Source organism: Triturus cristatus, chromosome 4_2, assembly GCF_964204655.1.
Source record: "Triturus cristatus chromosome 4_2, aTriCri1.1, whole genome shotgun sequence".
Lineage (NCBI taxonomy): Eukaryota > Metazoa > Chordata > Amphibia > Caudata > Salamandridae > Triturus > Triturus cristatus.
The window spans coordinates 287,364,296-287,508,474 of NC_140586.1; the positions used below are offsets into that span (position 1 = coordinate 287,364,296).

Below are 144,179 nucleotides of genomic sequence, written 5' to 3' on the forward strand. Positions count from 1 at the left end.
CTTAAACCCTACCTCACCTTTTTTTCCATTTTTACCCCTCTTTTTCCCTCCTAGCTCCACCCTCCCCACCCTCTGTCCTTTGTCCTCTACCCCCCTCCCCCCCTCCCTGCGTTTACTGGCAAATAGGTCCAAGGACCTATGTGCGACCGCACTAGCTTGTGGGAAACGCTCCCCGCTCTCCCCCCCACACCTGACCCCCAATTCATCCTATACCCCACCTCTGTGTCTTTAACCTAACTATTTAATCTTTTGTGTGTACTATCTCCTTAGTAAGAGTAATCCAATCTGGGAGATACCTATATCTAAATCTTCCTCTCCTAGCATGTAAACCTCGCCCAGTGACTTTCAGCCTTTGGCATTTAACGTTTTTGTATTTCTCAGCCCCCTTTCTGTGACTTAATCTCCTCTAAAAACTGCTGGGCCTTAATCTCGGAGAGAAAGATACTCATTCTACCCTTGAAAACCACTTTTAGCCTTGCGGGAAATAGGAGGAACGCCTCAGACCCTAGTGCCTGAAAAGGTTTGATAAGCTGTCTGAGCCTCCATCTTCTTTCTACCGTTACATGGCAGAAATCTGGTCTAGCAAAGAATGTGGTTCCCTCATATGTTCTTTTCTTGTCAGGTCTAGCCTTATTTATAATTTCCTCCCTAAGCAGGAAGTTCCCGACATAAATCAAAATGGCTCTTGGAAATGGGAGTTGGCCTGCCTGGCCCTTGCCCCCTTGGTTTTTTCTAACAGTGAAGGGGAATCTGTGGGCTCTTTGAATCTCTCTTTCCCATTCCCACTGTGATTCAGGGAAAGCTCCTCTCAACAAGTTGACCACAAAGTGCATAATGTCGTCCCCCTCTTTCCCTTCCGCCACCCCCAAAATTCGAATGTTGTTCCGCCTCTGACGGTTTTCGAAGTCTTCCAGCTTCCATTGCAAGTCACTAGTCAGTTTTTCTTGCTCCTGTTTGAAATCCTGCAGACCCCCGAGGTCATCCTCTATTTTTCCAGTCCGCTCCTCTACCTCAGTCACTCGCTGGGCAACCCCTTCATAGAGTTTATTGACCTTCTTAAGGGTATTATGGATTTTCTTTGTGGCTTGTCTAGCCCTCCGACTTTCCGACCTTGCTTCCCCTTGCATCTGTTTAAGCGTGGTACAGATCGTGTCAAAAGGGGCCAAATACTGTGCAGGAACGGGAATATTATCTAGGGGCTTACCCTCCTCCACATAAGACTGCGACGTTGCAGCATAGTCCCAGTCTAACTTCTTCCCCTCTGCTGTAGGTGATTCAAGTCTTCCGCCGTACCTCCTGCCCCTTGGCTTTCTCTTTTTCTGTGTGGCCTCTTTCATAGAAGAGTTAGAATCAGAGCTTATTTCCCCATCTGACACCCCTCCGCTGAGGTGTCATCAGTTGACTGGGAGATATCTGTGTCCTCGTTCAGTGAAAAAAAACATTCCCCGTCGGCTGAAGCTCCCTCTTTCTTCTCTGGGCCCACAGTTTTAATATCAGTAACCAACATAGGGTTTTTTTCTGTTGAGTTAAGGTCATTATTTGTTTCTTTGCCCCTTTTCCTGCCCATCTCAGCTTCTAATTGCATAAGTGCCTCTAACATATCTGTACTTCCAGATGCCCCAGGTGCAGATGAGCACTTAATAGAATCTGGTATTAAGTTCATTTTAGGCCCCATTATTGCTTCCAACTCACTGTCGTTAGGGGATATAGGTTGTAGTACCTTAGACTCTGTAACGCCTGCGTTGCCTTCTCCGCCATCCCCGTAACTGCCGGCGAGTGCTGCTGTCGAAGCGTGGGGTTGCCTAGCAACGGACGCCTCCGGTGCGTCCTCGAGGACGTTCGTGTTCACGGTTTGCTCGTTGTCCGGTTCAGTATGCAGAAGGGGGCTTTTCCTGGCTGTGAAGATTTCCATCAAGGTAGACTGCCTTAATGTTGCGTCTTTCCCCTTGTTCTCTCCCTGAGTTACACTTGTAGAAGTATCTTTGCTGAGATGCTCCGGGGCTTGCCTGGAGCGGGTTCGATCGAAGCAATCTGGTACCGCCAAGTCTGTTTTCTGTTGTACCTCGGCATTCTCCGTTTTCTCCATCGCCCGTGGTTTAATCGTCTTTTCGAATTTCTTCATCTTTTGAGGTGGTATTACTTTCCGTGTTGCGCCTGACCCTCGCTGTTGTATTCCCGGAGGTGGATCGCTACTGCTTCTTTTCGGATCTGCATTATTGCCTTTTTCATCCGCTTCTCGCTGGGTCTTTGGTACGTCGTAATGCGGGTTTGTTTTATCTTTCTCTTTCTCCTTATCTTTGAGAGCTTTTGCCAATCGCGCCGGCATCCTCGTCAATTGTCCCCGAGCCGTGGTCTCCCACTTAATTAGTCTTAGGACGAGCTGGGTGAATTGAGTTTTAGACGTGGGATATTTTGACCAGAAGCTGGTTAATCTTGCCTGTATCCAAACAGTGAAATCCATAGGTGAGGTATAAGGTATATAATCTTCATCCAGCAGCCATCAGGTGTATCGGGGAGAGAGAACTGGAGCGTCTGCTCACCACAACCTCACGGCGGCCATCTTGCCCGCCCACTTTGCGTGGTTTCTGATGGCTTTGTAAATATGTGTCTCTTTTACACAGAACACTGCGTAAAAGGGGCTTTCCATGATCGTTGCTGTGGGTGTTCCCACGCAACACCCATGGAATCTGACACATTCCCAGATTTACGAGGAATCATAAACCTGAGAATGCGTCAGATTCTAACACCACCCCAGGGGTGATGTCAGGGAGGCTCAACGAGGACAAAATATTCTTATTTCTCCTCGTTTTTTCCACTTTCTTTGTGAGCTGCATTCTGCACCACACATAGAAAGAGGGAAACATCTCTCTGATTGTCTTTGTTCAGAAAGGTCTCCCTTCCTGCACAAAAACAATCACCACTACAACAACAAACAGGCTCAAGGGTGCCTGCGTTGGTGCATGGCAGCTATTGTGCGCCAACGCAGGGGAAAAGGAAAGGAATTCGCTGTATCTCATAGATACGGCACATTCCTGCCCTTTTCTTTTTACACAGGGCAGCGCAGCAAGATTGCTTGCGGTGCTCCCCTGCGCCAAATCTTCGCAAATGAGGCCCATAGCCTCTAGAAACCAGGGCTCAGGCTGATGACATCAGCTGTCAATCAATTCACCGGTCCTTAGCAGAGCATGCGCAAATAACCTTATCAAACATACCAGAATGGGAGTGAAAAAGTAATTAGAAGCAGCTGCCAACTATGATGAAACTATTAAAGGGACATTTACATTTTTCATCTAAAATGTTTGCTAATTTCCCTGTGGGAGTTTTATGCAGCCCTATAAAAAAAAACACATTCATAATATATAATGATCGGATTTAATGTACATATTTTCACAGTTATTGAAGTGATTTAACCTACTCTGCATGTTTCAAAATTTGGCCAAAATCATCTTTGCGTTTTGAGGTCTGGCCTACAGACAACATTATATTGTTCACCAACCTCATGAAATTTAAAAAAACATAACTAACAAATACATTTATGTATACGTACGTGGACACACCCGCTTAAAAAGAAGTGAGCTGCAGTGCCAGGGATGGTGGGTCAGTTTAAGGCATTACTAGCTTTTTTCCCCTTTCATTCTTTATTTTTTTTTATTTTTTAGTTATCCCTGTGTTTACACCATGTCAACAGGATACAGTAATACAATGCCACAAACAGCTTTTGTATGTGCCAATAAAAATCACAAAGCTAAAAAGGGCTTTTATACATGTTCTGCGAATGTAAACACTTTATTGCAAACTGGAGGGCACACATATTAGTTTTGCAAATGCTTGTTTGCATTTGGAGTAGAAATATTCCACGAGCCACTGATTGCAGATTTTTTTATTTTGTTGTCAAAACAAGTAACTGAGCTGAAAATGGAACCGATAGCGAGTTTTAGGTTTTGGCTTAGTATCAAGTACAACATTTGCATTTGGTTCATATTACCTATTAATACCTTTTTTGGAGCTTGATTAAGAAACCGTCTTTTTGGGTTCATACTCTGAGTTTGTTTCAGAAATTATTCTCTTGAATTTTTTCACTGCTAAAATGCCAATATTTTTTAGTTACACATTTTTTTTTCACTTTGCAGATACAATGCTATTTATGGAGAGTAATGTGAGACCAGGACATTACATTAGTGGATGTGGGTAAAAGAGGAAGGGTGTTTGGTACCCATGGCAGTTGGCACCAGGCCTTAATTTCTAAACCATAAGTGCAGAGACTAAAGTTTTTCTTAGGAGCCAGGCCAACGTCAGGGGCGCTGAATACCCGAAGGCTATTATTTTTTACCCCAGCTTCCTTCCTTTGTCACTGTTTTCCTTTCTTTCTATTCCTCCTTCCTTTTCCCTTTTCTGCCTTTCTCTTTCCTTGCTTAGTCAAAATCTGATAATAAAATATACGTTTGTTCACAAAACATGAGTGGCTGTGCCCACCACCTGCAAACACCGGCGGAAATTAAGTGCCGCCCGCTGCTCCATGCACCTGTCTTTTCCAGCTGTCCCGTGCCCCCTGCCTGTGTGGCGGTGGCAAGAAGCTATGAATCTTTCATATCACGCAGCAGCGCCTCCCCGGCCGGCTAACGACTGCATTTGCACACGGACGGCGGCGTGAATCTGCAGACACGCCTGACAGCCCCCGCTAATGAAGATGTTCCTGCCTCCTTTCCTCAGAAGGGATGCGTCTGGAATTTAGTTAAACGGTATTTAAATATTTGCTCATCTCTGATGTTAAAATAAAAAAAGAAACGTACTGTGTCAGTAATGGACTCAAGTGCTGCAAAGTAAGCTAGAACACACACAGTTATTAACAAGCATTTGCAGTGCAATATGTCTCGCATTTACGCAAGTTTAACCATTTGGCTTTATGTTTCAAAAACCAAAACATAAATAAAAGGCATTGTCATTATCAATGCCAATAGCTCAAACTCGCGTAAATGCAAGACCTATTGTATTGCAAATGCTTGTTTTTTTCGCTGTGAAGGATGTGCTCCAAAGTCCCGTCTCCATTTTGGGAATTACATTTACGTTGTGATATTCAAGCAAAAAGACTCCTGGAAAAAGTGACCCTGGTACAGTACATGAGTCTACTCCAGAATCACATTGTTAGACCTGTCAGCCCTAGGGGGGTCTTACCCCGTTTTTTTGCCCTTGTTGCCTTATTTTTGCCACCATCTTTTTGTCGGACCTAGGCCTCTGGGCGCCTTACCACTGCCAAACAGTGCTGAGGTGCAGGTGCTCTCTCCTAATAACTTGGTTGTCACAGGCCCCTGCTACTGCAGAGTGGTCATTGAACACACACGCACCAGTAGTCAGGAGCAGGCTGGGACATAGTGCTACTGTATCTTTGCCGTCCCGCCTTTTTGTCCCATAGACAGACATGTAGAAGCTCCTGGAACCTTCCAGCCCAGGGAGGAGTTATGCTTTGCCGCCTTTCAGGAGGGTCACCTGACCTAGGGGTATAAGAGGAAAGGAGGGAAACCTGACTAGTCAGTTGGGCACCTCTGGACCTGGAGGAACCTCTGCCGGAGTATAGGCGGTTGGGCCTAGGGGGGAACCTACACTACTGGGACTGACTGAGCTTAGGCCCTGCTGTACCCAAGATAGCTGAGGGACTCTGCCAGCCTGCTGACCTTGCCCAGTGAGGGGGAAACCCAGGAGACCAACTCCAGTGTGCTGCAGGGAACCATCCTGCCTCTTGTGTCTGCCAACTCAACCCCCTTCCTTTCCCCCATGATACTGCAACCAAAGAAACTGCAACTAAAGAACCACCACCACCTGCGCTAGGACTGAAGCGCTGAGGACCCTGTGAGCGCTGCTGCTACTGGGAGATCACCAGGTAAAGCGCTGTGCCAACCAAGCGCTAGTCTGAGAAGCTCCTGCTGCCAGCGCTGAACTGAGAAGCTTTGCTGCCTCCTGCTGAGGCTGGGCCCTTTGCCTAAAGCGCTGTGGCGATTCTGCACTATAGTGCCCGCATCTGTCCCCCATCTGGTGTACTGTGGCTGTGCCCTGCCATGGCGCTGTGACTTCCCAGCGCTGCATGCCCGATCACCGCCGCAGCCCAGGTACCTGCGATCTAGCGCTGTGTCGGTAAGCGCGCTATCTGCCAAAATTCACCGCCGCTGCCCGGCGTGGCAGGAGAAGAAGTGAGCTGAGGCCGCCCGAGGAGAAGAGCGTGCAGTCCCTTGCACCGCCGCGGCCCCCGAAGCCCCCTCCAAGTCGCGCACCCATTGGCTGCCGTGGTCGCGCCCACTGACAGCCGCCACCGGATTGGTTGCCGCGCCCGGCCCCCAGGACGCCGCGACCCCATTTGCTCCTGGGCCGCGAGGAGACCTGAGGTCCGGGGCGGGTCACGAACATCGCCGGAGGGACTCCGCTGCCAGTGGGAGCCCCTTGATTGATTCCCTGCCTGCGCAAACTCCATCCCCGAAAGGGAATTCCGCCGCCCCCCTTAGGTGAGAGCCCCGCGAGAGAAGAGCAGCGGGCTGCCTGGGGAGGGGGTGCCTACCTGGGACTCGGCTGGTGAGTGAGAGACAGCTGAGGGCCGGACGCCTGCAAACCCACGCTGGAGGGAGGGGGGAACTGCTCCTCCTAGGGGAATGTGCCCCGCATTGCCACTTTACCGGGGCCTAAATTGAATAATGCTCTGCCTAGGTGGGGCCTCTAGTGAGGAAGGTACTACCTGGAGTATGAACACTGCCTAAGAATTGTACCCTGAATTAACCCTTGCATAGGGACTGTTCTGTTTAGAGTGCCCCTGCATAGGGAATGTTGTGCATGTTACTTATATGATACCCAGGCCTAAGAAATGTTACTTGAATAATCCACATGCATAGGAAATGTTTTGATGTTGTATTCAGATCCACGAAATGTTGCATTCGATGACCATGCCTGTGGGAAATGTTGCCTATGTTGTCCCTGAATATCAGAATTATTATCTTTATTGAAGTTATGCCTAAGAGATGTTGCCTACATTGGCCTAGTACCTCAGAAGTGTTACCTGAACTAAAAGTAGATAAAGAGTCTTGTTTCATAAAACAACCTGGAGTGGTGTCCTTCTATTGCGTGCGAGTTACTGTCTCAGTGTGAGTGTGTGCTGCACCACTGCTTTACACATTGCCTTTGGGTGCCTTCCTGCCTCGCGCCAAGCTACCGTGTCGGAATTGGTGACCCCAGTTCTAACACACATACAATTAACTGACTCACAAACCCAACCCTAATTCAATACTTAGAGTGGTCAAATATGAATGCTGTCTCCATTATTAAACTAGCAACATACGAAATGGACAACCATTTGGGCACCGGAAAAGGTCAGTAGGTTGGATACATCAGGTTCTTTTTAGGCTCGTTATATGAGGAATTCTCGGTACCTCCTCTGTCGGCAAGATGGCTCAGTGAGTAAAGTGCATGCTGCTGACAATCGCATAAACCCTTGAGGGCTCACTTTCTTATCTGCATGTTCATGATGTACTGGCAAGGAAAACTAATAGCCCATTGTAATGTGCAGGATGATTGTGTATTGGAGTGTTGCAATACGAACCATTTAGCCCCATTAAAAAAATTATATTTACGGAGCCTCGCCTGAAATTGCCCTGGAGATGGTCGCGGGCTACCTCGGATGTGTCTGTGTGCACTCGGTGACTCCCAGCATCTACAGCACGGGAAACAAGCTGTGTTTCACTTACAAGAAGCGGGAGTCATATCGGGGGGCCAGCTGGATGACACGGAGCTGCTCTAAACGCACTGTGTCTTGGAGAACAAGATAGCGCTTCGTCCGGACTCGGAAACCGTTACGAGCTTTCAAAGAGAAAACAAATTTGCCTCTAAATGTCTGGAGCGACGAAATTAACTACCTCCACGAGATGCTCTCCGTGGTCACTTCCAAATATCCTTTCTTCAGCGAGACTAAAAAATGCGCGCGCACATTCTCTGTTAATCGTAATATCAACTGAGTGAATGGACTCTTGTGAGGAACCACAGACCACCCTGTTGGGTTTTAAAATAATTAAAGTTAATGCTTTGTCGAGCACAAGCCCTCGAAAGGCAGGAAGTATATCATGGTCCCATTGTTCAGTGTCAGAAAGCACAAACAAACTGCAAAATGTGAAGTTACCAGCATTACTACATCATATTCCCTACCGCGCCGATAGCTTTGTAGCGCTTTATGCAGGAAGGGTTGTTCAACTAGGTCTATCTAAAAGCGTTGGGTTCTAAACAAACGACATACTCTTTAATGTATAGCGCCTTAAAGTCTCCCAGGCACCTCACAGCGCTTTATGCAGCTCCCAATAAATACATGAACGCCAGAAACAAATACTTACATGGGTACAGCTTGATAAACTCGTCCTCTTCGAGCTTTACCCATGTAAGTATTTGTTTCTGGCATTCATGTATTTATTGGGAGCTGCATAAAGCGCTGCGAGGTGTAGTACTATTCCCATGGTTGTCATGGTGAGGGGTGTCATAGGTGGCAAAAATAGCAAACAAAATTTTAAGGATGACCTGGAAGGCGATGGCCAGGAAAGAGAACTTATACCTCATGTTAGTGGCAAAGGGCGGTGCGCAGTTAAACTGAAAGCTAAATCAAGCGCGCAAATCTACAGAAAAAAATGTAGATATGCTTGAGCTCTGAAATGTATGTGTCTGCCTTGTATAGTTGCAGCGCGCAGTGAAACTGAAAGCTATATCAAGCGCGCGGTGGGAGTGTGTGAAAGCTAACATCGCTAGAGAGGAGACTCCATGCGCGTGCACATCACCTGTCCAGGGGCGCGCATGTCCTGTCCCCCTTTGGCCAAGAAACCGACAACAATAGATCTTGCCAAGACGAGCAACGCATGCACTACGTCGCTAGGCGAGACCTAAAAAGGCATAAGGAACTCCAGGCTTTTCATCGCCTTTCCTGCTGCAGCAGTGTACTGTATTGTATTACAGCAATTATGTAGCGCCTCATGCCCCTGACGAGGCCGCAAAGCACTGAGATTTGCATTAGTTAACAGTTCCTAGGGCCCTTTTGGAGCGCGTGTTGGATGTAATTTGACCTTTATGGGAGGTGGTGGGTGGGATTTAAATATGTGCGCCAATCATGATGCTCGATATTAACAATGGGGTAACCCAGTCACTTGCAGAACCTGGGGATAGGTACATTATACAAGCAATGGTTCTGCCACGAAAGGAATTAATCCATTTTTATACTTTGTCCTCACAGAGGTAGGACTGCAATTAATGATTCAATAAATTACACCCAAAAAAAAATACAGGACTCTTTTGAGGCCCTGTACTCCTTAGAAGGCAGTACACAATTGTTTCTCAGTCATGATGAAGAGCCCACAGTGATGTTTTTCAAAGACACACGTAATTAGGGGTCGAAAAGTTGACGTTCAAAAGTAAGCGTTGTGCCCAACTAGACCTTTACAACGAAGAAGATGAATCATAGGTCGTGTTAGGGTCTTTTCATTGTTAATACAACGTTATGCAATCAATTTATGTTTCATGTGTTATATCTGGTATGTATATTTTGTATTGTTGATACATGCATAAAACCACTTCATTCACTTATCTTTTTTGTCACAATTGTCAAAAACTAATGTTAGTTGTGTATATTGTGTATTTGTCTTGTTGTATCTTTAAAATACATGCTTTTTTCAATATATTAATTAACACTATTCAATTTAGTCCAATTATGATGAGGCAGACTTTGCCGAGCATAAATATGAGGTGTTGTGGCGATGGTAATAAATAGGTCTGTTACCTAAGGTTGAGACCATTCTAGAACACCTAACATGTGGATAGGCATAGGGGATTGGAAGTAAGGTGGGTGGAGGGGAAGTGAAGCATATACATCTGGGGGTAGATTTAAAAAAAAATACATGCAGCGCAGCATCCAAAGAGGCTGCGTTGTGTGACAGGGAGGGAGCAGGACAGAGCCATATCTACAGAGACATGGCTGTCTCCTCCCCTTTCCCTAGCGCTGGCGCTGATTTCAGCTGCTGAGTGCCACGCATACACCTTAGCATCATAGCAATAGAGTGGGTGCGCGAGATTAGCATAGGCTGTGTACAGGAAGAGTGCCCTTCCTGTACAAAATGCCATACCAAGATAAGTTTAAAAGCTTTTCCCACTTTGTATGTGTGCTGCACAGTGTAGCACGCATGCAAAGTCTGAAAGAACTGAGAAATAAAAACATTCCTCCTTTTAGCGCCTCCTTTGAAGTGGTGTTAACATTTGGCGCAAAACCCTGTCTACATAAATGGCGTGGTTGGTAGGATGGGAACGCTCTTCCACAGCCCATGTAACACCCCTTTGGTGCTAAGTAACACAAAGCAGTACTTCGCACTGCTTTACACTACTGTTGGGGTACTTTCCAACGCATTTTGTGCTGGTATCTTCACGTTTGTGAACTATTATCACGTATCTGAGGTGCCACGAGTGCTCTGGTTGAAAGTAAAGTGATTACAAGGTGCTCATTTTCAAACGCCTATGCCATGCCGTATATTAGTAGTTTGATATTATGGGTGTAACAATGCTTACCTAGTAAACTGTTTGTTAATCTCCGCATCTACTCCTTGGAACCAACGGACGTACAGAAAAAAAAAAAAAACAATCAACCACAGCACTCGTGGCACCTCAGATACGTGATAATGGTTCACTGCTGAAAAAAGAATCTCTTGTTGTTTTAATTTAAAACTGAGCAGTTTTTTTCCGTTGGCATGGATAGTTGATTCACATTATGTCACGCGTCACTATAAAATTTGTGTTATTTTTTGTTTTTCACATAAGCATGTTTGTTGAACCACAGCCCGGAAATTGAATCGCTATTACGTGTGCACATCGGATGTAGTAGTAAAAAATTAAATGTTTTTTGAGGTTTTCATTTTAGTTTTTGTTGTTTGAGGACTAGACTAAGCTGGCTCCTGTTTTTAATCATGTTATAGATATTGTAATTGGAAGAACCCTGACAAAGGGTCTCATACGACCCGAAATGCATTGGGAAGTACCATTGGAGTGATTACAATGTAAACTGTTGAATATGATATACCATAATGGATACAGAGTGATATGGAACATCACAGCCAATTAAATGGGATCATTGACGATTGAAAACATGTAATTCATTGAAAATATTTTGCAAAACATCTAAATTGGAAGAAAAACATTTGTGTTTTGATGCAAAGTGCGACCGGCAGCTAGGGAATGGTCCCTCCGCACCTGGCATTCATTTGTTCATTATATTTTACTGCGCTCTTCAGACACAGCGCCACTCACTGGTACGAACACCATTAAAGGGACGGTATGACAAAGTTTATTGAACCCGGAGTGCACCACAGTAAAATTAACTTTACAAACACAATTGGGCCGAGTGTATGAACCTTTTTTTCAGCTCGCCCTATTCGTATAATCCAGACGTTTGCAACCTGAAAAAAGCATTTGATTTAGTAAACTATTGCCGAATCCCAAATTGGGTTTGCGAGTCGCTATTAGAAAGAGCATACCAAGGGCGTCCCTTCCTATTAGCGAGCCGGACTGGTATATAGGAATGTTTTGCACCCGGGAATGCGGTCGCAAAACATTTGCAGTTACCAACAACTCCTAAGAAATGAAAAGTTAACTTTTCAATTTTCTCTTTTAAATGCATCCCGTTTTCCTTTAAGGACATTTATTATGCTTTTCTTTGAGTGGCTGAATGTAGGAAAAGATCAATCTGGCAGCGCTGCAAACTACACCCTAAGACAAATGGCTGCCTTTTTATCATGTCACATTTACCCCTGAAAATAGCTTGCCTCATGAAATGCATCACCTCTTGCAGATCTCTCTTTCTCTCAGGAAATATCACAACCTAGATCTCTTTCATTAAACAACATTATTCTCTACAGATTCAATTGTTATCTTTCTTCAAGGACATATCTCATGCCTGCAGATCTTTGTCAGGGAATATCAACATTTACATATCTTTTCCCAAGTATGCATATATCCTTCTCCCGGGACACATAGTCACTTTATACTTCTTCTCCCAGAGCATGTCACCCCCCCCCGCCCCCAGGTCATTTTCTTTAAATTTTTGATCCATGCCGATCTCCAAAGTTCACCGAAGTTCATAGTCAGGGCACATCTCATCCACTGCAAATCTTTCTGCAACTGCTCTACTCCGGCTTGCTGACCTTTTCCCTATGGAATATCACCCATACAGCTCTTTTGTGTCACGAGGCAGATCACCATATAGATCTCTCCCAGACCACATGACACACTGATCTGTTCCCCGCGAACACATAATACCCTGCTGCACACCCCAAGCACTACCCTAGGAATCAGCTCATCCATTTATAACCCTGATCCTTCTGAATCAATCAGCATTTGCAGAGGCCCCCACTTTTACCCCTGGGAGTATCAGGGCACTGGGGAGTGAGGTATCCAAGGAAAGGCCAGGTCTTGAGGACACGGCAGGAAGAGGGAAGAAACAAGCAGGAAAAGCAAAACAGAGGCAAATGAGAAGCAAATGAGCGAGCAGAAAAGGCAAAACAGGAGGCAGAAAAACAAGCAGAAAAAGCAAAACAGATGGCAGAAAAACGAGCAAAAAAGGTAAAATAGAGGGAAGAAAAACAAGCCGAAACGGCAAAACGGAGGACAAAAAAAATACAAAAAAGGCAAAACAGAGGCTAGAAAAGCAAGCAAAACAGAGCAAGAAACGAGCAGAGGAGGCACAACCAGAGGGCAGCATGTAGACAGGCAGCAGAGGTTATGGGACTGCGGGCAAGCTGAGAGAGCTGACGCAAGGACCTGCCTGCCACACCAAACATCTCACTGACATCACCTCACCTCACCCCACGTCTCACTACTGCATCTCTTACCCGGAGGGTAATCTCAACAACAATATGCAACTCTTCCAGGATACCTCTCTATCTCTATAGATGTCCCTACCAGAGTGAAAGAAAACAGATTGCATGGTTGATACACTGTGGCATAATGGCTAGCACGGTCAACCTTGAAGCTGGGGAAGTGGGTTTGAGTCTCAGCAGGGATGCGTAACATCCTGTGATTCTGGGCAAATCACCTAATTTCCCCTTGCTTAACAAAACTGATGCATCCATCTGTAATGCAATGGTGCTCATGTAAAGCGCTCTGATACCTTCAGGTCGAGTTTGCTCTATATAATACTCACCCCCCCCCCAAAAAAAATGTGCCACCAAGCTACTGTTTGTCCTTTTTTTAGTTTGCCTGTTTTTAAGTCAGGAATGGGATATCTATGAGCCCAATAGAATTGCGCATGTGTTTGGTGATTTCATATAACGAATATGGTCTTGTTCAAGTCATTAGCGATGGTGCACTGGGTCAGAAATGGACTGCCTCTTACTTCAGAGCCGCTACATTTCGTTTTTACTTCTCAAACTGTACCATGCACTCCTGCAGCCAGTTTTTACTGGACATCCCCAAACCCTCAAAAAGATCATGTTAGGTGGAAGAGCCTTCTCTGTGGCTGGTGCTAGGGAATGGAATCATCTTCCAAGGTATCTCTGCCTCACCTGCTTGTTACTAACTGTGGGCAGAGAACTCCGCTCCGCCTGCAGAGTATGCAGAGATTTGCCCACTCCGCATTCCGCGAAGAACGCGGAGTAGGCAAATCGCAGCAGAGCGGAGTTGACCAGCCCCCGCCTCCAATCCCCCAAGTAAAGAATTAAATAAATATACATTATATGTAACATATTAAACACTTACCCTGCCTGCGGCCTCCCCGGGCTGCCGTCCTCCTCTTCTTTGGTGTTTCGCGGTGATCTGCGAATGCGCACGTGCCCGCGCATTCCTTGCAATAAATGCGCATGCGCGGGCATGTGCGCATGCGCAGATCACCGTGAAATGCCGAGGAAGAGGAGGACTGCAGCCCGGGGACACCGCAGGCAAGGTAAATGTTTATTATTTTACTTATAATGTATATTTATTTAATTCTTACTGGGGGGGTGGTGGCGGGCGGCGGAGCGATGTTGGTCCCCAACTCCGTGGACCTCCACGTAGAGCCGCTCCGCCAGCTCCGCCCAGGGTTACTTGTTATTCACTTTTCTCAAGACATTAAGCACTTATTTTTACCTCTCTTATTACATGTGTGTAGCAACTCAGTATTCTAATTCTGCTCCTCCACAGTGCAAATAAACCGGTGAATGAACAATCTATAAATACTGATATAACATATCATAGCATAATTCTCAAGAGCAGAGGATAAAGACTGTGGTGGACTGTGAGCGATCCAATATGTACCACAGTCCCCAGTGATGGGAGGGTACTTCTCCCTGATACAGGCTTTTGGAGACTGGACCACCGGTGGACGGACCAGAGGCCTTTTCTCCGGTACCTCCAAGGACAGAGGACTTACTGGCTATATTCTGGATCATCTTTGGTTACCCCAAAACCTGCGGTTTTGCATCTCCCTCATCACTCCCTGTAGTATTAGGTACTGTATGCTGTGCTATTGGCATTATTCCCAAGTGCTCTGTGACGGGGAGACTGTTTGCAGAAACTGGGCCAAGGACACAGTGAGGGCCTGCACAAAATGGCAGCTCTGCTTCAGATAAGTTGCCTTGTTCTTCCTGTGGAGAAGGCAACCTCCTTGATAATGTAGCCGTTGATCTGTCCCAGAGAATCGTGGATTTCTAGTTGAGTTAATAAAAAATACATTTAGGGCCTCATTTATGAAGTTTTGACGCAGGGCAGTGCAGCAAGTCACTTTGTTGCGCTGCCCTGCATCAAAAGAAAAGGGCAGGAATGTGCTGTATCTGTGAGATACGGAACATTCCTGTCCTCTTTAACTGTGCTGCTGCTGTTTTGGATGCTTTATGCCTAAGCAGGCACCCTTGTACCATGGTGCGAGAGTGTCTGTGTTGTATGGTTGTTTTTGTACAAGAAGGGAAACATTACTCTGCAAAAACAATCAATGGAGACGTTTTCCTCCTTCTATGTGTGCTACAGAATGCAGCACACATAGAAAGAGGAAAAAAACGAGGAGAAATAAAGTTATTTCTCCTTGTTATGCATCCCCGGGGGAGGCGTAGGCTTCTGATGCTGTCCCAGGTTTACGTGATTTTGTAAATCTGGGGCAGCTTCAAAATCCATAGGTATTGCTTGCGAATACCCAACGCAACGTCCATTGAACACCTCCTTGATGCAAAATAAGGCTGCCTTGTCTTACTCCATATCTATGAGGTCATACAAAGCCACACAGAGGGGCTTTGCTTTACCAGAGCTTCAAAAAATGTGACGCTCTGGTGGCGCAGGCCTCTTGTAAGTGAGGCCCTCAATTCTGTCAGGCTAATTAACATCTTCCCACTAACAATACAGAACTTCCCTTTCCTAAGTGTATTGCACTGAAAATCACCTAGCAATGAAGAGACTTTGGCTGCAAGGGACTGGTTTTAAATTAGAAAGGCATTCTCTGACCCTGGTCATGTAGGGCTTCCAAAGTAGAACAAGTGCTGCGTTAATCCAGCCACTACTGTGTTTGGACGTCAAGAAGGTGCTGTGTGCAGCAGCCCAGAAAACCTTTTGCCAGGAACAGGAGTCTTTTTGTCCCAGTGTCCCTCAATATTAGGGCCGGCACTAGACATGAGGTGGGGCCTAAATGGGCTAGGACTGACTTTAGAATTGTACATTGCCCCTGTTTGAGTAATAGCAGGGATATGGCTAAGAGCAGGCTGTTAAAAACAGCAGTTTTCACATCTATTTCTGTCAAAAGTGATAAAACCGTTTTCTAAATTTTTGAGTAGTTAATTTGGGCGGCTCCTCCGTAATGGCAGAGGAGTGTCGCCCCACTCGTCAGAGTCAGTCACAGAAAAATAAAACGATAATAAAACAATATCATTTTATTTTTCTGTGACTGGTTCTGGCTTATTATTATTATTATTATTATTAATCTTATAAGGTGCATAGCTACCAAAAAGGTTTCCCAGCGCCACTGTGCAGGAGAAAAATACAAGTAGCCAAGCTATCCACAATCTATTGATTGAATAACCATGCCTTTAGGTGTCTACGAACGTTGCTGAAAACAGTTTCCTTCCTAATAAATAAGGGAAGGGAATTCCAAAGGAGAGGACCTAAATAAGCAAAGGACCGACCACCCAGACGGGATCGTTTGATCCTTGGCACTAAAAATTGAGCCTGGGTAGAAGAACGGAGAGACCGCGGAGGAAGATAAGAATGAACAATGGCCCTTAGATATTGAGGGGCACTGCCAGACTTCACTTTAAACATATAGCTCAGGGTCTTGAACTTTACACGGCACTCGACCCTGAGCCAATGAAGCTCACGAAGAGAGCTGGAAACAGAGGTCATTCGCGGGATCTGACAAAGCAGCCTAGCCGCCGCATTCTGCACCAATTGCAGTCTGCGTATCACATCCTTATTGGCTCCCAATTATAGGATGTTGCCGTAGTCCAGTCTAGATGTAATGAGTGCTTGGACTACCGTTTTTTGAGTAGAGCTAGGCAACATCCAAAGGATCTTCCTGAGCCATTTCAGGATTGTGAAGAAGGTATAAGCCACTTTTACTGCTTGCTGCTTCATTGAAAGTTGATTGTCGATAATCACACCCAGGTTGCGAACTTGAGTGGTGGGTGTAGGGAAAATCCCCATTTTAGGTGGCCAGTGCTGGGGGCCCCAGAGGTCTCCATTCTTTCCCAAAATAGGGACCTCAGTTTTATCTCCATTAAGCTTCAATGAGTTGGCCTCCATCCATTGAGCGATTTTCCTAAGCCCTGTCTGGAGAGAAGATGACTCAGAAAACCTATTTGCCGACAAGGAAAAGATTATTTGAGTATCGTCGGCATAGGAGAAAATAGACAGTCCTGCTTCTTCGGCAATAGTTGCCAGTGGCTTAACATAAATGTTAAATAATAAAGGGCTCAAAATGGAGCCTTGAGGAACACCGTAAGGAGATAAATGAGTTTTCGATGCTGCCTCAGAGGAAAAAACCTGAAAGGTTCGATTGGTCAGAAAATCACGGAGCCAATTGAGGGCTGGGCCGACAATCCCCAATGAGCGCAGAGCTGTCAATAACACCAGATAAGACACCGTGTCAAAGGCGGCGCTTAAATCAAGCAGAATAAGCGCCGCTGTCTCCCCAGCATCCAAGTGACCACGTAACTTCTCTGTGACCCCCAAAAGCGCTGTCTCGTCGAGAAACCTTCCTGGAAGCCTGACTACGAAGGATGTAAAAAATTCTGGGTGGTAACAAATTTAGTTAGCTGAATGTTAATATGTTTTTCCAAAACTTTGGAATACACTGGAAGCAGAGAGATAGGACGAAAGTTGGACAACTGCTCTGGGTCAGCATTAGCTTTTTTTAAAAGTGGGAGAACCATAGCATGCTTCCACTCAGCAGGTGTAGTAGATTCACAAATGGAAGCATTCAGTAACTCCATAAGCACTTTCAACGCTGATGCGTCCAATTTCTGCACAGCCAAAACAGAAAGTAAATCTCTTGGTGAACCAGATTTAAGGCTATCTAAGATTTGCTTAAAAGTGGTAGCATCAAGAAGTGCCCAATTTTCAAGTAAAAAGCTAGAATGCACATATGTATCATTCAACTGTTCCGCTGTATTAGATGTCAAAAAAGTTTGGTTAGTCGACACTGGGGTAGTATCTCGTTTAATCTTCAAAGCAGCATACATTTTTTCTGTTTTATCAAGGAAGAAACCAGACAGATCCTCGCATTGTATTTCGGTAAGAATAGGAGGGCTGGGGAGGTTATCAGTGCCAGACTAATAATCCTTCCTCCAGCGACTTTCGAGAGCTTTACATTTACTTTTTTCTTGCTTTAGTTTCTCCGAAAACCAAGGAGCAGTGGGGCGATGCTTGTTTAATTTTTTTGTAGAAAGAGGAAGACATATATCGATAGATTTTTCAAGCCAGCATTGAACGTTTTGCATGTCGGCTAAAGAAATCTGATTGAAATCAGGCGCGTTTTTTGCTAAAACCTGATTGAGATCTTCAAAATTCAGCTTCCCCCAATTCCTACATTTAACTTTGCCACCCAGAGCAGGAGTAGGAGGGTTAGACAAAGTTTGCTTAAAACTAAAACCAGTTAAATAGTGGTCTGACCTCGTCACTGGGAGAGCTGGGGAACAATCAATGTTTAAAAGATTAGAAAAAATGGGATCAAGTAAATGCCCAGCTAAATGGGTGGCGCCAGAATTGTGAAGTAAAATGTTCATGGCCGCTAAATCTGAAATCAGAGTAGTACTGATCCCACAGGTAGAGTCATCCAGATGCAAATTTAAATCGCTCAAGATAGAGAAATTGGCAGTATATAAAAGATAAGGGGCCATTAAATCGGGAAGGGCAGCAGCCCATGGACCAGCAGGACCCGGAGGACGATAGATTAAGAATCCCGAAAAGGTGAATTGGGGATTTAGGGTCAGTCTGAATAGAGCAGCTTCACAACCTGTAAAGATTAAATCTTCAAATTTACAATTGTAAGTGTTTTTATAAATAATGGCAATGCCACCACCTGATTTCTCTTTCCTATCCTTCCTCATTATTATGTAATTGGCAAGGAGAGCGGTAGCTACATCAGGTCCAGAGCTATCCTTTAGCCAAGTTTCAGTAAGAAACATGGCATCCGGCTGCTCATTAAGCAATAAATCAAAAATCTCCTCTTTGTGCTTAGGCAGCGACCGACAATTAATATTTAAAAAAGAAAATGTGGAAACCCCTACTTTGTTAACTATGTTGGAGTGCCTAATATGAGTCTTAAAAACGAGTAAGGTAGGGTGGGTAGTCTTAGTGTAATCTGTTCGTGTGTTTAAAACATACTGACAATTAATGCAGCTAAGTCCACTACGTTCTGGATGAATTATCACGCATTCGCTCGATGGAGTAGGGCGTAACACTAATAATTGCTCACATGAATAATGTATGAAAGATTTGTCAATTTGAGCAGGACTCCTCGCCCCTAGGCCCGAACTGGCACGGACGGGCGCAGATGGGCTGCGCGTCCGAACCCAGCCCATTAAATAGTGACGCGGGCGGGCGTCGTGCAAAGACTAGAGCACTGACTCCAACCAGCGCGTGGCCCAGGCAAAATGGCCGCCTGGCGCTAAACAGGTAAAGATAAAAATGTAGCTGCAGAAAAGTTAAAACATGTACCACTTCACCCCAGATTTCGCCCCAATTTCAATAAAACAATTCGCCTAATAAATTCAGGGAAGTTTGAGCTTGCAAAAGAGACCTGTCACAGCGCTGTGCGTCCGAACCCAGCCCATTAAATAGTGATACGGGCGGGCGGCGTGCAAAGACTAGAGCGCTGACTCCAACCAGCGTGTGGCCCAGGCAAAATGGCCGCCTGGCACTAAACAGGTAAAGATAAAAATGTAGCAGCAGAAAAGTTAAAACATGTACCACTTCACCCCAGATTTCCCCTCAATTTCAATAAAACAATTCGCCTAACAAATTCAGGGAAGTTTGAGCTTGCTAAAGAGACCTGTCACAGCGCTGCGCGTCCGAACACAGCCCATTAAATAGTGACGCAGGCGGGCAGCGTGCAAAGACTAGAGCGCTGACTCCAACCAGCGCGTGGCCCAGGCAAAATGGCCGCCTGGCGCTAAACAGGTAAAGATAAAAACGTAGCAGCAGAAAAGTTAAAACATATACCACTTCACCCCAGATTTCCCCCCAATTTCAATAAAACAGTTCGCCTAATAAATTCAGGGACATTTGAGCTTGCAAAAGTGACCTGTCACAGCGCTGCGCGTCCGAACCCAGCCCGTTATATAGTGACGCAGGTGGGCGGCGTGCAAAGACTAGAGCGCTGACTCCAACCAGCGCGTGGCCCAGGCAAAATGGCCGCCTGGCGCTAAACATGTAGGCATGGGGCGAGGCGAGGTGGGGCGAGGCCATGATGGGGAGGAGTGGTTGGCACTTAGAAGTGTGCATGTCAGTTTGCCTAGCCTTCTAAGGCAAGCCAGACAGACATGCGCACTTCTATTTCTCCAACCCAGCTGTGTTGCACATTTGGGTTGGAGAAACGCAGCAGAATCCCAGTCACTGTCTGAGCAATGGACCAGACCGCTCAGACCAATCCTGGTGCTGCTCTCATAGCATGAGAGCAGTGTCGGGACTAGGTGGGGAACCTGTGCTTTCCCAGAGACTGCTGGGAGAGAAGCACAAAGGCTGCTGTTGGCGTCAGAGGCAGTGAAAGTAGCCTTTTATAATCATTATTTTCCCCTAAATTCCCTGTCCCTCCAGCCCCTACCCACCCCTCGTACCGTGCACTCCACTTTTGTTTTGTGGCGGCCGCCACTGCGAAAAGTCATACAACTGTATTTAATTGTGTGAGATTTTCAGAGTAAAGGTTTTTCATTATTTGTTTCTAACTGCAAGTATTTTATATCAAAGTCCTCAATGTTTGCTTAGATTTGCTCTGACCTGCTCTGGGAGAAGAAAACTCTGCATTGCCAGGTGTGAAGACCAGAGGGTCTTGGACATGAAGACGAAGAGCAGTTGCCAGCTGATTGACACCTGTTAAAGGTCGTCTTTGGGGAATGAGACATCTAGGAAGCAAGGGGGCCCAGCAGCCTACCTGGCCACAGCTGACCCAATGATTTCAACCTTCTCAAGAGTCTCGCGGACCTGTAGAGAGCCTTCCAGGACTGGAAGTGTGGTGAGCCTGCATCGCCAGCCTTCCATTCCACCGCAGTCGTGGTAGGAGCCGGTTTCTTCCCATACCACAGCCATCTCACCTACCACCCATTAGACACTGACCATCTCGAGGCCAGTTATAATAGACTAAAAAATGTACTCTTTGGCTCCCGCCCTTCTTTTCAATACCTGTTGCTCCACAGCAATACATAATACTACTATAGATAAATATTAATAAATTCAGATAGAACAACAGTGGTGTGGTAACACGCTTCAAACCTGTGAGTAAAGGTACAAGAAATATATATGCAGTGGTTGCCACTTGAATCATTTACTTTGTACACAGTGCAACTGTCCCAGGCGATGTTTCGGTCCCTTCAGCAAATTATATCGGCCACCATCAGGATACAACCACAGGCTTAAAATAAGCAATGTATCTATTATTGTAAACAATCAGTACTTTCCTCCCTGCCCAAGCAAACCTAGTGAAATAAAACAAGTTAACCAATTGAATGAATCAAGTGAGTGCAAACTCGGGAGCACCCCGAGTGTAGGAGTCGATTCCAGCACGTGCCAGGTCGGTACGCAGATTTAATGAGTCGAAACATTCAGATAACCTTTCTGGGAAGGAAATGGTAAATAGGTTGAGCACAGACCTTTGGAAATGTACTTTTGAAAGTAAAGAGAATCAGGAGACAAAATGTAAAGCGAAGAACAGCGTGTCAACCATCAAGCTCAGTTTATGCATCTTAATGATAAACAACAAATTAATTATACCAGAGAGGTAACCTCGTTTAGTCGAGATTGCACTTGTGATCAGAACACATGCTGGTTGGATTTGGACCAAGTATGAGTCATCAATCTCACCAAGCAGACTACTTTCAGCGTGTTCTGAGACATTCGTTATATTTTTCTAAAGATGAATCTCTGAATTGAGGGTTTCTCTCTGGAAAAAGACAATATTTTCTAAAGTTCTGCAATGCCAGGGTGGCATGAGGGACTGGATGCCATTGTTTTTCTCCTGAACTAGCTTCTGGTCATGTACACTGGAGCCATGTCAGGAGAAGAATGCCTGTCAAATGTGTCTTGACAACTCTAACTGGCCGGTTGACTATGGACCTCACCTTGGTGGGCGGCCATGGTGGAGTGGTGGAAAAAGTCCCTGAGCTGTGTAGTGATACTGTGGCCTGGCCCCCCAAGGTTTAAATGAGGCCCTAAGCTATGCATGGTCATGGACGCTTGTATTAGTATTAGTTTAGCCAAGCATGTATTTTTGCAAAAAACAATGCGGGTCAGCTGGAGATCCGGACAGGAAGAATGTCTAATGCAAAAAGAACAATTGATGGACAGAATGCTGAACAATGTCATACATTCCCCCCTGTACAGAAATCTGTGCCTAAATCCATCGTTGTTTTGCTCCCCATGCTAAGAATGTCTAAACAGCACGTTGGTGTTGTCTACAGAAATGTGGAACTGTGCTCCCAGAGATTAAAGCTACTGATGCAAAGGTTGTGAAAAGATATTTGATAGTAGTGGGGAGAAGCACTAACCCTGAGGCCCACCACAGATAACAGGAGTTTGAAAGCAGTAAGCGTTACCCAAACAGACTCTTGTAACTCTCTTCTTTAGAAATTGCATGAACTATGAAATGGTCAGATCCTCAATTCTAGAACATAGGAGATCATGGTTGGGAGTGTTGAACGTTATTAAAAACTCAGGCAGCATCAAAATGGCGGCCTGTTCTATGAACTTGAGACTCAGTTACTGAAATCACTGACTTTGGGAGGACGAAAGCTCCAGTGCAGGCCTTGCAGTGGAGTTGAAAAGTAGCAACCTTTTCAATAACTTGAACAGAGGAGGCACATTGGTTCTTGGGTCTACTGAAGATGTCTTTAGAATCTGGGTAATCCAGGCAGCTTTCGGAATGGAACCATGATGACAGTGCCTGTTCACAATGGCGAATTAGTCTTAGTCTATACCTCTTAAGGTTTTACAAGTATTGCTATTGAAAAATATGCGTATAACCCTATCCTGGCCTCCCTGCTCCCCAAATTAATCAGGTGGGCACCCGTGGTCCACTGAGTTGACCCCATTAACTGAATATATAGACACTAACCACCCAGTTTTGATATACAAGGCAATTTATTTTTTACATGCCCGTGGGTAATACATTGGGTGTTACGACGATATTGGTGCCAGTAGTGTGCAGGGGTATAGCCAGGATACCAAGACAGCATGGATTTGGAAAATAGGTACTTTTTTCAATCTTCTCACAGGTGTTTGCCTTCTCCATTACTTCTTGCTGTTATTTAGCACTTCTCAGCACCATTCAGTGCTGCATCTACTCACATTCGGTAGTCCGCGGATGACTTTGAAGTCAGTACGCAGTTTCCATCGCAGATGAGGATCTGGGAAGGTTTACAGTAAGTCGGGTACAGACAGTGCCTTTGTTAAGTGAATGTTATCAGACCCAAGAGGTGAGTAGAATTCAGTAGAGCAGGAGCTGTGCTCTACTTTTTGGGGGCCCTGACACACTGAACTTGCACTTCTTCTGCTCCATGTAGAGGAGAAGAAACTGCAGAGTTTCCTAAGTTGAAGCGTGAGTTGGCTCCAACTTTGAAACCCCTCAACTTAGCATCCCACAGGACTGCCAGATACAGTGGTGCTATGTGCACCCTTTTACCTTGCTTGGCGCAGTGCTTAATTTGAGCCTGGTTTCTGGTGCTCGTCACCGGCACTTAATTGTTGAGACCAGCACTTTGACAGTCTGCCACATGGTGGTGCTGTTTGTCCTATTTAGAAATGAGCTAACAGCAGTTGTTTAATAATTTATAATACATTTAAAATTACTGCTATCTGCCGCCCAAACATTCTTATGGCTTTGAGGACCTGCAGTAGGGTGACCAATCGTCTGTAAATTTCACGGACTGCCCGTAATTTGAGCCTCTTGTTTGTGAAGAATTCTTTCACGGATGCCTTTTGTCCGTAATTTCGGACTTTAGAGCAAGCTGCCCCCTGCAAACAGCCTGAAAGTTCTGTAACTCTCACTGCAGGGGCCAGCTAACGCTCCTGCTGTGATCAGTGGCCTGCAACAGCCCCTCCCCTACCTGGCACTGGCTGCTATCCACCCATTATCATTCTGTATGTCAGCCTAATTATCACATACAGAATGATAATGGGCCAGCATTTGCTGGGCCTCCTCCTGCCAGAGCCCAGGGCATGGCAAACTGCTTTTGGGGGGGGGGGGGGTGAAGTGGTCATTTGGTGCATGTTAGTCAGGTGCATCCAATATGCAAACGCAGGTATTTAAGTTTCACTCTGGCACACAACAGATGCAGTGCAAGTTTCTCGTAACCTAATATAAACTTATTTTCACTTTTGTTGGTTGTATATTTGTACGCTCACAACGTGCAACTCGCTACCCCCTTACTGCAACAACTCCCAGGGAGAGAGACAAAAGCCATTATTGTGATTTAACCAAGGGTGTAGCCTTTTATTCACATAGCATCATTGATAAACGATAGCCACAGTTAAGCTCATTGTTATGCAAATACAGAATTATGAGAATTCAGGGATAAGATCAGCAAAGACATACATTATTGTTAGGAGAATGCATGACATCAGGTCAGCAAAACTGTTCAAAGATACAGAGGTGTCGCCGCCTTCATTCACAGCTGAACCATTCAGGATGGAAAGTGCCAGAAGGCCCCTTTCCTTATCCATTGCCCACGCCCTCCACCAAGGGCCTCCAGACCTTAGTAGGAACTTCCCCTCATCTCTCAGAGGGATGGGCAGGCAATACCTGCCGTTCCATACCAACACATACACCAGGGCACCTCATAGCGCTCCATCCCTGCCGGGGTACCTGTCACCAGGCAAACCCCCCAAAATGTTCAACTCCAGGCATCCCGGTGTAGAGCAAAAAGGTCCAGGACCACCAGCAGGCCAGTCCCCCTTCCTGCCTGCCCAGTGCCCACACAAATCAACACCCCTCCACGGGGAAAGTTCAGTAATTCAGTCCACATTTGGGGCATACCCCCTTTTCTGCTGCAAAAAATTCCGCCACCGGGCGAAGAGATCACTGGCGAACTCGCCCTTTCCCCAGCCACTGCTGAAGGTCCTCCATAAGGGCCCATATGATTGTGCACCCATGACTGCAGAGCTTTCAGGCCCTGGATGACAAATGCACCACCTCCCCATGCGACCGCTCTCCATCCCCAGGACCACACTTCCATGGGTGCCTCCAGATGTGCCTCTGCCCCAACTTACCGATGAGTACTTTGTCGCTGGATGGCTACACCGGAACCTTACCAGCTGTAGCCATACTAACCCCTCTGACAGGCAACATACCACCCTAGATGTATGGCTCACTCCACCCTGGTACTGTAACTATTCCCACTGCTCTCAGCTTCCTCCCAAGCCGGAGGCCAACGTAAAAGTACCCATCCTCACTCCATTTGTCCCGGCAAGCAAGCACTTTACTGAGCGCTTCTGACATCTTCATAGCCTGCCCGAGAGTCCATACCCCACGAGTGGATCCTGCCACGGGCAGGGTTGTATGACATAATTTCGACACACAGAAAATCGACCTACAAATATATCGCAACAAAAATATCGATGTCAAGAATATCTACATCCTATCTACAACATGGTAAGTACAAAAATATCGAAAATTAAATATCGATGTCAAACATATCGTTATTAAAAATATCGTTTTTATTTTACTTTAAAAATATATGTAAAATAAACCAAATTATACTTAGAAATTAAATAAACATAATAAAATATATTGTATAATATTTAAAATGTATAATTAATATATATAATTTAATAAAACTTTAATTAAACATATACATATAATATATAATATATATACTTACTTAATAATTAATTTTACTAACAATTTCTGTAACGTATAAATTATTACATATTTTTAAAAATTACCAATATATCTATACACATAAAATAATAACATTAATAAATATTTAATAATTACATATAGCAAATAATAATCAATATTTTTAATGTGAATAATTTTTATTATTAATGATATATTACAATAGCAAAAATAATACAAAACATATGAAATATCAGACACAATAAAACTACTAGTCCAACTCCAATAAAAACAACAGTAAGGAAAATGTTGGATACCGTAGGGGTAAAAATTACTATTCCAACTCCAAAGAGTGCAACAGTAGGGAAAGCGTTGGATAGCGTAGGGTTAAAATTACTATTCCAACTCCAGAGAGTGCAATAGTAGGGAAAGCGTTGGATAGCGTAAAGGTAAAAATTACTATTCCAACTCCAGAGAGTGCAACAGTAGGAAAAGCGCTGGATAGCGTAGGGGTAAAAATTACTATTCCAACTCCAAAGAGTGCAACAGTAGGGAAAGCGTTGGATAGCGTAGGGGTAAAATTACTATTCCAACTCCAGAGAGTGCAATAGTAGGGAAAGCGTTGGATAGCGTAAAGGTAAAAATTACTATTCCAACTCCAGGTAGTGCAACAGTAGGAAAAGCGCTGGATAGCGTAGGGGTAAAAATTACTATTCCAACTCCAGAGAGTGCAACAGTAGGGAAAGCGTTGGATAGCGTAGGGGTACAAATTACTATTCCCACTCCAGTAAGTGTAACAGTAGGTAAAGCGCTGGATAGCGTAGGGGTAAAAATTACTATTCCAACTCCAAAGAGTGCAACAGTAGGGAAAGCGTTGGATAGCGTAGGGGTAAAAATTACTATTCCAACTCCAAAGAGTGCAACAGTAGGGAAAGCGTTGGATAGCATAGGGGAAAAAATTACTATTCCAACTCCAGAGAGTGCAACAGTAGGGAAAGCGTTGGATAGCGTAGGGGTACAAATTACTATTCCCACTCCAGTAAGTGAAACAGTAGGGAAAGCGCTGGATAGCGTAGGGGTAAAAATTACTATTCCAACTCCAAAGAGTGCAACAGTAGGGAAAGCGTTGGATAGCGTAGGGGTAAAAATTACTATTCCAACTCCAGAGAGTGCAATAGTAGGGAAAGCATTGGATAGTGTAAGGGTAAAAATTACTATTCCCACTCCAGAGAGTGCAACAGTAGGGAAAGTGTTGGATAGCGTAGGGAAAAGAATTACTATTCCAACTCCAGAGAGAGCAATAGTAGGGAAAACGTTGGATAGCGTAGGAGTCAAAATTACTATTCCCACTCCAGTGAGTCCAACAGTAGGGAAAGCGTTGGATAGCGTAGGGGTAAAAATTACTATTCCCACTCCAGAGAGTGCAACAGTAGTGAAAACGCTGGATAGCGTAGGGGTACAAATTACTATTCCCACTCCAGTAAGTGAAACAGTAGGAAAAGCGCTGGATAGCGTAGGGGTAAAAATTACTATTACCACTCCAGTAAGTGAAACAGTAGGGAAAGATCTGGATAGCGTAGGGGTAAAAATTACTATTCCAACTCCAGAGAGTGCAACAGTAGGAAAAGCGCTGGATAGCGTAGGGGTAAAAATTACTATTCCAACTCCAGAGAGTGCAACAGTAGGGAAAGCGTTGGATAGCGTAGGGGTACAAATTACTATTCCCACTCCAGTAAGTGAAACAGTAGGGAAAGCGCTGGATAGCGTAGGGGTAAAAATTACTATTCCAACTCCAAAGAGTGCAACAGTAGGGAAAGCGTTGGATAGCGTAGGGGTAAAAATTACTATTCCAACTCCAGAGAGTGCAACAGTAGGGAAAGCGTTGGATAGCGTAAGGGTAAAAATTACCATTCCCACTCCAGTGAGTCCAACAGAAGGGAAAGCGTTGGATAGCGTAGGAGTAAAAATTACTATTCCCACTCCAGAGAGTGCAACAGTAGTGAAAACGCTGGATAGCGTAGGGGTACAAATTACTATTCCCACTCAAGTAAGTGAAACAGTAGGGAAAGCGCTGGATAGCGTAGGGTTAAAAATTATTATTCCAACTCCAGATAGTAAAACAGTTGGGAAAGCACTGGATAGCATAGGGATTCTATAAACATAATAACCAATTAAATAATTAGTTATAAAAAAATAGCATTTTAATAATTAATTTACAAAATATGTATTATTAAATACCAATTATTTAAAATAAATATTTATATAAATAACTTTAAATTACATCCCACACTATTCCCCCTTTAACACACTACACATACAAAATACACAATACATTTAAATATCAGTTTATCTATTATTTACAATTAATAATACATTCTTTATAATTAATATACTTATTATTTACAAATTTATACATATTAAGTACCAAATTACAATTATTCACAAATTAATTATTAATTAACAATACATTAATTAGCAATAACAACAAATAACATGGAATAATAAATTATTTTTATTTACTATATTTAACGTACTAATAACAATTAAATACCAATTAATAATTAATTAACAATGAATTATTATTAATTACAAATAAATAAAAATTATCAGTAATTATTTGAATGTAATTACATCCCACCCTATTCCCGTATAAACCCACAACCCACTACACATAAAAATTCACATAATTAATTTAATCATCAATTAATCACTTAATAAAATTAAATCACCAATTAATTAGTAATTAACAATTAATTAATTAACAATACCAAAAAATAAATATTAATATTAAACTAATTATATAACTTATATAATTAACCAATTAATAACATTAATTTACAATTAATAATTAATTAACAATTAATTAATCAATTAATATATTTAATTAACAATTAGTAATTAATTAACAATTAATCAATCATAAATACCAATTAAACAATACATATTAATTAATTAATTATAATTAAATTACTTCCCACCCTATTCCCCTATAAACCCACAACCCGCTCTGATACTAAAACGCTAAATTATATTTTAAATAATTATTAATCTCTAAGCATTTATTTTTAAATGTATTAAAATACATTACAATAATCTTTAACATACAAATAAAATACATATTAAAATACATTACACTAATAAAATATCGATATTCTTGGCATCGAAATTTTTGATTACGATATTACTTACATCTATATTAATGACTTCGATATTATTAACTTCGATAATACTTACCTTGGGGTCGATATTCTGTCCATCGATATTCTTGACTTCGATATTCTTTACCTACGATATTTACAACTCGATATACTTGTAGTTCGAAATTAAAAACTCGATATTTAGACTGCTCACCCACGGGCAGATTTGTTCAGCCTCCCTGAAAGATGAGCCAATTCATTGGCTTACGGCCACATTAACTGAGCACCACGGGTAGAACCGTAGGTTGCCGAAAACATCTGAACTATGAATTCAGAATATTCCTACATGATACCGCCCTTGTGACATGCATCAGTTGTCAACACTGACCCAGGCAGGAACCTCAAACTAATCCACAATTACATGCCAGGAGTTGTCTCATCACATTCCTGTAGTGTAGTGACTCGGTACGTTCTACTGCCCCAACAACCCTTGAGCCCTATTGGTTCTCCTTCTGGTTATTCCGTCATAAAAGTGACCGTAGACCCTTGGAGGTTTGCAACAGGGGGGAAAACTGGATACTACTCCTGACCTGGCGTCACTCTGTTGGGTCCGCCTGCCTTCCATAGGCCGGTTGCAGACTAACATGCTTACAGTTTAAAGAGTGGCAAACCTACGCCTTGCAATTTCTAGAGAAAGGTGGCTCTGCCTTAATATCTAAAGGATAGTAAGATGGAAGTGAATGTATAAACAACTTTGAAGACCCCCCACAGAGTTGTGCAAACTGCTTTACTCGGAACCGGGCTTACCCAACACCCAACAATTTCAAGCCTGTATCATGTGAGTAACTGGTGCCTGTACACCCATTGCTGCCCTCTGGCATGGCTTGGCAACCCCTGCTCCAACCATCCTGACCGCGAATACCATCCGTAGCTGGGGAGAGGACCTACCATGCGTTGACTCCCCATTCCAGGCACCGCATCTGAACTGAGCGACCCCTGTCCACCCCTAGTAAAGAGGTGGGAAGCTTGAAAAAACAACCATATAGCAAAATGTAAAAAACGGATGCCGTACAAATTGGGGGCCTCTGGCCAGGGGTTCACAAAGGAAGCAGACCTGTACCCAAATGGAGCCAACACAGACTGCCTGGAGGTGCCTAGCCTGAGGCCCTCAGCCAGCAGCTCCTGTGGCCTCTGCAGGCATCTACCTCCTGTGCTGGGAATCGATGCACTCCCACTGTCACCTCCCTAAACCGGACCAGACTTCGGATGTAAAAGGAATAAGTACTGAGCCTCTAAGTTTCACTTGGAAGCTTTAGCTGATGCTACGAAGATACATGATGTTGAGCTCAAGGCTGTATAATTCTGCTTCCAGTTCATGACCTTGCCATACCCATTGATCTTCTCCGTTCCCCAAAGGTGAGCGTTTGCAAGACCCCACCGGTGACTCCTGATGCAAATTGAGCACTATCCCGGTTTCTCTTACTGGTGGGATGCCCCGTTGACCGTCCCACATCAATCTTGGGAGGCCGATTCACTTTTGGGCTATGATGCTAAAAGGTGGGACCCTGACACTATATCTCCATGTCTATTCCTTTCTTGGGGGTGACGGACATCCATAAAGGACCCATTCTAGGGACTGTAGAAATTACATCTATGTAAATTGGTATGCATAATTTGCATCGGAGTGTGCGCTACCGCCTTGTGGGAAGTCATGTGTGTTTACGCATGCTCTTATCACAGATGGTTGTTTATAGGCAGACATATCTCATTGCCATAGATTGCACCATTTTTACTGCCTCTCTGGGTAGAGTATGGCACACTGAGAGTCACCCGACACACTGGGGGAGCTGATCTAGTCATAGCCTGACTAGCCCCCCTCCCCCACCCATAGGAACCACTGCACAAATCACTATCCCCTGACCTCGGCTTCACAGCTGATCAGTACCGCCGAATCAAAGGTGGTAAATGCCAGACAGCGATGTCATTAACCCACCATTCAATATGCAGTGATAGGGGGGGGGCGGGGGGGTGCAGATGGATAGCCTGGACATTGAAAGAAGACCTTGGCACCATTGCTGGGGCTTGAACCCTTGCCTCCCAGGGACCTGCGACCCCAATGGCTGAAGACAGTGCCTCTGAGCACAGCTCCTGCACTCGAATTAAAATTCAACTGAAGCTCACCCTACAAATAAGATAATGTGTCCCACTAGTCCGGAACAGAAGTGCTGCAGCGGTCATATTACCGCCAAGTTACTTACAGACATCCGGATCTGTGTGCTTAGCCTGTCATACCGCTGGACCTCGAGGCCGAGACTCTGGGAAGAGCTCTCTTCAGCACACGTGAGGAAACCTTGATTAATGCTCAGTTTTCATATGTGGCGCTAAGATAATTGTGCTTCCTCTTTATTTATACTAAGGAGATCACCACTATTTTCCATTGGGTTGGGTTTTTTTTAAACACAGAGGTGCCGATCACGATCCGGTAAAAAATATCCCCGTGCGACTCATATCCGGTCTTTTTACCGTACGAATCGTACAAGTGCCGTACGAACTGGCAATCACGATTCGCATGGTAAAAAGTCCATACGAACCGCATTGGGAATCATTCCCCACACGTCCTCGGGTCGGAAAATGTGTCCGACACGTCCTCGGACGATTTACCGTACAAACGTGAAAGGTGAAGTCCGACCGAGGAATCACGATCCATCCCGTGCGTCCGAGGTTACAACCGGATGGAAAAATCACCGTCCGCACCGAACTCCCATAGCAACCATGGAGACGTGCCCGCATACGTGCCCCCAGCCCCCGTAGGTACGCGCTGAACCCCCCTGTATGTACACCCGTGTACGTGTCGAACCCCCCCGTGTACGTTCGAGTCGAACCCCCCCGTGTACGTTCGAGTCGTACCCCCACCCGTGTATGTACGGTGCGTACCCCCACCCGTGTATGTACGGTGCGTACCCCCACCCGTGTATGTACGGTGCGTACCCCCCCGTGTACGTTCGAGTCGTACCCCGACCCGTGTATGTACGGTGCGTACCCCCACCCGTGTATGTACGGTGCGTACCCCCCGTGTATGTACGGTGCGTACCCCCGTGTACGTTCGAGTCGAACCCCCCGTGTACGTTCGAGTCGAACCCCCCCGTGTACGTTCGAGTCGTACCCCCACCCGTGTATGTACGGTGCGTACCCCCACCCGTGTATGTACGGTGCGTACCCCCCCGTGTACGTTCGAGTCGTACCCCCACCCGTGTATGTACGGTGCGTACCCCCACCCGTGTATGTACGGTGGGGTACGCACCGTACATACACGGGTGGGGGTACGACTCAAACGTACACGGGGGGGGTTTGACTCGAACGTACACGGGGGGTTCGACACGTACACGGGTGTACATACAGGGGGGTTCAGCGCGTACCTACGGGGGCTGGGGGGGGGGTCGGCGCGTACCTACGGGGGCTGGGGGGGTTGGCGCGTACCTACGGGGGCTGGGGGGGGGTCGGCGCGTACCTACGGGGGCTGGGGGGGGACAGCGCGTACCTACGGGGGCTGGGGGGGGTCGGCGCGTACCTACGGGGGCGGGGGGGGTACGGTGCGTACCGGGCCACCTACTCTGGTCGATTCGCGCCGTACTTCGCTTTTGCGGCACTTTTTGGGTGCCGTGAAAATATTGCCGTCCGGACTGCTGTCGGTTCGAATCGTAATTCCTGGGTCGTGAAACGCTGCCTGAAAGCGTCCCGACGTCACGTCGCAGCATTCCCGGATCACATTCGTATGTATATTTTCGTCGGTCGGTGTTTTTTACGATTCGTACGGAAATGGTGTTTCCGTGCGAATCGTAATTCCATGTTTGTAAAGTTTTACGACCGGGTACGAGTCGGACGGGGAAAACGCTCCAACCGACGGTTCGTACCCGGTTTATACCGGATCGTGATCGGCACCAGAGTTTTGAATAACTGTGCAATAAAAGGAAAAATAAATAAATAAATAACGTACCATACTTTATTTTTGCCCATTGCTTGACCACTTCAAGTTTAGTACTATTGCCACAAGAAAGGCGCATGCGCTAGCTAACTTACCCAAAGAACAACAAGGATAATGATCTCGCTTCAGGGGTTTAATAAAAACAGTGTGGTGGGAAATAATGCATTTTATACCTTGTGTCGTTCATAAAAGACACAGAAACAATGCTTCCGGACACTAGCAGAGGCTGCGTTAGGATGGAATCCGGTGCGCAGTGGAGGGAAAAGAGGCCAATCTGTGTATCTTGTTTTCGTCTGTCAGATGCCATCTGACAGTGGTGAGTTTTTGGATACCGAGGCGATAGCCTCATTACTCCACATTCATTTTGAGTTTTTTAGTCGCTGTTTAGGTTGTCAGGAGGCCAATCCCTTGCCTCACGATGCCTTTATTCCGCAGGCCCAGGCGGCGCCCCAGATTACGTCACAGGGGACCCTCCTTAGTGGTAACATCGATGAGGGACTCCCCCTTCGCTTGTGCCCGTGGAGCGACTAATGGCGCACCTCTGCTATTTGCAGGGGGCGCCTGGCCATTACCTATTTAATATTGCGCGACCTCCTCTGATGTATCTGTAAAATGTACCTTTTGTCCCCAATTTTTGTCCTGAATTCTGACCTTATGTCCTGAATTTTTGTCCTGAATTTTGACCCCTTGTCCTGAATTTTTACACTCACTGTCCTGAATTTACACCCATGCAGTTGGTCACCTAACCTGCAGTAGTCTAACTTGTTGCACTTGTAGGAGCGTGATGGTTAGTATTTGCGTTGGTACTCTCACTGGCAGCGCTGGCAGGGCAATGGGTGTTGCAAGATGCAATGACCTCTTGACGAGAGCCCTGGCACTTATTGTTTTACAAATTAAGCACGGTGGATCCGGGCAGGGAAAATAATGGTCTTGATGTGCAGAGAAAGAGCTCTCTGCAACTCATTGCTGCTGATTTTTCCTCTTGAACAAACCCACACTTTGTCAGATTTTTGAAAAAAACAATGATAAGCGAGTCCAAAAATATGGCATCAGCTGGGCTCTCGACTGTGCCCACAGTGCGTCTGGCACATGGCATCAGGCCGGCGGGGATCTGTAATTATGGTGGTTGGTCCTCTGCTTGGGGATGGGCAGAGTCGAGGACCTCCACAGGCCGACCTGGCTAGAGGGTGGCTCTGAACGCCTGTATCCCACCTTGAAGGGTAGCAGTGTGAAGGGTGATGTCTTAGGGAGGTATCAGGGTATTTACATATCTCCTCATTCAGTACAGGAGCCCTGTTCCTGACAGATAGCTAATGGAGGGTTGGTGATATCTCAGCGGCTTCACTCTAAGATGTGAACGTGTGTATTTCATTCAATGCAGAAGAAGCTGTTTTGGTTTGAGTCAACACCCCCCCCCCCGCCCCAACTCGTCAGTAGATGAGAGGAGGCTGTCATCCGGCCCGTACCTTCTTTGTTTGTTTCTTCAGATGCCCTCCTTTCCCGCACACACTTCTGAAGAGTCTGTTTTTGACGCACAGATGCCTTTGACAGCTTTCTGACACCAAATGAGGCAGTCTCGTGTCCCAGACCTTCTCTGCAGTTGTGGAGAGAGCCATGTCTCTACAAATCAGAAACATGCATTTTGGCTTGATAAAAAACATAGGGGCATATCGGCAACAAGGCGATATAAAATTATCGCCGCTTTTGCATCCGTTTTCGGGCGAAAAGCGGCGATAATTGTATCGCCTAATTAGCAAGGTCACACTATCGCGTGAAACCTTGCATTATCGCCCGGATTCTTAATGTCCAGCTTTGCATCTCTAATGAGATGCCAAGTGGGCGTTCCTGACCTGACATGACTGGAGAAATGTCGCTAAGCGACATTTCTCCTATCATCAAGCCCCACGCTATGAAGCATAGCGGCAAGAAAAGTAGCGATAACCCCTGTTATCGCTACTTTCCTTACGTCTGCTTCAGGACTGACTTAGCCATGATATCCTATGGAAGGTGGATATCATGGCTAAGTATTTGAGGCCCCATCATCAAGCTAACGCCAAACTTCGTGAGATTATCGCTGGGTTTCCAGCGATAATCTCACGTTTGGCAGTTAGCGCTAGGATTTTTATTGCTTTTGAGATAAGCGTTGCTAATAGCACGCTATCTCAGCGATAAAAATCCACGTTAGCCGGTGATAATTATCCTAGCGCTAAGTACTCTTAGCGATAATTATCGCCAGTTGTTGCTGAAATATGCCCCATAATTTCTAGGTCTGTCTTCGCCAGACTCATGTGTTCCAAAAACTGCATAATAAAAATACGTACATAAACACATTCAAACTCTGTCGGTCAGCCCCTTCATCCACTGATCTGATCAAGCATCATTCACATTTGCTTCCACCTATTGCAGCTTGCGATGTTTGCAATGGGCCAGTCCCCTTCAGCCATTGTCCTTCTTCACTGGAGTGCTGCCATTTTGTTCGTGCCCATGTGCAAATCCGCCTAGAAAGTAATCCCCTTCAGTTTCAGGCCTGGATGGCTATTTTCCGCCTTTATGTCTATCTTCATTTCATATTTTTATTAATATTTTTGTGAGGGACAATTTTATAACTGTTTTTTTGGAAACCTATGCCTGCCAACTTTCGATAGCAGCATTTCTACTTTGGTCTCCCATTAAAACTTTGAACTCTTTTTGTATATTTTCCTAAAAACAGAAAAAAATCACAATAATAATGATGATGATAATAATAATGATAATTATCATCGTCATCAATAGGTTTGGCCTATTGGCTTTGCCAATGCTTGTTGGTTGCCAGGCGGGAGATTGAGCCTAAGCAGTCGCGACGGAGGCCTCGCAGTCGTGAAAGAGTCCCTGCACTCGGGTCGGAATCTCTACAATGAGAATTGTCATTGCGAAAATTGTGCCCGAGTGCGGAGACTCCCCCACTCCTGCAGGGTCTCCGCCGCAAGCATGGTGGCCCTTGGCGAATAAGCCCCATTATGTTTTGAGGCATCTGCTTGTATACACAAGTGTCAACACTGGCAAGAATCACTGCAGATCACAACACCAACCCCCATGTCTTACTCATGGCAACAAACAAGTAAATTCTAACTTGAGATAGCCAACCTTGACAGGGCCTGCTGCAGTGTTCCAAATAGTACACTTCGGTAAAAATACCTCCCTGGGGGCTGATTATATAACATTAAAGACATATAAAGTGATGGGAGGAATGATTGCAATAAGTCTAACCACTGGCAATCGCTCAGGGTAGTATTTCAAACCATTGTTTGTTTGCCCACCATGCAACCTCAGTTTGGATCCATACATATGCAAATCAGTCTTGCCCTGTTCCAATAGGAACAGTCCAGCCCGAACTGCCAGGCCCAGACAACCCAATATCGTCAAAGACTGACAAAGAAGGTCCTCGATCCACTCCCCTTGCTTCATCAGCAAGTCTCCCTGACTCTGCATGCTGGTAACCCTTTGCTCTGTGTGTCATTGCCTCGTCGCTGAGTATGATTTCGTTTTGCTGACTGTTTTGTGCTCATTTGTGCTCACTGTGCTGACGTCATTTGGCTTAAGTGCTGCTGCCTGTTAGTTTCTAGCCTTGCTGTTTGTTATTGTGCACTCATGGTTGTATTACCCCTTGCTGTAATATGCACCGTTTTTGCCCAGGAGCCGGCTCGCCTTGCAAAACGCTCCTTTCCTGCTGCTCCCGCCTCCCGCCACCCAGCACCCTGCCCAGGACCTACTTAATGGAGGCTGCAGCATGACCCCATCAAGCAGATCCTCGATCCGCTCCCCTTGCTGTATTAGCAGGTGTCCATGACTGCATGTCAGTAACCCTTTGCTTTGTGTGTTATTGCTTCTCCACTGCGTATGCTTTCATCTTACTGACTGTTTTGTGCTCCTTTGTGTTCATTGTGCTGACATTCATTTAGCTTAAGTGTTTCTGCCTGTTACTTTCTAGCCTTGTTGTTTGTTATTGTGCACTCACCGTTGTATTGCACCTTGCTGTAATCTGCACAGTTTTTGCCCAGAAGCCGCCCAACCTTGCTCCACGCATGTTTCCTGCTGCTCCCACTTCCCACCACCCAACGCCCCACCCCCCACCCCCCACCCAGGACCTACTTATTGGAGGCTACAGCAAAGCCACGCTGCTGGCTCGCCAAAGGGAAGCCCATCTGTGCCCATCCTAGCCTGGACTGCACTCAGCTCCAGGAAACCTGGTTCTTCCACCCCACAATGCTAAACTGCTGCAGACCCCTGGTCCCTGGTACTCGGACGCATCGACAATAACAACTGCTGATGCACATCTCCAAGCACCACTAGAGGACCCTACTCCTGCCAGAACTGCAGCTTCACCTGCAGCACCGAAGCAACCAACAATGGAGATACCACAAACATGACATCACCAGCCACGCCAACCGAGACCGCCACAGCACAACTCCAATGCATTCTACTCAATCCATGATTGCTCGGAAAAAATGCCGCGGAGATCTGGGACACAATCTTATCCGTCACCCTGGACGTCATCTTCCTTAGAGACCTGGCTAAGCCCCGCCTCACCACCAGACATTGCCTTTGCCACCCCCAAAGGCTACATGATCGCACACCGGGACCAAACTAACAACCACGAAGGTGGAATTGCCATCATCAACAAGGCCACCATCTGCTGCATGGCCTCCTCAGATGACTCGACCCTGGTAATGGAGCATATCAACTTCCAATTCCCCACAGACGGAAAAAGCACCATCAGAGACACACTCATCTACAGACCACCAGGACCACGTCTAAGCTTTTGCAGCATCATCCCTGACCTCATTTCCCTGATCACCATCGACTCCGAACACGACATCTTCCTAGGGGATCTTAATTTCCACCTCAACGACCCCAGCGACACCAACACCACCGACCTCCTGGAAAGGATGAGCAACATCGGCCTCAAGCAACTTGTCACTGACCGTACCGTCATTGAAAGACACATGCTCGACCCCATTTTCATGTCCAGTGACAGTGTCAAGTACAACCACATCTCACAGCTCAACTGGACCGACTACTACAGCGTCTACATCACCATCTCAGGACCTACCAACACTGGCCCCATGCCCCTCCAGCTCCATGTGCAGAATCTTTAAAAGACATCAGAAGCCCAGTGGAACAACGCTCTCAACTCTCACCTCCCACCTCCAAGACACAACAGCCAACCCAAAATAGGTCGTATTTTGCGAAGCGTGGAAACTGCCAGCTTGATTTTTATGAAATTCGGAAGTATTACATATTAGAGGGTGCAGATGCTTCTGTGGGAGTAGTGGAGGTAAGTAGGGTAAGTCTTTTTTAAGTTATAGGGTTTTTCAACTTAGTGATATCTTGTAGCACAATACTATTAAAAGTAGCAAGGAAGTCCAAAAATAAAATAAACTGCATATGTAAAGTTTCAGATTTACTACATGAACAACTGAATTGCATGCTCTCTGTCTCACAAAATAAAACTGTCCCAACAAGCCAAACAAATATCATCTTTGTTATGCACCCCCGTGCAACAAAATAAAACAAGCATTAAAAATGCAATAGGTCTCGCCTTTTATTAAGTTAAAGCCATTTGCTTTGCTATATAATACCCTTAGCAAAGCAAATGGCTTTAACTTAATTAACCCCTTGTGTGCCACGCCCTTTCCCCGCCCTGTGCCGGGCGTTGCATTAGCGGGCGGGGTTCATGACGAGCTGGACTCGTCATGGGCACAGCGCAACCGCGGCCCATGACGAGTCCAGCTCGTCATGGGCACACAAGGGGTTAAAGGCGAGACCTATTGCATTTTCAATGCTTGGTCTTTCCGGTACATGCATCAAAGTGAAAAATTGCGATTCCTTATTTGCGATTGTTAAGGAATCGCAAATAAAGACTCGCAAAACGCGATGCACCAAAAAAATAGCGAGAAAATAAAGAATCGCAAATAATCGCTAATATAATAGCGATTCCGGCAATTGCAAACTCACTATTAGCGATTTCGCTATTAGCGAAATCGCAATTACCGAAGTCGCATTTTGATGCATCTTGATGACATCAGAACCAGGAAGTGAGCAGCTCCAGCCTCATTTTCAGTGCACAGTCTCAGGGAGAGGAGGGAGCTGGCTCTGGGAGCTGAACAGGAGTGGGAGAGAGACATTACAAACACCTTGAATATCAACTAAATGGAAGCCTCACAAACAGCAGAGGAGAGCCAAACAGGCAGGAAGTGGAAAATAAAGTTTTCTGAAAAAGAAATTGACACCCTCATTGAGGGAGTAGTCCACAGCCTTGATAAGCTGTTTGGAAAAGTATCCTTAAAAGTGGCAGAGCAGGAGAAAAGAAAAATCTGGCTCCGGATCCAAAACAGGCCATTGGGGTGACACACCGCACCATCGAAGAACTGAAAAAACGATGGTATGGCTAAGGTGCGCATTGCTGACCGGCTCAAGGAGGCAAAGAAGACAGGAGGGGGAACACCAACAGACACTGGGAACACTCTCATGCAGGACTTGGTCGAATCCACCATCCAGCCAGAAGCTGTTGTTGGTGTGACGCAGCTTGACACGTCAGGAGCAGCAAACACATCTGAAGGTAAGATGAATGCATGTTACCATTGTCCTAAAATTTAAAGGTGGAACAGTACAGCCCAAGTGCACACTTTGAACATCCACTACACAAGGTAGTCATAAAGGGAGGTGCATTATGGGAGATGTAGTCAGGTGAAACAGTCACAATGACAAACACACAAATCTGAGATAAAAAACTCTAAATAGTGTAATATATTATAAATTTAATAACAAAACAAAAAATATATTACTGTGACATGACATCACAGACATTAATTTATGCAATTTTGCACTGTTTCACCTCACAGATGTACAATGTGCTGAAGCCGAGGATAGTGATTCCCACGACATGCAGGACACCAGCGCAGGTGAACACTTGGACACACCCGTGTTGCAAAAAAGTCCATCACGTGCCCCAAACTCACGCAGGGCACCTGTCCCATCACTGGTCACCATGGATTCTGATGATGAGGCTGATGCAACACTTCCATCCCAAAACCCCAAACACAGGTCCACAGAAGCAATGTCAGAGTCCGGCGTAGAAGAGGAAGAGCACTGAGAACACAGCAGGAGGAGCAACCAAATGATGTCTGGGGTGGTCTTCAGGGACAGATGCTCCGTATGCAGCGCCTGCAGACAAAAAACACACGTGCAGTGCAATTACAAATTGGCAAGATGGCAAGCAACATTGCAGTACTGTCCGATAGTGTGCAGCAACTGACCAAGGTCATGCAGGAGGGACATGTATCCCAGAAAAGACACCATCGCGAACTAATGCAGCACTTCAAAATGTTTACCAAATCTAACAATAGGCTGGCCACGACAACTGCACTGCTGGCACGTAGGTCTGTGACCATGCAAACAGAAATGTGCCATTGGAGCGGGGATGTGGCTAAAGCACTGGACCAGGTTACCAATGCAGTAGATTTGCTTAATGCTTCCACAATTGCGGCCAACATTTCCACGCCGGGACAGGGTAGTGAGGGTGCCTCAAGCCTAAGTAGTTTGACAATGCCAGTCGACACTGCAAGAAGACGCAACACACGCAGCAGTACCCCCTCAGCTTCCAATATTAGGGATGACCATGCTGGCTCTGACAGGCGTCTGGGTGTTCGTGGAAGAAAGCGCTAGACTGCCATGTAGAATTACATTTCACTATGGTGACGTAACCATTGTTGTGATCTGACCTTTTACTGACTTACAAGTAAATTTTCTTTTGCAAACCAATTATGTCCATTACACTGGTCACATTAAAAGTGTGCTTCAACACTCATGTCATTCTTATTTAATTAAAGATTACTTTGATTGCAATATAAAGTTTCTGTGTCATCATTACTCACCTCAGAAATAATTTTGTGTGATGTCCAATCTCCTCCTGCGCCCTTCTGCTGCGCTTGCCCCTTGTGCTGCACGGTGGTGTGGCACTTGCTGGTTCCTATCCTCCGATTCGCTGTCAGACACCTCGATTTTCATTCCTCCCTTTGTCGCAATATTGTGCAGCATGGCACATGCTGCTACTATCTTGCAGCATTGTTCAGGGTTGTACTGAAGTGCTCCACTGATCTTATGGCGACATCTGAATCGGCTCTTCAGCAGCCCAAATGTGCGCTCTATGATGTTCCTTGTTGAAATATGTGCTGCATTGTACCTGTGTTGATTGGCAGATGTGGGATTGAGGTAAGGCGTCATGAGGTAATTACGCAAGGCGTATGCGCTGTCACCTACATGTAAGGAAGCAAAGGGTCAGTGGCAGTTTGACATTGACATACGTACAATGACTGTGAGAAACAATTACACATATTTACCAAGCAGATGTCCCTCTCCAAATTCTCCCCTGACAAGACGGGTGTGTATGCCACTTTGCCTGAATATATAAGAATCATGTGCACTCCCGGGAAATTGCGCAACTATGTCAGTTATTATGTTTTTGGCATTGCAAACAACCTGAATATTGAGGGAACGGTAACATTTGCTATTTCTATATAAATATTCCTGTGCTGCAGGGGGACATATTGCCACATGGGTGCAATCAATACAACCCAAAACATGTGGGAAGCGAGCTATCTGGTAGAACTCCTGTTTAGTTCTCGCAACGTCAAGCGCGGTGGTAGGGAAATTGATGTGTGACCCGATCACGGCCATTATGGCATCAAGGAATGCTTTGAATATTCTTGAAAGTGCGCTTTGTGACACACCTCCCGCTACAACAATGACCCCCTGAAAACTGCCTGACGCCAGAAGGTGTAGGCAACATAGGACCTGCACATGCGTTGGGATAGCATTGGTCCTACGTGTCTGTCGTTGCAGAATGGGATCCAATTCATTGATTAGATCATGGATCATTGCTGCATTGAGCCTATACTTATCGTATATCTCATCCTCTTGCTGTCCTAGCAACGTTATGCGGACTCTGAAAATGCGCTCATTTATTCGCCTCCGTCTGTGTGCCGCAGCCTGCAGCCTCATCCTCCTCGCCTTCAGGTAAATTCCTGCCATTGTGAAATGTGCTAGCTCATTCTGGGTGTGTTTAAATAGGTTTTAGTTGATTTCCAGCTGTATCTGATTTGCACTCATGATTACCACCTGTTTGTGATGCTTCTTATTTTGCTCTCGCAAAATTGCGATTTTCGGGTAAATCGCAATTTGCGATTTTTCATGCATATATTTTGCGATTCTTTATTTGCGAATCGCTATTTGGGAGATGCAAATACCGAATCGCAATATGAATTGCAGAATGTTTAGCGATTCTTTATATTTGCGAAAACCTGTGTTTTCGCAAATATACAGTTGATGCATTGCTACACCGTCTTTTGGGATCGCAAACGGCCAATTTTTGCGATTCGCACCGTTTGCGATCGCAAAAAGGTTTGATGCATGTGCCTGTTTGTGTTTAAGAACTAACTCTACCAGTGTGTGTGGTTTTCTTTTCCAAACTGGCTCCTCGTGTTCTTCCCGACCTTCTGACCTTCCCTTGTTCCCTATGCTTGCTCACACCTGCTCGCGCATGATGCCCCCTTCCGCCCTCCGAGATGCTTGCCCCCATGCACCCTCCCTCCTGCTGTTTTCTGTGATTCTTGTGCCTGTGCTGTGCCCCCACCCGCGCTCCTTGTGGTGTTCTTGATGGCCTCTCGCACCTTCTGTTGTTTGTGGTGCCCCCACACACCAACCTGTCCTTCTTTCTGTGTCCATGATGCCCCCAAAGCCACCATGCCGCCCTCCTCCCATTGTGCACAATGCCCCCTCACCTGCCTTCCTTCCATTGTCTGTTATTCCCTCACAACAACAAAAAAGTGGTATGACCTGGACATCGCTAGCCGCGAAATAGCCATTGTCCACTTTGACTACCCCACCCCGCAAAGAAACGCAAGTGGTCCGACTTGCCCAGCGCTGGCTATTTTTTTTCCAGCCCACACCGCTGTTGTCCAGTTGCCCCCTCACACGCAGTGGTGTGCCAATAGCCCCCACGGTGCTGGTGCCCGAGCTCCAGGCCCCTCCCCCCGGCACTGTGCACGGGCGGCGGCTGGGAGATCCCGACTGGGCCCGGAGGCTGAGCGTGGGGGTGGGCACTAAGTACATTGCAGGGGGTGGGGTGGGGGCTAAAATTTCCTTATGCAACTGCTCACACTCCCTCCTCCTGTTACCTCTCACCATCCCACCCATCACCAGTCATTACAAGCATTTGCAATGCAATAGGTCTCGAAGTCACACGAGTTTAAGCTATTGGCATTGTAAATAACAATGCCTTTTATTTATGTTTTAAAAAAGAAAACAAAAATAAAAGGCATCATTATTTGCAATGTCAATAGCTCAAACTCCCGTCAATGCGAGACCTATTGGATTGCAAATGCTTGTCATCTGATACAGTGACAGTGGATGTCAATCGCTTCCCATTTGAATAATACACTACATGTTTGCATCACAAAATATTGCAAATGTCGATGCCAGGCGAGCCCCATTGTAACAGCGTCCTGCGTTGAGTGATCAGACTGGCCTGCCCTGGACATCAGCAGCTCAAACCACTGACGTACGTTCAAGATTCTAAAGTCAGAAGTATGATGGCTTCACCTGTTCAAGCCACGTGCTGGTTAATTTTGTGGTAGTTCCAAAAAAATATGATTGACTGAAACTAAATCAGTCATGTCTGAACACACTACTGTGGCCTGTCTAGTTGATTGTATGACGTCCATTACATGACACACACTTAAAATGTAGTTTATTAATTAATAAAAACCAGAACATGACAGACTCTGTCTCACTATGTGATCCAATGTGATGAACTGCGTGTGTCCCTGTGGAGGAGGCGTTGCAGTGCGACGCAGAGCGCCATGTTTTCTTTGTGACATCACCAGCTGGGCTAGGGCAGACTTTCACGTTGCACATACTCTCCTTTCTACTGGGCTGCTGCCAACACAGACTTTACACATTTGCTGCCGAATATATAAATTATGTTTTTGACACTTTAATGTGTCAACATGAGCAACTTTCAACTTAGCCTGCCCTCGTTAGTGGGCACGTGTGCAAGGGAGCCAAGCTAATACTCTCAGTACGGGCTGTCGAGTCCCTCAGGGCCCTTGCATTTCTGGTGTTGAGCAGCAGTCTCAAGATTTTCTTAGAAATTCTCATTGCTCACATGGATGTGATTTCTTATATTTATATGTTTCCCTTGTGTTCATTGCTTGATTTTGCTCGCAAGAAAGTGTCACTCAAAATTAAACTAAAAATGTCACACATAAGCCATCTTAAAACTTGGCAGCTATGTACTACATGAACAACTGAAGGACCCATTTATGGCCACTGGCTAATGGAAACCTATTTACAAAAACATAACAAATAGAATACATTTTGATCTACATAAGGTTTCTTTCCATGCTCTCTTGCTCCCAAAATAAAACAGTGCCATCTTCCATATATCCTCCTGTGCAGCAACATGGAAAAGTGACCTCGCAGTAAGCTTTACAAATTACAATATGGAGAGCATGATAATTGGCCATTAATTAATTTTTATAACAACAATGATTGGCTTTCATTCACTTTGTGTTTCATATGTAGGACAACCCTACTAAAAGTAGCAAGGCAGACTAAAAAAACTAGACTGCATAGGTAAAGTTTTAGAATTGCTACATGAGCAACTAAAAGACACATTTGTGGTCACATGATTATGCAAACCAATAAATAAATACACAACAAATACAATAGATAACAAGAAAAAAATCACATTAAATCTGATTGCCACTCTGTAGTTATAGATAGTATTCCCACAGATAGGAATTCCTTTGATATTAGGTCCCTTGTAACTTTCCACCGTTAGACGAATCACCACCAAACTTTCCAGACTTATAGAACTTTGTACATTTTGACATGATGGAAATTTTTGTGGTGAATCGTAAAAGGAGGTGCAAAGGAAAAAAGGGCTCCTAAAACGCGTTGTTCCAATAATGCCTTTTCCATAGACCATTGTATTTGACATAGTGCGAAAAGGGCTGACTAGATTTACATTATATTTGGCCGGATTATGCATTATGATGGAGAGATGATGCATTTTTGATACTGCAGTTCATTAGGGTAAGTGCTTGACATTTATATTTAGTGATATCGGTCACCGCAGTACTTTCGCGGAATTTCACAAATTTTGTGAAACTACCTCAGTACATCATTGTAAACCTATTAAAAATATATTTAAAAAATATAAATTAATTCCCCTACCTGTTACCGCTTTAACAAAGGGGTAATAGATAGGAACTTACTACTTATCTATATCTAGGGCGAAACACTGAACATAGCCAAAGTGTAATAAAAACAATATGGGTGTATGGCACTCCACTCTACGCAACTTCATTTAACGCTATTCGATTGGACCCCACTCCAATGTATGCCACTCCACTGCATGCTATTACACTCTACTCCATGCCACTGCACACCACTCCAGTCTATACTACTCTAGTATACGTCAGTGCACTGTACCTTATTCCACTATTAAACTCTACAACACTCCACTGTACAACATGCCGCTCTACGCCACTCCACTTTATGCCATTACACTGTACACAACTCCACTCTACACCAAAATAAAAATAAAATAACTCTACGCTATTACACTATGTGCAACTCCACTCTATGCCTCTTTAGTGTCCACCAATCCACAATATGCCACTCCGTTAGTTGCTACTTCAGTATATGCTATTCCACTGTATGCAACTCCACAGTACACCACTCCAGTCTACATCACTCCATTATGCGTCACTCCATTGTATGCTACTCCACTATAAACTATTACACTCTACACCACTCCACTGTACAACACTCATCTCTACGCCACTCCATTCTACGCTATTACACTGTACACAACTCCACTCTGCTCCAGTCCACTCTACATTATTACACTGTATACAACTCCACTATATACCTCTTCAGTGTACGCTAATTCATGCATCTCCTCTCTACATCACTCCAGCATATGCTATACCACTCTAGGCCATTCCACACTACGCCACTCCTCTGTATGCCAATCAACTCTACCTTATTTCGTTCTACGGTATTCCATTGGATGCCACTCCACTGTACACCACTACACTGTATGCTATTACACTCTACCCCATGCTAGTGTATGCCATTCCAGTCTACACCACTTCACTGTATGCTACTGCATTGAACGCTACTCCATTATATGCCATTACACTTTATGCCACTCCACTGTACGCTACTACACTCTAAGCCACTCCAGTGTACTCTCCTCCACTCCATATAACTCCACCTTAAAAAACTCTACTACACTCTATGACACTCTACTAGATACTACTCCACTCATTTCATGTACACTCCACTGTCCACATTTATACTCAACTCTATTGTATGACACTCTCCTCCATTTTACATTACTCCACTCTATAGAAGTCTTCTACACTTCATGTCACTCTATGACAGACATTCTACTCTACACTATCACCGTACACTCCACTATCCAACTCTATACTCCACTCTATACATGTATGCTCCAATGTACAACACTGTATACCACTATACGGCACAGCTCTCCACTCTACTGTATGGGCCCCACTCCAATTTATAACAGTTTACTACCTTCACTATGCCAGTATGCCCCACAGCATGCCACTCTAATCTATGACACACCAGTATACTCTATTGTACTTTACTCCACACTACGTTACACCACTCCACTCAAATCTACTCCATTGTCCTAGACTTTACCTCACTCTTCGGTACTATGCAACAGTCCACTCTACATAGCTGAACTCTTTCACATACTACTGTACTCTATGCAGCTCCACTCTGCAACACTGTATGCCACTTTCCGACACTTTACTCCTGTCTATACCCCTTCACTCCACTGTACAGCACTGTACTGTACTGTATGCCACTGAACAACACTCTACTCCACTCTACTCTATTATACTGTAGTCCACTATACAACACTGTAAGCAACTCTTTGTATGCCACTGCACTCCACTTTACTTCACTCTACTCTAACATGGTACTCCACTTAACTCCACTACTCCACTGTATGCCACTCCACTCCAGGCCACTCAATGCCATTGTGCTTTATAACACTGTATGCCAATCCATAGTACCACACTATACAACACTGTACTGTACTGTACACCACTCCACTTTATAAATATCAACTAGACTGTATGTCACTCTATTGTAGCTTACATCACTTTCCAATACTGTACAGAACACTACTACACTCCACTGTACAACGTTATAGTACAATTTATGAAACTTTACTCGCCTGTATGCTACGCCACTCCACTCTACTGCACTCCATGGCACTATAGTCTATGACACGTCACGTCACTCCACTCTACACTCCACTACTTAAGTGTACTCCACTCCACTATACTCCACTCTACTACACTTTATCCCTCTCTACGCAACTGTACTATACTCTGCCCTATGCTGCTTCAGTGTTTGACACTCAACTACACTGTATGCAACTCCACTCTACAACACCGTACTACACTCTATTCCACTCTGTGACACACTACACCGCTCTATGTCCATACACTCTACGTCACTCTACTACACTGTATGACGCTGCATGACACACCACTTAACTACTCTCTATGATACGCCACTCTACTCTATGACACTCTCCTCCACTGTACTCTATGACAGTCCACTTGGTGATAGTCCACTCTATGATACTCTACTTCACCCTACTCCACTCTAAAATACTCTACTCTACTCTATGACAGTCTATGACACCCTACTCTTCTGTTCGACGCACCATTCCACTGTGCAACTCACTCCTCCAGTTTATGATACTTGACTCCAGTATAAGAGACAGCATGCCACTACACTATATAACACGTTACTACACTGCATGATACCCTACTACACTCTACTGTAGTCCACTCGATTCCATTCTCCAATACTCCAGTTTATAATAATAATAATAATCCACATTTGTAAAGCGCAAACAATCACCCGTAAGGGTCTCTAGGCGCTGGGGGCCGTTGGGAAGATTAAGCAAGCTATTGCCCAGAGTCACATGGTGCTGGGCTAATCTGCCGCCGGCGCCGTGATCGAACCGTGATCCCCAAATGCCGGAGTCAGTCGCCTTGGCACCACACCTCTTCCTTATGACAAAAGACTTAACAACACTCTCCTTCACTGTACTATAGGACACTCCACATATCAACTTTCCATTTGTGACACATGACTCTACGTTTGAAACACATATTTTTTTTTAAATGTACAAAACGTTGAAATTCACTGAAATAAACAAGGGTAAAAGCTTAGTTATAATTAGGAAAACATATTTTCCCTATACAAACCAAGTTTAAACTACAAAAACTTTAAAAATCTAAAGGTATAATTATAAATTTCATTTACAACTTATCCACCAACTTGAAATTATTATAAGTAGCGGACCTTGTAACAAACTCTTTTCAGCTCGCTACCCAGACAACACTAACTATAACTCGCCACTCTACCATGCACTGTGTTCTCACAAATAATAATACTCCACTGATCAACACTAAACTGTACAAGACTCTCCTCCACTCTACTGCACAACACTACCCTCAACAACACTGAACTATACAACACTCTACTCCACTGAACTCCACTTTATGCTACTACACTCTACAACACTCTGCTACACTTTATGCCAATCTATGACACTCTACTTGATGACACTCCACTCCACCACACTCCATTTCATGACACTGCAGTCTATAAGTCGCACAACTTCAAACACAGTCGTGTCACCTCACATGCCACACTGCATTAACTATAACTCATGCCTTTTCCATGCGCTGTTTGCACCCTTGCATACTACATGACTTCTAGCATGTGAAGTCATGACATTCATAACAATACTTATAACGTTTCAAATTACATTATTTGTTGTAACACAGTGCATGGTAGAGTGGCGAGTTATAGTTAGTGTTGTCTGATCAGCAAGCTGAAAAGAGGGTGCAACAAGGCCCGCTACTTATAATAATTTGAAGGTGGTGGATAAATTTTAAATGAAAGTTAGAACTATAACCTTAGAATTTTTTAAGTTTGTGCAGTTTAAACTTGGTGTGTATGGGGAAAATAAGTTTTCCCTACTATAACTAACCTTTTGTCTTAGTTTTTTTTTATATCTATCTATCTATCTATCTATCTATCTATCTATCTATCTATCTATCTATCTATCTATCTATCTATCTATCTATCTATCTATCTATCTATCTATCTATCTATCTATCTATCTATCTATCTATCTATCTATCTATCTATCTATCTATCTATCTATTCATCTATATGATTCCCACTCCAGGTAGACCAATTATTTCAGTGCAAAGAAGCATATTGGAACCTGTTTCAATATTTGTGGATTATTTTTTATAGGAATTTGTATCTAATTTACCATTGTTTTTAAAAGACACCGGGGATTTTTTAAGAAAATTGAATGATGTTGAATGGTACAGTGAATATTTGTTAATTGTGATGGACATAACATCTCTATACACAAGTATACATCATGTGGATGGCATTAATGCAGTATCCTATTTTTTGGGACAACGGGGCATTGGTTTTTTGGAACATAATAAGATGTTAATTGAAATGATTGAGATTTGTCTCAAAAACAATTTCTTCTTATTCAACAAACAAGTTTATCATCAACTACTTGGTGTGGCTATGGGGGCATGCTTCTTCCCTAGCTACGCATGTTTACATGTGGGCTGGTGGGAGGAGCATGTCCTCTTACCAGGAGAAGTGTTCAAAAATCATGTTTGCCATTGGTGGCATTACATAGAATGATGATGTGTGTTTGATTTGGAGGGGTTCTCAATCATCAGCTATAAAATTTGTGGACACCTTAAACACCAATGTGCTGAATCTTAAGTTCACTGCTACCATTAGTCCCACCAATGTGGAATTTTTAGATGTGTCAGTGTATATCGAGGATGGTACACTACACACTAAACTGCATAGAAAAGATACGGCGGGGAACTCTGTCCTACATGCGACAAGTTCCCACCCTAAACATCTTATTCACAGCATCCCATATGGGGAATTTCTGCAAATCCGCCGCATTTGCAGTAACGATAAGGACTTAGGGGCACATGCATCAACCATTTTTGCGAGCGCAAACCGTGCGATTCGCAAAAATCGGCCGTTTGCGCCCGCAAAAAGGGCAGTTGTGATGCATGAAGGGTCAAGGCACTCGCAATTTGAGAATTCGCAATTAATTGCGAGTTCTCAAATTGCGATTGCATTTAAGGATTCGCAAATTGAGATTCCTTAAATGCAATGCATTAAAGTAAAATAATTAGCGATTTCGCTGATAGGGGGGGCAAATTACCATGAAGTTGAACTTCATGGTAATTTGCAAAAACTTTGAAAAATGCACGAAAGTGCATTTTTCAAAGTGGTAGGTTACACACACACATGTGTGTGCGCAACATTTGTACACAGATCGATTTCAGGGGTGCAACAGGGTGTCGATTTGACACCCTTGCACCCTTGAAATTGCATTCTCAATTTGCGATTCTCTAATTGAGAATCGCAAATTGAGAACATCCTCCCATTCATTCCTATGGGCCTCTAGACCCATAGGAATGAATGGGGAGGTATTCCTTAATTGCGACTCACAATTTGCGACTCGCAATTAAGAAATATTTAGAAATCGCTATTTTGAAAGCGATTTCTACATGCATAGGCTTTTGCAATTCCTTATTAGCGAATCCTTATTTTTCGCTAAGAAGGAATCGCAAATGGCATTTTTGATGCATGTGCTAGTTAGATACCTGCCAGAACGAAGCTGTGCAAAGATTTTTATTACGTGGCTATAGATCTAAAGATCTGAATGTTGCCCGTATGAAAGCTGACTTCTTACCTCCTGACACCTGCCTGGGCATTTCCAACTTCCAGACTGAGACTGTAGTCCATACTGCTACCACGCTGGAAGACAAGACTCAAGTAGTCAAACTTATTACTGCCTATTCCAGACAGTACACACAGATTAGGAGTATTGTGCAGAAACACTGGCCTATAGTGCATACTGACCTCACACTCTCTCAAATGTTACCACCTTTACCTGTTTTAACTTTTAAAAGGTCACCTGCTATGAGAGATAACTTGGTAAGAAACAGTCCAGAAGTCACCTCTACTAGTACTTGGTTATCACCTAAATGTGGCTTCTTCAAATGTAGCTCTTGCAGGGCTTGCAAATTTGGGACGAACATGACAGAATATATGACTGCCTTCAGTAACACCCCGGTTAAAATACAGGGGTATTTTACTTGTCATACAGACTTTGCAGTCTACGTGCTTCGGTGCACGTGCGGCTTGCAGTATGTAGGGAGCACCAAGCTCCAGGTGTATAACCGCATACTACAACACCTCAGAGCCGCAGTCAATTCTGATCCTAATTATCCTGTTGCAAGACACCTGAAACGTGCCCATAACAACAATTTAAATGATTTAGATTATTTTTTCATTGGGGCGGGTTCCAAATCTATTTGTGGTTGTAACAGAGAACGCCAGTTAATAAAACTTGAATCTAAATTTATCCTGGAACTCGACACTAAGATGCCAAATGGCCTCAATATGGCGGAGGATCTGCACAATTTCCTTTGATTCTTGTCTATATATCTGTATCTATATTGTGCTGGAACCATCATAACAGCTTAGTACTGTATTCTAACACCCATGTGTATTTTATTGTATATATATATTCATGACTCCCTTCCTGTTTCTCCCTTCCCATTTTTCTTGACTCTGTTTGCCAACAGCTTGAGATGTTTTGGTTCCCTGTTTTAGGACTATGGTATCATTTTCTTTTCAATATATGTTTTGGTCAAGTAAGGGCACTTGCCCGATATTCAAACTGTTATGCTGCTAGCCACTTTATTACATTTCATTTTGATTTTGTATGGGCTTCCCCGGGGCTCCGGGGGCCTCTGTCCTCCTTTTAAAGTATTATATTTAGGTATTATTCATGCACTAGCACATTCGCAATTTTTTCACTTCAACATACGCACCAGTATAAAGTGACTCCTAGACTTAAGACAATGTTTACAGTTGCAGATTATTTGTACATGAGTATTAGTTTACATGCATATTTTGCACAATATAATTGTGAGAGACTACTATTTCTATTTTTGCCGACTATGTATATACTAGAGGTATCCAACTTGATATTAGATATTCATTGACATTGGCATTTAATGATGATAAGTTGATCTTCCCTCCTTTTTTTAAATGTGGTTCTTGAATATTTATCTTTTTACATTTTCAAATATTTATATTTGCATTAATGAGATTTTAAATATTGACTCCACATATGCAGGCAATTCATATACCATTTACCCATTGTGTCGATTTGTATAGTATGTCTTCTATGTCTAGATGTCACGTTACTCTGAGTTAATTGCACACAGGTGCCTTGTTTTTGCTCACTTTTTTTCAATCACCTATACTATTTAATCACATGATGTCTTGTAGCGCGTTATGTGAACAAGACCGAGTCTTATCGGTCGAAACACGTCATGCTGAGACACTGGCCAGGACTGACTGGTTGCTGTATTCATGGATTTTAAATAAAGCACAGCAGTTTTCACTACGTCCCTCGAGTGGTCTGTACCTGTGTTTTTGCGCCGTGGAGGTTTGGTGACAATCCGAGATTTGCTTCACACATATATATATATATATATATATATATATATATCAAAGCTCCAACTTCCTCCAGTCGCAAAGGAAATAGGCACTCACGGGAGACGCTCAGAAGATGTTTTTATTCCGGTAAAACAAACAGACGCGTTTCGGCGAATTGCCTTCCTCGGTGTTTGCTCGCACACCGGGAGACCGCCATTTTAAGTGCATGCAAAAACTGTCATCATGAAACATCAATCATAGAAAGCGGACTTGCATATTAGCAGATAAACGTCCGCCATTGCTAAATTTGCAATTTTAACTTTGTCGAATGATAAATATATATCAAATCACAACCTAAGTCATAAAATAAATTTGAAGACAAGTTATATACATGTTCACACGCACTTGGGCTACTTAACAAGATTACGCCATATATTGGCTGCGGCATCCACGTAACATCGCCACAAACGGGTTGTCAAATCCATTTTAGAAAACCCATCGTAAATAGACGGACAAGGCTATAGTTATAAATCATTGCTTAGATTATGTTCACACTGTATGACGGTACCTTACAGCTTGAATGCCCTGGGTCGTAATTCCAATTAGAAATAGACATAGGAACCTCGATCTAATGCGTGGCTAAAATGTAAACCATGATTTGGCCATGTATTGGCTAACAGTGCCACCTCACCAATAAATAATTATTAGTGTACCCAGTTGCTATCACATTATCTTACTTTTCATTTCGCCGTGTATCGGCTATTATGTACCATCCTAAATACTCATAATATACAGTAGTTAAAACCTTTTCATAGTCCGATAACAATTACATAACAATTGTCAAGTTAGTTGGTTGGAGATAACTCTACTCATAATATTGGCGAAAAGTACAGATCCTATAGTTGTATATTATTGCTTATTGTTATTCTCATGTACCCAGATGTGATGCCAGTTCTTCCCCACTATTCAGGCCTTTCGGAAATTTTGTTTGGCAATCTACTATGTACCGTGATTCTAATCTTCGTAGCTGTCTTAATCTATCTCCTCCTCTCACATTGTCTGGTACAAGATCCAAACCATAAAATCTTAATAGATTTCGATTACTGGAATGTTTCTCGGCGTAGTGCCTTGCTACAGGATATGCTGTATCTTTGTTAGCAATGGCCCTTTGATGCTCCAATACCCTGATCTTTAATGGGTGTATGGTACTTCCTATGTACCATAGATTACAGGGACATATTAGGCAGTACACTACATATGGGGTGCTGCAGGTAATGAATCTCTTGATGATTTTAGTTGTCTGTGTGCCTGGTAAATCAAACGAGAGAACTCGTCTACTATTAGAGCACGCTTTGCACTTCCCGCAGGGAAAGAAACCTTTCATATCCTTGAGGGTTCTAACCCCAGAGGATGCTGCCTCAAGATTACTGTGCACTAATTGATCTCTCAGAGACCTGGCCTTTCTGAATGTCACTTGTGGGTATCCTGGAATATCATCACTTAATACTGGATCAGTTTTTAAGATGTGCCAGTTTTTTCTCAGTATGCGTTTCAATTGGTTAGCTTCTGCTGAGTAGGTAGTAATCATCCTAAATTTCCCTTGATCGACATTCCCTGACTCATTGACTGACTGCTTTTTGCTGACCAACAGGTTCTTTCTAGGAATGCTTTTCACCTTATTCAATGTATTATGCAGTAGTGTGGGATTGTAGCCCCTTAAGGTGAACCTCTGTATGCATTCTTGTGCTGACACTCTGGGGTTAGAACCCTCAAGGATATGAAAGGTTTCTTTCCCTGCGGGAAGTGCAAAGCGTGCTCTAATAGTAGACGAGTTCTCTCGTTTGATTTACCAGGCACACAGACAACTAAAATCATCAAGAAATTCATTACCTGCAGCACCCCATATGTAGTGTACTGCCTAATATGTCCCTGTAATCTATGGTACATAGGAAGTACCATACACCCATTAAAGATCAGGGTATTGGAGCATCAAAGGGCCATTGCTAACAAAGATACAGCATATCCTGTAGCAAGGCACTACGCCGAGAAACATTCCAGTAATCGAAATCTATTAAGATTTTATGGTTTGGATCTTGTACCAGACAATGTGAGAGGAGGAGATAGATTAAGACAGCTACGAAGATTAGAATCACGGTACATAGTAGATTGCCAAACAAAATTTCCGAAAGGCCTGAATAGTGGGGAAGAACTGGCATCACATCTGGGTACATGAGAATAACAATAAGCAATAATATACAACTATAGGATCTGTACTTTTCGCCAATATTATGAGTAGAGTTATCTCCAACCAACTAACTTGACAATTGTTATGTAATTGTTATCGGACTATGAAAAGGTTTTAACTACTGTACATTATGAGTATTTAGGATGGTACATAATAGCCGATACACGGCGAAATGAAAAGTAAGATAATGTGATAGCAACTGGGTACACTAATAATTATTTATTGGTGAGGTGGCACTGTTAGCCAATACACGGCCAAATCATGGTTTACATTTTAGCCACGCATTAGATCGAGGTTCCTATGTCTATTTCTAATTGGAATTACGACCCAGGGCATTCAAGCTGTAAGGTACCGTCATACAGTGTGAACATAATCTAAGCAATGATTTATAACTATAGCCTTGTCCGTCTATTTACGACGGGTTTTCTAAAATGGATTTGACAACCCGTTTGTGGCGATGTTACGTGGATGCCGCAGCCAATATATGGCGTAATCTTGTTAAATAGCCCAAGTGCGTGTGAACATGTATATAACTTGTCTTCAAATTTATTTTATGACTTAGGTTGTGATTTGATATATATTTATCATTCGACAAAGTTAAAATTGCAAATTTAGCAATGGCGGACGTTTATCTGCTAATATGCAAGTCCGCTTTCTATGATTGATGTTTCATGATGACAGTTTTTGCATGCACTTAAAATGGCGGTCTCCCGGTGTGCGAGCAAACACCGAGGAAGGCAATTCGCCGAAACGCGTCTGTTTGTTTTACCGGAATAAAAACATCTTCTGAGCGTCTCCCGTGAGTGCCTATTTCCTTTGCGACTTGAGGAAGTTGGAGCTTTGATTTTCTGTGGAGTGCATCGCCACATTGAGGGCACCCACCCGTGAGTGAATTCCCGTTTCGAAAGGGTGCAAACTGAGCTGACATATATATATATATATATATATATATATATATATATATATATATATATATATATATATTACCTACTGGCGGTCGCCAGTAGGTAGTTATAGTTAGGACCCCTTTTCCATAGGAAAACCTCAACATTCTATTTTGAATAACTTTGGCGCCGGTCGATGAATCCTCGCGAATTTCTCAAAATAGGTGGGGCGCTACGCTCCGCTCCTACCCTGAAAGTCTCGGGGGGATTCGTCAAGCGGGGGCTGAGATAAAAGGGGGGTCCCAAAACGCGTTTTTCCCATGCATTTTTCCATAGGACCTTTAGAACGAGCTACAGCCCGAACGGCTGAACAGAATTACTAGAAATTTGGCAGAGAGGTAGTCCCTAGGTCAAGGAAGTGCCTTTTGTAGGTTTGGTGTAAATCTGTTCAGTAGATTCTGAGAAAATAGCCTTTAAATCAATATATATATCTGAGCCCGCTTACGGTACGCTTACCGTACGCTTACCGTAAGCGTACGGTGGCGTGCGCGAGCGCGATTCTGATTGGCTCTTAGATCTTAGTAAACATTCGAATCGGCCGAAACCAGGAAGCGGCGTCCGCCATTTTGTCTCTCGCATTGAGAGTTATTTCTCAAACTTGATGCCCAAAAACATGTTACGGGGCATTTTTGACAACTCCCTCCCACACAGTCATGTTGAGGGAGTCCCCAAACATCCCCAAAGAGCAAAAACGGTAATATTTTTTTTTCGGCAATTTCGCCGAGTACGCTTACCGTACGCTTACCGTAAGCGTACGGTAATTAAAATGAAAAAAAAAAAACACTATCCACACTTACCCCACCCCCTGTGCTTTTGGTGTCAGCAGGCCACCAAATGTACTGGGGTTATTGAATGTCAAAACACTATCAACACTTACCCCACCCCCAGTGATTAGGCCACCAAATGTACAGGGATTATTATTTCTGAAAAAAAACATGAAATTATAAAATCGAAATAAAAAAAACACTATCCACATTGACCCCACCCCCTGTGCGTTTGATGGCCGAAGGCCACCAAATGTACAGGGCTTATTACTGCTCAAAAAAAACATGAAATTATAAAATCGAAATAAAAAAAACACTATCCACATTGACCCCACCCCCTGTGCTTTTGGTGGCCGAAGGCCACCAAATGTACCGGGCTTATTAAAGTTGATAAAAACCGTGCACGGAACGAACTGCGTTAAGTGGGCGCGCACGCCTCGAATGGCGTAAAGTAACTTAGCATTTAAAAAACCGTACAAATTCACTGAAAAAACCATAGGTTTCACATACGTTATAGTTAGGAATTAGCATTTAAAAAACCTTGCAAATTCACTGAAAAAACCATAGGTTTCACACATGTTATAGTTAGCGGAAATTTTACTGATAAAAAACCAATGAAATTGCCCCGTTATAGTTAGTGCTGGCAACTATAACTCACGCGACCGCAATCTTCTGCTGATGACATATGTGTCTTTATAAAAAAAAATATTTGTAATATATGTATAGCTAAAAATGTATGGAAGAAGACATGGGCAAATAAGTGTCTAAATACAGTATTAGCATCAGCAGAGGATTGCGGTCGCGTGAGTTATAGTTGCCAGCACTAACTATAACGGGGCAATTTCATTGGTTTTTTATCAGTAAAATTTCCGCTAACTATAACATGTGTGAAACCTATGGTTTTTTCAGTGAATATATATATATATGAATGTAAATTCGTCTATGATGCTGCCTTAGTCAGAAAGACGAAGAACGGACCCAAAAATCAGTGCCAATCACGGTAATTTTATTTTAAATGTTCCTGAGCCAGTTCGACATGACGCGTTTCAGCCCCACTCGGGCCTTGATCACATGACGCGTTGCAAGGGGAAATAGCAGTTTTTAAAGGGGAATTACATCCGGATATGACCACATAATGGACAGTGAAGAGTTACAAAAAATCATCCCAATTTTTCTCAACATCGCAGTGTAAATACTTGAAATGTCCTGCACAATATAGATGTAATAAAGTTCATACAATTATCTATAAATAAATAACTATATAAATACAATACAAATATATATACATAAATATATTTTTATATCAAAAATAAATATTTGCAGATTATAAAATTCATAAAAGTATCTTATATATACAGGGATAACCATTAAATATCAAACCTGTACAAATTGAACTAACACATCTATCTAAAGATAATCAATAAATAATTCATTGTGCAGGGTGATGATTTTGACCCACGTATAATACTGAGAGTTCAAGTACATACTGTCCTTCTTTTGCTAAAGTAATGCCCTAGTGGGCCAATACGCATTGAAAAGTTATTTGTGATCATAAAATCCTTGTCCATTGTAGTTCCACATTATCCCGCTAAAATTAATAGGATGTTAGTAAACAATATTTGATTATATGTATAAAACTACCCATTAATAGATAGAGGCAAGCAATATCTAACATGTCTCATTATCACTCCCCCACCAAAATAGAGTCTAAAATTATTTCTAAAATATAAATTAAGATCGAGATTGGAGTTCCTATAATTATTTTCCATTTTTTATTATTTTGTATTTATTATTTATTAATATTTTCTTTCTATTTAAATGTTTTCTAATTTGTTCATAAACCATTTATTTATGGGTTACACTCGAAAATGGTTATGCATACTTGAGTTTATGCTAAATCTCTTCTCAGTATGTAACCCAAGAGCAAGCTGAACACCTTCATGCCTGCTACTTCTCATAGCTTAAAGAGAATAGCGAAAGAAAAAAGAACTCCTATAAAAAAGAGAGACTTCATGTTCCTTACGGGAAGAACAATATGAGCCCATATTGAGACTCTTCCCAAAAAGTAGCATTAGAAAAGAATTGGTAAAGAGCTATAGACATGTGTAGAAATCCTCACTTGAGTTAAGGCCAGTCGGATTCTTCGTGTCCAGTTCTAAAACATATCTGGTTTCAAGTAGCCGAAGTTTGGCCTCACGATTGCCACCCCGTTTCATTGGTAATATTGAATCAATAACATAAAATTGTAAGAAACTGGGGTTGCCATTATGTTTGTCCTCAAAATGTCTTGCTACAGGGTAGGCCTGATCCTTATTAGAAATTGCTCTAATATGTTGCAAGATCCTCTTATGTGCCGGCAGCTTAGTGCTGCCGACATACCTGAACCCACAGGGACATTCCAAAACATAAATTGCAAATTCGGTTTTGCACGTGAGTCTTTTATTAATTTCAATAGGTATGGTCTTAAAAGGACTTGAATAGTGTGTTTTACTGCAACCGAATTTGCATGCTTTACAGCTTGAACATTTTCTGAAGCCTTTCACTTGCGACATCCAAGTGACTGCTGGAACTGATTCAGGGCTATTTTTTACCAAGCCATCCCTCAATGAAAATGCTTTCCTAAATGTTATGGCTTGTTTACAGTTAATGGTACCTCCAATAACTGGGTCGCCCTGTATCAAGTTCCAGTTGCGGCTAAAAATCTTTCTCAATTCCTGATGTTGCCTACTAAAAGTGAGGATCACTCTTGATTGGAAACTAGGGGTCTTATCCAATATTTTATCAGTTCTGACCTTAGGTAACAGTGCATTAGTCCTAGATAAGAATCGTGTTTTTTGTATCGCATCTTCTATTGATTTGAGGGAATAGCCCCTAACAAGAAACCTTTGCTTGCTAGCTTCTTGGGCAATATCACATTCTGAGTCGGAGCTACAAATGCGCCTGATGCGGAGCATCTCCCCATAGGGGATGCTCCGAATGAGGTGTAGAGGATGATGGCTCGAGGCATGCAGGATGGTGTTGCCTGCAGTCGATTTCCTATAGAGTCTAGTGGATAGTGTGTTGTTGTCAACAAATATTTCCACATCTACTAGAGGTATCCAACTTGATATTAGATATTCATTGACATTGGCATTTAATGATGATAAGTTTATCTTCCCTCCTTTTTTTAAATGTGGTTCTTGAATATTTATCTTGTTACATTTTCAAATATTTATATTTGCATTAATGAGATTTTAAATATTGACTCCACATATGCAGGCAATTCATATACCATTTACCCATTGTGTCGATTTGTATAGTATGTCTTCTATGTCTAGATGTCACGTTACTCTGAGTTAATTGCACACAGGTGCCTTGTTTTTGCTCACTTTTTTTCAATCACCTATACTATTTAATCACATGATGTCTTGTAGCGCGTTATGTGAACAAGACCGAGTCTTATCGGTCGAAACACGTCATGCTGAGACACTGGCCAGGACTGACTGGTTGCTGTATTCATGGATTTTAAATAAAGCACAGCAGTTTTCACTACGTCCCTCGAGTGGTCTGTACCTGTGTTTGTGCGCCGTGGAGGTTTGGTGACAATCCGAGATTTGCTTCACACACACATATATATATATATATATATATATATATATATATATATATATATATATATATATATATATATATATATATATATATATCCACTCCAACTCGCCTTCACTTTCTTTGTTCAAAACAAACGAGCGCAGACCCAATAGTTCTTGTGCAGAGTTTATTTAGCCATTATCCGCCATTACGCGTTTCGGGCGATCCCGCCCTTGATCACATGACAACTCTATGGCTGATGACCGCTCTATTTAAAGTGCAAGTGCTGGTGAATCAATTCATGGACATGAAAGAAATATTTCACAATAGAAGTAAGATACCGTCTTCTTAGTAATACCTAGATAATGTAAACATCATATCTTACTATTTTTTATATATAAGTATATACATCACCCAAAAAATTTTGAAATGTACAAAGGTATCTCAACTTCATAATATCTGCATAAATGCAAAATGAATCCGCTTTACATCATGTCCAGAAAAAAATAGTGTTGAAATAAAAAGTGCTAATCATATAAATATACATAATTATTTTAAAGTGCAATTAAACATATATCAATTACAACAAATCCATTCAACGGATGCTAGCAAGTGACCAATTCTAATCACAAAGAAACTACTCCAAATCTATTATGACATAATGTCAGTTCTCCGCTTGGGTCGGAATAGAGTGCAAAACGCAAGGACATTTATAAAGTGCAAAGAAGCTCAGGATGACCAGAAATAAATACTTGAATAGATTGATATAGGTGGACCACATCAGAAATTGTATATCAATTAATAGAAGTAATAAATATACTCTCTAATATCAATTTCTAAAATCAGACCTAAAACACTATATATATACAAATACATATATAAATATCACCCTTAAAATATTTGCCTAATATATATTTTCCTAAAACCTTTTGCAGTGGTGAAAAACAAATTCATGCACCCATTTGAAGGAGGTATAGAAATACATAAAGAAAAGGAAGAAATTCCTATTTAAATACAATTCAATTCAATTCAAATAGACTTTATTCGGATTTCACAAACCATCCATAAAAGCACATAATCAGACATTTTAAAATACACATCAAACTACAATTTTGGGCCGTCAGACATTACATATAAAAATATAATTTATAAAAAGACAGCAATGAAAACACAGGAACCTACTAACTGGGCTGTGCATAATACAACTGAATAATATGTTAAATTCCATCAAGACATGTTTTAAAGTGCAAAGTGAATGTTTAACAAAGCTAATCAATTTTCAACGACCTGCGTGAGCATACAATTGCTTTAAGGAAGCTACTAACTCTAAAAATTAATTCATCAGATCCTAGCATTAAAAAGTGTCTATAGGCAAGGTTCTGGCTAAGCAAATCATATTTCTTACAATATGGTATTAGATAATGTTTTGTGAATTTCATATAAAATCCACAACCGAAGATAAAATGGAGCATACTCTGGGTTCCACCGTGGTCACAAGGACAATATAGTTTTTCCAAATTTTTAGTATAACCCAGTGGAAAGCAGATGAGATTTATAATGCTCCTGTCCCTGAATCTAAATAATAAACATCTGGTCCATCTACCCAGTTTTTTACATAAGTAAGGCTGGAGGGACATCGGGGATTCAATATGAGATTCCTGGATTGATAAATAGTCGACTGTGGATTGTTTCACAAAAACTGCTCTTTCCCTTTCATTCTGGAAATGCTGATAGAGTGCTCTTCTCACCAAATTTTTATGAGAGGCGTCAATCCTATCTGGATATGTGAACAGGTGTCCGTAATTGACGCTCTTAAGGCTGCTCTCTACCGCATTAATCCATGGGATTAGGGCTGCATTATCACTTTTCAGACAGTCTAAAATAATCTCACGAGTCAATGAGGCTGCCGAGTTTTGCCATATCCTTAGCCAAAATAATGCAGGTCTTGCTCTAATAAAATCCTCAACATATTTTAATTTTAATTCATTGTGACAAACAAAAGTCGGTGCGCTAATAACTCCCCCCAGGATTTTTCGACAAAATCTGTTCTCTTCGCTCTGTATTGGTTTACAGTTTGAGAACCCCCAAACTTCTGCACCATATGTGCCAGTTGGGAGACATTGGGTTCGATAAATTTGTAATAGGCTAAGAACCACATCAGCCTGACGCGGTTGGCGTAGGGAGGTGATAGAATTAATTGATTTTGAGAGTTTGTTTCTCCCCATCGCCACGTGTGGTTGCCATGCGCCACTATTAGAGAATAAGAGGCCCAGATAGGGGAAAGTGCATGTGCTTTTTAGAATGTTTGAACCTATCACAATCTTTGGGATTTTATAATTTTTAGGGCCGCAAGTCATGATAAACGATTTGTTAAAATTAGTGCACAGCCCAAGATCGGACATATAATTAACGAATCCCGTTATTAAAATACGTAGAGCATTCGGAGTGCGGCCCATAAGGACCGCATCATCAGCGTAGAGTAACGCCGGGATAGGTTTCTTATTGATAATTGGAACGTCCTTTGTCAAATTGCACAGGGAATGAGTTAATTCATTGATGTATAAGATAAAAAGCAAGGGGGCCAAGACACAGCCCTGTCTTACCCCCTTGCTAATTAAAATCTCATTTGAGACCTCACCATCATTATTTAAACGAACTCGGGCTTTCAAGTTACGATGAAGATTAGCCAGAAAGTGAACTAGGGGTTCGTCCAAACCATAATTTAAAAGAATGGACCACAAGCGAGAGCGATTAACGAAATCAAACGCTGAGCTTAGGTCCATAAAGCCAAAGTACAGAGGAGATCGTTTAGCTTTCGTGTATTTGGCCATTATGAGGTTAAGGTTTAGACATTGTTCCACCGTCCCAAGCTTGCTCCGAAAGCCGAGCTGGCAACGGTGGATGATGGAGTTATCGTCTGCCCAAGTGCTTATTTTGTCAAACAAGACCCTGCCAAGGACCTTCAGGGTGTTGTCGATCAAAGATATTGGACGATAACACCCCGGGTCCATCCTATTTCCCTTTTTAAAAATAGGCACAATGGTACTGCAAGACCATGTGGGAGGGATAGATTCCTTACCTAAATTATTAAAGAGATTACAAAGTAGGGGGGCCCAAAACCATGTATTTGATTTTATCTGGTCGATGGACAGACCATCCGGGCCAGGGGCCTTGTTGCCAGCACTATTTGCGATGGCTTCCTCCACCTCCTCTAGTGTAATGACTACAGTATCATCTGGGAAAGTGTCCTCAGCAGAATTCCCAGCTGTGGCATAGAGCTTAGAAAAATGGCTGACCCATGAATCACCTGTGATATTACAATTTATCGGGGTGATATTACAGCCCAGGGCTCTCAAACTTTTTACTTCTTTCCAGAAGCCGGTGGTGTCTTTTAGGGCGGTTGTTTTGGTGAGATTATCCCAATGGCTTATTAGGAGCTCTTCAGTTCTTGTTTTTAAAACCTGTTTATATTTAAAACGTAGTGAACTGACAAGGGAAATATCTCGGGGTTTAGCTTCAAGAGCTTTCCTAAGTTCTCTATTAGCCCTGGAGCAATTGGTATCAAACCATCTTTGAGTGTTTGTATTATGTTCTAATACCGGTCTGGAAATAGCCCTTTTTATTGCTGCACATAGATCACAAAAGGATCTAGTAATATCAGGTCCACCAAGTGTTAAACAGTTGGAAATCAACAGGGGATTATTCTTAATTACATTGGTCAAGATCTCTCGGTTATTAATCCCTCTCCAGATGATTCTTAGTCTATCAGACGATACATTAATATTTTGAGCTCCGACCTCACAAAGACCTACAGGCTTTTTAATAGATTTAAGATGAATTACTAATGGTAGATGGTCACTGTATGGGCTACTGACAACCTTAGATTTAATTAACACTTCACTAAGGGGGGGAGAGGTAAACATATAATCAATCGTGGTCGAAGAACCACGACCAATATACGTGGGGGCCGGTACCTTTCCCTCATCAATTCCAAAATGGCCCATGACATCATCTAGATCTCTACATTGTAAAAGATCCAATAATTCCGAGCCTCGTCTACAGGGCGGAGATGTAGTATAAATATGAGCATTAAAGTCTCCGCCAACACAAATACCATCGAATAAACCGTATTTTTCACCATCCACAACATCATCGATAAACTTAAACAGTTCTAAAAAGGTGGGGTTAGGATGGTTGACAAAATCATTATTATAAAAATTTATAAAACAAATCTTTACCCTTGCAGCATATTTAACGGCTACCAGATTTTTACTAACCACATTTAGAGGTTCAATTTTCGTATCCTTAGAAATTTTTGCCCAGATAGATAGACCGCCACTTGGACGTCCCAAGGCAGGGGTCGGTACAATAAGATTGTGGCAAAAGAAACCCTCCAACAATTGGGTAGATGTACACCATGTTTCCTGTAACATTACCACATCAAAGTTACTTATCCAGGTAACCCATTCTTTGATTTTCATCTTACCTGGGAGCCCTGCAATATTCCAACTAATGACACTTAGGGTGTCAGTTGATGGACTAATGGTAGAGGGAGTAGGAATAGTGGGACAGTCTGAACAAGCTACATGTGGTAGGACTAATCTATCTGGACAAGATTTATTGGTGCGTATAGAGTTGACCGTATCCAATGGGACTGTGCTAGCAACCTTATCCACCGTGGTGGGAAATGTTGATGGTTGTCAGTCTAAACTTTCTAAGTCCGATAAGGCGGAGAATCTATTAGCTATAGGGACGGTGTAAGAGGCTGTCTGAGTTGGTCTCTGGGGGGGCCTATAAAAATACCCCAAAGGGTGGAGGCTTATTGTAGTGGATGTACTGGCATAGGTGTTACGTGTGTCCATGAAATATTTCACAAAGTTCGGATGTCTAAAGTTAATGACTATACAATCCCCGCTAATATTTTTCTGTTGTGGCCCCACCCAGCTTACCCTACGAGTTAGTATAATTTCATTTGATATGTTCCATCTTGCCCCTCTATGTTTTGTCAGCCAATTAATGCATTTATTATGTAGTTGTACCCATGACTCACTTTGACCTTCTTTCAGAGCAGGTACGCCAGCTAACACTAAAACATACGGGCAAGATTCTGGGGGTAGGTTGAGGAACTGCCCTAAATTATTAGCAGGTCTGTTTCTTACTAATGGGCCTCCGCCAGCCCTTGTATCCTCCGGAGTAATACCTATCCTAACTGTTCGGGGGACTAGCGGGGTCTTGGCATCCGGGATAGAAGTACCAGTTATTGTTCCTTCTAGACCAGGGGGGTCATGATCAGGACCCGTGGACAATGTAGGTAAAATGTTAGCAGAGGTACTGTTAGATGACACAATTTTATCAACAGTAAGACCCTGCATATTTACACGGCTGAAATCAGTGGCGACATTCTGATACCCCTCCCTCAGATCCTTGCATAAAGTTTCTAATTTACTCATAATTTTATCACCTCTAACAACGTCTAAGTTAATAGATCCTTTCCTTTTTATTTCCTCTTTTTTAACAAGGTTTTCGATTTTGTCCAGTCTCTTAAAAACAGTATTAAATTGTTTGACTATTTGAATTTCGACTTGTTTAAAAATAGTATCAACAATCGTTTCTATCAAGTTGCCATTGGATTTGAGTAAAAAGTTTTGATCGGTGACCTCAGTCTGGGTACTGACTGTATTGACGCTACTCTCCTTGGATGACATAGAGACTCTACAAATACTTTTGTCCGCGGTTGGTGACTCTAATCTTTGTGTAAGAGTAGTAGGTCTCTCGGGTCCTTCATCCAATGGAAATGACGAGAGTAGTGAGTCCTCATTGGCACTTGATGTTACTATTTCACAATCTTTGGCTTTATCTTTGTTCCACAAACTCTGTGGTGTTGGTTGATTTCTGCATCGACCTAATTGTTTCCTTTTATTTACTATACTTTTCACTGGGCCTCTCTTACGTTTCTCTCTTACAGGTTTGTTGGAGCGTGGCATTTTGTCTGGTGCTGGCTCCGCTTGACAGTCTGTTACAACAATAGTCCGCAAACTTGATTTTCCAGTGGTCATACTTAGAGTGTCCACGTTGCTATTTGTTTTAACGACTGTTACTATGGGGGAGAGGGGGAGGTCCGGATTAGATAAAGCCTTAGGTGATTGTGAACATGGCACAGTAGTAGTAGTGGTGGGGAATCCAAAAGACATTCTACGTTCAGTGTCAGCGATCTCATTTGTAACCATAGTGAGAGCATTGGCCAACAATGCATCTATTGATGTGGGCGAATCAACAGGGGCGGTAGTAACAGTGCATGTAGTTTTCGTAGTACGTTTACCCATGCTTGAAGTAGTTACCTGTTTCGTATGTAGACTCAAGGGGGATGGCCCAGCCCGGCCTCTTCCGTCCACTGAGGGCCACAGAGGGCCCGCCCTTTGCCCGGGCTTAGCCCGGCGCCGCCCGCGCGCGTCCCGCGAGGCGGAGGGCGGCGTCAGTTTTGTAGCGCCTTCGGGCGCGAAAATGCGGCACTTCCGGGGTGCCAAGGATCATGGGAGATGTAGTTTCCCAAGCGTCTCCCCCCACACAGCGGTCGCGTTCGTCCGGCGACGGCGGGAGGGAGATTCAGGCGTCAACAGGGAAGGCTGCCCCAAGGATCAGGATGCACAGCAGGTAAGTGCAACAACACTCAGGGATTGTTTCCACTTCGTAGCACCGGGCCCCGCTCTGCCAAGGGCGGCGTCAGTTTTGTAGCGCCTTCGGGCGCGAAAATGCGGCACTTCCGGGGTGCCAAGGATCATGGGAGATGTAGTTTCCCAAGCGTCTCCCCCCACACAGCGGTCGCGTTCGTCCGGCGACGGCGGGAGGGAGATTCAGGCGTCAACAGGGAAGGCTGCCCCAAGGATCAGGATGCACAGCAGGTAAGTGCAACAACACTCAGGGATTGTTTCCACTTCGTAGCACCGGGCCCCGCTCTGCCAAGGGCGGCGTCAGTTTTGTAGCGCCTTCGGGCGCGAAAATGCGGCACTTCCGGGGTGCCAAGGATCATGGGAGATGTAGTTTCCCAAGCGTCTCCCCCCACACAGCGGTCGCGTTCGTCCGGCGACGGCGGGAGGGAGATTCAGGCGTCAACAGGGAAGGCTGCCCCAAGGATCAGGATGCACAGCAGGTAAGTGCAACAACACTCAGGGATTGTTTCCACTTCGTAGCACCGGGCCCCCGGTGCTACGAAGCTATCTTATAGTGGCTGGACAACTATAGACTTGTTTTCAATTGGAAATTATTATATAAAAGCACTATATTTTTATATATTTATAAAAATGTATAAAGATCTTCGCTGTTATTAAGTCCCATGGGGTGTTTGGAATCCAATTGTAGGATATATGTTGTTTCTAACCTCCTTAATTTGGATTCCCTATCGCCTCCTCTCTTTTGTGGGATAACTGTATCAATAACATTATACTGCAAAAATTTAGCGTCACTATTGTGTTTACTTTTAAAGTGTCTGGCTACTGGGTAGCTTTCATCGTTATTGCAAATTGCTCTTAAATGCTGAAGGATTCTTTTATGTACTGGCAATCTTGTGCTTCCTACATACCTTAAATTACAATTACAGGTAAGCACATAAACAGCAAACTCTGTTTTGCAATTGAGGAAATGCCGAATATCATATGATTTTGAGCCAAATGCTGTAACATAATTTTTGGTATTGATTGCATATTTACACGCTTTACAAGATGTACACTTAAAGAATCCCTTTCTCATCGATAGCCAGGAGCCCTTATTTGCCATCTCCAAGTTGCTTCTGACTAAAGCCATACCCATACTGTTAGTCTTTCTGAAAGCGACTGAGGGACTACTAGATAATAGTTCTCCAATTATCGGGTCGTCTTTCACTATAGGCCAGCTTTTTCTCACAATATTTCTTATTTGTTTTTCCTGACGAGAAAATCCTAAGATTAATCGAATAGGCTCCTGCGCTCTGTTTGGGTCTGGTAGATCCTCTTTCTGTTTTAATAGGTCATGTCTAGCCAAAGACCTAGATTTGGTGATGGCAGATTCAATAATTTCAGAGCTGTATCCCCTGTTAAGGAATCTGACCTTGCTCTCTCTCTGCTTTATATTGCATTCCTCTTCCTCACTACATATCCGTCTGATACGGAGCATCTCCCCATAGGGGATGCTCTTAATCAGGTGTGGAGGGTGGGCGCTAGAGGTGTGCAGTAGTGTATTCCCTGCCGTCGGTTTCCTGAAGAGGGTAGTGGATAACCTATTATTAATTATCTTTATGTCTACATCTAGGAATGTGACTTTGTCTTTGCTGATATTTGAAGTAAAATTTAAATTTAGTGCATTATCATTCAGCTTTAAAATAAAAGCAGTAGCGCTTTCAACATCGCCGTCCCACACTATAAAAAGATCGTCTATATAGCGGAGCCAGGAAATTACCTTCTCATTAAATACTTGTTCATGCTGTTGCATGAGGACCAGCTCCTCCCACCAACCCATAAACAAACAGGCATAGCTGGGAGAGAAGCTGGCCCCCATAGCAACTCCCTGTATCTGCTGGTACATTAAACCATTAAAAAGAAACAGGTTATTTTCAAGGCAAAATACAAGCATTTTCAACAGCATTTTGTTGTGATGCAGGAAATCCATCGGCCTATTCATCAAAAAATATTCTACAGCTTTGATACCATCATTGTTCCTAATACAAGTGTACAGCGAGGACACATCTAGTGCGATCATTAAATAAGAGGATTTCCACCTAATATTTTGCATTTTCCTTAGAAAGTCACTTGTGTCCTGTACAAATGATTTTAGACTTTTCACAAAATCTTGCACAAAAAAGTCAATGTATCTAGACATGTTCTCTAGGAGACCATCACACGCAGCAATTATAGGGTGCCCTGGAGGTTTGTTCATATCCTTGTGCAGTTTGGGTATGAAGTAGATTACAGGGATGGTGGCATTTTCCTTTTTGAGATATTTGTACTCATCCCAACTGAGTAAGCCTGTACTTCTCCATGCTATAAGCTGGGAAAAGAGCGCCTCTTGTGTGATCTTAAATTTGGTCGGTGCAACTCTTTTATAGCACTCCATATTGCTTAATTGGCTGTGGGCTTCTCCTAAGTATTCTTTTAGTGGCCACAACACCAAATTGCCTCCTTTGTCCGAATTTTTTGATGAGTTGCCAATATCTTCTCTCATTGAGTTGCCAATATCTTCTCTCATGATTGGTGAATTTCCTTTTACTTGCATCATTAGTAGCAATGTTGAGTCTTTTGATTTGCGCTACAATTTGTTCATTAAAAACATCTATAGAGTCTCTCGCCATCACTGGTACAAATTTAGACTTTGGTCGAAACGGAGTCCATGGCTTAATATCCGTACCAGGGATCTGGGATGTTTGTGTATTGGTTGACATCCTTTCATCTTGTGACTGACTATTAGTGTTGACGTCACCTCTTTCCAAACTCCGCATATCTTTGAGAAGCTCATAATCGGACCCACGAAGACCATACATTTCGGAAGTCTGAACTGGGCATTCCGTTTGTTCTAATCTTTCCTTAATGCCTTGCTGATGATGATATTTTTGCAATTTGAGCTTACGTATAAATTTATAGATATCAGCGCGAGTTTGAGTGTAGTTAAAATTGGATTCTGGGCAATAAGAGAGTCCTAATGCTAGAAGCTGGCGTTCAGCAATAGAGAGATCAATACCTGTAAGGTTGACGATAGTATTGGTGTTTTCTGTAGTGGAGGGGTCGTTATCACAATTTTCTTTTGATAGGTGACCTGCTATATATATATATAATCTACTGGCGGTCGCCAGTAGATAGTTATAGTTAGGACCGTGTTTCCATAGGAAATCTGAAAATTCTATTTTGAATAACTTTGGCGCCGGTTGACGAATCCTCGCGAAATTTTCAAAACTAATGGGGCGTTCCGCTCAGCGCCTACCCTGAAAGTCTCGGGGTGATTCGTCAAGCGGGGGCTGAGAAAGAAGGGGGGTCCCAAAACGCGTTTTCCCCATGCATTTTCCCATAGGACCTTTAGTCGAAGGTACAGCCCGAACGGCTAACAGAATTACTTGAAATTTGGCAAAGAGGTAGTCCTCAGGTCAGGCATGTGCCTTTTGCATATATGGAGTCAATCTGTTCAGTATTTCCTGAGAAAATTGCAGTTAAAAGTACATAAATATCTATAGCCGCGCACCGTGCGAGCACCGTGCGGGCACGGTGCGCGCACCCTAACGTGTACAAGCGTAATTCTGATTGGTGGTTACATGTCAGTCAACGTTCGAATCGGTCGAAATCAGGAAGTGTCGTCCGCCATTTTGTTTCTTTTGGGTGCGACAGTGAAAAAGAGAGGTGGCGAACGTGAAAAGGGGGCAGGGTAGAGAGTTCCTGACCCCCTAGTCTTTGTCAGGGGGTCCCTAAAGGACCCCGAAGGGTGAAAAAAACATTTTTTTTTAAATCGCGGGGGGCGCGCACCCTGCGCGCGCGGTGCGCGCACGGTGAAAAACCTTTAAAAAAATATATAATAATACATACATAACTTAGCATTTAAAAAACCGTACAAATTCAGTTGAAAAACCATAGGTTTCACACATGTTATAGTTAGGTGGACATTTCACTCGTAAAAAACCAATGAAATTCCCCCGTTATAATTAGTTGAGATAACTATAACTCGCGCGACCGCCACTCTATCACAAGGATGATGTCATCAGTGATGTCATGAGTGATGCCACTGACCATGTCATGAGTGATGTAATATGTGACGTCATGAGCAGAGGATTGCGGGCGCGCGAGTTATAGTTATCTCAACTAACTATAACGGGGGAATTTCATTGTTTTTATACGAGTGAAATGTCCACCTAACTATAACATGTGTGAAACCTATGGTTTTTTAAGTGAATATATATATATATATATATATATATATATATATATATTACCTACTGGCGGTCGCCAGTAGGTAGTTATAGTTAGGACCACGTTTCCATAGGAAATCCGCAACATTCTATTTTGAATAACTTTGGCGCCGGTCGACGAATCCTCGCGAATTTTTCAAAATAGGTGGGGCGCTACGCTCTGCTCCTTCCCTGAAAGTCTCGGGGGAATTCGTCAAGCGGGGGCTGAGATAAAAGGGGGGTCCCAAAACGCGTTTTTCCCATGCATTTTTCCATAGGACCTTTAGACAGGGCTACAGCCCGAACGGCTGAACAGAATTACTAGAAATTTGGCAGAGAGGTAGTCCTCAGGTCAAGGAAGTGCCTTTTGTAGGTTTGGTGTAAATCTGTTCAGTAAATTCTGAGAAAATAGCCTTTAAATCAATATATATATCTGAGCCAGCTTACGGTGCGCTTACGGTACGCTTACCGTACGCGTACGGTGGCGTGCGCGAGCGCGATTCTGATTGGCTCTTAGATCTTAGTAAACATTCGAATCGGCCGAAACCAGGAAGCGGCGGCCGCCATTTTCTCTCTCGCACTGAGAGTGATGTTTAAAATCTAAAGCACAAAAACATGTAAAGGGGCTGTTTAGACAGCTCCCACACACATAGCAATGTTGAGGGAGTCCCCAAAGATCCCCCAAGGCCAAAAACGGAATTTTTATTTTTTCGCTAATTTCGCCGATTACGCTTACCGTACGCGTACGGTAAAAAATTATAAAAAAAAAAAAATTATCCACACTCTCCCCACCCCGTGTGCAATTGGTGCCCGAAGGGCACCAATTTTGCAAGGCTGATTAAAGATGAGTTAAACTAAAATATTTTAAAAAAAAATAATAAAAAAAAAAATTATCCACACTCTCTCCACCCCGTGTGCAAATGGTGCCCGAAGGGCACCATTTGTGCATGGCTTATAACATATACGAAAAATTAAAATATTACCTTTCAAAACGAAGTGCATCATATGTCCTCCATGTGCGCACGGTGCGCGAAGCGCATCGTGCGTACATGGCCCATCTAGCGTAACGTGGGCACGCGGTGCGCGTAGCGCACCGCGTGCCCACCGTGCGTGCACGGCACTAACTGCGTAAAGTGGGCGCTCGGTGCGCGAAGCGCACCGCGTGCTCACTGTGCGCGCTCGGTGCGCGAAGCGCACCGTGCGCGCACAGAACGAACTGCGTTAAGTGGGCGCGCACGCCACGAATGGCGTAAAGTAACTTAGCATTTAAAAAACCGTACAAATTCACTGAAAAAACCATAGGTTTCACACACGTTATAGTTAGGAATTAGCATTTAAAAAACCTTGCAAATTCACTGAAAAAACCATAGGTTTCACACATGTTATAGTTAGCGGAAATTTTACTGATGAAAAACCAATGAAATTCCCCCGTTATAGTTAGTGCAGGCAACTATAACTCACGCGACCGCAATCTTCTGCTGATGACATATGTGTCTTTATGAAAAAAAAATATTTGTAATATATGTATAGCTAAAAATGTATGGAAGAAGACATGGGCAAATAAGTGTCTAAATACAGTATTAGCATCAGCAGAGGATTGCGGTCGCGTGAGTTATAGTTGCCTGCACTAACTATAACGGGGGAATTTAATTGGTTTTTTATCAGTAAAATTTCCGCTAACTATAACATGTGTGAAACCTATGGTTTTTTCAGTGAATATATATATATATATATATTACCTACTGTCAGTAGGTAGTTATAGGAAAAGCTTTTTTTCTTTTCCCAATAACTTTGGCGACGGTTGATGAATCTATGCGAAATTTTCAAGGAAAGTGGTCCACTCCGGTCAGCTTCTGTCTTGAAAGTTTCGGGGTGATTCGTCAAGCGGGGGCTGAGACAAAAGGGGGTCCCAAAACATGTTTTCCCCATGTTAATTTCCATAGGGAACTTTAGACAAAGCTACAGCCCGAACTGCTGAACTGAATTACACCAAATTTGGCAAAAAGGTAGGTCTTGGTTCAGAAAGAGCCCTTTTTTTAGGTCTCGCCTGGTGTTAGCAGCGGGCATGCGCTGCCGTCGCCATGCAAGGGCCTTTTGTAATCAATACAGTTACGGAAGGGAATTTAAGCCCCGCCCTTGTTTTCAATTGGGATGCATCATCGTTTATGTTAAATGCTGGTGCGTGATTGAAAATCGGGCTTTTGGGTTACCTCCTTGTCCACTTTTGACCCCGCCCACCCGAACTGGCAACCGCCATCTTGTTTTGTTTGTAGGCAGCAAAGCAGCTTTCTCATTGCTGTTGTGCATCTTTAATTTCATTGCAACTTGCTCCTCTCAATCTTTATGTATATATTTATTTTTTAAGAGGTACTGCACGCTTTAATTTTAGCGGCTGCGCCACTTCCGTGTATTTTCTTTTGCCATCATTACAGCTTGCTCTTCATTGCCGTCTTGATGACCCCCCACCTCGGCACGTGCTGAGCCTTCAGCAGTAGCAGCAACACAGGCGTCCTGCTTAATATTTCAGTGCTACTTTTCACGACAACAGTCTTAAAACACTTTTACTCAAAAGACATCTAGTAATCACCAGACAAGAGCTAGGTCTAATGACTTGGGACCATATTATCAAGGAGCAGCGATAATGGGCTTGATAATATGCCCTTGTGAATTCCCTTAGAAGCCCAGGTTCACACCAGAACCTGGGCTTCTATGGGAATTCACAAGGGTATATTATCAAGCCCATTATCGCCGCTTTATCAGCAGTTTCCTGCCGCTAAAGTGGCGATAATGTTATCACCGTTCCTTGATAATAGGGCCATGGTTTGTTTTTAAGGCTGTTCCGATCTCAGTACATCACCACACCCTTCCTTCTGTGCATGCCTTCAGACCTGGACAAAGTCTAAACACCACTCAGGTTACACCCCGACGAGCCGCGCAAGTGGCCAGTGCCCAACATGCAGTGGTAATGGTATCACAATGCGCATGAAAGCCACAGTGTGTGCCGTTTAGACAGCAAAATACCGCGGTTTCACCTGCACAAACCCCGCCTAAAACCATGACAGCATCGTTTGCCGTTTGAGGCCTACAGCAGCTAATTTATTACCCTCCTGAAAAAGAAAATAAAGCAACCGTTTCGGGCAAATAAAAAAGTGAATGACTTTCAGTCAAAGCAGAAGAATCTGCAACACTGGCTTTTCACCATGTTGTTTTGGTCATCTGAGGTTAGGTGTATGGGTGCAAAGTGGTTCGCTTGCTTCTGCTTGCACCTTCTTCCTTTTTTCTCGCAAATATTTTTGGCTTGGTACACAGCAGTGTTTCACCTTCAGCTATTGATTTTATGGCTCTCTGCTAAGTGTGCACAGAAATTACTCTCCACAATAGCTCGTGCAGATTGGCACCTGTGATCTGTTGGCACTGCCACAGCACTATTTCACCTGCCTTGTTTTAATTGCTGCTTTTTGTAGGGTGATAGAGCTGTTTATCTAGTTCAGTAGGATTTGTAAACCTTGGTCAGTTCAATAAAGCAGCATTCGTCACGCCCAGCACCCAGACTGAAAACCACTGAAAGGCAGTGTTTATCAACCAACTGTTCCGGTGTTAGGTCAGATCTTGGACAGTCATGTGAAGCGCATCATCCCCTTTCCCCCCTCTGCTCCTGGACCTTTTTCGTTGTTTCATTGTAGCAGTGTCAGCCTGTTCTTTTACTCCTGTCCCTTCCTGTTAGTGTTGTAGCATCATGTTTGTGGTTCCTTTGCCGAGTCTTGTTGGTTTTCCATCTCCACCTACATTCCTCTTTCCCCAGTCAATCAGTCAAAATTTGGTTTATTTGAGCCATAAGCTTGTTAAACAGCGATACATAAGATCCCACGAATAACAAGCATTTGCAATGCAACAGGTCTCACAGTTGTGAGAGTTTGAGCTATTTGCATTGTAAATGGCAACGCCTTTTATTTACGTGTTGGTTTTTAAAACATAAATAAAAGGCATTGTCATTTACAATGCCAATAGCTTAAACTCTTGCAAATGCGAGACCTATTGCATTGCAAATGCTTGTTTTAAATGGTGTAAATCTGTTCAGTAGTTCCTGAGAAATTAGAAAAAGAAAAGGTTTGATATCTGTCCTTCATAGGAAACTTTAGACAAAGCTACAACCCGAACTGCTGAACGGAATTACACCAAATTTTGCAAAAAGGTAGATCTTGGTTCAGAAAGAGCCCATTTTAGGTTGAGCCTAGAGCAGCGCATGCGCTGCTTGCTCGACTTTTAGTAAGGGGGTTTTCAAAGTGCTACCAGAGGTTTTTGCTGGCATCAAGCTTACGTGCATGTGCGCGTGAACGCGCTCAGCCGCCATCTGTCTTTTCTCCGTCATGGGAAATTAAGTGCATCGCGATCGCAATCACTTTAACTTTGGGCGCCCGCGCGGCCAATGCTTTTGGCGCACGCTTGTTTATATTATTGCAAAGCCTAACTTCAACCTCTCTTTAGCCTTTGTTTTTGCTGTCAACTTCTAGGGTTTTTAGATGTTATTAATAGCTTGCTCTACTCGAAGCTGGATAAAGCAGCATGCTGAAATTAGAACAGGGGCCAAAAGGAATGTTGGCTTCCCATTGAAGCCAGAGCCGTACACAAATCGGCCTGTATTACTCACAAAACAACTCACGGCTCCATGCCACAATGCCTACCTGCTGAGTTGAAGACATCTTGTGGGAGCAGACCATCACAAAACGCTGAAGCTCTGCTCTTGGAACCCATGAGCTTTAAAAAGGAGAGATTCTTCGACCCATCCCTTTCTGGAAGTGCTACCACACTCTGTAACTTTACCCCACGGACCATAACCAGATGACGGACAAGTTTTAAATCCAGAGAGAGACATTTTAATTAATCTCTCCCCCCTCCCCCCTTCCATATATTTGTAATCTGCATAGAGCCTTACCTTGAGGTTTATTTACTCACCTCGATTTTATATTATACTTCATTTAGACTAATCTTGTTACTCAATATTTCTAACTGGTGCCACTGATAATTCTCATGGAATGTTATGTCAATATTGTCATAACTGTTTACACACAATTTTAACGGATTACATTTATAGTTTTGATGTAGTGTTTTATTTCTACTCCAAAGCGCTTTCACACATTTGCGTAATGTCTGCGCTAAATAAATTGCTGCAAGTTAATTTGTGGGATGAAAACTTGCGAAGGAGAGAAGTGGAGGGAAAGGTGTCCAGGGTTTGAAGTTCTTTCTTCCATTCAGTTCTATAATTATTGAAAACGAAATTAAAGCTACTGCCGCCCTCTAGTGGCTATAATTGGATTCCGTATTGATTTCGAAAAAAAGACATTTGTCGTATGTATAAAGTCGCATACTTGCTGATCGTGCTTAAGAGTTCATTTGGGTATCTTTCTGTTATACTATAGGCATCACTAAAATGTCAGAGGTTCAAGCCATTTTGAATTAACATGTTGTATAGGCACTGGAACCTTGATTTTCATTTTTATTAACCACACTTCTAGAGTCAGTCTATGCTCTCAAAGACAGCCAGGTGTGATAGCTCATTGGACTAAAACCATTCACTGCTGGGATCTATACTTAACCCCATGGCATTCAAACGTTCTACTCTGCCTTTCATCCTACCAAGGTCTGTTAAATGAGAAACAATGAATTGGGTAACAACACGTATCTGCTTTTTTATTTGAGGTTTGGAGAGCATGTACAATAAAGCAAAAGACAAAAATGAAGAGGTCCAATGCCGATTGTCAATAAGAAAATCACAGCGGGCACAGTGGGTACGCAATGATGTGCAAAGCAGACAGAACGTAACTTAGAATATAGAATATTCATGATACTAACTTGGCAATATTTAATGCCACTGATGAGCGGAAGAAAAGGCGGGGTTCCTTATCTCCTCGGCAGTGAGTTGCTAAAATTAATCTCCTCACAGCCATTGAATTAATCAACAGTGCTTTAGCTCAGCAGAAATGTAAGTACCGAGGTCATGCTCAAAGACAATAGAAGCAGCAGAAGAGACAAGCATTGGCATAGCCAATAGGTCTCACCTTTGGGACCTTATAAGTGTTTAGCCATGCAACAGTTAATGTTGTTGCAGTAAGGATATTGTGCTGCATAACTAAATACTTATAAGGTCCCAAAGGTGAGACCTATTGGCTATGCCAATGCTTGTTATTAAATGGTTTAAATCCGTTCAGTAGTTGCTGAGAAATTAGAAAAAAAAAATTGATATCTGAGCACCGAGGAGGGTTCGCGCACTCTCCTGGGCACGAGCATCACTCTGATTGGCTGCCAACACTGCAAACCAGGAAGTGTTGGCAGCGATCTTGTGACTCCGAGTCACAGGAAAACAGTAAAATAAAGGTTAAAAAACAAGAAAAGTGGTCAGGGTAGAAACACCCTGACCCCCTAGGCCTGCTCAGGGGGTCCCACAAGGACACCCAGGTCCAAAAAAAGCATTTTTTAAAAAATTTCTGTGGGATTCGTGTTGGGGTTGCAAATCCGGCCGAAATTACCAAAAAAAATGAAGCGCGGACTAACACGCTTCATTTTAATGAGGCCCCCGGGTGGGCCAGGTCCCGGGGACATTGTCTAAGAATAATAGCGGCCCCGGGGTCTACCACCTCTCCGCGGCTATGCAGATTATGTGCAGGTGGGCACGCAGCCACCGCCACCTCCCCGGAGCTTATTGAAGAAATATGCATGGGGGTCCCACTGCCCCACGCTGCCCCGGGGACCGCCACCTTCCCGGGGCTCTTGTTTAAAAAATAAATAAATAAGATGTGTGTTATATCCTGCTAATGTCAATCCAATGTTATTCAATCACAAGTGGAATGTTAATGTGATGATGCTATCAGAATGTTGGGGAGTCTGTCAGAGAAGAGACAGTTGACTGGGCTGAGCTGCCTGCTGGCTGCTCCTGGTGGGGTCTTTTTCTGATCTAGACTTGGTCTTAATTTGATCTACTTATAATCTACCTGTGATCTTTTACCAACTTGAAATAAATCTCTTTGAAACATCTGAACTGAGTGGACTTGATCACTACAATGTGTGGGGGGCAAAAGCCCCGCCCCACATGCCCCAGGGACCACCACCTCCCTGGCACACATATTTATGTAAATTCAGGGATCCGTAGCGGACCCCCAGCCCCGAGGACCACCACCTCCCCGGGGCTATTTTGACAAAGGGAGGGAGGCCGAGTGCCCCCCCTCTAGGAGCCCTTGATGTCCCTGGGGACCGCCACCCCCCCAGGGCCGGCTCCTGCAGTGTCCTGGGGTGCCCATACCCGCAACACTGCTGTTTGCTATGACAGGGCGGGAGCCATGCGGCTCCCGCCGTGTCATAGCAAACTCTGCTTTGCTTCATTGAAGCGAGAGCAGGAAAACCTGCTTTCGCTTCAATGACGTGTACAAATGTCAGTGCTTATTTTGTAGAGTAGGTGCCGGTACCCAAAGCTCGGCTCACAGGCACACGGCAATACAGACATGCCGAACACCAAAGCTGCATAGTGTGGAATGCACCCAAGGCCTTTTTAGTTCACTTACATACTCCCCCTGTCCCTTTAGCTCACTCTTGCAGGTTCCTGCTTTTTTCCTTTGTGATGTTTTTTCCGTCTTTCTCTTCCTCCTTCTTCCATTTTGTGTTCCCTCTCTTGCACTCGGTAAGTGCCTGAGGATAAAAAATAAGTACAGGCCCCAAACAGTGACTGTAGGTGGCCCCCACCTGCAACCACTGGCTCAAATTAAGCACTGACGACTGTTAGTAGATAGGTCTTTGTGGCACAAACCATGGAGAGAATCATTCAAACACCTATGTACCGCAATGGTACACCCCTTGAGGCAAAGTAACACAAAGCACTATTTAGGGCTATTTTCCAAAGCAAAAATGTGTTGTGCTAGAAAGTAAATCAACAGTTTGCGTCAATTTCATCACAAAGTGTTGACATATCTGCATCTGAATCCTTTTCGCACATTTTTTGACAGACTCTCATTATAGTGTGTGGAATACAATTCCTTTAAACCTCTGGCAGCCTATCCCGTACTGTGTGTAATACATTTTTTATATTCATGACTTACATTTTTCCACAGTGCTCTCAGTCATTGTTTGTGAGTTCATAACACTATTAATACACTTCACTATTCCCCAAAGCACTAACGAGGATTTAATCCTTGAACCGCCTGTTACACTCATAGACATCTAAAGTGATTGCGTTAACCAACTGAGCTTCCCTACCAGAACAATGCATTTTCCACAGATAAGTTTACTTTGCATTTTTTTTCATTTAAGGTGTGTGAATTGTATGTCATAGGCACTTACCGGTACGTGAAAGGCCAACAAAATATTGCACTCACTGACACTGCTCCCATTGTACTCTGTATCAGAGTTCCTATACTTTTTTATGCACTTAGGCCCTCTTTACAAATTTGTTGAAATAGATAATCCACATTTATAAATAATAATCCATATTTTTAAAGCGCGAACAATCACCCATAAGGGTCTCTAGGCACTGGGGGCCGCCGGGAAGATTAAACAAGCTATTGCCCAGAGTCACATGGTGCTGGGCTAATCTGCCGCCGGGGATCGAACCGTGATCCCCAGACTCCAGAGTCAGTCGCCCTGGCCGTGGCGCCACACCTCTTCCTAGGATGGAGTATTTACCACACATGGTAAATACCATTACCCAGGGTGAGGTATTTACTCCCCGCGTAAATTCCTCCTATTTCAATTTTTAAAGAGGAAAATTATGCACGTGTGGAACCTTTTCTAACACCAAATTTTGCATGTTTTGCCTTTTTTACCGGTCTTTTTCCCCCGATAAATTTCAGCAGATTTGACCTACTGGAATCTAACACTGCAAAAACTGCGAGGGTGTGATAAATATGACACAACTCGTGATTCTGATCCCTGTGCAAGCAAGTGTATGCACAGGGATGGGAATCCAGCCTTGAACTTGTAATGAGGGCCCTAGACAGCTGGTGGTCAGCCCTAAACAAAATCTTAAATATAGAAATGTACATGGCTCAATTTATCATTGTTATTATTTTTATCAATATGATTATTCTAAATAACAATAATATTTGCTCTTTGTCAATAAGGGCTTGCCTCAAAATCCATGAGTGGATGTACTGGAAAGACCCATGCACCACCCATGGGATGCCTACATGACGCAGAGTAATGCAAGGCATTATAATTATCAGTATTATTAGTAGTATTATTATTTATAATAATCATATTAACCCCTTCCCTGCGGGGGTAATTCCCCCGCGGTGCGGGGGGATACCGTGGCGCCGCTGTGCTCGTGACGAGCTCAGCTCGTCATGACTCACAGTGGAGCTGTGCTCATGACAAGCTGAGCTCGTCACGACCCCGCCCACTCATTAATTCTCCCGCACAGGCGGGGAATTAATCGCGCGTGGGCGGGCCGCGGCAGTTATGACGAGCTCAGCTCGTCATGAGCACAGCTCCACTGTGACCCATGACGAGCTCAGCTCGTCATGAGCACTCAACGGGTTAATAATAATGATGATAACAATAATAATAATAACAACAAAAATAATATTAATAATTTATTTTATTGTTGTTGTTGTTGATACACAGATGGGGAAACGCACAACAACATGCCTCTTTTCTCCCAGATTGTGCTAAGACGCCGCTTTGGCGCTGAGCTGTGACTCACCCCTCAAAGCTTCCATGCCGGGCCTTCTGTGCACGGAGGCAGAACACTTTTATCTCACATCAGAGGTCTGAGCAGTGAGCGCTGCCTCTGGGGGGCCGGCTGTCAGCAGCAGAGCCGAATTGCTGCCCAGACCCTCGTTACACTTTATAATCAGCTACCCCCCCCCTCCCCGGCAGACAAGACAGCTTTCATTTTTCAAAGAACACGACAAAAAAATACCAGTAGGGGGTATTTTCCCTTCTCATTCAAAATTCTTTTCAGCTCTAGATAGGGCCTGTCCCAGGTAAAAAGGTGTAAGTCTAAGGATGCGAGGCATCGTCCTCTCTGATGAAGAGACAGAGGTCCTTATTTATGGGGTTTGGCGTAGGGCAGAAAGACTTCCTGCTGCGCTGCCCTGCGTCAAAGTGAAAGGGCGGGAATGCACCGTATTTGTGGCATACGTTGCATTCCTGTCCTTTCTCTCTGCACTGGTGCTGTTTCGGCAGCCTAGCTCCAATGCAGGCACCCTTGCACCATGGTGCAAGGGTGCCATTGTTGCCAGCAGGATTGTTTTTGTGCAGGAAGGGGCACCTTCCTACACAGAAACAACCCTATGAGGTGTTTTCCTCGTTCTATGTGTGCTGCATAATGCAGCACATATAGAAAGAGGATAAAACTAGGAGAAATAAACATATTTCTACTTGTTACACCTCACCTCGGGAGGCGTAAGGATTTGGCGTGTCCCTTAGTTTACATTCTCCTGTAAATCTGGGGCAGGGTCAAAATCCATGGATGTTGAATGGGAAAACCCACAGCACTGCCCATGGAATGCCTCCAGAGCGCAGAGTAAGGCTATGCAGTGATTTGAGCTGCCATGCCTTACTCCTTATGTTTGAAGCCATTCAAAGCCACGCATAGTGGCTTCGTTCGCCTCATAGATATTAATTTGTCATTTGTGCAGCTGGAGCATCACAAAAAGTGACGCTCCGGCTGCTGCGCAAGGGGCTCATAAATATGCCCCAGAGTGACAGTCCTTATCCTAGAGAGAATATTTATGAGAAGGTTGCGTTACGTTTGTACCATGCAACATGATGCACGCGTGACGCAAACCTCTAGCCAGATTATTTTAAACCACGAAAAGCCACTTTGTGTGGCTTTGAGTGCCGCCAAAAACCTAGAGTAATGTAATGCAGCGCAAACTCTCTGAACTGAGTAACTCTGTCCTGGGAGCCGTTATGTGGGCGTTGTGTGGGTGTTCCCATACAACTTCCATGGTTTTTGATGCATTTGGAGATTTGCAAGACCGTGTCAGTCTGAAATTTGCCAAAAGGATACACCTTCCCAGGTAAGGCGTAATGAGGAGAAATATTTTTATTTCTCCTAGTTACTTCCTCTTTCCTTGTGGGCTGCATTATGCAGCACACATAGAAAGAGGAATATGCCTCTCAGGATTGCTTTTGTGCAGGCACGGTGTACCATCCTCCACAAAAGCAATCCTGCATGCAATGCAGGCAGGTGTGTTGGCGCTAGGCAGCCCATTGTGAGCCAACGCAGGGGGGAAAGTCAAGAATACGCCGTAGACCTTAAATACAATGCATTCCTGCCCTTTCCCAGTAATGCAGAGCTGCACTACTAGTGCTCAGAGAGAGAGAGAGAGGAAAATCTACCCCTAGCATCCCACTAACCGTGCATGAGAGAGAGAGGCTCTTTCCTGGATAATGAATGAGAATCTCTTCCCTGGGACCCTACACACGGGAGGATTAATAGAAAGAGAGTGAGAGGCGGGGATGCGGGTCTCAACCCCTAGGATCTTACAACAGGGAAATAGTGCACCGAGGGAGAGAGATAAAGAGATTCTCTGCTCCTAGGAACCCACGAGAGGGAACATTGATATTGCACAGAGAGAGATAGAGAGAGTTCCTTCTAGGAGTCTATGAGAGGGGGGGAACAGAAGCCGTGCACAGCTACAGAGAGACAGGTGGACTCTTCCATTATGGGCTTACATTAGGGGACAGTAACAGGCCCAGAAAGCTCAACAGCCTCTGCCCTTAGAAGCCTGCGAGAGGGAGCACAGCGCTGCACAGATGCAGAAAGAGTGAGGTCTCTGCTTTCAGATGCCTGCAGGAGAGAGCACAGCGCTGCACAGATGCAGAAAGAGTGAGGTCTCTGCTTTCAGAAGCCTGCAGGAGGGAGCCCAGCGCTGCACAGATGCAGAAAGAGTGAGGTCTCTGCTTTCAGAAGCCTGCGAGAGGGAGCACAGCGCTGCACAGATGCAGAAAGAGTGAGGTCTCTGCTTTCAGAAACCTGCAGGAGGGAGCACAGCGCTACACAGATGCAGAAAGAGTGAGGTCTCTGCTTTCAGAAGCCTGCAGGAGAGAGCACAGCGCTGCACAGATGCAGAAAGAGTGAGGTCTCTGCTTTCAGAAGCCTGCAGGAGGGAGCCCAGCGCTGCACAGATGCAGAAAGAGTGAGGTCTCTGCTTTCAGAAGCCTGCAGGAGGGAGCCCAGCGCTGCACAGATGCAGAAAGAGTGAGGTCTCTGCTTTCAGAAGCCTGCAGGAGGGAGCCCAGCGCTGCACAGATGCAGAAAGAGTGAGGTCTCTGCTTTCAGAAGCCTGCGAGAGGGAGCCCAGCGCTGCACAGATGCAGAAAGAGTGAGGTCTCTGCTTTCAGAAGCCTGCGAGAGGGAGCCCAGCGCTGCACAGATGCAGAAAGAGTGAGGTCTCTGCTTTCAGAAGCCTGCAGGAGGGAGCCCAGCGCTGCACAGATGCAGAAAGAGTGAGGTCTCTGCTTTCAGAAGCCTGCGAGAGGGAGCACAGCGCTGCACAGATGCAGAAAGAGTGAGGTCTCTGCTTTCAGAAGCCTGCAGGAGGGTGCACAGCGCTGCAGAGATGCAGAAAGAGTGAGGTCTCTGCTTTCAGAAGCCTGCAGGAGGGAGCACAGCGCTGCACAGATGCAGAAAGAGTGAGGTCTCTGCTTTCAGAAGCCTGCAGGAGGGAGCACAGCGCTGCACAGATGCAGAAAGAGTGAGGTCTCTGCTTCCAGAAGCCTGCAGGAGAGAGCACAGCGCTGCACAGATGCAGAAAGAGTGAGGTCTCTGCTTTCAGAAGCCTGCAGGAGGGAGCACAGCGCTGCACAGATGCAGAAAGAGTGAGGTCTCTGCTTTCAGAAGCCTGCAGGAGGGAGCCCAGCGCTGCACAGATGCAGAAAGAGTAAGGTCTCTGCTTTCAGAAGCCTGCAGGAGGGAGCCCAGCGCTGCACAGATGCCGATAGAGTGAGGTCTCTGCTTTCAGAAGCCTGCGAGAGGGAGCACAGCGCTGCACAGATGCAGAAAGAGTGAGGTCTCTGCTTTCAGAAGCCTGCAGGAGGGAGCACAGCGCTGCACAGATGCAGAAAGAGTGAGGTCTCTGCTTTCAGAAGCCTGCAGGAGGGAGCACAGCGCTGCACAAATGCAGAAAGAGTGAAGTCTCTGCTTTCAGAAGCCTGCGAGAGGGAGCACAGCGCTGCACAGATGCAGAAAGAGTGAGGTCTCTGCTTTCAGAAGCCTGCAGGAGGGAGCACATCGCTGCACAGATGCAGAAAGAGTGAGGTCTCTGCTTTCAGAAGTCTGCAGGAGGGAGCACAGCGCTGCACAGATGCAGAAAGAGTGAGGTCTCTGCTTTCAGAAGCCTGCGAGAGGGAGCACAGCGCTGCACAGATGCAGAAAGAGTGAGGTCTCTGCTTTCAGAAGCCTGCGAGAGGGAGCACAGCGCTGCACAGATGCAGAAAGAGTGAGGTCTCTGCTTTCAGAAGCCTGCAGGAGGGAGCACAGCGCTGCACAGATGCAGAAAGATTGAGGTCTCTGCTTTCAGAAGCCTGCGAGAGGGAGCACAGCGCTACACAGATGCAGAAAGAGTGAGGTCTCTGCTTTCAGAAGCCTGCGAGAGGGAGCACAGCGCTGCACAGATGCAGAAAGAGTGAGGTCTCTGCTTTCAGAAGCCTGCGAGAGGGAGCACAGCGCTGCACAAATGCAGAAAGAGTAAGGTCTCTGCTTTCAGAAGCCTGCAGGAGGGTGCACAGCGCTGCACAGATGCAGAAAGAGTGAGGTCTCTGCTTTCAGAAGCCTGCGAGAGGGAGCACTGCGCTGCACAGATGCAGAAAGAGTGAGGTCTCTGCTTTCAGAAGCCTGCAGGAGGGAGCACAGCGCTGCACAGATGCAGAAAGAGTGAGGTCTCTGCTTTCAGAAGCCTGCAGGAGGGAGCACAGCGCTGCACAGATGCAGAAAGAGTGAGGTCTCTGCTTTCAGAAGCCTGCAGGAGGGAGCACAGCGCTGCACAGATGCAGAAAGAGTGAGGTCTCTGCTTTCAAAAGCCTGCAGGAGGGAGCACAGCGCTGCACAGATGCAGAAAGAGTGAGGTCTGCTTTCAGAAGCCTGCAGGAGGGAGCACAGCGCTGCACAGATGCAGAAAGAGTGAGGTCTCTGCTTTCAGAAGCCTGCAGGAGGGAGCACAGCGCTGCACAGATGCAGAAAGAGTGAGGTCTCTGCTTTCAGAAGCCTGCAGGAGGGAGCACAGCGCTGCACTGATGCAGATAGAGTGATGTCTCTGCTTTCAGAAGCCTGCAGGAGGGAGCACAGCGCTGCACAGATGCAGATAGAGTGATGTCTCTGCTTTCAGAAGCCTGCAGGAGAGAGCACAGCGCTGCACAGATGCAGATAGTGTGATGTCTCTGCTTTCAGAAGCCTGCAGGAGGGAGCCCAGCGCTGCAAAGATGCAGAAAGAGTGAGGTCTCTGCTTTCAGAAGCCTGCAGGAGGGAGCCCAGCGCTGCACAGATGCAGAAAGAGTGAGGTCTCTGCTTTCAGAAGCCTGCAGGAGGGAGCCCAGCGCTGCACAGATGCAGAAAGAGTGAGGTCTCTGCTTTCAGAAGCCTGCAGGAGGGAGCCCAGCGCTGCACAGATGCAGATAGAGTGATGTCTCTGCTTTCAGAAGCCTGCAGGAGGGAGCACAGCGCTGCACATATGCAGAAAGAGTGAGGTCTCTGCTTTCAGAAGCCTGCAGGAGGGAGCACAGCGCTGCACAAATGCAGAAAGAGTGAGGTCTCTGCTTTCAGAAGCCTGCAGGAGGGAGCACAGCGCTGCACAGATGCAGAAAGAGTGAGGTCTCTGCCCTTAGAAGCCTGCAGGAGGGTGCACAGCGCTGCACAGATGCAGATAGAGTGATGTCTCTGCTTTCAGAAGCCTGCAGGAGGGAGCACAGCGCTGCACATATGCAGAAAGAGTGAGGTCTCTGCTTTCAGAAGCCTGCAGGAGGGAGCACAGCGCTGCACAAATGCAGAAAGAGTGAGGTCTCTGCTTTCAGAAGCCTGCAGGAGGGAGCACAGCGCTGCACAGATGCAGAAAGAGTGAGGTCTCTGCCCTTAGAAGCCTGCAGGAGGGAGCACAGCGCTGCACAGATGCAGATAGAGTGAGGTCTCTGCTTTCAGAAGCCTGCAGGAGGGAGCACAGTGCTGCACAGATGCAGAAAGAGTGAGGTCTCTGCTTTCAGAAGCCTGCAGGAGGGAGCCCAGCGCTGCACAGATGCAGAAAGAGTGAGGTCTCTGCTTTCAGAAGCCTGCAGGAGGGAAGATGAAGAGACCGAGCCGCCCTTCGGGTAGGAAGGCGACTGCCCTCTAGTAAGGGTTGGCACCAGGCAGCACTGCCCTGCTGTGGAAGGCAGAGGTTAGGGGGGCTGCTGGCCTTGAGGGCTGATTTAGGTCACACCCTTTTTGTGGGTCCATGAACACTTAAAAAACATCACCTCCTTATAGAGGGGTGGACAGGGTTGTGTTGTACTTGCAATGTCTCAAAAGAAGGTGAATTCTATGCGCCGAACAGCCTGGAGACCCCGATTAAAGGTTCAGCGCACCCCACTTCTCTCTCGCTCCCTGCGCCAATCAAGCACGGAAATGAACCGGCCTCTCACTTCCATCTTCAAGCGCTTCATGGCTTGTCAAGGGAACGTGGAGCTATGCAAATGCTAGCCAGGGTGAAAGGCAAGTCAGGTGTCAAATCACAGCTGCAGTTTAAACAAAGAGAAAGGAACAGGCTTTTCCTTCTGCCTTCTTCTGATACTTTTTTCTAAAAAGTGAGCAGCAGAAAGGAGACGGTTATGGCAACATATTTATTTTTTTCTGCTTTCATTCTTCATTTCGGCAATAAACATGAAAGAGCAAGGCAACACGAATTTAACTGGGATTCGGGAAGGGTGATGGTGTGACCATGTTTTATAAGGAATAAAAAACCCTCTGCCGTACATGAAAAGAGTATTGCAAACCACCTCGCAGTTCCATGACCATCAGCCGTGGCCCGTACAGGTAATCGTGGTGGGGCAGGGTGGGGGGAGGGGGAATTTCGACAGAAAACTGCGACGAGGAAAAATGTATTATTTATTTAATTTTCCCTTGTAGTCGTCTGTCGAATGCCTCCCGCTATTGCCTCCACAGGCTGCGGCTGATGACCATATAAATCTGCCGCGGCCCGTGGATGGTGTTCCGTGGGGCGGAAAGGCGGGCCGGGGGAGGGGCAGGGTTGGGGATACTAAAAACCGGAATATGGATAATTGGAGGTAAGTAAACAATTAAATAAATAAAACGAATTTCGTAGCGCGCGCTGCATCGCAATTTCAGCCTCTTTCGCCTAAATGGCCATGGAACTTCTCGGTGACTTACCATATCCTTTAATATACTGCGGGGAGTCTTTATCCCATATGTAGCACACCAATATTTCCTGGTCTCCTGGAGAAGTCATGGTGCCAAGCATTCTTCTTGTCCTTACACAGTTCTCTCTCACACGATCCTCTCTTGCATTCTACATGCGCCTCTGTTTCCTCCAGCAGCAAAAGGGTTAACTGCAAGCAAAATAAGGGATAAGAGCTGGCTTCCATGAGCTCTTCGGCAGGAGTCCCGCTGCTTAATTTCCTTTGAGGGTTTTAATAAGCAGATGATGCTGGCAGAGGCAAGATGTCTCTCCCCCTCATTTGTGTTCTCCCCCTCCCCCCAGCAGCACATGGACTGCTCTGCCCGGCCTGTAATTGGGTCTCAGCTGTCAGGATTTTAAGACTCCAGCCCCTTAAAAACGCACTTTAATGTCTCACAGAGGCCCAGACTCCTGTGCGTTTGTATCCTTGTGTGCTTGGGGAGGGTGAGTGTTGCCATTTTTGTGAGGGCCTGAGCGTTGACCTCAAGGGGCTAAACCAGACAGCACCCCTATATTTACAGGCTCTGGTTGTATAGCTGACGCCTTTAAGTAGTTCTGGAAGTTTAGACGGATGGTGAAAAATATAGGCCCAGATTGAGAAAGGAGAAGCAAAACTACAAGTCCCGGAATGCATTGAGGTATAGATTTCATGTTAGGGCTCATTAAAGGTGCTAACAGTTAATTAGTAGCACTTACTATGTTGATGACTGCCGGTATTTTTGTCAGACTCCATACAAAAACACAAAATAATGTCATATTTTAACTGAATCGGGTCATATTATCAAGGAACAGCAATAACATTATCGCCGCTTTAGCGGCAGGAAACTGCCGCTAAAGCGGTGATAATGGGCTTGATGATATGCCCTTGTGAATTCCCATAGAAGCCTATGTTCACACCAGAACCTGTGCTTCTATGGGAATTCAAAAGGGCATATTATCAAGCTCCTTATCGCCGCTTTAGCGGCAGTTTCCTGCCCCTAAAGCAGCGATAATGTTATCGCCGTTCCTTGATAATATAGCCCAATGACCTCTAAAACATCTCTCAAAGATGATCTACAATCACAGATGTAATCATAAAACGAAAGCCCGGATTCACAAAAACTTTGCGTCAGTTTTGTTCTTTTTTAACGCAGACCCGATGCAAAGTCTTCTGATGGAATCACGCTTTGCATTAGTTTGTAGCCAAAAGTAACACAATGTGGAGCAATCTGCTGCCTTGTGTTACTTTGCATTAGAGAGGTGTTCCACCAGTGGTGCATAGGTGTTCATATGCATCCACTGATGGGATTTCACCCATATCCATATCTACAAAGACTAGTAAACACAGATTTATGCAGAAATTCTGCATCTCCCTGAGTTTGGCATAACGAAGAGAGCACACATACAAAGAGTAAATAGCTCTAAAGGACAGTTTTTGTGCGGGAAGGAAGTCCCTGCTGCACACAAACTATCCCTAACACAATGCACTATGGCATAAGGATGTTTGCTTTGGCTCAAGGCTGCACCAGCGCATGGAGAGATCAGAACTGTGCCCTTTCTTTGTAGATATGATGCAGTTCTGTTGTCTCCAGTTCCCAAAACGCAGAGCAGCGCAGCAACTTTGCCTGCTGCCCTGCGTTGTGTGAACTATTTACAAATCTAGACCTAACGTTTCAGGCATGGGTGTGTTCAATTAAAGAACCGAGGGGCATATCAGCAAGGCCCAGAGTTCAAATTATTGCCGCTTTAGCATCCGTTTTCGGCCGAAAAGCGGCGATAATCTTAACACCCTATTAGCAAGGACACGCTAACGCGTGAATCCATGCTTCTTCGCCCTTTCCCTTAACGCCCAGCTTTGCATCTCTAATGAGATGCAAGGTGGGCGTTCCTCCCCAGAATAACGGGAGAAATGTCGCTATGCTATTATCAAGCCTCACGCTAAGAAGCATAGTGACAAGAAAAGTAGCGATAACCCCTGTTATCGCTACTTTCCTTACGCCTGCTTTGAAACTGACTTAGCCATGATATCCTATGGAAGGTGGATATCATGGCTAAGTATGTGTAGCCCTATCAGCAAGCTTTTGCCAAAAGTTGTGCGATTATCGCTGGATTTCCAGCGATAATCGCACAGTTGGCAGCTTGCGCTCTGAATTTTATCGCTTTGGAGATAAGCGTTGCTGATATCTCTGCGATAGTTGGCCGGCGATAATTATCCTCGCGCTAAGTGCGCTTAGTGATAATTATCGCCGGCCCTTACTGATATGCACCCAAGTGCCCGATCTAAAGTTCGGCAGACGGGTTACTCCTTTACAAACGTGACGGATATCCCGTCCATCTCATTAAAAGTGCCAATGGTTATAATGCACTTATAACACTGCGGACTGGATATCTGTCACGTTTACGATGGAGTGACTCATCTGCTGAACTCTATACCAGGCCCCAAGTGCCTTGAAACCCTTTTATTATAGAATTTTCAATCATCACATCATCTTCAAAGGAGGCGTTAACAGGAGAAATGCTTTCATTTCTCCTTACTTTTCCGACTTTACATGCGTGCCGCACTGTGCAGCACAGCATACAAAGTGGGAAAAGCTTTCCGTTGTGTCAAGGCATAGTATTTTGTACAAGAAGAGTACCCTTCCTCTACAAAACCTATGCTACACCCATGCACACACCCTAGCGCTATGGCGCTAAGGTGTGTGCATGGCGCACGGCCACTGAAATTAGCGCCGACGCAAGGGAAAATGGAGAAGAGAGCCATATCTCTGAAGATGTGGCGCTCTCCTGCTCCCTCCCTGTCGTGCAACGCAGCACAGCCTAGTTGGGTGCTGCGTGCCTTTTTTGTAAATCTCCCCAACAATGTGTTGGAACCTAAACACTCTTGCAAGAGTTTGCACTGCTTTGTGCCACTTTGTTACCCCAGCTCAAACTCTTGGTAAATCTGGTCCTTGACATCATCCTCGGAGCTCGCGCTTTTATAGCAGCCTTGTAGCATTCCTAGCTCTGTGAATAACTGGTGCAGTTATTACAGAAATAAATAATACTTATTTGATCAACTTTGGAGGTTGAAAGTCTTGGTTGACATGCTTAAAATATGAATGTGAGATCTGCAGGTTGAATAAACATGTTTGCAGCAATTCCTTAAGTGCTTAACCACCTTACCACCGAAGAGTAGATAAAAAAACTAGTCATGTGAGTGAACATGCATGCACAGCTCTACCAGTAGAACACAGATTATTTCATCTAGAATTCAAATCACTTCATGCAGGATCCAGTCGAATTTATCTCACTTTTGTTACGACTTCAACAAAATTATTATGACTTTATATAGGTTTTAGCAGAATTCATACAAATTCATTTCGAAACCAGTAGAATTCATATTACTTCATTTGGAATTCAGCAAAACTAATATCAGTTCACATGAAATCAACAGGATTCATACAACTTCATGTGTAAATCACTAGATGTTTAAGTGAGTGCATGTAGAATGCTGTACAATTCTTATTGCAGCATACAGTATTCAGCAGAATTTGTGTTAATTCATAAAGTAGTCAAGACGTCGTATAGAATTCAGTCAAATCCATTTCTGCAAACCAGAATCAACAATATTTGAAATATCACATTCAATAATCAGTACAATGAACACACTTTATATAGATTTCAATAGCATTCATGTCTCTTGTAGGGTTGAAAGTCCCCACATTGTTTGGTCAACTTTTCTAACAAATTTCTGAATCAACCTGTTTATTTACTCTAGGGACCTTACTTCCTGAGGCCATTGTATTTGACCTGTCTATGCTCGTCAGCAAAGACTATGCCCTGCTGGACAGTTTAGCATCCTAAGTCTACCCTTCAAGGCAGGAAGCCTCTCTGTACCACACTTTGTAGATAGTTGATCATTTTACCTGGAATAGAGTGCATACCTGCCAACTCACATGGTGCCACCGTGTGACACACGATATCGGCTCCCATCACATGGTCTCCTTGTGAGGAGCCAATATCACACAGTGGTAGGGGAAACAAGCTTAAAACCACTCTAAATAGTGGCTCTCATCTCGTTTTCCGAGACTTTGGACTGCTGATGTCCATTAAGGGGTGTGAAAACACCCCAGGACATCGGTACCCTCCTCAGTAAGCTTCTTTTTTTGGGGGGGAGGGGAGAAGGATTCTTGATGCATTGAAGGACTAGGTCAACAAATAATCCAAAAAGAGTCTGCATGGCGTAAAGAATAGAAAGGGGGAGTGCAACCCAGCTGTCAAGGCTGTACATGTTGGGAATGCTCTTGGCATTGTGGAAATCAAACACAGCGACCAGCGACACAACCACAAGAATCATGGCAGTTTAAAAGTGCCTCTTAGGTTCTTCTCGGCATGAGGTCCCAACACCTCCAAGGCCCCTCCCCCGCACACAGTGAGATTGTTCTTCAAGTTGGCAGGTATGAGAGTGTGAACCTTTTGTATTCAAGTTTCATCAGTTATTCTTTATTTGGGCTAGTGTTTGCCAGAGCTCAGCAATGGCACTTAATTCTCTACAGCTGCATTTATGACAGCGGACCATTTGGTGGCGCTTTTTGTCTATTTTTCAGGTGAGCACTTTGGCAAGAGTTTCAAAATTCAATATACATTAAAAAATGATGGTACAAGCCAACCAGGAAATTTTTAAGCTTTGGGTGACCTGGAGTATTCTGATTATCACACACAGGTGGGATGGTTAGTATCTGTGTTGATCCTGGCAGGGGTAATGGTTGGTGCAAGCTGCAGGGGTCTCTTGGGAAGAGCCCTGCCAGTTACTTTTTCACAGATTAGCCACTGTTCTTGAGCCCGAACCAGGCTCCAGAACAACTGCAGAAACAGGAACGTAGCTTGGTCTGTAAGATTGGGGGGGTGTGAGCTTCAGATTTCCCGACAATCACACTGACATATAATGTTAAAATACATTATACAACAAGCAGTGCGCATGAGAGGGGCTTAAGAGGCTGTGGAAAGGGAGAGGGAAGCGGATTGGTAGTGAGAGAAACACAATATAATGTAAAATAATCAACATTTTTTAGAGCTTTCAAAACCGAGATGAGAGCGAATGTGTTTGCTTTTGGCAGTGTACACATTGCCAGAATCCCAGGTGGCATCCGACAGACATCAAACCATACCTGACTGAAAGCACCTGTACCCAACTATTTATCAGAAAATACATTTATTAGGGGGGGGGTGTAACACTCCAAACCTTCCACACGAATCTATGGACCTATGCAGAAAATTCTCCCACCAGTTCCCTGATGCTGTCTGTGGCTGACATGGGACTCTTTCGAGAAGCTCACGTTCATTCACTTCGCTTTACTGTGAAGAGCTGCAGCCTGTAGGGGGCCGAGAGCTCTTATTTTCCTTCCAGTGCATCCCGGCGGTAAATGTCTCACTTCAGTGGGCAATAACTAATTCCTTTTGAGTTGAGAGCCCCACTGGGAGTGATTGCAGGTCAAATGGAGCAGCACGGCGGGAACCTTGCTTCCAGACTCAGGAACAAGGATACACTCTGGTGCCACTCCACAATGTTTCCAAGGGCTAAAGTGATATTCAAAAGTGTTTTTCACTGGAGCTCAGTGTACATGTAAGAATGTGTGCGTTGTAGGAATGTCCCTGGGTGGAATTACAATAATAATCATTTACATAGCACAGTATACAGACGTAATGTTTTCAACACTTCAGAATAAGCAGATACCACTACGCATACAAGCCCACTTTATCAACCTGCAGCAGTGCTTCATTGGTAAAATAATAAGTGCCAGGGCCCTGACCAGGAGGTCACTGCAGCGTGCACCACCCACTGCCCTTGACATCGCTGCCAATGGTGGTACCAAAACAACTATTAACCAGCTCTCTCACATGCAAGTGCGACATTTAAGATTATTCCAGGTACCGAAAGCTAAAGGTTTGGCTGGGGAGGCAGGTATTAGTAATTTTTAGGTCTCGGCTAGCGTGGCTGCGCACATGCGCTACTCGCTCGGCGAGATTTAATGATTTAGAGTAACTTCTGTAAAGGGCTATAAGCCCCGCCCCTCTTTTCCATTGGCCGGCGTCACCGTTAATGCTAAACGGTGGCCAGCCATTGGAAAAGAGCTCTTTATGACGTATAGTTCAGGCTTTTTCAGCCGGCCCACTTGGACGGCCTCACCTGCTTTCCTTCTGCCGTGAAAGGTTTCTTATCTTTATGGGGCCATGTGTTTAAACACATGGCCCCATAAAGAAAAGAGATCGTGGCTTGTTTTGTTTTCCCTCTCGTAGCTCCTCAACCCCACTCTCTCTGCTGTCTCTCCCCCAAAACAGTCTGTTCTGTGTGTTTATTTCTGAGGTAAGCTGCTCTATCATATTTCTTTTCTCTCTGGTGTAAGCGGCTGTAGCCTCAACCTCGTCTCTATCAGCATTGGCAACCTGAGACTCCAGTCTCTATTCACTCTGGTGTCCTGAGACACAGTTGGTTGAGACGCTCTAGCCCCTTCGTGGGCTCTATCCGCTCGAGAATCCTCAGACTCTATGGTTTAGCTGCTGTAGCCTCGCATGTATATGGTTACCGGTCCCATTCTCCGTTATTGGCAGCTGTAGGGCTGTCGCTCCCGGGACGCCCGGGGTCTGTTACTATGGAGTCGGTGGACGGGAACCCGCTTTCATAAGTCCTCCGAGTGTCAGATACTCTCCGGGCGCTCAGCCTCGCCTTACCTCCTGGTGGCGCCTCTCCAGTGCCCGGCATGGGGTGCAAGGAGAGCAGCGCCAAGAATCTGCGGCACCGGGACTTCCTGGCAGCCCTCTTCAAGCTCTACCAGCGTGGGGAGGTACGGGGCGTCTAGACATGAAGTGAACTCCACGAGCCCTTCCACTCGCTCAACGTTACCGAATCTTTGATTTACTATTCAGCCACCATTTATCCACCCAGATACTCCGTTCTCCCATCAACCCAAGCACCAGTTCATTCACCTATTGTGTCCGCCCATTAATTTATACTCCACTTTGCTACATCACTTATTAACTCCTCCATTGCATATCCATCTATGCGTTTATTTATCTATCCTTTCGTGCGTACACACATAAGGTTGCTTTCTCATTAAGATGGCTTGCGAGTTCTCTCACTGCACCAAAAAATCGTATGTGCCCCTAGTAATACAGCGGTCCAGGTCCACTTGTTTGCTCTCACATTAAGCCATTCAGTTCGCGTATTCGTTCTTTTGATCAGTGATGAATTCGCCCAGTCGTTCATGTCTGCCCTTGTTTACATGCCTTTTTCCTTATCGATCTCAGCCCTTCGACCCACCTATTCCAGCTTCCCCCCCACCCACACCCGTTTAGAGGAATCTCTCTTACGTTCCCTCAATAAATCGTCATAATCCTGCTTCAAACGTGTGTTCATCAATTCCCTCATTTATCCGTCTATATACTTCGTCAAGCACTTATTCCTTCGTTTGTCTGCCACTTCAAGGTCGACTATTCGTTCATACCCTCAGCAGCAATATTAGCCATTCGTCCATGGCACGTTACCACCCTTTGGTTTCGGAAAGACGCTGCGTGCACGTTCATTGGCACTGGTTGCATGAATTACTTCGGAAAGAGGTCCCTGTAAGCTTCAGCCCTTTCACATACATCTAGCCCCTGTCTTCTTTGAGTCAGGAGGCATTTCCTTAGACCCAGGTGTGTTTAGAGACTCGAACAATACATGCTTGGCATGTGTGTGAAGGGGCGAGGACATCTGATTTGTCACTGAAATAATGCAGGCGGCGTGGAGTGAGCAATTATGTGAAAGGTCTGTTCAAGTCGTATCATGAATAACAGTCATGATAGTCCAAAGTTGGGAGTGCTACTTCTGTCTAGAGTCGTGTAAAGGGATGTAAACTAAATTCCAAGGCTCCATACATTTTGCTGTGGGTTACCTGCGTCCTGAATTCGTAGCTTTAGAGGGGTTCTGGGTTTTTTGTAGGGACCCTAATTGACAGTGGGCATGGAAGGGGGTGAGTTAGCCACCTCAACAGATATATAGGCGACAGAAACCTATTGCCTTGAAGGCTCTGACCCGCGCTGCACATTTTTCTCCGGTAGCTGTAAGCACTTGACTGCGCCGCACCTAATTTGCACACCAGGTTGTATGCATGCCCAGTACCATTTATGGTGTCGTTCTTGCACACGAAGTCCACTATTAGTGGCTGGCTACAGCTCTCACCACTACTCCGCTACCATTCAGCAAGGTCAGCATTGCCCACCTAGTAGAGAGGATTGTTTATTTTATTTATTTGGGGGTTTTGCAGATCGCCCTGTTATCCACTGCGGGGCCTTCTGGTGCTAGAAATGCTCTGGTAGCTATAGGGTAAATCCAGCTGTTGGGTGAAAAGCCGTGTTTTTAAACTTGGCTACACAACCTTCCTGTCAGTGTGCCCCTGTCTTGATTGTGTATCTGAAATAACGGATTCGGTGGCCTTCAAACAAAACTGACGTGCTGCACTCCCTCCTTACGGACTTCTTTCACCAGTGTTTCGCTAGAAGCAGCGTGAGTAGAAGGATTTTTGTTTAGAATCTAAGACAGTGGTCGTTCTCTGTCTTCCTTGGAAACAGCCTCGAGCAGCTGTTCGCCATGACAGAAATAGTTTTACAAAACACCAGTGTTCTTTCTCCACGAAGGGTTCTGTTAAGTTCAAACGTAAAAAATACTGCATGCCATGAAAGGGCCGGTTGGTAAGTCTCAATAAAGCATTCTTACCAGTGCGCCTTACTCCTTCCAGTTGTGATTTGAAAACCTCACAGCCATATCCTCCCCAAAGAGCAGCACAAAGCACTCAGACTCTTTGAGGGCTCTGTGTCCGGCAAACAGGAATACACCCGGGCCCTCTGCCCCTAACCTTATGTACACCAGGGCCTTCTGGCCCATTACCCTATGTACACCAGGGCCTTGTGTGCTTCCTCCCACTTCTCTCCGTGATGTGCTCACCCATGTGTGCTTCCTCCCACTTCCCTCCGTGATGTGCTCACCCTTGTGTGCTTCCTCCCCACTTCCCTCTGTGATGTGCTCACCCTGTGTGCTGCCTCCCGACTTCCCTCTGTGATGTGCTCTCCCTGTGTGCCTCCTCCCCACTTCCCTCCGTCATGTGCTCACCCTGTGTGCTTCCTTCCCACTTCCCTCTGTGATGTGCTCACCCTGTGTGCTGCCTCCCGACTTCCCTCCGTGATGTGCTCTCCCTGTGTGCTTCCTCCCCACTTCCCTCCGTCATGTGCTCACCCTGTGTGCTTCCTCCCCACTTCCCTCCGTCATGTGTTCACCCTTGTTTGCTTCCTTCCCACTTCCCTCCGTGATGTGCTCTCCCTGTGTGCTTCCTCCCCACTTCCCTCTGTGATGTGCTCACCCATGTGTGCTTCCTCCCCACTTCCCTCCGTGATGTGCTCAGCCTTGTGTGCTTCCTCCCCACTTCGCTCCGTGATGTGCTCACCCTGTGTGCTTCCTTCAACTTTCCTCTGTGATGTGCTCACCCATGTGTGCTTCCTCCCCACTTCGCTCCGTGATGTGCTCACCCTGTGTGCTTCCTCCCACTTTCCTCTGTGATGTGCTCACCTATGTGTGCTTCCTCCCCACTTCGCTCCGTGATGTGCTCACCCTGTGTGCTTCCTTCAACTTTCCTCTGTGATGTGCTCACCCATGTGTGCTTCCTCCCCACTTTGATTAATTTAAAGCCATTTGCTTTGCTAATGGTATTGTATAGCAAAGCAAATGGCTTTAACTTAATCAAAGGCGAGACCTATTGCATTTTTAATGCTTGTTTATGTATGTTGTGTTCCTAAACAACCATTATTCTGCTCCTCTCTAAATTAGATGAGCAGTGCCACCCTGTGGCAGATTGTCATAACTCTGGTGGTGACGATTAAGTGCAGGTGCGGGAGCACAGGAAACCAATTAAGTGCTGGTGCTGAGCACCGAAAACCACCGACTCAAATTAAGCACTGCAGGGATTCCAAACTGTGCTTTGCATCTTACATGCAGATGTTTGCAGCGGGCGCTTAACTCACTGGACTATTTTACCTGACTGTAAATCATGAACTGCAGGTTAAACAAGGATATCAACAATAATAGCATGGAGTTCTCTTTTTTATGTTGCTAATTTATTTGAGGTTAGACCTGTAAAAAAATATGCACAGACTGTCACTGATCAGCTTCTATTGGCACACCCTCTCATAACTCCGCCTTCTTTCTGCCAGCATCACATCCCACCAATGTGTGGGTTCCTGGAGTCATTAGGTCTCGGCTGCGAAGGCTGCGCTTGCGCAGTCTAGCTCCGAGATTTAATGACTTGGAGAAGAGGGGCTTGAACCCGCCCCTCTTCTCCCCTGTTCTCCATTGGCTGGCCTCTTGAATGCTGGCCAGCCATTGGAGAAGAGGTCAGTCATTCCGATTAGGCCCCGTCCTTTTCGGATCGGGAGGCGTGTTTTTTGCAAGAAGTCTCATTCTCTCCTCCAGCCAATGGCTGGAGGAGAGAAAAGACAAACACGCCCCCGAATCCGAAAATGCCGCTGCCTTTCTCCGAGGCATTTCTTCTTGACCTCGGAGAAAGGCAGTGGTGTGCCTTTTGCTCTGCCTTGTTTTTCCTGAAATGTGTTTTCAAAATGGCCTGGTTTCTTTTTGTCACGAATAACTGTGTAACCGAAACTCGTGTGTGACAAAATCGATTCAATTAACTGCAAACGCGAATCAGTTAAAAGTGACCGTAGAGAATCCTTTAGTAAATCCCAAATTAAGGAGTGATCCACAGTTCGGAGTGCGGCTCGGTCGCAGGATCAAGCATCGTCAGTTGCTCCCAGCAGATAAATAACATGCACTCTTCCTGCTTCTGACACCATTGCCTCTCGGAGGTAACCAAGTGAGTCATCATGGTAAACGTGTTGGGAGTGTGGGCGCCTGGCGTGAGGTTTTACCGCCAATAGAGTGTTCGGAACGGCAGAGAGCCCATTTTAAACCACCGGAACCCGGAGACCCCCGTGCATGACTCACGCAGTGCAGGAGGCGGCCACTTGGGTACAGTCATCTGTATTGCAATGTGTATGTAGCCTTCTCTCTCTCTCTCTTGCCAGGCCCAACCACAATAAAACCCGGCTTCCCTGTTGCGCGATCTCGACCGAAAGGTATTGGAGCGCTTTACACGAGCACCAGTGACATGAAACATGGAGACATTCGTTTTTTTATAGGCATGGGGAGATTAAGTGATTGCCCTCGCAGAGATGCCAACCTAGCTCCCCAGTTCCAGAGACGGCAGCTCTGGCCATTACGCCACAACGTCTCGCCCCTTGAGCGCCATTTTGCCCCCGCGGTTCCCCATTTGAATGGTCTCTTTGGTGGACTGAGAAAGCTCTCACCCGTGCTACCCCTATCCTTGCGAGTAGCAGTTTTCATTTCCTCAGCTGTCAGTAGTACTCCAGTCGATCCCGGACCCTGGCATGGTTTGTGCAAAGGATCCCCTGCCCCCCTCGGCCCGCCGGTGGCGTTGGAAGGAGGCAGGGGCCATGATTAATTCGACGACAGTCGCTTCGCTGCCCTTTACGTCTTGGCGCCAGCCGTCTCCGGCGCGCGGCACTTTGGAGACCTCCTTCGAGGGTTCCGCGAGGCCCGCCCTGGTTAAGAAAAGGCAGGCGGAAGAATGACGCAACCTGCACATGGCATTGAATATTGCAGGAGCAGAAACAATACTGGAAGACCAAACAATCCAGGGAAACACGCCTCGCCGATGCGGGGAAGGGATGGTGGCCGGGCAGGGGCGTTGAAGTCTACTCACCGTTTAAGGAACAGAACTAAAGTATCGCCTGGGTATCTTATTTTTCTGATAGCTTTATTTTGATATGTAGGTATATCGCTGATTTATATCTTATCTATGCACACAAGTTCTACTTCATGGTTCCTATTCCAGGGTGGTAGCAGAAAATACAGACCTTGGTATCTTAATAACAGATATGTATTGGATCCCGCAGTTTTAGGTTTGGTGAGCCAGAATCTTAAATGAAAGGCATTGTCTTCTACAATTTTTTTAATTTGTTTGTGAAGTTCAATCTACTCTTTCCACGACACTCAATGCCACTCCACTCTACAACACACCACTGTACTCCACGCCATGCAATGGTCTCGGCATTGGTAAAGTTAGAGCTATTGGCATTGCTTATGACATTATTTTTGTTTATGTTTTTGCTTTCAAAACATTTAAATAAACGGCATTGTTAAAAACAAAAACAAACAAAAATAATGTCATGAGCAATGCCAATAGCTCTAACTTTAACAATGCCGAGACCGTTGCATTGTAAATGCTTGTTTTTACTATTTCACTGCTAACAGAGCTCCCTTTGTACACTGCTAATGATTAACAGACTAGGCTCTTTCCTCCCTCTAACTTTGTGTTGTATGTCGAGGATTGTATGTTGCATGGCATGAGTAGTCGGTGTGCACCAAAATGAAGGTGTCCTTTGCAAGTCCATAGTAATTGCCCCACTAGATGATGGCTTCCTGCTGTCACTACTATACACCTTTCAGGGTTTGACTGGAATCTACATTCAACCAAACCAGTCACAGATCCTTGAAAACTTCATCAGGGGGCGCCCTACTATTTTTGCAGATATCTATCTTGAGCAGTGCTTAATTTGAGCCAGTGGTTTCCGGTGCTCGGCACCGGTACTTAACTGTCAACACCGCCAATGCCTAGTCCAAAACTCACCGACCATCTTTCTCTTCCATGATTTCAACATTTATCCAACACTAGAAGGCGTATGAAGAATGCCGCAAAAGGACCTTTGATCTGGTTGTCTGACTCTATAGAATTAAAATGTGTCACAAGGATTAATTTAGATCTGTTTTTTATCACTGCCTCTCCACATCTAGCAGTCTGTACTGAATTTAACTTCGTCCAAAGAATCTACAGCAGACCTGCTAACTTTTAACTATTTTTGGCTGTGTGAGCGGAAGGGGCAAGACCATAGGGGAGTGAGGCTTTGTGCTAAACACTGCTCGTGAGGCGCTTCAAACGCTTTTGAGTCTGTCGCTGAGATCCTGCAGCGGTTTCACACCCCATAATGGCCATTGGCTTTGTTGAGGTTCCAAATGTGAGCTGGAAACCCACTCTATGCAAGGGTTTCCAGGCCACCTTTCGATCCATTCTGTGATATTGGCTCCTCACCTGATGGCTATGTGAAGGGCGCCGATATCATGTGACACACTGTGGCGCCGTGCGTGTTGGCAGGTATGTCTACTATCAAGCTGAGACATACATAGTCCAGGACAGGCCACTCTGTCGTCATTCCACTTGAGATTAGGGCTAGTCTTGAAGGGCCAGAAGATGAAGAGATGGGGAGTCATGACGCAGAAGTATTAATATTCACCTGCACATAGATTGGCTCCACCATATCAAATAAAAAAGTATTATAATGTTTAGTAAATGTGGAATTAAAATAGTAAATCTACACTGCGCTGTATATGCCACCTTAAAGATATGGTGGGTAGTAAATCTATATCTCCCTATATATGTCACATTAATTATATGGTGGGGAGTAAATAGACACCGCCCTATATCGGCCGTCTTTATGATATGGTGGGTAGTAAATCTACACCTCCCTATATATGCCATATTAAAGATATTGTGGGTAGTAAACCAACACCTCCCTATATATGCCACATTTAAGATATGGTGGGAAATAAGTCAACACTGCCCTATATTGGCTGCCTTAATGACATGGTGAGTAGTAAACCTACAACTCCCTATATATGCCACCTTAATGATACGGTGGGTAGCAAAACTACACCTCGCTATATATGCCACATTAATGATATGGTGGGCAGTAAATCTACATCTCCGTATATATGCCACATTAATGATATGGTGGGTAGTAAATCTGCACCTCGCTATATATGCCACATTGATGATACGATGGGTAATAAGGCTACACCGCCCTATATCTGCCGCCTTACTGATACAGTGGGTAGTAAAACTACACCTCGCTATATATGCCACCTAATTTATATGGTGGGTAGTAAATCTACACCGCCCTATATATGCCAACTTAATGATACAGTGGGTAGTAAAGCTACACCTCGCTATATATGCCACATTAATGATATGGTGGGCCGTAAATCCACCTCTCCCTATATATGCCACATTAATGATATGGTGGGTAGTAAATCTACATCTCCCTATATATGCCACATTAATGATATGGTGAGACGTAAATTTACACCCCCCTATATCAGCTGACTTAATGACATGGTGAGTAGTAAACCTACAACTCCCTATATATGCCACCTTAATGATACGGTGGGTAGCAAAACTACACCTCGCTATATATGCCACATTAATGATATGGTGGGCAGTAAATCTACATCTCCCTATATATGCCACATTAATGATATGGTCGGTAGGAAATCTACATCTCCCTATATATCCCACATTAATGATATGGTGGGTAGTAAATCTGCACCTCGCTATATATTCCACATTGATGATACGGTGGGTAATAAGGCTACACCGCCCTATATCTGCCGCCTTACTGATACAGTGGGTAGTAAAACTACACCTCGCTATATATGCCACCTAATTTATATGGTGGGTAGTAAATCTACACCGCCCTATATATGCCAACTTAATGATACAGCGGGTAGTAAAGCTACACCTCGCTATATATGCCACATTAATGATATGGTGGGCCGTAAATCTACCTCTCCCTATATATGCCACATTAATGATATGCTGGGTAGTAAATCTACATCTCCCTATATATGCCACATTAATTATATGGTGAGACATAAATCTACACCCCCCTATATCAGCTGACTTAATGATATGGTGGGTAGTAAACCTACATCTCCGTATATATGCCACATTAATGATATGGTGGATAGTAAATCTACACTTCGCTATATATACCACATTGATGATACGATGGGTAATAAGGCTGCACCGCCCTATATCGGCCGCCTTAATGATACAGGGGGTAGTAAAACTACACCTCGCTATATATGCCACCTAATTTATATGGTGGGTAGTAAATCTACACCGCCCTATATATGCCAACTTAATGATACAGCGGGTAGTAAAGCTACACCTCGCTATATATGCCACATTAATGATATGGTGGGTAGTAAATCTGCACCTCGCTATATATGCCACATTGATGATACGGTGGGTAATAAGGCTACACCGCCCTATATCTGCCGCCTTACTGATACAGTGGGTAGTAAAACTACACCTCGCTATATATGCCACCTAATTTATATGGTGGGTAGTAAATCTACACCGCCCTATATATGCCAACTTAATGATACAGCGGGTAGTAAAGCTACACCTCGCTATATATGCCACATTAATGATATGGTGGGCAGTAAATCTACCTCTCCCTATATATGCCACATTAATGATATGGTGGGCAGTAAATCTACATCTCCGTATATATGCCACATTAATGATATGGTGGGTAGTAAAGCTACACCTCGCTATATATGTCACATTAATGATATGGTGGGCAGTAAATCTACATCTCCCTATATATGCCACATTAATGATATGGTGGGACGTAGATCTACACCCCTCTATATCAGCTGCCTTAATGATATGGTGGGTAGTAAACCTACATCTCCGTATATATGCCACATTAATGATATGGTGGGTAGTAAATCTACACTTCGCTATATATACCACATTGATGATACGATGGGTAATAAGGCTGCACCGCCCTATATCGGCCGCCTTAATGATACAGGGGGTAGTAAAACTACACCTCGCTATATATGCCACCTAATTTATATGGTGGGTAGTAAATCTACACCGCCCTATATATGCCAACTTAATGATACAGTGGGTAGTAAAGCTACACCTCGCTATATATGCCACATTAATGATATGGTGGACCGTAAATCTACATCTCCCTATATATGCGACATTAATGATATGGTGGGACGTAAATCTACCCCCCCTTTTATCAGCTGCCTTAATGATATGGTGGGTAGTAAACCTACATCTCCCTATATATGCCACATTAATGATATGGTGGGTAATAAGGCTACACCGCCCTATATCGGCCACCTTAATGATATGGTGGGGAGTAAATCTACACCTCCCTGTATATGCCACCTAAATTATATGGGGGGTAGTAATACACCACCCTATATCGGCTGCCTTAATGATATGGTGGCAGACGATTTTGTAGAGCTGATATAGGTATTGATCGATATTATTGACCTCGCTATTGTGATACCAATGCAGGGGAAGAGGAGCCGCCCTGCAGGGAGAGGAGCAACCTCTTGCCTGGGGGTGAGAGCCCAGGCCCAGCTCAGGCTGGAGCAGGTGGACTGATGAATGCGACGCCAAGATACGAGGAGGATCCGCAGCCTCCTGTCCAGGACCATCACTTGTAAGAAGAACTGTCTGCCTGTGGTCCCGAGGCCAAGCTGAATGAAAAACAAGAGTACGGCAGTAGTGACTCCCCTTGTGACCATGCCCACCTGTGTCTCCAACATACAGATCCTCCACACGGGGCCATGCCTGAAGCTGGCAGAGACATGGGTCCCATCACCCAGGAAGCGCTGTGCTTGCATGGCCAGATAGCCTGAAGGGCAACATATCCCATTCTTGACGCTGCTACGTCACCCTGCCATTGAGCGAACCTAACCGACTTCACATGGAGGCTGTATCAGTTGTGCTCAGGAAGCTTTCACCTTCGCCTTTGATATGACCCTCAACGCCTAGTGCTGCTTGAACTGAACCTGTGAGGAATTGGACTATTGTGACCCGCACGTCTTCATTTTTGCTAAAAATCCAAAAGATGTCCTGGAGACTGCCATTTCCGGTTTTTGACTTCTGTGCGCATGTGCAGGACATAGCAGGCCTTGAATGTTCCGGTAACACAGCAGCTGGAAAGACTCCAGGGTCGCACTGTATTTTGAAGGCTGAGGGAGTTCAAAGTACCCCGAGGGCATCGCTATTTAAAACGAAAGTAAGTGGAATGAGAAGACAGGTGACGACTGCATGCCTTGCAGATTTTGAAAGAGGCTTCTTGGTAACAGCAATCTCAAGGCCTCTTTAGAAGCAGACACTGGGGCCCAGGCACATTTGCAAATATTTGATGCTGCCTTGGGTCAAAGGGAGAGAGAACAAAATGCCCATATTCTACTAAAATATGGTGCATTTTTTCACTCCCCTCCCACCCCCGGTCCTGGCACACTTTTGGCTGGCATGCACCAATGCACACTTTTGGCTGGCATGCACCAATGCACACACCTTTGCACTCTAGAGAAAGGGTGTGTGCCTTTTCTAAAGAATCGTTTTTGTATTGAATGGGGACCTTCCAGTACAAAAATATCCTTTAAGTATTTTCCCACTTTTTTGCGTGCTGTACAGTGGAGTACACAAAGTTAGATAAAGAAAGATAAATTAAAACATTTCTCGTCGCTACGCCTGCCTCTAGGATGCGCAAGAGTTTGGCGCAAATCTGTCTATGAATATTAGTTGATAGATAGTGCCAAAAGCCATGGGTGGTTGCATGGCAATGGTACCACCCATCAAACGCCCCCTTGATGCAAAGAAGCACAAAGTAGCACATAGCTCAACTTCACGTTACTTTGGGGTACTTTCCAACGCTAATCCTGGTTTGTATTGGATAGTAAATTCCACCCCATCACTTCGTGCTGAGTTCACCTCACATTTGTAATGAAAACCCAGCTCAAAGAATAGGTAACTCTTTGTCTGGGTGGTTGAAGAGCCTCGCTGACTCAATACTGAGTAGTCTTACTCTGGCAAAACAGCAATTAAAATGATATTGAATGACTGACAATACCAAACTGATGTTTCCTCATCTTTACAGTCTGCACTTGGGCCAGCTACGGGGCATATTAACAAGGGCTTTATCTCCGCTTCTTTGGCTTTAAAAGCCAAAAAAGCGGAGATAAAGCTATCGCCCTTTTAACAAGATGGTGCTAACATGAATAATCGCATGTTAGCACCCTTTTTCCCTTTGCCTCCCTTTGCATCACTAATGAGATGCAAAGTGGGCGTTTCACACCTAAATAATGGGAGAAATGTTGCTAACCGACATTTCTCCAATTAACAAGCTGCACGCTAAAGAGCATAGCGATAAGAAAAGTAGCGCTAACCTCGGTTATCGCTACTTTCCTTACGTCTGCTTTCAGTCTTAGCCATTATATCCAATGGAAGGTGGATATAATGGCTAAGTATGCCCTGCCCTATCATCAAGCTTTCGCCAAACATTGTGCGATTATTGCTGGATTTCCAGCGTTAATCGCACTTTTGGCAGCTTGCGCTTGGAATTGTATCGCTTTTGAGATAAGCGTTGCTGATAGCATGCTATCTCAGCGATACAATGCAGCGTTAGCCGGCAATAATTATCCTCGCGCTAAGAGCGCTGAGCGATAATTATCGCCGGCCCTTGCTGATATGCCCCTACATCTGTCTGTGAGGCAGCCGTCCACAAAGTACATATTTCAAAACCATGTCAAGATCAACGAAGAGGTCGGGCTACTATATATAATACTTTTTCTTCATGTTTGTTTGATGTGCAAATGCACAAGCAATCGTGTTTTTTTCTGTTCAGCTGGCAGTCTCATTTTCATCATAAATATATATTTTCATATTTCTTTGTAGTGATAAATCTTGGGATGGTAAGTATTGACAAGTTATATGACAAGAAGGTGTAGGTTGTAAAGTTATTTTATGCTTTTAAATAGGGTGTTACTTGAGAAGTTTTTTTGTGTGTGACATCAATTTGACAGAACAGCATGTTTACAATCTCAGAACTTTGTTTTATGCACAAAGTGTGCTTCTTACAAATAAAAAGTACCTTTGTCGAAATCTGTTTTGGAAACCAACTCTAGAACACAAATAGTCAAAACCAACATTACACAAAACAATGTAAACAACAGAGAAGCCTGCAGCTCCATTATGTACCATTCATTTTTCAAAGGAAAAGATTCTGAGCAACTCCCCCTCTTATAAGATTAAAGCAGGAGGCACTGAAATTGCAGTCATTTATATCAGTCTTGAAAAAGCAACAATGGTGTGTTATTTTCATAAATCTTTATTGAACACTTCTTAAATTCTAAAAAACACTACAGCCAAAGGAATTGGCTCGCAACTCCAGGAGTTTCTTCAGGGATAAAAGGCACACCAACGTGGCGTGTCCATACTTTAACTTAGAATTTGAAATTGTAACATGTCTAGTACTCATGTGAAACAATTATTATATATGTATACAACAGCAGCGTCGCCCCACAGCTCTCTGAGTAGTGCAAAGAAAAAATAAAATAATAGGAACAGAACTTTATTATAATTTTTATTGTTAATATCGAGCCAGGTTAGGGCGGGGCGGGGATGGGCTAGCGTCATAGGGAGCAGGAGTGGTTGGTGCACCATAAGTGTGCATGATGGTTTGGCCGGTTGTCTTAGGTTGGCCAAACTGTCATGCGCACTTAGTATGTTCTCCACCAGGCTGCATTGAACAGCATGGGTGGAGAAAATGCACAGGCCCCCACTCCCGTATGAGCGCCGAACCAGGGTGCTCAGACCAATCACAACACTGCTGTCATGCTGGTGACAGCAGCCTCGTGATTGGCTAGGGGAATCTGGGAGCCTGAATTTTGTCTGGAGCCAGGGAAACAGGGAGGACAGAGGAGAGGCAGCGGATGGTAATCGCCAACCAGCAGGAGAGTCTTCTCTTTTTTCCCCTTTTTTTCTAAACACCCCCACCCCTGCTACTCTTCCCTACCATCCGCCACTGGGGCACAATACCAATGGAAGAGAGTTCAATGGCCGATTGTGGTTATGTATAGAAGTGAATAACACCAGGTGGATGCTGTAGTCAACAAGTAGTATCAAATGTTTCTTTTACCAGGGGAGCTGAACTGGCAACAATGATGTCAGTGAAACGTTCTGGTGGCAAGACCTCCTCTCTTAAAGTTCCTACTTCTATGACTTCTTCTTCTGCATGCACAGTGTTCATTTTTTTCTTATTTTGTATTTATTTTTAGGCTGTTATTGAGCGCATGTTCTCTCACAAATCGACTTTTGGGACTTTTGCATTCTCAAATAGAGCAAGGTATCAATACGATTGGGGATAACTGGCTCTACTTTCAACAGAACTTGTTATGTTGAATACAGCACAGCATGGCAATGCAGCATGCCACGGTCTGCTCAGCGGTGTTCCACGTTCAGATGTGTTCTGAATTGTATTTAATCTCACCAGGAGGTTTATAGGTAGAGGAATTATATCAGCAGGCTAGGCTATCATGGGCAAGAACTACCTCCTAAGACACTATTGAAAGCAGTTTTATAATTTCAGACAATGGATGTACAGTAATAAGGTATGCTTGTTTTACCTTTATAACTGTTATATTCATTTATGGAAATTAGAAACAAATTCATACTCACCTAGCAGTCAGTCCTTGTCTTGTTGCAAGCTCTTATATATATCAATCAATCAGGATTTATAAAGCGCGTCTAATCACCCAATAGGCTATCAAAGCGCTTGCAGGTCCCGAAGGCTTATTTGAACAGACCTTGAAGGCCATCCGGAATTCCGGAAGTGAGGTGATGGTCCGGAGGTGCATGGGGAGGCTGGTGTATGTGTGATTTGCATTACAAATTCATCATGGGTGAGCCTGGGTAATTTGTGGCTCTATAACATCTACGCACGAGCGTGAGGTGATACGAGGTGCACATATGTACACTCTATGACTCTAATAATGTTTGGGAATCCAACCTGAGCATAAAGTCAATTGCAAAAAGAAAAATTGATGGACAGAATGCTGAACAATGTAATACATTCACCCAAGTACAGGGATCTGGGACTAAATCCATCTTTATTTTGCTTCCCATGCCATTTCACTTTATACCCAGCCACATGCAAATCAATCTGGACCCTGTTCCCCATGGGAAGAGTCCAGCCCGAACTGCCAGACCAGGTCCTCCCTGGACTGGAAACAAGCATCCAGGGACCGGTTTCAGGGTTCTACCCCTCATCAGCCAGACTAGCTTGACTCCAGTGGCATGGAGAGCACGGGACTCATGTCTGGATGGACATGCCCGTCCCACTCGCGGTGACAAATGCAAAAAGAACAATAGATGGACAGAATACTGAACAATGTCATACATTCACCCCAGTACAGAGATCTGGGCCTAAATCTATCTTTTTTTCAATCAATTTTAAAATTCAGGGGTTGGAGGTAGGTCAGCAGAGGTGCTGCAGCACCCCCAAATAACCCTGCTGGAGTTCAGAAGGTGCATGGGCAACAAAGATGCCTTTAAATTATATTTTTATTTTGTCACATTTGTAGTGAATTCAAAGACACAGGTCGAATGTTAGGCTATCTCTTAGGACACATGGTTGCGCATTCTTTTGAAAGAGAGGTTGAAATTTTGTTTCCCTTCTATGACTGTAAAGTAAGAGGATTTCGTAAGGTGAACTATGTGCAATCTAGTTTGGGTGCAGCTGGTGTGAAGAAAATGCTGGGGGATGTAATTGTTCTTGTAACACACAACACCATTTAAATACCTGTAAATGAACTGTTCAGATACTTCAGAAAATAACTATCATTAGTTAGGAAAACAGAAATTAAGCTTTTTTTGTAATTCTGAAGTGTGATGTAATCAAAGATTTGTTTATGATCAAAGCAAATCAATACAGTTGGTAAATAGTGATGCGCAAATAAAATATTCACTGAAACCCTGTTTTCAAGTAAAAAGTTATGTGTACAAATTTAGTGGCTATTTCTATATGTGCTGCCTGGAAATGACTTGGCACTACCACACCATACTTTAGCAATACATTTGCCACAGTGTGCTCCAAAATGCACCACCAGCTTCATACCACACTGTTACCACTCTCCTGCTGAATACATTTGCTACACCTCTTCTTTCTGTGACGCCTGGATTTTTCACAATCCCTATGACTTCAGTGATGTAACACTGATGACAGCACCCCCACTTTGAAAATTGTTCCAGCACCACTGCTTTAACATTAGTGAGTTCTGCTGGGGTTCAAGGGAAAACCATGAACCTTGGCACATGCCTCAGCACTGCACAGAATACTTCCTGTATGGCACACAAAAGGAGGCTGAGAAACACTTGCAACCATGGCAACTTGTCCTTGGAATAATCTTGTGGCAACAAATTGGAGCTCTGCCAGGAACTTCACCAGTGGAGGCCCTTCAGGTTTTGTTGGGCATGTTGCCCCCAAATGATGAATCTTGACATGTACTGGACCATGTCTCCATCAAACTTGTAAGCCTTCAAAATTTGCATGGCCTGCCAAATAAGTCCACATCATTCTGCAAATTTGGGACAATATAACCAATGGTGACCCTGCTGCTCAGGACAGGGTACATTAGCAGAAAGGCTAGCCACTGTATTTGGATCTACACCTCATTGGAGAAGTGTGGCTCAATGGTTAGAGCGGCAGACCCTGATGCAGAGGTCTAGCCCGGGACCAGGGTTCAATTCCACACCTTGGCGGGTCTTGGGCTCAAAAATTCCACGGACCTGATAATTCTCGCCTCGGTGCCTATTCCAATCATGGAGTCCCACTCTGCAACTCTGGGCAATAGCTTGCTTAATCTCCACAACGGCCCCCACAACGCTAAGGATGCCTGGCCTCCACCTTGGGGGTGCCCAGGAGTGGACGCCTCACAGGGAAAGCCAGGATGGGTTTCACAGCGGTATTCGTACAAGCGCCTTGAGACCCTTGCGGGTGAGTAGTGCGCTATACAAGTATCAAAATTACATTTACATTAGCAGCCGATGTTTGTGCAACATTTCAACACTACGTCAGGGGTAGTAAGTGCTATATAAATGAAATTTCAATAGCTGCTCCTTCAGCTCGAATTTCTATGGTAATCTGCTATGGCAATTAAGAGCAAGTAGGAAACAAAAAGTAATTCTGCTACTCAGAACAGAGCATGAGAAAAATGGGCAGAACAGGTGGAAACGGTATAGCCTTTACCAACACTAGTCCTGCTTTTTCATCCAAAATTGGTAACACATCAAAATGTCATGCAAAAATTGAAACTAGACAAACTTAAACAGATCTAAGCTCTTGAAAATTGCATTATCAGCAAAATTCAGGCTGGGTGATTGTTACAATGTGGTCATATGAGTGGAACGCCAGGCAGAAAAAATATAACTCCAGTGCCATGGTGAACACGGGCGGGGCTTTTGGAACAAGGAACTTAAGTATATATGGTGGCCTGTTTACTAAAAACGTAAATCTGCATACACAGAAGTGGTCCTCAGTCACTAACTGCGCAGGACCTGGAGGCTGACCCGGAAGCACCAGGAGCACTGTGAGGAGCGAGGAGCGGTTCGGCAAGCAGCTCGGCAAGCAGCTCGGCAACGGGCAACCGGTGCCGCCCGCTCGGCTGCTCGGAGTTGGAGCATGGAACCCGAAGACGGAGACGGGCGCTTCGTTGACCCCTCTTTGCAGACCCTGCAGTATAGGCATCGGAAGGGTGGTGTGGCGCTGCGGCTACTCGAGCAGCTTGAGAAGAGCAGAGTAAGCAGGCAAGTGAGTAATCAAAGGCACAAGCGGAGCAGGGGGAGAGCGCAGCCTCCGTTAGCAGGCGGCTGCTGAGTGAAGTGCCCAGGAGTGCCCGCAGAAGCGGCTAAACCAGGTTGGGCGCAGCTTGCGGCCCCTAGCGTGCCCTGCTCTCACTCCCTCGTAAGCTCGCAAACTCTCCTGCTCCTGCTGTCTCTGCCCTGCAGCTCCCCCACACCATTCCACCGCTACTCTTCACTGGCGGTCCTGCCATCTTGCAGTAGATGTCACTACCCTCGGGGGTCAGGCTCACTGGCAGACTGCTCCCAAAAAAAAAACTTTTGACGTCCGACCGGCGCACAGCGCATTGTCCCCTTTGCATTTGTATTTGCACCGCCACTACTTCACTATTTTCCCCCACCAACCTATCAATTTAACCTGCTGATACCACGGCCGTAGGCAGGGGGACGGGCCTTTGTCGGGCTGGAGCTGCAGGCTGCAGCTAGCACGTAATCTAATCTAATTTACTACAATTCCTGCCAATTGTTAACTTTTAACTTCAACGGGGTGCCAGCTAAGCCTCTTGTGCTGTTAGGCTTGGGTTCTTTACACACACCATCTCTCCTGAGGATTGTGGACCACTCCTGGGTGCCTCCCAGTGCCTCCCAGCGGTCCCATCTCATTAGGCCGGTGAGATCTAACTTGGCATGAGGTCAGGGAGAACGAGAGGAGGGGAGAAAAAAGACAAAAAAGACAAAAAGATGCTAGGCTCAACCAAAAAGGAAAAGGAAGACCCCCCCCCCGGCATGGCCACGGATCCACTAGTATTTCACCTGGAATAACGCCGGAGGGAGCGAACCTTTCAGAGCCAATGTCACCAAACAAAGATAAACCGTTTGAGGTGGAAGCCTTAACCACAGGCGCTATGGGCACTAAGTCAACCGCTTCAAAAAAACTCACAGAGTCCGCCCCACATGCCACCCAAAAAGGAAATACGAAAGTCACTTCATCAGCTCTAACTAGGCACTACTCATGTCCAAACAGCAGCAAACGGGCGCTGATCACGGACTTTTTAAAAGTTGTTCTTAAAACCACAGAGAAAAACTAGGACCGCAACGATTTCATGATCTCTAAAGACACCAACTTAAGAGATAATACCACAGATCCTCAAATCGAATGGATCTGGAGACAGATGCATCCATAGCTGCAGGAATAACAGGAAAACATCAAAGGATACGGGGTCTATTACCCAGCACACTTTAAACAGACAAGTTCCATTTTCACAACCCTTAATATCTAATGTTCTCCTTTCTCCGGAAATTCGTCAAAATCACAACCTCCAAGCCATCGAGGCACTTATTCATAGCTATCCACTTTTCCTAGACACACAATCGCTGCAATAACAACATATCCCACTGGGAAACAATTAGGGCGGACTAACATATCAGATGAACTCAAAATTTTTAGTCCTTTCGGTGATACACATATGTTGCTGGTAGCTCCACCTCTAGATGAGCTGGGTTTTGCCAAACTAAATGCCAATGAACAAGGCAAGCCCGATTCATTATCAACCCCGTTGGAAATGGCACACCAACCAGGCCAGGAATTTCCGCAATTCAATTCATGCGACAACATGTGAAGCAAATTAAAAAAAAAACGAAACAACTCCCACGACGTTACTCTCGCAAAACAATGAGCATCTCGGTAGGACCCTGGGATCTCTCGACCATCCTTCCCCGGATCCTCCACAGCACCGGGAACAACGAGCATGTTCACCCCTAGTAGCAGCAAGCAGCCCATCAACCTCATCAGTCTGGCTATATTTGCTAAATTCCATGGACACCATTGGTAAAGCAATGGTCTACCACGCAGATAAGCTAGACATCTAAGTAGAGCTTCTAAACATTTTAGCAATCCACGTATAGGGGGTCGAACAAAAGCTGCATAGTTTCAATGAGATGATTATGAAGGTCCAGCGAGACCGGGAAACAACATATCAAATGTGCCACTGCCATTGTACTCAAATAATTGACAAGCTAGCAACGGTCCCAACCTTAATGACAGAATTACTGGGGGCTACTAGGGACGCCACACTCAAGACCACATTACCAGCCAAGAAAGACGTAGAAACACTAAGGACAGAGGTTCAAGTATGCCCCACGCCTTCTTTGGGGCCAAACTTAAGAGACACGGAGAGTGATTCAGCCCCAATACTGGCAAGCCTAATCACACTCAAACCATCAAGCACACTAGGAAACGTAGGCGCATTATCTCCCATTGAACAATGCAAGCAGTCACCAATAAGGCAATCCCAAACAACGATCTCATTAACCGAGCGGGAGAGAAAACGCTTGAGAAAAGTCAGAAAAAGCAAACGAACCAGACAGGTACTTAAAGCTACCTCTGTTACGACTGAGCATGATACGACCCAAAGCCAAGACAACGCAATTCAAAATATCACGGAGGTAGCGAGAACAGAGGAGCACACGACCCCATCAACCAACTCACCCACCACTCTATGCAGCCAAATTCCACACACAAAAGAGAAATTTCCATCGGCAAAAATATTTAGCATATTCAAGCCCTCTGTAAGGCGTGAGAATCACAAACTAATAATGCAGGCCACACAAACAATGAAAATCGAACTAACACCAAGATGCGAAATTAACGAGACCAGTACAATCTGCACTCAGGAAGCCACCTTAATCAGGGCAAACCACAGAGAAGAGAGGCGCAACCCAGTTACAACCAACAGCCACTGTTTGGGATATAATGAAGCTACCTCCGTAAAGAATACTGAAACAAATCCTCAAAATAACACCCGTGGCTCCTCAAAATTAATTTTCGTTTTACTCGGAGCCTATTAGTGTAATTAAAAACTCTGAAAATTGCTCAGATAAGGAATCACGGCTAGATTCGCTCAATGAGAAACACAAGATAGATTTTGTTCCCCATTACGCCTCGAAGGGGAATTCACGATATTCTCAAAAGAAGTGTATTGCTAAAATTATTTAAAGCCCTGCCTCCCCTGAGTCATATTGACACCAGCGATCTAAAAAGCATAGAGTTAAAAATAAACCTTAACCTTAATAGCCAAGAAATTACCACAGCCACGTTTCACGACAACTCCATCATTGCGCAGATCTGGCGGCAGAGGGAGCTATTTGCTAATTAGGGCATTGAGCTAAAAAAGCCGGTTCAACCCCGTTATCCAAGCCCGCTACAAAAATCCAACCAGATAGAGGGCCTGCTAAAAGGTGCTAAAGGCCCGGACTAACACAGCTCAACAAAGCATACAGATGCAACTGCAAGGAAAATTACCATCACCTTTGCTCATTCTGAAGCAGTCAAGCCTCCCAGCTCCCGGCAGACGAACACAGCCGGAACTACCCAAGGAAAGGCATGAACAAACACAATCAAAGCCACAAAACCGAACCAGGGTTGCAAATTCTGTTCCTGGAACGTGAATGGTCTAAGTACAAAACTAGAAGACCTCTATTTTGTGGAATTCATTCTCCAGCACAGCAAAATTCTTCTCCAAGAAACATGGCAGATAACCCCCTTACCAATAGTAGGCTTCAAGGAATACTCAAACTCGGCCAAGAGAGACACAAAGCACGGGAGAGCAAAAGGCGGCCTCTCAATTTTTATTTCTACTAACATCCTATAGCAAGCCTCTGCTATTGATCTGAACTCACCCTGGATGCTATGCATTAAAGTAGATGTCTCGCCTTTGAGCAGCTTGCTAATATTGAACATCTACATCCATCCCGTGTCTAAACAAAAAGGGTCCAGAATAGAGATCTTAATAGTAACACTAGCAACACTAAAACTTGCTTACCCACAAGCCCATACTATACTGTCTGGAGATTTTAACATGAATTTATTAGAAGGGAAGAATAAACACAAAACAGGTTCCGCCCAAGCCTTAAGACTATATGACACATACGGCCAAAGATGCACGGCTCGTCTGGATGATCTCTCAATGTGCGCACTGAACGGACGGGGCCAGACAGATAGCCCCGCAGCATTCACAAGGGTAACACAAAAACACAGGTTCAACCATTGATTACACATTTACGGACCTTCTTCCTCATATTTCACACTTCCAAATAAAAGAAAGGGCAGAAAGTAACCATCACCCTCAAACTTTTATCCTGCTCATAAACACCGTAAAATCTGGTGAAGATAACCCAATGACCGAAAGAACTCAATGTTATAATTTAAAACGTCTCACTTGCAATAAGGAAAGCATAGGTGAAATTATGGGGACATGTACCAGCCTATTGAAGAGATGTAAAGCCGATCCATTGAGCATACAGGCCTGGGAGTCATTTATTTATGAGCTAAATACCAAATTCTCAAGACAGGGCAATGGCCACAAAGCAGGCAGACCAACAGGGGCAGTTTGGTTCACTAACAGCTTAAGGACAAAAAAAACCCATCTAAACAAGCTCCTAAGAAACTGCGAACCAGGGGCTCCGAACACTCTCAGGAAATCCTCACGCTAATAGCAATAACCAGAAAAGATCTAAAAAGGAACATCATGGTGGTCAATAAAGAGTTTAAAGAACACTTCTGGGCAAAACTTCTCCATGCCTGTAAACAAAAAGACTCTAAGCCTTTCTGGTAAAACATCAATCAACTATCAAATGGCAATAACCGTCATTACCATTCGGACACAATGGAGGATACTTGGAGAGCCCACATCGAATTCACATATAACGCTATTCCACTTTTAGACACAATAAATCATGGAGCACCAACAGGGAAGGGGAAGCTTCAGCAGCAACAGTCCAGGATACAACTTAGTTAAAATCGATGGAATCCCCCCAGAGGATTTCACAAGCACAGGTCGTTAAAATCATAAAACATCTAAGATCTGAAGGAGCTCTAGGGCCCAACGGACTGCCAAATGCCCTCTTCCGGCATGATCCACCATTCTGGTCGGGCTACCTTGCCCCCCTTTTTTCACAAATTCTAGAGTCTTGCACGATCCCCGATTCTTGGCGGGGAAGTATCTTACACCCAATACACAAAGCGGGTGCACGTTGTGACCCGTCCAATTACAGACTGATTGCATTGATAGATGTCGAGGCGAAAATGTATGCATCGAATCAGTTGTTAGAGTTAGAGGATTGGGTCAGTCGAACAAACTTGATACCAAATACGCAAACCGGTTTCCAGGCAGGGATGGGCACCCTTACGAATATCTCTGCGGTCACCCTCTTGGCTAATCAAGCCCACGCAAAATCCAGCACTCTGTATGTGTGCTTCATAGACCTAAAAGCGGCTTTTGATAAAGTACCGAGAGCGAAGCTGTGGGCCAAAATGCAAAGTTGTAGGGCCCCACCCAAACTTTTGGAGGCTATTATGAACCTACATTCACAAATATGGGTTTGAATTCAGAAAGGAGATGGGTGCAGCTTGACAAACAATATTCCAACAATCAATGGACTAAAAGAGGAGTGCGTGGTGGCCCGAGCAGCACCTTCGTTCAATACAAACTGTTCCCCCAAAATTGGGTATAACACCAATAATAGCCTCCAATATGCGGACAACATTGTACTCCTTGCCCAGACGCCCATAGGCCTCCAACGAATGATTACTCAATTAGGAGCGTACACCATCTCTGCTCAACTGACAATTAATCATCAAAAAACTAAAGTAATGTGCTTCTCTAAACACCGTAAAACAAAGAACAAACGCAGTTTTACCTGGATCTTAGATGAGAAACCACTGTCCCGGGTAGACTCATATAGATATCTGGGGTTTCAACTTGATTGTAACCTTAATTATAAGTAAGGCTCCCTGTTTTCTGTTTTTACTGATTTTTACAGATAAATAGACAGAAAAGCATTTCTTTTCTTGTCTGTATTTATTTTTAAATGTAGATAAAAATGGAAATTAGGTGATTTTTGTGTGATTCTAAATATACTTTGCCATGACTTCCAGGCCAATAACTGTGCGGATTGATAGGTAAGGGGGTTAAAAAAGAAAGGAATTTTAGTAAAGAGGCTTAAATAGCAGTATATATGCACAATGCTGATACTGAAATGTGCATATTTTCACATAGGTGCATTGATTTATAATAAATATGGATACATACAGATAAAGTTGACTAAAAATAAATATGGATAAATACAGACGGAAATGACAAAAAAAGAAATACCATAATACTGGGAGCCCTAATTATAAGCAACACCTGGAACTAGGAAAAACGAAATCCAAAAACTGCTTTTCGCATTTAAAATCTTACTATAAAAGCTTAATGGCTGCTCCACAGGTCACCTGCTTAGGGTAATCGCCACAAAATTCCTGCCCTCTATATCATATGGATTGGAAATGCTGAATACGAACAACGCCACAGTCTTGGATACTGCTCAATCTAGCCTCTTTAAGCGTTTGTTCCTAATCCCCAGACATATCTCACAGGCACAAATTCGACTGGAATATGGACTAAAAAACCAGAATCCAGCCAGACAAGGCGCATTGGCCAAATATTATTGGAGGATAAGGGCAGCAGAAGACAACACCTTAGCCCATTACTGCTGGCAGGATGTCTAAAAACAAGCCATGCTAAACAACTCTATTTTTAAAGCTCTAAAAGAATCTCTCGCGGCACTACAGCTCGATGAGGCCTGGCACACTATGACACTTATTCCGGATTCAAAACTGTAGCGAATAATGCAATCAAATGAACCTCACTACTAATGGACAAAACAGCATTCTCAAAAAAACATCATGCATGGGCGGTGATACAATCTTATCAGACGTTGAAACCCCAGCCATACTTGTCTGAGCATTTTTCACACCAAAAAAAGCATTACTTGACGTTGTTGCGGCTGGGGTCATTCCCTATAAAAGACCTGACCCCGAAATGGAAGCAGACATGGCCGACAAAAGAATGCCGCCTCTGCGGAAAAGGCGAGGAGTCCTTACTCCATTTCTTATGCATTTGCCCATCTTTATTAGAAACTCGAAAAATCGTTCTTCGAGAGTCATTAAGGAAAGCACAAATAAGGACATGCAGAGCGGCAGTTATCAAATGCCTTGGAGGCTCATTGATCCAATTGTCCTGCAGAGCCATTACATTTTGGAACATTGCGGTAAAAGAACTGGCCAAAAAAGAGAAATCGTTTGGAAATTTTTTAATTGAACTTTTTGTACCTTTTTCATCTACACTTTTTACAAACTCCTGTTTTTATCTAACTAGTTGTTTATCGATAAAGGATATGACTTTGTTGTGTCTTTATCTCTAGCTTTTTATTAATGTTTATCTAATTTAACATGTACAATGGTGGCTTTCCCCACCCTTTTATGATTTTTTACGAAATCAAATAAAAGTATTATCGACCGACAATATAACTCCAGTGGTGAGAGACAGAGCAGTAGAAAAAGTACTCTTCTGCTGCACAAACACAAATGGTTTGACTCTTCAGTGGAGGAAGTAAGCCAATAAGGTCACTCTCCATACCTAGGGTAACTAGATGATTCTATGTCTCTGGGCCACAGCATTTTCAGTCCCAGGTTTTTCTTTCACAAATCATTGCTTGGAGCTGGAGTTTTCCAACTGGCTTAACTGAAAGAAATTGATACTACAAGCCTAAGAGTACACTGATTTGGTAATTGAAAGCTTATGAGGCTAAACAATGTGTTGGGGTATCATGGAATCATCTGGTAAGCCTGCCCATGTCTGCTACACAACTGCTGGAAAGTGCAGTTGGTGAATGTTGGATGTAGCATCACCCTGTGCTCTGTGGCAAGATAAAAAGACAATTTGCTGAAGGGTGCTGATTTTTTGCCTTGTTTTTGTTTGTTGTGTAGTTATGATAATAGCCCTGGCAAACAAGTAAAGCTGTTTGTAGCTAAATCTAATTGGCGTGTGGGTCAATTGTTTTTCTTTTTTTTTGCAGTTTTATGTTGTGCAGACCTCGACTGAAAGTATTGGAGCGCCTCACATGGGCACCAGTTACATTACACAAGGTCACATACATTTTTTAGGCTTGAAGAGATTGAGTTATTTGCCCAGAATCACATGATTTTGAACCACCGCCAAAGTCGCAAACTCGTTTCCAAGTTGCATAGTCGGCTGCTCTGTCTATAAGGCCACATCCTCTCCCTGGTTAATTCTGCTTCCCCTAGCAAGTCATCTAATGTAGAAGCAAATGCTCTAAAAGCAGTGGATACTAAGTCTTTCAGGAAAAGATGAGGATGCAGTGGCAAAGGGGTGAGAGAACTAAGATTCTTCTTGTGGTGACAATCACCCATCTCTTCCAGCTGTGAGGATTCACTCCATTACAATAGAGCCAGCTGCCTTCTAAACTTAGGAAAAAGCTGCCACTGAAGTGCAGTAGTTGTCAGGTTGGAACAGTGGTTAAGGTGGCAAATTGGTCTGTGAAGGTTGGAGATTTGGGGTGTGATGGAAGAGATGCAGGTCAGAGAGGAGGTAGTGCTGGAAACGTTCTGGGGCTATAACAACAAAGTCAGCAACTAACAACTTGACTAGAAATGTTCATATTTTGAAATGTTCCCACTTGCTGTATCAGTTCCCACTCAGCTTTAGTTGTATCACATTTGTTTTCTTTTACACCTCGATTCCCTAATGTTACTTTAAATTTTGTATGTGCACCTTGGTTTGTCCTTTGCTTTTTTAGGTTTTGCCTACACTGTGCTTGGTCCTTGCTTGCAAAATCTCTTGTAACGAAAAAAAAAATCTTAAAAGAAGTTTACAGCCTGCCCATTAATTACCTTTGCTTACCATTGGTGTGCTCCCACATCACCCTCGTTTCCTTTCTTCCTGTTGGTTAGCACCTCCTCCTGCTTCCAGCTTTCTGCTCAGCTTCACGTCTTTGTTCTTGCTCTGGAGCTTGGACCAAGTACTGCTTCCAGTGGCGACTGCTCTTCCACTTGCTGCTCACTTGTAACATACTTTATTTCTTTTTTTACTTTCCAGCATCCACATTCTGTTCAATGCTTGCCCATCTCTACCACCACCCCACTTCCATTGCTGCATGCCACTTCCCTGCATGGCCCTTCCCCGTTTGTTGCTGTCCTGTCCCTCCCACCACCTTGCTCCCTTCACTGCATGCCCCTTCCCCATCCGTTACTAGTCATAGACTGTTTAATATAGTGCGAAGTCAACTGGAATGACTTGGAGGGCTTTACATGAGCGCTAGTTACAATACACAAGGACAAATTAATTTTGACAGGCACAGGAAGATAAGTGATTTGCCCAGAATCACAGGATGTTGAGCCAGCGCCGAGACACGAACCTGGTGCCTTAGCTCCAAAGTCAGCAGCTCTGGCTGTAACGCCACAGCCTCTCCATGCTCAGTGTTTCAGCTAGCTACACTTTGACACGCTGGTAACTACAATAGGCATTTTTTTGTTGTTGATTTTTTTTTATTATTTGCGCTAAATCACAGCTGATTACAATCATGTTTATCTTGTGTATTATCAGGTCTAATGTTATCCATATCAGTGCAACAGAGTACATTACTTACGTGCACATTCGTTCCTTCACAGTATTCATGACCATTGACTTTACAATACATAAAAACATCCCCAGTAGAGCAACCTCTGTGTTTGTCATTCGCTCAGTTGCGGATCTGATTCCTCTGGCGGTGGGGCTCATAGGTTCCCTCGAAATGTGTTCCATTTCCCCCACACTCTCATCCATTTTCGTGGGCACCCTCTATGAATGAATACTACTTTCTCCGCTATCATAGCGCTGTCTAAGTCACGACACCACTGTGGTGAGAAGGGACCGTCTGTGCCCCCCAGTGTTGAGCAATATTCCGTTTGGCTAGTGTAATACTCAGGGTTGCCCAGTCTTGCTCCGCATGGTTGAGGTCTGTTGGTTCCCACACATTGAGTAGGCTTCTCCTTGGTTCCGGGGAGACATTGGAGCCACTCACTCAAGTGATCGTAGCTAGGACTGCTCTCCGATATGGTGTGATGCGGGGACAATCCCATAGTATATGACAAAAGGAGCCTGCTAACCTGCATCCCCAAAGACAAAGCGGTGTATCAGTCCTCCCTATTTTGTAAAGTGTAGTTCTGGTGAAGTACGTTCTGTGCAATATTTTAAGTTGCACAAGCTTTAGTCTAGATGGGATCGCCACCTCCCGTGGGGACGCCTGTGCCTCCTGCCAGTCCTGCTCGTCCATCTCACCCACCTCTACGTGCCACCTTTCTCTAAGATTGTGTGTGGGATCTTTTTGGTTATTGACCAATTTGCGATATGTTAAAGAAATTGCCTTTTTGGTGAGCTAGTCCGTTAATAGTCGATCCTCGAGTGGTGAGGGCTCGGGGAGGTCAGTTCCGGGAGGTATGGCCTTTGTTAGTGCGTGTTTTATTTGAATGTATCTGTAGTGCTCCGTCCCTGCCATTTGGTATGTTGCTTGTAGCTGTGCAAAAGGGACTACTCCCCCCTTTTTCCACAGGTCCCCAACCGTGGATATGCCTATTAGATCCCATTGGGAGAAACCTTTACTAGTGCGCTGCTTGCCCAATCTAGGGGTGTCCCAGAGTAGCGTATGTTGTGCTATCACTCCCTCCCATCCAATTGCGCGCTGTGCTACAAACCAGACATGCACGGTGTGTGCCGTGGGGCCGATCAGTGCCTTCTTCCGCGATTTATTGTACAGGGCGCCCAGGATTCCGTCTGTGCCTAGAGTGTGCCTGTCCATACGTAGGGCTGGTTCCTCCTGCGGAGCGTGGAGCCACTGATTGATCACTATAAGCTGAGAGGCCCAATAGTATAATTGAATGTTGGGCAGGGCTATTCCACCACTATACCAACTCCGTATAAGTTTACACATCGCTATCCGTGGAGGCTTCCCCTCCCACAGGAGGTGTTCCACCTCCGCCTCAACAGACTTGAAGTAGGAGTTAGAAACTGGGGCACGTTTTGTAGGGCATATAAAAACCTGGGGAGAGCCATAATTTTCAACAGGGCCGCCCTCCCCAGTATTGTCAGCGGCAGGGAATGCCACCATTTCACATCATTGCGGAGTCTCTTCAGTGGGGGCAGGAGATTGCGCTCAAATAATTGTGTGGGGTGTGGCGTGATGTGTATGCCTAGGTATTTAAACCCATCATTTGCTATCGGTATCTCAACACCCCGGTGCAGGCGTGGGGAGGGCCCTTCAGTATGTATAACACCGATTTTGCCCAGTTAATGGTGTAACCGGAGACTCTGCCGTAGGACTTGCAGATGTCAAGCAGGCAGGAGAGGGACCGTCGAGGGTTCGCCATATATAGCAAGATGTCATCTGCATAGAGGGGAATGCGGTCTTCCCGACCCTCTGCCCACCTTAACCCGCGTATGACTGGATCCCTCCTTATCCATGCCGCCAAGGGCTCGAGCACTAAAGCAAACAGGAGAGGGGACAGGGGACATCCCTGCCTGGTCCCACGCCCCAAAGGAAAGTCATCTGAGAGTCGTCCGCTGACTACCACTTGCGACAGTGGTTGTGCATAGAGCAGCCAAATCCAGGCACGAAATTTGGGCCCGAAACCAAAGTGCTGCAGCACCGTGAAAAGAAAGGGCCACTCTACTTGATCGAAGGCCATACTGGCATCCAGCGAGAGAATGACTGCATCCTCCTGGATGGTGGGTATTCTGGCCAGCACGCCATGGAGTCTCCAAAGGTTCATTGCCGTGTTTCTACCCGGCATAAAGCCGGATTGGTCGGCGTGTACCAGGGTCGCGAGATGGGGCTGTAGCCTGGCCGCCAGTGCTTTCGCAAGGATTTTCGCTTCTGCGTTATGGCACGAAATCGGATGGTAGGAAGTACACTCCTGTGGGGGTTTACTTGGTTTTGGAATCTCGATAAGTATTGCTACTAGCTGATCTCTAGGGAGTGTTTCTGTCTCTAGGCTGGCCTCATACATTCTCAACAGGTGGGGCACCAACATGTCCACCTCTTTTTTATAAAGTTCCACGGGAATACCGTTGGGACCCAGTGCCTTCCCTGACTGAAGCCCCTTGATGGCTGCAGTGATTTCATCTATTGTGAGATCCGCCTCCAGCGCCTGAATGTCCTGTGGTAAAAGCCTTGGCAGACATATGTCGTTGATAAAGGCCAAATTTTCTTCTATGGATGTCGTTGCCACGGGGGTATATACTGTTTCGTAGTGGTGTGCAAATGCCGTGACTATGTCGTTTGGATCCGTTAACGTCTCCCCTGAATGCAGGTGTAGCTGTGCCACCCAGCGACTGGCTCGTTCTTTTTTATCTAACCAGGCTAGGAGTCTGCCCGCCTTGTCCCCAACTTAATAGATGGTGTGTTGTGTTTTCGGGATTTTCCCTTTAGCTTACTCCCATACGTGATCCTTATAGGCTTGTTTTGCCAGGTTGAGGGAGTGGGCCGTGTGATCAGTAGGGTCTGCGGCATGCGTGCTCTCTGCCCGGCTGACCGCCTGTTCAAGTTCCCAAACCTGCTGTGTTTTGTCCCGTTTGTGGGCTGTGATTAGGGAAATAGCTTGTCCGCGGAGGACTGTTTTATATGCTTCCCATAAGGTGATGGGGGAGATCACTGATTGCATATTTTCTCGAAAATAGTGTTCAGAGGTCTTATGTAGGCGTTTCCATATTTTTGGCTCTTTGAGGTACCCAGGATGTAGGGGGTATGTGCGTCTTCTCCCCATAAGGTATGATGTATATGTAATGAACACGGGGGCATGATCCGATATACCTCTGGGGAGGTGTTTGATCTCTAGTACTGCAATAGGCATTTGTTAAAAAAACGAAACTGCAAATTAAGTATATGGAAAATAAATTTTTTAACTTGTTTGTACGTGCAATGTTTTTTATTTTACTTAACAGCATCCATATTCTGTTCATTGCTTTCCCATCCCTACTACCATCTGAATTCCGTCGCTGCAGACTCATACCCTGTTTGTTTCTGGCTTGCCCCGCCCACCACCTCACTCCCGTCATTGCATGCCCTTCCCCCACCCACATAGCTTTTTTTATATAGCATGAAGTCAACCGGAAGGGCTTGGAGTGCTTTACATGAGCGCCCGTCACATTACACATTAATTTCTACAGGCATGGAGAAATTAAGTGGTTTGCGCTCAAGCACAGGATGTTGAGCTGGCGTCGAGACTCGAAACTGGTTTCCCAGCCTCAAAGTCAGCACCACTGGCAGTAATGCCACAGCTTCTCCATGCTCAGTGTTCCAGCTAGCTACACTTTAACGGGCTGGTAACTGTAATGGGCATTTGTTCAAAAATATAAACTGCATATTAAGTATAGAATATCAATTTTAATTTGTTTGTACTTGCATAGCTTAAAGTAAAACAAAACATTATAACATGGTCTGGCCATGTCATATCACTCTTTTTTTTAACTTTAAGCTATGTAGCACAGCAGCTTGCACCGATGAGCAACATCAAAAAAAAAAAACAAAGCCAAGAGACCTCGCATAGACAAAACGTATTGGATTTGCCAATGCTTGTTGCTATGTAGCATTCTGTTCTTACTGTGTCTGAGCATTGTATCCTGGTTACCTGTGGGCTGATCATCACTCTCTTCTGAATAAGCAGGTAAGACCTGAAACTATTGGTCAAATATATACTGATGTGGGGAGGTTGTTCACTTCAGAAGTAATCATACGGTCTGGTATGGTTGGCAGTATACGGCGAGCAGAGGTTACTCAATCCCACTCTGTCATATATGGCTTAGACTACACACCATACATCCGTGACTCTGAATCCATCCTTGAGCTCCAGTCGCGTTCAGTTTAGTTCTTCTGTTTTCTACCTTACACCCTCTCTTACTCTCTGTGCAAAGACTTGATATTGGATTTCCATATCCATTTCCGAGCTCTATGACGGAGGAAGTTTGGGATTGGCAGTGAAGTCTTGCTCTGAGAATTCCCTTTCGTGATATCAGCATGCCAAAACATTGTTTATTCAAAGTAAAATTGGACAGGGATGTATGATCAGTAAAATACTCTGCCCGTTGAGTGTGGTGTGAGTGTGCCAATGCTTGTATCAGAAGCACTCCAGGTCGATGCCATGATGTCAGAGCTGGTTGGAGACCTTCGGGGTTACCTAGAATAGGGCCATGGGCAGGGGACAGTACAAACCTGCACTGCATGGTTGTTTTTACTGAAAACACAGAATTTATGAATCTCAGCAAATTTCTTTGCTCTTAGAGATTTTAGATATTAGGGACATTTTGTTCAGATTTTTGAAAATTTAAATATCCCATGAAGATTTGCTATCTCTGCCTTGATTTCCAGGCAGACAGAACGCTTCCACAAACTTCAGAAAAAGGAACAATGAGTGGGACCAAGAAAGCAGTGCTACAGTGGGGTATTTAGACAGAATATCGGAAACAGAAATATAGTGGACCAAAATATTGTGTAAAAAACTTCGAGTACACAAAATCGTGAAGGAAAATTTCTATAGGTAAGCAAAGTTTTACTATATATAACTCTACATATATGGGCCTTGATGCTATATATATCTTCAAGGTACATTGATGTGGAGTTAAGAGTAGTAAATGTTATGTTGCTTGGTTACATGGAATGCTAGGTTAGCTAGTATTGAGGGAATGTGTATATTTGATTCTGCAGCACGTTAGGGGTTCTGTTGATGAAGGACACTCTACAGAGAGGTGTGTCCCTCAGTGCTCCTCAGCTTCAATAAATACACTATGAGTGGTTCTTTAAAACAGTAAATCTATACTTACCTGTTAGCACTTACCTTCTCAATAATTTGGTCCACAATTTTTTGACATGATAACATGTCCACACAATATTTTTGTTTCCCACATTCTGTCAGTGATCCTACCGTGGATGCTATTTTTCTAAAGAAGAGTGTGTAAAGCATGCTGACACCTTGGCACCAGGACGCTTAAAGGAGGAGAGCTGTATGCAGGGATCAGGCATATATATGAGGGAGATGGCGACCTTGACAACACAACTCGCAAAAACCAACAGAAGGAAGAATTTAACAGGGGGGGTGCATATACCTATAGCATTTTAACACTGGTCTTAGAAACATTTAATTTGATTTTTCATACATAAATGTGGAAAGATTTGGGCTGACCTTTTGGCATTTTCTGCAAATTTGGACTACCTCTAGCCAGAGGCGTAGGGGAGTGATCTATCCTCCAACCATATTCGAGATTGGGAGACAGTACTTGAGGAAGGGCGATATTTCCTCTTAAAATTAAAGTTCTACTGATCCAGTGTTGTCCTCCCCTTATTAGCTCTACATATTTGGTTAGCAGTGATACAGTGGGTTACCAGCTAGAGATACTCACAAACCACATACTCACCTGGGCCCAATAAACACACATTCACATGAGCTAGGGTCAATTTTGTTGTAGTAATACCTGTAAGATGAATTTACCTCATCATTTCTTATTAAACCTTTCCGACCGAATATACTTTCCTCTGGTCAATGGACCTTTTAGTTAACTATTGTAGGCAAAGATTGACATAGAATAATATCTCTTTAAATAATCACAGACTCGGGAGAGTTTTAAATGTTTATCTAGTTAAATTCATGTGAGCCAAGAACCCAAATACAATTCGTACAACATTTCTCCAAGGAAGGAAATCAAATTTAAGTCTGCAAAATAGTTAAACAATGTTATTACGGTGACAGTACCTGAATAGGGAGAAATAGAGAGAGCAATACAATGACATATTACACGGAATTATAGTTACCTAGGATGGTCGAAAGGGTCCCCTGGGACAGATCAGGTGACAAAGGTTCAGGACAGGATTCAGGTACAGGATAGATGACCTCTTCTAGATACGACGCCTGCGTCGCACCCCTCTCTGACACTATCTTCCTCCTCGATTCTTCTGCGATCTTCTTCTATCATGTGCCTCCTCGATTCTTCCACGATCTTCTTCTATTTAATTGGCTCTAATTCTAAGGTACGGAAAGTGATTCTTCTTCAGCATTTATTCAGTTCTCGGACAGCATCCCGGTCTCTCAGCATCTCGGCAGTACGAACATGACTAACTAACTAAACTACCTCAATAATACCCTTCTAATGGCATGTACCACTCCTAAATGTTTCAAATTTATGAAACTCCTAATTCTGATTGGACAGGAAAGGAGGGATGATCATCACACTATGCTAAGTTTTAATAATTTTCTTTAGTCTATTGCTCGGCATTCCCGCCCCTTAATTTATTTTCCCAAGCTTTATTTCCCACCCGCATTTCACATCTTTATCAATAAAAAGAATACAATTTAAGATTTTCTCATTCATCATTCAGGATGTCATCTGCTTTCTCTCAGGACATGTTGCGATCGTGGCCTTGGCTGAGGTTCAAGAACATCATCATGGTTCCTGGCAGGTTACGAGTGTGCGAGCATAGAGTATCACATGGTATATAGACATTAGTATTGCGCTGAGGCCCAAATACGAACTAAATAGAAAGGGTCAAAGAAACATGTTAGAAATCAAAATAAAATGAATTCACTGTATACCACCTATCTCTACTCTAATCCCATATACTTATAAATATCTTTCGCATTAGCATTTCAATAAAGTTGCAGGGTTTAGTTTCAGCAAAAGCATACGCATTAACATGTGAGTTTCAAGCGGCCATCTTAAAAGTGATTGCGCAGCTGCAAAGATTTCCCTCCAAGCAAGAACTCGTCATTACTACGTAGATGTAGTTGACACATGCGCAGTACAGAATTCTGCGTTAGCAGCCATTTTAAGTCACACTCAGATTACTTGTTAGTACGACACATATTCAAGCTTCCCCTAAGCTTAAATCTATGAACTGTAATGCATATTAGTATTTACAAACATAACTGTTATGGTATTACAAGTTATTTCAGAGGATTGTATCCAAGCAAGTCTCTTTTATACAAGTCCTTGCTCCATCAGCAGAGGTGGGAGAAGAAGCAGTCTAGGGAGTGGAGTCACTTCCCTCACCTAAAGGTACCTGCTTGGAGGGGATCTTCCTTAACAGAGTGTGTGTACTCTTTCCATGTTCAACAATGCACCATTGTGAACCGACCACTAGCATTGTGATCACATTTGGTCGAGACTATCATCAGGAGGCGGCAGAGGAAGTCTGCCGCCAGACCCCTGACATAGCATTGAATAACCATCCACATGAGTCAGACAACACTGGGCCTGCTGCTGCATGTATGAACTGTAATGCATATTAGTATTTACAAACATAATTATTACAGTATTACAAGTTATTTGAGAGGATTGCATCCGAGGAAGTCTCTTTTATACGAGTCCTTGCTCCATCAATCCTCTCTCTGATGGCATTTTATGCCTTCACTAATTTCCCACCACCAAATCAGATGCCAACTTTTACACATCTCAATTCCTTCTTCAACCTTTTTATTTCCTTCTTTTTCGTTATTGTACTGTAAACTCCTCATCTTTTTATATAGATCTCCTTTCATTTATTCTAATTGTATCTCATCGTATTTTCTTTTCTTCCCATTTTCAGTCACTTCAAATCTCTTTCTTTTCTTACAACATTTGAACCATATCATTATTGCTAAGACTAATAGTGTTATTCCAAATATTGGCAACATTATATGGCCTATAATGCTCTTACCTATGTTAGAAAGCCAGTTCCCTTTGGTAGTGATACTATTTGTTAATCTTTTCCATATACTGTCAATTTCCAGTGGTTTCAAATCTTCCTCCAATTTTGTAATACTTTTAATATATCCTTCAATTTCAACACTTTTGTGCGGAATGTAAATGCAACAATGTTGCACTTTCAGCTTTTTACAGACTCCGCCCTCTTTTTCCAGTAATATATCAAGAGCAAGTCGATTTTGCAAAACAATAGATCTAATTGCAACCATTTCTGTGTTGATCATCAAAAATCCTCCAGCAGTGTCAGTTGATAACCGATCAACAACTGTAGATAGCTGACAAATTGTTCGTGAATTTAGAATTACTCCCACTGAAGGTATCAATGCACTAAATATATCACCTACTATTTCTGAAAAACTAGCTCTCTTAGTACGTGTTAGTTCCTTTGTGTCTTCATTGCTTCCAGTGATTCTTTTTACATGGTACACCTTTGGGAATACTATTCCAAAATAGCAACTCCTGTACCAATGAGCAGGCAGCCTGAAATATGCTTTATTGCCACACACGTAATAAACTCCAGGAAATACTGGATCTGTTCCACCCTTTAGTCCCCATCCCCCAATAACTAAGAAATTATGTTCACATTCACTGGAACCAATAAATGCATTGTTATATTCAGTCTTTAATCTATGGAGGCAGATCGTCCCTTTCTTTTCAAAGTCCAAGGACATAGCAGCATGAGTCTTGGCAGTTGTATACATTTCTTCTATCTCAGCCCATTGAGGTATTTGAGGTTTCGGTTCAGAAGCCCTTCTTTGGAAGTCCTGTCTCCTTTGCTCAACTAAATTCAAAAATATATTTTCTTCTTCGTGTAATTTACATGCTAAATTGTGCTTGCGTGCTTCAGCTATATCTATTGTTTTCATAGTTAGAGAATATTCTCCCATAAACTCTGCATCCTTAGTACTAAGAACTGGGTTCATGCTCTTTCGCATAGGAACCTCGGAAACAATCACATCTATATTAGATGAATAATATTGTAACTTTCCTGTTCTATAAAACAAACTTGCTAAAATGCTGCAAGAAATACCATAGGTTAATGGAATATGGTGATACGTTATACCTTCTGCTACTGATGCAGGTAATTTCATACACACATAATCACTAACTTCCATAGTGTCCACGTATTGCACTAATAACTTTGTAAATACATTTAAAGCAGTGTCATTATTTGTCACAGTGTGCTGTATATCTAACTCATCTGATGCTCCTAAATTTACTCTGTCTTTTTTAGTCTTAGACTCATCTGATGCTTCTAATGCTAATCTATCTCCTTTAAGGCTATCCACCCTTTCATGTGTGTTTGTGTTATTCTTTTCTTTTGTAACCATCAAATAAGGGATGGCTACTGTTAGTATTAACGAAATTATAAGTACTAAAAATATACTACATTCTACAACATCTTTTTACACAATTTCCAGCAGCCCTATCATCAGCCATTTTGGTCTAAGAAGATTTTTCTTCTTTATTTCGAATTATTTATGAGACATAAATTCTATGGGAATTTTCAGGTTTGTCTCACTTCTTCGACAATCTGTTCTGCATTTATTTCTTCATCACTTTCTTCATTTAAATCTAGATTTTGAATTCTTCAAGAATAACATATGACCATTCAGGACCCTTGAACTTATTGTTCAATACCTTTAATCTTTGACTTCTTCATTTGGGTTTATCAGTAGATGTCCCAGACTGACTAGAAATTCCGTTTACCTGTTCAGGTTCTTCATTTATTGTCTTAAAATGATACTTTAACCTTTTCACACCACCTGGCCAGTTATCACCCATTCTGACTTTTTGGCTTGCACTGCACTGTCACTGTCTTCGAGTGTTCTTTTAGTTTCATTAAGTAGTGGCTCAATCTGGTTATTTTCGTTTTCAGAATCCCTCTCTGTCTGTCCTTGTCCAGGGCTTATTTCTTTAACGTCATTTTCTGCCTGGATGCATTCTTCTTCCCTGGCTTGACCCTGTTCAGGTTTTATTTCGATTTTCTCTTCTTCTTTTACCTGAACTTGTTCTTCTTTTCCTAACTGGTCCTGCTCAGGTCTTACTGCACTTTAGTTTTCTGCAGCCTGAACGTGTTCTTCTAGACCTATCTGTCCCTCCTCAGACTCATGAATGATTTCATCCACCTCTGTCTGAGTAGATTGTTCTCTCCTTGTCTGATCCTGCTCAGGTTCTCCAACAGTTGTATTTTCACTTTCCTGAGCTTGTTCTTCTATACCTATCTGGTCCTCACTATTCTCCTGTCTCTCTAATCCGGTTTGGCTTATTGTTCTCACAATTACTTCAGGTATGTCAACCCCGGGTATCCAGTCATCCTGACTTATGCTCGGTTGTTCTTGTTCAGCTACTTCAGGATCTGTTACTCTGGATCCTTCAGCTGCACAACCTTCTGCAGCCTCAACTGCTTGAGTCAGTTGGGGTCCTTCCTCGTGAGGTGCTGGTACTCTCTTCGTATGGCTTGCATGAATCCAATTAGGCAAGCCTGCACATTTCACTGCTGTTGTTGTAACCAATATAACCGAATGTCGTTTTTCCCACCTGGGTGCTAAGCACAATTCTTGAGTGTGATTCTTCATCCAACACCAAGTCACCGGCATTTAGATCATGTGCTTGATCCGGCTGCCTGGCAACTGCGTCCTCTCCAACCTGGTGAGAGATAGAACGCACTAGGTCAGCCAGTTCTTTGCAATAGTTCAATACCAAATCATCAGATATATTCAACAGTTTGTGTCCTGATATACATGCTTGCCTCATTGCTCTTCCCATTAGTATTTAATGGGGACTAAATCCTGTATTCTTGTCAGGAATGCGTCTGAGTCCCATCAGAACAAGAGGTAAAGCATCAGGAAAACTCCAGTGGGGTGGATGCACACAACTTTGCCAGTCTTGTTTTTATAGTGCCATTCATTTGTTCTACCACTCCTGAAGCCTCTGGGCGCTATGCACATGCAGTTTTTGTAAAAATTTTAATTCTTCACAGATTAGTCGAATTATTTCATTATTAAAATGAGACCCTCTATCTGATTCCAAAGTTACTGGAAAACCGAACCGTGGAATCAGTTCTCTCAACAATAGTTTGGCAACTGTTATACTGTCATTTCTTCTAGTAGGGTATGCCTCCACCCAACGTGAGAATAAACAAACTATGACAAGTATGTACTTCAAACCTCTGCAAGGTGGTAATTGTATGAAATCTATTTGTAGTCTTATAAATAGACCTTCTGCTTTTCCAATTCTTCCCATACTGACCACTGTTTTTCTGCCTGGATTCATTTGTTGACAGATTAAGCATCTCTGGCATAGACTCTCTGCTACATTTCTGAATCTTGGATTAAACCAATCCTGCCTAAAGAGTCTAATCATGGCATCCCTGCCTATATGGGTGTCTCTGTGATACATCCTAGCCAATTGTGAAAGCATACAGTCTGGCATTACTGACCTGCCATCTAGATAAACCCACACATCATCTTCTGACCTCTTTTTGTACCCTACTTATACCCATCCTTCTTTTTCTCTCACTTCTACCTCATCTTGTAGTTGTCTTACTTCTTACCATGTTTCCATTCCTGAGAGTAGCATAAGTTGGCAGCTAATGCCACTTGTTTCAATTTTCTTGTTTACCGGCAATTTATTTCTGGCACAGTATTGGGCAACGTGGTCAGCATACCTATTACCAGCTGTCACATAGTCATCTACTGACTGATGTGTGGCACATTTGACCACTGACACTTCTTTTGGCAATTATATTGCTTCAAGCAGTTTTTTTTAATGAATTTTCCATTTTTAATTGGGGATCCTGAAGAAGTCAAGAAATCCCTCTGCATCCAAAGCTGGCCAAAATCATGCACAACCCCGTAACCATACTGGCTATCAGTAAAAATGGTTACTTTCTAATTTTTCCCAATTTTGCAAGCTTTAATCAAAGCTATCAATTCGGCTACTTGTGCAAATTTGACTCCTGGTAAATAGGATGCTTCGACTATTCCAGCCAATGTACACACAGCGTAAGCAGCACTTAGTCCTCCCTCTTCATGGCGCATACACAAGCCATCTACAAATAGCTCATGTTCAGCATCCTTCGAAGGTTCTTCCTGTATGTCTGGGCGGGGTTTGGTGCAAAGTTCAGTCACATCCAAACAGTCGTGCTCGACTTCATCTCTCACCTCTTCTCCATACACATCTGGTAATAAGGTGGCAGGATTAAGTACGGTACACCTGACTATTGTTACGTTTTCAGCACCCAATATGATTCTTTCATACTTAGTCATCCGACTAGGAGTAAGATACTGAGTTTGAGTTCTCGTTAAAAGAATCTCAACTGAATGTGGAACATGCACTTTCACAGGATGTCCCATCACAATTGATTCACTTTGTTCCAGACTCATACAGGTTGCAGCTACTGCTTTTAAACAACCCGGTAAAGCTGAGGCTACAGGGTCCAAAGTAGCACAGAAGTATGCCACTGGACGTCGCATCAAACCATGTCTCTGTGTCAAAACTGAGAGTGCATAACTATTTCTTTCACAACAAAACAGTGCAAATTCTTTCGAGTAATCTGGCATACCTAAAGCAGGAGCTTCACACAAACACTTCCGTAATTTCACAAATGCTTCCATACTTTCATCATCCCATTCTATAGGATCCTTTGCTCATTTCTTTGTCATTTGTATTATGGGTTTGGCTAGCAGAGAAAACCCTACAATCCACTGCCTACAGTATCCCACAACCCCAAGGAACATTCTTATTTCTATCTGGGTTTGCGGCAATTTCATTTGTCTTATTATTTCTATTCTTTCAGGGGTCACTTTCCTTACTCCACGTTATATTTGGTGTCCTAGATATTTGACTCCGGGTTTGCAAAACTGCAATTTTTCTGGGGACACTTTATGTCCACCATCAGCCAAATGATTTAACAAGGCAATTGAATCAGTAACACAGTCATCTCTTGTCTTAGACGCGACTAACAAGTCATCAATATACTGTCCCAGCACTGATCTCCTGGGTAGCACTAAGGTTTCTAAGCACTTTTTCAATATTTGATTGAAAATCGAAGGACTTTCAGTATACCCTTGAGGAACGCGATTCCAGACTAAAATACGGTCCTCCAACTTGAATGAAAAAAGATACTGGCTGTCTGGGTGTGATGGAAGGGAGAAAAAGGCATGGCATAGATCAATTACAGCAAACCATCCTGCCTTCTGAAGAACCAGGGCCTTATGGGCCTGGCGGCGCAGGGCACGCCTTAATCTCCTGAGTTCACCTGCTTTGTTGAACAGAGACACAGGAGATTCTGTTGAGCGTAGAAGATCAGGTTTATTAGCTGCATCTAAGTACAGTTGTCCCAGAAGTACACTCAGTATGTTCTTAGGAGACTGCCACTTTACTCCGTGGCACATAGATTCACCAAGAACACTCCCAATGCATACATGGTTATCCAATGAGAAGAGTTTGAAAACAAGTTATAACCAATGAGAAAAGTTTGAAAACAAGATATCAAGTAACCCAAATAAACCTCTCTTCCAACTGTTTTTGTCACCCCTCCCCACAAGTTAATCAGTGGTAGTGTCTACAACTCAACTTGCAGGTGGCAGGACATATTTGTATGCTTTGGAGGACAGTTGTGAAATGAGAGAATACAAGTAGAGAATAGCGAAGGCCAGAAGATAAGATAAAGTCAGGAAAGAATGGTGTGAACCGACAGACAGTTGAGACAGGGTTTAGTCAAACCAGATGAGGATTAGTGGACTCAGCCAGTCCCTGACATCAGTTTCGTAAACAGAGGCAGAAGGTTATTTGACACGTCGCAGTAAGATCAGCAGAAAAACTTCGTTCATTGTGCTGCCTGAGTGAGGGCAACACAAAATGGCGGTGGAACACAAAAAATGGTGGCTGAATACAAGCGAGATCGAAAATCGAATTTCCTCAGACCCTCCTTTTGCCATAACTCAGGCAAAACACACAGATTCACGTTAATCTGAATCAATTTCAATAGCCATGAGGTCGTCAAACTGTTGCTGCAACATCATTTTAATGTTCTCTGTTTTCTGTGACTCAGGTCTTGGGACACACAGAGTGGCACAAAGACCGCAGATGGCGGGGCCACACTGCATACAGAGACAACAGAAAAAACTGATGGCCAAAGCCACTCCAAGGAAGGTTAGTACCTTCCTTCCCCATTTAGATAGTAATCCCCAAAACCATCCTAATAAAGACCAATCTCCTTCGTCTTGATGAATCGATTCGGAGATCATGTGTAATTTGGAGATGGCTTGGTATACCGTAGGGGCGTCGTCAGGTATATAAATACAACAGCTAGATCCGATCAATTTACAGACTCCACCACGATCTGCAAGAATAACATCTAGTGCAATCCGGTTCTGCAAAGTCATGAGACGATCCGCCTGAAGTTCAGTTGTGAGATTACTCAAGGCTCCCACAGTGACATCTATGGTAGTCTCAACAACACAAACCAGCTGTCTCATGTTTCTGCTGTTGGCCATTGGGCCCCAAAAAGGAAGAAATCCTTTGAGGAAATCACTTCCCTCTTGTCCTGCCGTGTCTTTAGAATCAATAATCCCTCTGCCATATCTGTTTCTATAATGGCCTGAAGGAGCAGTGTATATAGGAGGGAGAAGAAAAGCTATATAGCATGTTCCTGAAAAATCCGTTGGTAGCCACGTGTAAGCTCTATCGTGGCAGACAAAATATATGCCCTGGGATGGCACTAACGGCGGTGAATTCTGAGACGTGTAGATGTATGTATGGGAACAAAAGCTTTTTCTTTGTCCAGTGTCAGTAGTCTGGCCATTCATTTGTAAACAGAAATTACCTTGATGAGGGACAGTCCAAATTGGTGGAGATTTTCCCTGTTTAGTTTTATCTGTAAGGCTAGTAATGTAACGAGTCACGTTCCAATTAGTATATGTTTGTCTCTCGTCAACAGGAACCTTATTATTCTCCACAATTTTAGTCATAGCCGCCATTCCCTTTATCAGAGAATTATGACTAAAATCTGGCTTACTACCATAGGAACCAACTGGACGTCTAAATTGGCTCTGATATGCATTTGAAAAATATTACAAAATAGGCCCAAGCGGAACCTTCATAAGAAAATGGAAGGAATAAATATGGCATCCCTTTATCTGTGGTATGAGGCATAAGTCCACAAACCCAACAGTCGGTTGTGTTGACTACCAATTGGTGTTGGTGCAACAATTGGATAAATGAATTATTAAAATATTCTGTTCTCCTGATTACTTCATGTTGGGGAAGTGTATATAATTGATGTGGGGAGATAGTAGAATGAAGAGGCAAGGAGATAGAATTAGGGACAACTTTTTGCTGCATAGCATGAATAACCCAACCTACACAAGCCAATAAGATACACAAAAATATAGAAACACACAATGTTACGCCACATCGACTGTACAATATTTTACAATATTTCTTTCTCATTTCTTCCTTATTATCCTTCTTTCCTAATTTAACATCCATCCTCTAAAATTGTTGCTCACGGCAATCTTCCTTACTCACTTGGCTGTGATTATTAGCCGTCCTATGACACTGCAAGTCCTGGGGGCCTAGCCACTAAACAGGTCACAAACCAAGACTCCCACCGTGACCCTGCAACCTGGACAGATGATAAATGTAGCAGAAGAGATGGAAATCTCAGGTGTCCTTGACCAATCTAGGTCTTAAATTGTATCTAGTCCTTGTTGGTACAGTTTGGTCTTGATCGAGTTCCATTCAGGTGTGCACTACTAAAAGGTATGAATCGGGGGACTTTTTCTCCTTCAGAATCACCTATACCCTTACGAACCCACTGATCAAAAGGCAAGGGCAAGAGGACTTTCTTGCAGTGCACGCCGTGGATCCAGTTCTTTTTCCCTTCGACTTTTACTGCTGTGCGAGTTGTCAGAAGGACTTGTCGAGGCGCCTTCCAGCGAGGTTCCAAATTCTTTGTCCTCTGAAAACTTTTCACACAGACCCAGTCTCTAGGTTGGATAGAATGACCTGGGTCTGTGGAGGCTTCTGGTAAAGCGTTTTGAACCTGTTGGCGAAGAACACGTAATTTAGTGGTGAGGTCATGTAAATAGTCAATCAGCATTGGATACTGTATATCAGAATACTTTCTAGGGCGAGGGACTCCCCATACATTAGCTGGGTGCCTGAAAACAATCTCGTATGGGCTGAGTCCCAAACGAGAATGTACAGCTGTTCTAGTGGACAGGAGAGCCAAAGGTAAAGCATCGGGCCAATTAAGACCTGTGCTGGCTTGTACTTTTGCAAACTTAAGTTTGAGAGTGCCATTATAGCACTCTACCAAACCCGCGGACTGAGGATGATTTGCTGCATGAAGCTTCTGCCTTATACCAAGACCGGTACACACCTTTTGCATAATTTGGCCTACAAATTCACTTCCATTGTCACTCCAGACAATGCGCGGCAAACCAAACCTAGGGAAGAACTCTTTTAGAAGAACCTTGGCAGTGGACAAAGCAGTGTTGTCTTTCAGGGGGTAAGCCTCTATCCATCTGGAAAAGGCACATACCACTACCAGAACATATTTAAGATTGTTACATCGATCCATGTGAATGTAGTCGATTTGCAACACCTCAAAAGGATATGTTGGGGGAGCAAAATGACCTGCCGGAGTTGGGGTTCCCTTTCCCGGATTGTACATCAAGCAAATGATACAATGCTTCACCACATTATCTGCACATTTTGGAATCCCTTCGTTCAGCCACACTGGAGCCAGAAGTTTACATATTCCTTTTGCACTGATGTGGGCTGGACCATGCGCCATAGTAACTACAGGCAGTACGTAGGCGTCTGGTAACAGCCAACGCTGACAATTCTATCCAACATCCTGTTGCGTCTAACATTCCTGTACTCTCTTTCCACTTTCTCAACTCTTTCTCTGTAGCATCTCCCTGAATCGATCTCACACTTTCTATTGTGTCCTCACACATCACTCTTTCCCCGACCCAATTCGCAGGGCCCGCAACATACATGTGACTTGTAGCATCTCTGGCTGTCCTTTTTGCTACCTCATCCGCAAAAGCATTTCCGCGACCAACATCATCAGTAATCTTCTTATGCGCACTACATTTCACAATTGCTATCTGGGTAGGCAGAACAAGTGACTCAAGAAGATCAGTTACCAATTGACCATGCTGTATTTTAGTACTGTGGGAGGTAAGGAATCCTCTTTCCTTCCACAAATGACCGAAGCTATGCGCCACACCGAACGCATACTGGCTGTCGGTATACACATTCACTCTCTTTCCTTTAGATAACACACACGCTCTGGTCAAAGCTATCAGTTCAGCTGCCTGAGCTGAATTATGTCTGATGCGTGCTGTCTCCACGATTGTATACAAGGTGGTAACAGCATAAGCTGAAGTTGTCTCACCATTTGGGAGTTTGAAACAAGACCCATCCACCCATAGGATCCCATCCGGATCCACTAACGGCGTATCTTTCAAATCAATCCTGCCTTTTGTCTCCTCCTCAGTATGGAGAAAACAATCATGTTGTTTCCGAATATCTTTCTCTTCTGGAAGAGGTAACAGTGTGGCTGGATTTAAAATATTACATCGTTTGATGTGCACATGACTAGCCAAGAGCGTCAGCTCATATCCAGGCAATCGAGCACTTGTAAGATGTTGTGTTTTTGTCCTATTTAGCAAGGTATCCACTGCATGTGGTACCATAACAATGAGAGTATTATCTAGTACCACTCCAGCAGACTGACGAATAGAAATCGCTGCTGCTGCTGTAGCTTTAAGACAACTAGGCAATGCCTTGGCTACTGGGTCTAACGTATCTGAAAAATAGGCACATGGCCGCTGTTTGTCTCCAAATCGTTGTGTTAAGACTGACAGCGCACAACCCTCTCTTTCATGGACATAGAGCGTGAAGGGCTTACTGTAATCTGGAGTACCCAACACAGGAGCAGAACACAGAGCAGTACGTAAATCAGAAAAACTCTTCTGACATTTGTCAGTCCAAGGAAGGGGTTGGGGTGTGTCTTTCAAAGTGAGTGCTAACAAAGGTTTGGCCAACAAAGAAAAATTCGGAATCCATAGTCTACAATAAGAAGTGATGCCCAGAAAAGGCGCGCACCACTCTTTGTGTAGATGGCACAGACATTTGCGCAATTGCTTGAATTCGTTCTGGGGTTAATCGCCTTCCCTCCTTTGATAAGAGATGACCCAAATAGGTAACCTCTCGACGGACATATTGTAGTTTAGAAGGCGAAACCTTATGATTAAGATCAGACAAGTGACGTAACAGTGCAACAGTCACATTCTTGCAGACATCCTCTGAATCGGCAGCAATCAACAAATCATCCATATATTGAATAAGAGTAGCACCTGGGGGCAAAGGAAAAACATCGAGCTGACATTTCAGAGCTTGACTATAAATGGAGGGGCTTTCACAATAGCCTTGGGGTGCGCGCTTGAACCGGAAACTTCGGCCTCCTAGAGAGAAACCAAAAATATCCCTACTCTCTTTGGCAATGGGAATGCTGAAGAAAGCATTTTTCAGATCATTAACAGAAAGCCAAGCCGCTGAGGCAGGTATCATAGTTAACAGGGCAGTGATATCTGGAACAACAGGAAACTGTGGTACAACAATTTTATTGACCTCCCGTAGATCAATCACAAAACGATAAACAGGAGGCTTAGAAGGATCAGTGCATTTAAGAACAGGAAGAATAGGACTATTACATACATTTCCTCTCGTTTCCTCAATCACACCCTTCTGAACCAAATCATAAATGATATCCATAAGCGCTCTTTCACCTTCATTGGAAATTCTGTATTGAGGAATGCGTGGCAATTTAGCATTGGGCTTGAGAGTAACAACATAAGGCGGGATCTCAAGACAACCAACATCATTTGGACCCGTAGCCCAGAGCGTTGCAGGAAGAGAGAGCAATTCAGGTGGGAATTGATCTTTAGACAAATACATTGAAGAAGTCAATTTCTGCCCTAAAGTAAGATGCACACCAGAAGGAGAACAATATATCGTTGCATGCATTCTTTTCAATAGATCCAAACCCAACAGATTCTCGCCGCAACCAGTCGTTAAAAGAAGAGGAGCTTCCATATCATAAGGGCCAATTGAAATAGGCAAAGGACAGGAGACCGGGTTACCATCTGGGGCGCCAGAAAATCCTAACGATACATTTGTTAAGCCAGACAAAGGTGCCCCAGGGAATTTAGAGTGAATGATAGAACTTCTCATCGCACCAGTATCTAAAAGAAATGGCTCTGAAACACCCATTGTAGTGACATTGACATAAGGTCCATCCTGATTTACTGGAATCGATACAACTCCCTCACTTTGTCTATGGCTGTCCTAGTTAGCGTGAAGGCTTTCATTTTCACCTTCAACATGATAATCATCATTGTAATACTGTGTAGACTGAGTATTCTGCTGATCGAAGTAGTTCGTAGAATTTGGAGGGGGTAAGGAACGCTGTTCTTGAGGCATCACACCTCGACCTCTACCCCTGTATATTATCTGGAAACCACCACGAACCCGTGGAGCAGATAGTTCTCCCTTACGTTGCAATAAAACCGGGCAGCTATTCTTAAAATGACCTTCCTCTCTACAATAGGCACATTGGTTAGGACCTAATAAAGGTCGCGGAATAAAGGGCTCAGGATTTTGATACACCCTCTGAAACTGTGGAGGCTGTTGAAACTGGCGCTGAGTATAACGAGGAGGATAAGCTTGTTGCAGAAGAACCTTCGTTTTTAATTCTTTCGTCTTCTTCTCTTGCTTATCTTTTTCCTCTTTATCCCTGTTCTCATAATATTGAGCAGTAGCCAATATCTGGGCGGAAGAAGAAACAGACCATGAACTCTCGGAGTCTTTCAACTTATGTGACAGTTCAGGAAGCAAAATAAATACGAATTTATCTACAAATAATCGCTGTCCACCCTCCGCAGTCATATCCTGATCACTGTGATCAATAAACGTCTCCTCAAAACGACACTCTCATCTTTCTTCTGCTTACACGCAGCTAATTTATTCCAATTAACTCGCAAGGCGGGCATCATTGTTTTCATTAAAGTAATAATCCTACCAGGGAGTTCTGAAATCAAAACATCAGGCTTAGCACTACCCACTTGGGCTGCATCCGCGGCAGTTATAGCAGCCCAATCGCCACCCAATGCTTGGGCGTGATCCTCTCTACGAATCCGAGCCCATAATGCTTGTGGGACTACATTTCCCATCAACATATCAATATCGGCTAAATTCATAATACAGGCATCAACAGTCTGGGACAACTCCTTATAATAGCCAGCAGGGTTTTTACGGGGATCCGGTAGAGACTGTTTAAGAGCCAAAACTTCAGATTTCTTCCAGGGGACATGTACCCATATACGCTGGAAGTGCGCGGGAACAGCTGGATTAGCACCTGCTTGTGCAACCGCTTCTCTCCACACTGGAGGAACCTCTCTCATGGGATAATGTTTGGATGTCAGCCTAACAGCAGGATCGGAATCAAAAAAGTCTGTGAGGAAAATAAGGACCTAAAAGTGACAAGTGTCCTTACGGCATCCTCAACCTTAGAACCCACAATGAGTCCCTTATCAAAATTAGCCTAAACATCTAACAAACCCTGAGGAAGTAAACCCAAATCCATATCCTCCCATTCTTTAGCGAGATTGTCACACATAACATTAAATACATATCTCTGCATGGGCGCCTCCCACTGATGAAAGGTGGTCATGATATCTTTCACACTATACTGGGGACCCTTCTCGATCCATTTACGAGCGAGAGAGTCCAATACCACCCGTTCGTCGGAACCTGGGAGTTTACTACGAAACTGTCTTCGAGAAAAAGTCGGAGACATATTCAAAGTCTCAAAGAAAAGAGACAGAAACCCAGAGACAGTATCTGTGATTCGTTTGCGCACAGTAGGAGAATTAGACATAAGAACAGGGGACAAGGTATTAGGTGAACTAACAGAAGAATTAACAGTTATAAGGGGAGACAAAGGCAAAGGAGATTGATGTTCAGGAAACGGAGGCAAAGAAGTCGGTGCCGGAAGGGACAAATGTGGCTGAACTGGTTGTAACAATGGGGGTGCATTAGCACCTTCTACATAGGGAGGAGGCAATCTCAATAAGTGAGACATCAAAGGGTCTTCCTCCGGATCCTTACTTTTATCAGAAGGGGAAATAGGCAACACCGGATAGCATTTATCTATCGCCATACGATGCTGTCTCTCTGAAATTTCCATTTCATGATTAATCTCATTATCTTTAAACTGCTGGGCAGCCTGTATAATTGTCATACTTTGTGTTTTCTTATCTCGTTTTGCCTGTTTAATTTCTCTCTGTTTAGCTTCCTTACGCCAGAGGCGGAAAGAGTCAAACATTGCCGGCCGGGCTTTTCTTTTAAACAAAATTGCTTCCAAATTATCTAATATGTCAGGCTCAAAGCTACCATTTTGTGGCCACTGTAGAACACCATCCTTCTTCGTGTTTTGGATCCATGCCTCATTAAAGGCAATGGGGCCAACACCATGTTTAGAATAAAGCTCATAAGTAGGAGTTCCAACCGGAGGAATTGGACAAGAGTCCTCCAGCCGGGAATCCCTATCACAACCAAAACAACAAAACTTTCTAAACTTACTCAGACCAGGCATCGTTATTTTACTGGACTGTTCACAAACATCAAGGGGTTAAATCAAATAACACAGCACAATCTGTACTCACCCCTCGGCTTCGGCTTTTGCAATAGCCGAATCAAAGGACCCAAATCAAAACAAAATAGTGGGAGCTACCCACCAATACTTAACTAAGTGTCTTCTTACGCCAACAGAGGCCCGTCTAACGTCTCGCGATACCATACATCACAAAAAGGGGCCAAAGCAAGGCGGCAGTCAGGGCAGCAGTCGTCAGCAGCCGTCAGGAAGGAGAAACCGCGCTGAAAAAGACCTTCGGACCACTTCGACATACAGGGGTCGCTTGACGTGGTTCGCGATTCCTCCAGAATTTTCTTGCGGGATTCCTCACGATCCTCGGGCAGAACTGCTACCTCTGAAGCCGCCTCACAGAGGGCACCAATTGAAGAACCAGGGCCTTATGGGCCTGGCGGCGCAGGGCACGCCTTAATCTCCTGAGTTCACCTGCTTTGTTGAACAGAGACACAGGACATTCTGTTGAGCGTAGAAGATCAGGTTTATTAGCTGCAGCTAAGTACAGTTGTCCCAGAAGTACACTCAGTATGTTCTTAGGAGACTGCCACTTTACTCCGTGGCGTACAATCTTTTATAGCACATAGATTCACCAAGAACACTCCCAATGCATACATGGTTATCCAATGAGAAGAGTTTGAAAACAAGTTATAACCAATGAGAAAAGTTTGAAAACAAGATATCAAGTAACCCAAATAAACCTCTCTTCCAACTGTTTTTGTCACCCCTCCCCACAAGTTAATCAGTGGTAGTGTCTACAACTCAACTTGCAGGTGGCAGGACATATTTGTATGCTTTGGAGGACAGTTGTGAAATGAGAGAATACAAGTAGAGAATAGCGAAGGCCAGAAGATAAGATAAAGTCAGGAAAGAATGGTGTGAACCGACAGACAGTTGAGACAGTGTTTATTCAAACCAGTCGAGGATTAGTGGACTCAGCCAGTCCCTGACATCAGTCTCGTAAACAGAGGCAGAAGGTTATTTGACACGTCGCAGTAAGATCAACAGAAAAACTTCGTTCATTGTGCTGCCTGAGTGAGGGCAACACAAAATGGCGGTGGAACACAAAAAATGGTGGCTGAATACAAGCGAGATCGAAAATCGAATTTCTTCACTTCCATGGTATCTGGTACAGAATCACTGCTGGGTTGGGCACTAGAGGGCAACAAGGTACAACAATCTTGTTAATCTTTCTTAAATCTTGAACTATTCTATATTTCCCGCTGGGTTTCTTGATGCCAATTCTATGTGAATTACAGGGGCTGCTCATTATTTATTTTAGAATGCTTTGTTCAAGCATTCGATCAATTTCTGCTGCAACACCAGCTTTAACTTTGGGGCTCATTTTGTATTGGCGTGTGTTTGGATAGATTGAACCTTTTTTTAACATTTTTTTTTTATTGAGTTTTAATAACACAGTACATCGTTCACACTCGTAATGGATTATCAGTCACATTACATGACAATTCAATTAGCAGTACAGATGGTAGGATGTCATATCTGCATGGAATCTTAAGGCATATCGTATTTCTCATTGACAGTCTCGTAAACAGTTTCTGATACAGGCGAATATAATAACTGACAATTTATCTACATTCAATACTACTCTTTTACTTCACAACTCTTAATTAGGGCCACACATATACCCACAGCGTCACCCACGCATCAATCTAAGTAGCTCATGGCTGGGAGGTGTTCCGGAAAGTGCAGTGTGCATAGAGTAGTGGTGTACAGCCAAAACCGGATATCAAACTATAGCAATGGGTGGGGGAATCGCCGCAGGGGGGCCCTAAGATGTAGTCGTCTCTGGAGCAGCTCTCTAGGCGTCGTGCGGGTGTGTGAGGAGATAGCTTGTCAGTGGTCCCCATATGTCCCTGGGCCGAGAGGTTCCTGGCAACAGCTCTGCATAAGTAGAGAGCTGCTCCTGACAGAATACCAAGTCATTTATCCAATCCTTAAACTTGGGTGCCCTCCCCCTACCCCAACGACAAGCTACTCGCCTTTTGGCCATCATCAGTGTCAAAGCAATGTACTTGCGGTGTGAGGCCGGCAGCAGTTTGACAAACCCTAGCAAGGCTAGCAATGGAGAGTGCTCTATGTGGATTGCTGTCATTAAGTCTAAGGCTTCAAAGACGCAGCTCCAATAGTCATGCACTTCCGGGCACTCCCAAGCTAGATGAAGAAAATCAGCACCAGGGGCACGACACCTGTCACACCTGTCAGAATCCCGGAGCTTAT

The 144,179-nt window shown here is 44.1% G+C and overlaps 1 long non-coding RNA gene across 1 annotated transcript; it reads right to left on the reverse strand.

Annotated features, from left to right (window-relative positions):
- Positions 1–39,382: 39,382 nt before the first annotated feature.
- On the reverse strand, positions 39,383–87,177 carry LOC146833658 (uncharacterized). The gene is made up of 3 exons (XR_014960262.1): positions 87,057–87,177; positions 40,519–40,899; positions 39,383–39,808 (listed from the first exon to the last, which is right to left on the reverse strand). It is a non-coding gene; the product is annotated as an uncharacterized LOC146833658 (long non-coding RNA).
- Between the last annotated feature and the right edge of the window lie 57,002 nt (positions 87,178–144,179).